Source organism: Pithys albifrons, chromosome 2 (assembly GCF_047495875.1).
Source record: "Pithys albifrons albifrons isolate INPA30051 chromosome 2, PitAlb_v1, whole genome shotgun sequence".
NCBI lineage: Eukaryota > Metazoa > Chordata > Aves > Passeriformes > Thamnophilidae > Pithys > Pithys albifrons.
The window spans coordinates 8,989,345-9,115,900 of record NC_092459.1 but is presented as its reverse complement, the minus strand read 5'-3'; the positions used below and the strand labels follow the sequence as shown (position 1 = coordinate 9,115,900).

At 40.0% G+C, this 126,556-nt stretch overlaps 5 protein-coding genes across 8 annotated transcripts in view; 3 read left to right on the top strand and 2 right to left on the bottom strand.

Annotated features, from left to right (window-relative positions):
- Window positions 1–5,169: 5,169 nt before the first annotated feature.
- Window positions 5,170–45,093, bottom strand: SMC6 (structural maintenance of chromosomes 6). 3 transcript variants are annotated; one of them, XM_071548308.1, is made up of 28 exons: window positions 44,662–45,093; window positions 41,731–41,886; window positions 39,338–39,477; window positions 37,528–37,645; window positions 35,512–35,617; window positions 33,684–33,820; window positions 33,086–33,147; window positions 32,156–32,236; window positions 29,477–29,578; window positions 29,170–29,289; window positions 28,975–29,070; window positions 27,803–27,949; window positions 27,345–27,433; window positions 26,572–26,736; window positions 25,390–25,568; window positions 24,159–24,360; window positions 23,919–24,033; window positions 21,603–21,763; window positions 19,704–19,839; window positions 18,546–18,626; window positions 16,635–16,805; window positions 13,776–13,913; window positions 12,868–13,013; window positions 12,024–12,149; window positions 10,565–10,670; window positions 9,164–9,316; window positions 6,911–7,008; window positions 5,170–5,615 (listed from the first exon to the last, which is right to left on the bottom strand). In XM_071548308.1, the coding sequence occupies exons 3-28, from the start codon at window positions 39,470–39,472 to the stop codon at window positions 5,507–5,509; spliced, it is 3,279 nt and encodes a 1,092-aa protein (XP_071404409.1). In that variant the 5' UTR covers window positions 39,473–39,477; window positions 41,731–41,886; window positions 44,662–45,093; the 3' UTR covers window positions 5,170–5,506. The 3 variants fall into 3 exon arrangements, with proteins under 3 accessions (XP_071404409.1, XP_071404411.1, XP_071404412.1); XM_071548310.1 differs by having other exon boundaries at window positions 44,711–45,093; XM_071548311.1 differs by having other exon boundaries at window positions 44,809–45,093.
- Window positions 44,178–67,176, top strand: GEN1 (GEN1 Holliday junction 5' flap endonuclease). Of its 2 annotated transcripts, none has more exons than XM_071548312.1 (14): window positions 44,178–45,290; window positions 49,019–49,218; window positions 50,633–50,819; window positions 52,764–52,940; window positions 55,459–55,569; window positions 57,528–57,601; window positions 58,088–58,176; window positions 58,959–59,109; window positions 59,224–59,260; window positions 59,361–59,441; window positions 60,210–60,340; window positions 63,106–63,167; window positions 63,707–63,850; window positions 64,083–67,176. In XM_071548312.1, exons 2-14 carry the CDS (start codon window positions 49,058–49,060, stop codon window positions 65,528–65,530), a joined length of 2,853 nt encoding a protein of 950 aa, XP_071404413.1. In that variant the 5' UTR covers window positions 44,178–45,290; window positions 49,019–49,057; the 3' UTR covers window positions 65,531–67,176. The 2 variants fall into 2 exon arrangements, with proteins under 2 accessions (XP_071404413.1, XP_071404414.1); XM_071548313.1 differs by having other exon boundaries at window positions 44,178–45,298.
- Window positions 67,177–82,305: 15,129 nt separating this feature from the next.
- Window positions 82,306–82,821, top strand: MSGN1 (mesogenin 1). The gene has a single exon (XM_071547792.1). It carries the CDS (start codon window positions 82,306–82,308, stop codon window positions 82,819–82,821), a length of 516 nt encoding a protein of 171 aa, XP_071403893.1.
- Window positions 82,822–90,622: 7,801 nt separating this feature from the next.
- LOC139668261 (uncharacterized) lies at window positions 90,623–101,908 on the bottom strand. The gene is made up of 19 exons (XM_071547791.1): window positions 101,902–101,908; window positions 101,050–101,164; window positions 99,563–99,690; window positions 98,682–98,825; window positions 98,033–98,116; window positions 97,378–97,545; window positions 97,213–97,309; window positions 96,893–97,116; window positions 95,979–96,132; window positions 95,698–95,906; window positions 95,494–95,611; window positions 95,143–95,348; window positions 94,563–94,680; window positions 93,873–94,042; window positions 93,024–93,097; window positions 92,820–92,947; window positions 91,844–92,033; window positions 91,303–91,444; window positions 90,623–90,727 (listed from the first exon to the last, which is right to left on the bottom strand). The coding sequence occupies exons 2-19, from the start codon at window positions 101,153–101,155 to the stop codon at window positions 90,623–90,625; spliced, it is 2,565 nt and encodes an 854-aa protein (XP_071403892.1). The 5' UTR covers window positions 101,156–101,164; window positions 101,902–101,908.
- An 18,554-nt stretch (window positions 101,909–120,462) lies between these two features.
- The window catches only part of KCNS3 (potassium voltage-gated channel modifier subfamily S member 3), a 21,378-nt gene continuing 15,284 nt past the window's right edge, over window positions 120,463–126,556 (top strand). The window contains exon 1 of the mRNA XM_071547790.1: window positions 120,463–120,529. The gene's annotated coding sequence lies outside the window, so the exon portion shown is untranslated. The remainder of the gene's footprint in view (window positions 120,530–126,556) is intronic.

Here is a 126,556-nt window from a genome sequence, read left to right as displayed (position 1 = left end):
GTATTTAAAGTACCAAGCATATGAGAGTTTCAGACCTTAGTAGAATCACTACAAAAATAAGAGCATCCGTGCAAGTGCTTCAGTAATTGTTTATTCAGAACTAATACTCCACCATGATAATAGCTGCTTAAAATAATTATACAGCCAGACACAGATCTTCATCAGGCACAGTGGTAGATTAGAATAAATACTGATTTGAACCAAAGACCAGAATTGTTGTTGACCACTAATATTTCAACTAAGTCTACAAAAAGCTTGGAAGAAAGCTGAAGTGTTAGCTCAATAGTAATGCACTAACTTTCCTTAAGCTCTCTTCTCCACACAACTCATTATAGAAATACTAATGAAGATAAATGCTTAGTCTTTCCTGCCTCTGCACGCTTTTTTCTTTTGCAGATGCTGAAGAAAATTGGGAGACAATAATGCTATGCCATTCTATCATCTCATACTGTAAAAGGGTCTGAAACATACTCTAGTTCCATCATAACATCAAGTCAAACATATGGTTCATGATCATGTCATAGAATAATAGAATAGTTTGGGTTAGAAGGGACCTTAAAGATCACCCAGTTTCACCCCCCTAGTTGCTCAGGGCTACATCCACTCTGACCTTGAACACTTGCAGGGATGAGGCATCCCACAGCTTCTCTGAGCAACCTGTTTCCAGTACCTCACCACTCTCAGAGAATTTCTTCATAATGTCTAAATCTACTCTTAGTTTAAATCCATTCTCCCTTGTCCTGTCACTACACGCCCTTGTAAAAAGTCCCTTTCCAGCTCTCTTGAAGCCCTTTTAGGTACTGGAAGGTGCTATAAGGTATCTCTGGAGACTTCTCCAGGCTGAACAACCCCAGTTCTCTCAACCTGCCAGGTCTGTGATCAATTTTGGCTCTCTGCCAGCTCTAATTCCAACAGGTCAGGGTTGTGCTGGGGACTCCAGACATGGACACAGTACTCCAGGTGGGATCTTGCAAAGGCAGAGTAAAGGCTTAGAATCTCAACGGGCTGGTTCCAGGAAAGTTTTGGCAAGTATGCACTTTGCACAGTACCCTCCTTCCCCTCCCTCAGTATTTTCACATAATCCTATAGGTGTAAGTACCTTTAATTATGGAGTATTTCAATTTGGTAGGGCCCTTCAGAAATCTTTTGCCCAACTTCTTGCTTGAAGGAGGTGCAGCAGTCTATTCAGACTCTAAAAACCTCCAAGGATAGAGCTTTTACAGCCTGTTAGGATAACATGCTCTAAAGTCTTTTATCGTCATCATGAACAAAGCCCTCCTCATGTTTTACTCAGCCACCTGGTCTACTGACACCTGACAGAATGCACCTATCTCGGAGAGGAAAAAAAGAGTTCTAGCACAGGAGCTTGCAGGGCTTGTTGAGAAACTAGCTTGGAAGGGGGAAAGGGAAAATACCAGGCTCACTAGTGATGAGCTATGGGATGGTGTGCCAGATTTAAGGAAATGAGCACTAATAGGATCCCTCAATCTGCCTCAAAAGGTGTTTGCTACAATGTACCACACTTGAAATGTTTCTACACCAATGCCCACAGCACAACAAACAAGACAACCTCACAGCTCTGACTCAGTCCCAGAGATTTGACATCATTGGCATGAGTGAAACCTGGTGGGGTAAGTTGTGTGACTGGAGCACGCTGTGAGATGGTTGTAGGCTCTTTAGGAGAGATAGGCAGGGTAGAAGAGGTGGAGGGGTGGCACTGTATGTAACAGAAGGGGTTAGAATATGTGGAGCTCACAGTTGGCAATGGCACAGTTGAGAACCTTTGGGTAAGAACCAAGGGGCAAAAAAATAATGTGGATGTCATCATGGGAGTCTACTCAAGACCTTCTGGCCAGGGTGATGATGCTTATGAATTACTCTTTGAGGAACTAAGGAACACTTCAAGTCAACTGCTCTTGTCATTTATGGGGGACTTCAACTTGCCAGAAATCAACTGGGAGCATCACACAGTGGGTACAACCTGGGCCAGAGTATTCCTAAAACACCTGGATGATAACTTTGTGTAACAGGTCCTAAGGGGGCTGAGTTGGAAAAATGCCCTCTTTGATCTGCTGCTTCTCAACAGAACAGATCTCATGAGTGAACTGGAGATTGGTGGCTGTCTTGGCCACAGGGACCACAAAGTGATCAAGTTTAAAATCTCTGTTGACAGGAGGAAAAGTGGCAGCAAACCCTCGACTCTGGACATGAGAGCAAACTTCAGGCTACTCAGGGAATTATTAAGTAAAGTCTCCTGGGAAGATGTTTTTGCAGGTGCTGGGGTCCATCTGTGCTGGTTACTTTTTAAACATCACCTCCTAAGGGCACAGGAGCATCAATTCCAAAATGCTGGAAATCAAGCAGATAGGGCAGAAGGCCAGCTTGGCTGAACAGGGATCTTCTCTTAGAAGTAAGGCAAAAAAGGAAAGTGTATGCCCAATGGAAGCAAGGTCAAGTGACATGGGAAAAATTCAGAGATGCTGCTTGTCACTGTAGGGAGAAAATTAGTGTAGCCAAAGCTCAACTGGAGTTGAAGCTGCCAGAAATGTGGGAAACAAGTTTTTTTCAAATATATGACTGCGAGAATGATCAACTCCCAGTCAGCCCTGAAATTGTGCAGAATCTGCCGTTTCAGTTGGATTTCTACAAATCTGCGGGGTCTGATGGGATCCATCAGAGAGTCCTCACAGAGGGTGTCATTGCAGAACCTCTCCTAATGATTGAGAGGTTTTGAAAATCTGAAAGGTCCCAGCTGACTAGAAGTTGGCAAATATTGTCCCAAATTTCAAGAAGGGCAAGAAGGAGGATCACGGAAACTACAGACCTGTCAGTCTCTCTTCACTGCCTGGTAAAATCATGGAAAAGATTATTGTGGGAAGTTATTGAAAAGCATCTGGAGGACAATGCAGTCATTGTTCACAGCTAGCACAGCTTCATGAGAGGAAAGTCCTGCTTCTCCAACCTGATCGCCTTCTACGACAAGGTGATCTACCTTGTTGATCAAGGGATGTCAGTTAATGTAACTTTTTTAGTTTTCAGTAAAGCTTTTCATACTGTCTCTCACAGGATCCTTCATGACAAAATATCCAGCATACAGTTGAAAAACCGTGTCACACAATAGGTGAACAACTGGCTCATAGGCTGGGCATAGAGTCACAGTGGATGGGGTGACATCAAACTGGTGCCCTCTCACTAGTGGGGTTCTGCAGGACTCTATCCTCAGCCCAGTTCTCTTCAACATCTTCATTAACCACTTGGACACAGGACTCGAAGTAAGTTTAACAACAACACTAAATTGTGAGGAGCTGCTGAATCCCTTGTGGGCAGAGAAGGCCCTGCAGAGAGATCACAGCAAATTAGAGAGATGGGTAATCACCAACTATGTGAAGTTCAACAAGGGCAAGTGCTGGATTCTGCATCTGGGATGGGACAACCCTGGCTGTGTGTATAGACTGGGGAATGAGAGGCTGGAGAGCAGCACCACAGAAAAGGACCTGGGGTTCTTGGTCGATGGCAAGCTGAATATGAGTCAGCAGTGCCCTGGCAGCCAGGAGGGCCAACAGTGTCCTGGGAGGCATCAGGCAAAGCATCAGCAGTGAGTTGAGGGAGGGGATTGTCCCACTCTGCTCTGCACTGGGGTGGCCTCACTTTGAATATTGTGTGCAGGTTTGGGCACCACAATGTAAAAAGAAAATTAAGCTGATAGTGTCCAATGGAGGGCAACGAAGATGGTGAAGTGTCTAGAAGGGAAGCCATACGAGTAGGAGCTGAGGTCACTTGGTCTGTTCAGCCTGGAGAAGAGATTGAAAAGAGACCTCACTGCAGTTACAATTTCCTTGTGAGGGCAGTGGAGGGGCAGGCACTGGTCCCTTCACTCGTGACCAGTGACAGGACTCAAGAAAATGGCTCAAAGCTGACTCAGGAGACGTTTATGCTGGTTATCAGGAAAAGGTTTTTCACCCAGAGGGTGGCTGAGCACTGGAACAGACTCCCTTCGGAAGCAGCCACAGCACCAAGCCTGTTTGAGTTCAAGAGGTATTTGAACAATGCTCTCAGGCACATGGTGTGACTCTCAGGGCTGTCCTGCAGAGGGCCAGAAGTTGGAGTTCATGATCCTGATGGGTCCCTTTCCAACCCAGCATATTCTATGGTCCTACGAAATGTATTTCCTTCAAGTCTTACCTACCTTCCATATTTTAAAGAAACCTCAAAGTTTAATACCTTCTTGCATAAAAAATGAGTATTAACACAAAATACCATGAAGTGACTGAGAACAAGCTACAAAGTCAAGTTAAGACTTACACTGCAGTAAGGATTTACTGAGGTACTGGTATTCAGGAAAAAACTACAGAAACTGCAGAATATTGTTCTCTGAGTAGTCTCAATGGCTTTTTTATCCCCGTAACACAAAAATAAAAAAGACAAAATTATGTCTAACAGCTGAACTCTAAGAAGTGATTGTTTTTGAAGAGCTGCCAATAATTTCAAGTCCCTGGAGAAAAAAAGAACAGTAGAGAAAAAAAAGTTAATTTAGGGGAGTTTGAAAAATCAGGTTCTTTCTTTCTCTTATTCCCAACAAATGCTTGCAGTATTTAAATAAATCAAATTTATTTTAAGTGCTCTAGTACAGAACCAAGGAAGAGTGCGAGGGCAGGGGGCACAGGGAGACCCAACAAAACACAGGTCCTACAATGCTGTAGCAAAGTTATGCATTATTTCCCAAAAGTCTTGTTCTACTTTATTCCTCTATATTGAAGGGACTTGTGTCTCTTTAGTTTGTTATAATGAACATCTAGAGACTTATTCTATACCTGGAAACTCTGGAGTGTGCAAGAACTCAGTTTATTACAGTTAAAAGTCACAACTTGCTAAGTTTTGTAAACTTATGTCCAAGGAAACTCAAAACTCTTTAGGAAAAGAAATAAAAGCACTTCTTCCCTCACCCAGAGAATATAACTGCAAATAAATTTTTCCTTTATCTAATTATGAAAGTCTAAGTACTAATAGTTTCTCATGTTCAGTTGCTGTGGTTCCAGTGGAAAATCAATGAAACACATTTTACTGCATGTATTAATTAGCACATGTTTAAGAAATAAAGCAGAGCTAGGAAGAAACCAGTATTTTTAACTTAAAGCTAATTTTAAGTGTGTAGAGACACCAAAACATTACTACAAGTATCAGTACAAACTTTATTAAAATAATACTCAACTGTAATACAAAATATATTTCAACTTTTCCAGAAATAAAAACAGAACTGATAAAAAATCCTATTAGTTGGTAACTAAAAATATGAACTGCACAGTCAAAATTTTCTCATCATCCAAACTCTGTCAATTCTTGGTCAATGCACACACAGTAAAATCTTTTAAAAATATTAACAGCAATACAGGAACATCTTCCTGAGAGTATCTAACACAACATCCCCTTATTCAGCGTCAGATAGCAATAACTTTACACATACTATTCCACATTTGTGCTCAATAATATGCCATATTCATAGAGATACTTATTCATTTTCATCACTGTCTGTTGTATTTTGGAAATTCAATCTTCTTTGGCCTCTTTCAGGGTCTTGCAAGCAGAGGATTCGAATATGAGGACTCGTAGGCAGAAAACTAAAAATAAAGTATGCATTATTTAAACAGTGTTTATTCTCCACAAATTTTAATATTTCCATTTTATTCTTTCCATTACATATTTTCCTTTAAATAACTCCTTTTTCTTCAACAGTCTTAAAAAACAGTAACTGGGGTGAAGTTCAGGCTTCACTGAACAGATACTGGACCCAGACTTAGTAAAAGCCTGAGGCAGACAAAGACTGATTTCCATCATGCAATTTCTAACAATTAGACTACCTTAATCAGATAAAAGGTGCTCTTATGAAAACCTCCAAATAAAATAATGATTGAATACGGTTTCTATTTGCCTTACAGATCCTGAAGTGGCACCCACTATAGAGACGTGCAATCACTCACATCACACTAAGAATGAGCAAAGTTGCCAAACATACATTTACACAGCTCCACTGATTATACTAAATTACTTTTTCCTGAAGGCACCTCTGTACTTTTGTTACATTTAATGTTTGCTCAACATGCAACATGTAACAATCCAAAAAAGCAACCATGCGCTAGAATAATTAAGCTTTTAAACAGTAACAATAAAAAAAAATCCTGTATATTCATTAGTTTCAGAAAATCTCCACAAAAGCATTTCCACTGAAATAACAACAGAATGCTACTACTCTACTTTTTATATACTTTAGTGAGGGAAGACAATTAATAATAAATCAATTGCATTTTGAAGACTGCTTAATTATCCTCTAAGGCTTCACCAGTTACACAGGGTTAATAGAGAGGAGTTGGCTGCACAAGGTTAGACAGTGACTGTTCCCTTAAGCTGAGCATGGATTCAGCAGGGACTTATATGGAGGTTTTGGAAGAATTTTGAGCTACTGGATCAAAAATTCAAAACATGGTATAAGTTATGAGTCTCTGGATCAGCAATATTAAAATATTAAAAATAAAATAAACTCAAATGACAAACACCTTGAAAGTACTGTAGTATTAATAAAAAAATGCTAAATCTTCTGCTAATTTTGGGAGGGAAGAGGGACACAGAGGGCACAAAACTACACAGAGCCAGCCTGACAAAATAAAACATTTCAAAAAGTTGTTTTATTTCACATGAACTGATTTAAGTCCCACTGAATTATCACACTAACAGACATTACATAAGGAAGATTAAAAAAACTATTAAAACAATCAGCAATGAACTGCCTAATTGTTGATGTTCTACTGCTACAAACAGCAGAATTTCTTCTCATATTTAATTTTTTCAAGTTATGCTTCTTGCAAAAGATCTTAGTAATTGCTTGTAATTCTTGTACCTAAACACAACAAGGTGTTACCTTATGCTTTGGGGGGTGAATAAAAGGAACTGTCGATACTGCTGAAAATCAGCCCTCTCAAGAATCATATCAACAGCAATTCTTCTGTTAAGCATGTCCTAAAGACAAAATATGTTATCAGTTAGTGATACTGCCCAAAGTAAACACATTAGAAAATATGACTCTTGAAAAACCTACTGGAATTCATTCCTATACAAGAAAGCTTAACTAAAGAAAAGTCCAATATAAACTAAGCTGGAGAAACATTAGGGTTAAAGTCTAAACACTACAAATCATAGCCAGGGAAATTCTTAAAACTCTGCTTTTTAGTATACGTGGACAATGGAAAGCTTCTATCAGAACAATCACACACTCCTACTCACAGTTTTTCTATCAGTTTTGATATACAGGTAGTACTTCTTACTTTATTGGAATGCTGAGATGAGCTACGTTTCAGTAGACTAAGGTATCTTGTAAAATCCTGCCTCAAAACTCACCTGAAAGGATTAAGGGCTGCATGAAACCTAAGACATTACAGAGCTTGTTTTTATTAGGACTGTTACTATCATTAACCCGTTCACCCACTTTTATAGGGATGGATGAACTTCTGCACAACTAACTTTTAAATGAGAGCCTAAGATTTGAAAACTGGCTGAAAAAATACTGCTTCCCTACCTTAGATGCACACTTGCCTTTTTCAAAGTCTTTAAAATATATTATCTTTTTATCTCTCTAGGTCTGTGATTCCCAGTAAAAATGTGATTGACACTAAGGCAAAATTAAATAATGCTGTAACAACTGTCTCATCGAAGTAATTACTTTCTCAAACCATACCAACCACCTGCATAGTAATAAGGAGCAAATAAATATTAAAAAAAGATAAAACTTGGTTAATGGCCTATCCAAGGAAGCTGTACACAAAAACATGATTTATCAGTTTTAGATTACTTTAGTATTTATTGTTTACTATTCTGCATTTTAGCATTTGGGACAGATACTCCTGGCCAAAATATAAAATCAGTTTCTGGGTAGCAACGGTGAATTCAATTGCTACACTTGCTCTGAAAACAACCCCACACACTGATCTCAAAATTGGTAGAAACCAAAGCACACCAAGCTCAGAATGGCACAGCAAAATGCAGAAGCAACCTGTGACAAACACACTAACAGCCGATTTATGACTTTTCTGCTGAACGAAGGTTTGAGCATTTAAATTAACAGAAATGCTCATACCTCTGGACACCAACTTCAGAAACAAAATAAGCTTCAAAAGTCACTAAACAAAGTGAACAAGATCCCTAAATTTTGTTTTGAAGGGATTTGAATATTGGTTTGGAGGCCTTTTATCCTTTACAGTTGTCCTAGTTTCAGGAACCAGGACCAGTTAATCCCTATGTGGGTATAACCACAACTGTCTATTCTACACCCCTTGTGTCCTTCCTGATGGACTGTTTATAATGGATTGTTTGCAGCAGCTGCCCAGGACACACCTGGCACCTCAGGCTACAAGCTGGGTATTAACGAACCCTGTGAGACAGTGGAGTGTTTCTGTCTCCACACCAGTGACTCTGCTGTGATAAATCCCCTCCAAGGAGGCATCAGCACCTTCACACCCAGCCTGAGGGACATGTCTGTTAATGGCCCGTTAGGGACTGGCACAATAGGCAGTTGCAACAACCACCAAAGATTCCAGAAATACTGCACTACACAGAGTTAAATCACCCATTGTGAAACTCCCTGCCCTGTGGGAGGTACTGGGCATTCCCACCTGAACCTGAGCATGTATGATCTTGGGAGTTTGGGACTTCTGATACCACTTGTCGAACCCAGAGGAGGAGCAGAACCTCAACAGGACTGCGACTGCCACTCTTGACAAGAGTGCCACCATCAGTTTCACCAGACTGTGTCCATTACCCTCACCAACAGGTTTTCCTTTCCTTTTACTTTGCACTCAGGGGGACCACTACATGGTGCTCAGCACAGGGGTTAATGCACATCATTCTGTTCTTGTCCCAGAGTGCTGGGTTATACATCTGTCTTTGTGGGTTAAAATAAGTTTTCTCTGAATCATTGTATTTATTGTCTTTAGTACATTGTAACTCTGACTTGTAATGTTTCTTGAGTTGGGTTAATTTCTCTCACCAGTTTACTTTTAAACCAGCACAACAGTTAACTATGGAGGTTTTAAATCTAACCAAATACAAGTAACAACCCAACTATTTCACTAATTTATATAAACCAGAGTGGGAGAAGTAGTTTAAGATTAAACTATACCATGTAGACATCAAATTCATCCAAGCATCTGAAAGGAGAGTCAGTGATGTTCCATAGAGAAAGAATGTAACAAACTGTGGAGAAGGTACGTTCACCTCCTGATAAGGATCTCAAATCAGTAAGGGAAGCTTTGTCTTCCTCTCCAGACTGAACCTTGAAATAAAAATATTGGAGACTTACTAACATAATCAAAATTTTAAGAGGAAACACATTATACATGAGCAGATAGAGATCACCTGAGAACAATTTTCTTCAAGTCATTGCAACAGTCATTCTGCAATGGGATGGCTCCTAGCCATTTAATAACACATTTCTAGGATCACTGCAACTTCCTCTGTCATAGTAAAATACAGACTGAATGACTCTGTCAGTGTTTTCTTATTCAGTTCTCTATTTTTAATAGCTGTTAAACAAAGTTTCATACATGTCAACCAGTGTAGTTATATCACAGTAAAATCCAGTGGTTACCATCTACAGTAGAAAAGCAGGAAACTGATTTACAGCAGAATTTTAAAGACAGAAGAATTTCTTTTACTGTAATACATGAAACATTGTAAACAGCCCGTTGGTTCCATTGATTGCAATGACATCTTGTGGATTCCTTCTGTAAGATGAAGCTTAGGCACTTTTTCAACCTGTTAATTGCATTACCTTTAACAAGTTAAGCAGGAGAAGAATTATTTTGGAGTAGGATCTTTTTTGGAGGAGGAAATGTTTTCTTTTTGCAATTAACCTTCCTTGACTGAATACAGATCTCTTGTGTGAGAAACATGAGACATCAGCTATTAGAAAAATGTATTCTGATAAAGTCAGGTAATGACTCAATATTTCATGGACTGAGTTTGAGTTCTTCAAACACATGTGCTTCACCTGTTTAATTAGGACTGCAACAACATCTACTTATGTTGTCACTGCACACTTTCCCCATAATTCCGAAAACCAAAGTCTCCCACAGAAACAGAAGTATATAAACTCAGGACTTTTTGGGATGTATGTTAAAAGATACACAGAGCAAAACACCACAATACTGAAGCTTTAAGTCATTCAAAGTTGTTTAAATAATAACTAGGGCCATTATACAACCACAGCAATAATGATAGACTTCCTATCATGAAACAGGAATGACTTATTTTGAAAGACTGACTAGGATGACATACTAGTGAATTCTTATCCTTTGCATAAAACAACAATCCAAACTTATTTGCTGTAATCTAGCAACCTGCCCATTTAAGATGGCAATGTTTTTTGTTCTTGTTTGTTTTCAACAACATCCTACAATTTAGTGTCTCACATTTTGAAGAGGGAAGAACAATTTATTCTATCCTTTGCAATGCATGTTCTAGCACCTGAGACTAAAAAAGTAATAATGAATTACATATTATGACAATTAAAATAACTTACTGTTATGGAAAGTGTCTCATTCTTGTGATCAAAAATTATTTTTCCAGAGCAACCTCGAATATGCAATAATTTCTCAAAGCTGAGTTTGCATCGCATAGAAAGGAAACTTAAATCAAGGAAAAAAATCAGGTCAGCAAGTTTTAAAATACATGAAAAAGTGACAACAGATGCTTATTAACAGTCCCACATGATTAAGTATTAAGGCCTGTTGCATTAATAACATTTTCCCCAAATCAGTAACGCTCTCAAGTGGGTGACATTGAACACTGGACAATACTGGAGAGAATCACTGACAACGAAGTAAGGGACTAAGAAATCCAGATGTACAGTTTTGTATTTTCTAGAAGTTTGTTTTAATAGACTGGAAGTTTTTAAGACCATTCTTCCAAAACTTCAACAGAAAATTACCACATTCCACTGCTTCCCTATCCAGTACTAGGACTGCACAACGAGGAATTTACAGGGCCTTTGAAGGGATTTGAATATTCTGGGAATTAAAAGAGTGTTGTATATTGATTTCTATGCCCACCTTCTTAATTCTATCCCAGCAGTTCCTCCAAGAAAGAACTATGGTTCGTTAACACATTGTAAGGTGAGATTCATATTCAAACTTGGGCACTGGGGCTAAGATTCAATTTGACATGTAGGCATCATAAGGCAACCATCAGATTCTGCAGGTAAATCTCGCCCAATACTATAATTTTCACTTGCAAAGATTTGGATTCCCCTTACCACTATTTGTCAAGATCACACTGGCACCTCCCCCAAATCCAGATCAAAAAGTACAAAAAGCAGAGTCAACAAAGATATCCCTCAATTTCTGCTGAAGGGAATGATAAATGATAAAGTGTTGCATTGGAAAATAGACCATCAGTCCTTTCTCAAAGGAAGGCCTCCATAAAACCTTCATGGATAGGTACAGGATATTAAGGGTATCCTATAATATAAATACCAAGCAAGAAAGAAAGGGTGCACTCCCCGTATAGAAAAGGTGTCAAATTATAGAATCTGAATACAGATCTTCAAATCTTTTCAGCACATGGCAGAGGAAAAGCACTTGGCCCACAATGAAATTATACAAGCTCAGCACCACTAATTATGACCAATAAAAATGAGCGAATCCAGATTAGTCCAGTTCTAGTATGTTTCTGATACTCTACTGACCAAAGCCAGCACTCAACAGAACTGCCTTGGATGAAGTCAGCATATTCAAGACACTTGGTGTGAAGCAAACGAGCCTCCACTATCACACTGCTCTTTCAGCTGTCAGTCCAGGCTTCCTCTAAACTGTCACCAATGACAGAATTGAAACTGGAAGCAAGCTTAGGTTAAAAAGATTTTTGTGAGCACTGCCCTAAAGACAGTGCATTCTCACTGGTCTGCTCTACAATTTTCACCCTGGAATATGGGCACAGACTTAGTTTATCTGAAACCTGAAATTACAGTAAAACTAACTTACCTTAAGAACTGCCGATACACTTTGAATCTCTCTGTCATTATTCCTTCTAGCACCTTAATGAATTTCTTTAAATTCTTTACTTTACTGCTTGCATCCTCATACCTTTCTTTTGCATCGAGAAATTGCCTGTTTAGATTAATGGAAAGTTTAGGATCAACGTGTATTTCATTAAACCTGAACTATTGTTGTAAATGCTTAAAATCATTTTGATAATCAAAATATTCAAATAAAAACTTTTCTGTGAGGATTTATGTTAAATCTAAAAGCATTTGACAAGTCACTGAACGCACTTTACAGAGTGTTAAGACACTGCTAACAAATGAAAAAGGGTTAAAAATTAAATTTTATTCCTATTTTTAATGCTTTTGACAATAAACTCTTGAACCAAGGAGAATGAACTGCTGAGTTCCCCATGCTCAAGAATATCTGAGGGGAGTGCTCCCTTGCAAGACACTACATTCAAAATCTTAAGTAATTGCAAGACTTGTGCATCAGTTATTCAAACTAGAAGTATGTTTAATTCTCAATGCATCACAGAACAATGGTGTGTTACATTCGTGTAGTCGTAACTGGGATACTTCTAAACACTAGGAGGGTATCTGGTTACTGGCAATGTCATATATATACTACAGATGCTGCTTAAAATCACTGGAGGGTCTTTCTGGACTCCTTAACCTGTTCAGTACTGGCTGACTGAGAATCAGTACAACACATTTTCACACCTTCATACATAGCTTAAATACTAAAAACACACATAAATGCATAGTGAGTCAATAAGAAAACTCTTCTTTCCCCTCTCTTTTCCATCTTACCTGAACTACTTTAGACAGTTATGATGACTTACTGTATTATTTCTTCTCTGTTTCCATGGATACTGGTTTCTGATCTTATCTTGTCTCTCAAACGATTCATTTCAGCATCAAGACTCTTTACAGTTCTGCTGACCTTGATGCGCTCCGGGTAGATTTGTGTGGCTTGTGCCGTTTTTACCTAAAGTAATGTTTGAAGCTCAATTAATTGATCCATTTTTTAAACATCTGTTTCGTCTTCATGACACATATTTTATGCTACAGAGAAACAAGTTCTTCAAGCCAGAACGATGTTTTTGTGCTGTTCTTTGTGTATTCATCACAGCAAACCCAGTTAGCAATTTTACTGACAACATTTATAGGTTATTTCACTTATTTATAGTTATTTCAGTGCCAAGAACTGTATCCATCTGAGATTTTTAATACAATCACAGTTATTCAGGTAATAGATGAATAAGGAACCAAAATCACCATAATTAAATAGGAGAGTCTTTCAAAAGTCTTTATGGATGTGATTTCAGAGTTAGTTAATAAAGCTTAGGTAAGCTTTCCAAAGATCAGATATGGGGTCTGTACAATGAAAAACCAAGCATTCAAGACACTAGAACAGTATTACTCAATTGAACTTAAAACTCAAATTTTAAGGTTAAGTAATTTTCATCTTCTCATTGCAAAAGACAGAAGAAATAGTCCTAGATGGATAACCCCTAACTTATTTGTCAAGACAGAAACGGCGTCCTGCCAGATAAGAGGCCTCAATTAATTTATACAAAATTACTTTTACTTGGTCTAGATAGTCAGCTTAGGACACAGCTGAGAGAATACTCAGTGGAGCTCAGTATTCATACTGTCTGTACATTAGAAAAGCGGAATGATTCATTATTAAATATTAGAAGGATCATGACCACCTGACTTCAGTGAAGAAAAAGAAACCCCACATTACCTCCAAATCCTTTTCTTTGGCAGCTAGTAACTCTTTGTGCTTTTTTATGCAAGACAAGTGCTCTTTCTGTTTGTCTTCCCAGTGCAGTAAACGGCGTTTGCTGTTTTCCATTTCTGACTCAGCCTGGTTTAATTCCTCCTGTTTGGAACAAATCACAGAGTGAGCTGTTTGGGGTAGATTCCTGAGAATCTCCCCACATGTTTACTGACTTATCACAGGTTGCTTTTTAAACAGTCTGATTGATTTTGCTTTAGACTGCTTCTAGAATTCAGAAGCTTTAACAGCAGCTTATGATAGAGTGTATATATAAATTCTAACAAGGACATAATAAATACATGCAATGATTTTATGAATCATATCTTGAGGTGATGTTTTATTCTTTTAGAAAAAGCCATCCTTTCTCCAAGAAGTCTAAAAACTTGTTATGGGTTTAGCCAAGTAGGCCAAAAAAAATTTAGGCTTTAAAGTTCAGACTAGGCCTGAAATTGTCAGCTGACTTGAGCTGGGCTGAGCTAGCTAACAACTGACTTCTTCTAGCCAATAATATTGTATTCCATACCATATTACATCATCTCAAAAGGGGTAAGAGCTGGTGTGTGGGTGTGGCTTGGGCAGTTGCTTCACAGCTGTGGTCCCAGCAAGACACTCTGCCGTCCCAGGAGGGATGGGGAGGCCCAAGCCCAGAGCACCAGCTTACCATCATGTTATCTGAGGGAAGTAAAATGTTTGTTCTTAGCTTTTCTCTCTGCTTAAGTCTGTCTCTGGGGAATTGACTTCTCTAGAATGATTTGTAGTTACAATGGTAGAATTTGTGTTTACTGGGAAGTGGGAAATTATTTCTTGTTATACATAACTTGTGTAAGTGTGTGTTATATTGTAGTTTTCTCTCAATTTTCTCCTTTCTGTATAAATACATGTAGTCAGTTTTAGTATAAACCTGGCTTAGAGGGTTTTTTTTTCCTCTCCCTCTTCTTTTTTTCCCTCTTGGCTAGTTGGGGGGGGGAGGAACACTTTTTTCTCTATCTTGGACAGTTGGCATTTTGCCAGCTCAACCCAAGACAAAACTACATCTATTTTTTACACAACATCCTACCCAGAACTTCTGATGCCTGTGTGGCATTAGCCAAAACTGCATTTCTGTGTGAAAATTCAGTGTCCTGCTATACCTAAAATATAAAATCCTAGAATCCTACAATAGGTAAGGTTGAAAAAGACCTTTAAAATCATCATGCCAAAGTATCAACCCACCACCACCACCATATACACCACTAAAGCATGTTCTCCAGTGCAATATCCACATATTTTTGAATGCTTCCAGAGATAATGAACACACCACCTGCCTGGGCAGTTGTTCCACTGCTTTACCACCCTTTCTGTGAAAAATTTTTTCCTAATATCTAACCTAAACCTCCCCTGATGCAATTTGAGGCCATTTCCTCTGGTCCTGTCACTTGTCACCTGGGAGAAGAGACTGACCCCCACTTCACTACAACCTCCTTTCAAGTAGTTAAGAGTGATAAGGTCCTCCTGAGCATCTTTTCTCCAGGCTAAACATCCCCAAGTTCCCTCGGCCACTCCTCACAGGAACTGTGCTCCAGACCCTTCACCAGCAACTTCTATACTATATGTGTGGGCACTATTGAAGTGGTACATCACTCCAGAGAAGCAAAGAGCTATAAAGAATGACATAAATTAAGGTATAATTTTCTTCCCCATACCTGGCTTAACAATCAAAAATAAAAAACCCAAACCAAACAAAAAACCAACAAAACTCCACTTCAAGAACCCCCAAGTACCAGAGAAGAAAATCAACCACCACCAACAATGAGAGATGCTCTTACTTTTTTCAAATCCTACATTAAAGACACAACTTGCAGGTCATTAAACAACTGAGGAACACTTAACAACACATCTAATTTCAAACCTTTTCAGGAATTTTAGAGCTGCCCTCTACTGTTTTTAGTACTCTAAATAACAAGCAATAACAATGTTCTCATATTCTGAATAAATCTATTCTCTAAAATAGGTCATATCTCTAGAATTTCCATATTAGATACATTAGAACATATTTATCTGTTGTCTTGATGACCTGTTTCCTTCCTCTTTTTGTTTGCTCTTGCTTTTTTTAACTTGGGCTGACTACATACCAATATACAGATTAAGTGACACATGTAAAAGACACGTATAGTGATTTTTCTAACTTTTTCCTCATTCCATCCTTCTACAAGTTTACAATACTGTAAACATGCTCAACTCTTATTTCTGTTTTCTATTTTCAAACTGTTAGTTCTTGCCAATATCAAATTTTGCATGTCGCCACTCTGCTATTTGCCTAAGTCTTGGTATTTCTCTGTCATTTCAAGGTGCCTTCTGTAGGCTCAAATAATTAAAACTATGTACTGGTACCTTCTGTGATTATGCAACTTCATAGAGTAACAACCACTTCATAACAGAACTTCAAATGCTATTTTGAGAAATGAACAGTAACAAACATTCTTAGCCAAGGCTTCTTAGAAACAAACAAGTCAAAACAACAAATGTGATGCACAAAAAAGGAAAGTCAAAGGAAACTAATTTTCCTTACTTTTCACTCCATGACTAAAGATACCTGGAAATGAACCCTCTTTAAACATAAAACACTACAACAACTACACTTTAACAATAAACATCACCTTAAAATACTGCCAAGCTTCTTTCTCAACATGCTCTAGATGGAATGCTCCATTTCCATTTTATAGGTGGACTTTAAATGTATCAGGAAACAGCATGTTCTCTTCTCCTACCTTACCTCTTCTTAGCCTCATTCTCCTTGCCACAGAAATGGAAGAAATTAAAAATACAATATGAATTTATTGCTACCTTAATTGGGCCAGCAATGTCTTCCACATGCTGAATTTTTTCTTTCACTTCTTTTAATTTTTTTTCAGTTTCCTGGAGAATATTTTTCAGTTCTTCCATTTTTCTGCCTTGTAGTTGCATATCTTGTTTTACAGACTCCATCTTAGCCCTATTTTCTTCAGCTTCATCTTGCTGTAAAAATGTATTAAAGTGAGGAATAATAAAAAGAGACATATGTTTGTAAATTACTGTACCAGATTTTTAATTTACTATTGCTATCAGGGTACAATATTACATGAAATACTCTAAAATTCTAATATGAGTATGAGCAGCTTAATGTAATTGTCACTAAAGCCTAAAAGAAGAGACTGATAGATCTTGTAGGAGACCACTAAATCAAACTGCAAAATAGAAGGGAATTTTGTAATTATCTGACCACAAATTTAAAAGGACTCTATTTGCGAGTGGGGATGAAAAAAATGGAAAGAACAATCCATGACAGAACACGTACATACAGTATAGAAAGGAATACAGGAAGAGTAAGTGGATTGTTGTTCCCTAGAAAATGAGACCATTACTAATGAATTATCATCATACGTACGTTCTGATTCACAAACACAAATATTGCAAAAACTGGGAAAAATACATAAATCAAACCTTGTCTTGCTAAGAGGCTTTTTCACAATCAAATAAATGTGAAATAAAGGTAGCTATGAAAATAAATATCGAGTGATAAAAGAGCAATTAATCCATAGTGGGCAGAAGGGGCAGAAAACAGAAAAACAAAAATCCAAGAAAGGAATGAGAAGCAAATACATAAATCTAACAGCTGCGTAAGACAATTAACACAAATCAATAGCAAAAATGTTGAACAAACAAGTGTCCAATAATTTTTAAACAGGAAGATATTCTCCTTCAAAAGGTAATAAACTATTTTCCATCTCATCGTTTTAAAAAAACAATTGAACTAGATTATCTGGAAAAGAGAAACTCTGTAAGAGCTTTCAGAATCTGTACTGATCCCTTAGTTTTTTAGATTTTGAAATGTTTACTTGCATGCACATGTGTGCACACACATTGAAAGACAGACTACTGAAAAAGTGTGAGTTTATGCCAACACTAGACATGATTTAACAAAAAAAACCAATCTTGTCAACTTAAGACTCCTGCTGATCCCAGAAAAAATACTGGGGAAACTGGCATGGAATTTAACTGAAACAACTGCAGTCAGAATTACTATTAGCAGTGTAATTCTCAGAATTTAAATCTGCCCACCTGCACATTAGCTTATTAAAGGGTAACAGTTCAAAGTCATGACCACCAATATACAAATCGTAACAGATCATCAAACATGTTTTTCTATTCTTAAACTACTTTGCACATATTCTAAGAACACATTGACAAGAGTAAGAATTTTGAAGGAACCATCATCCTTCCACATCCTTCTCTAGGGCAATATATGAAATTTGAAACTTGTGCATGGTGAAGCTACAGCAAAGGAAGAACCTGTGTATTCAGGGCAGAGCAGCTGAGCCGTGGCATTAATTGTGCTGCAGAGTGGCCTTTACCTATGCTTTGATGATGCCACTTCTGACCTCCAAACTTACAGTGTCACTTCTCTCTAACCAGAGTTTCACAGCACTGCAGGTCCAGAATGAGAAAAGAAAAAGGGAGAAGCAGAAGAACAGAAGAAAGAAGAACAAGAGGAAGAGAGAAAGGAAGCATGACAGCAAAGAGAAAGATGAAAAAAAAGGAAAAAATATTTAAAAAATCACAAAAAGTTAATACGATCATTCCATTTACAGAAATGTTTCCAATTATTGTGTTACATTCTTGACTGCTTATCGAACTTTGTGTATTTCAAAACACCACCAACATAAAAAGACACCATTTCATATGCAGATTAGACATAATTGAATAATCTATTCTTACTAATAGACTGATGTCCACTGACTGGTGTTCTTCCATATTTTCAAGATCTACTATTTCTGCATTTGCCGTTCTTATTTTCAACTGAAAAAAAAAAGATACATATTCTTAAGGTTAACTAAAGAGAAAAGTTCACAATTGTTCATTTAAGTCATCACAGAAAAGAATGTATTTGATTTTTTTAGTATCATTACTGACCAACAGACAACTCTTCACACCTAGCTATGGAATTCATTTTCTTAAAATATAACTTGTTCTGAAATCACGTACAATTTAAGTCATTATTTTATTTCCATTAAACATCATAATTGAATGAAATACACATTTTACTTTTTCTTCAAATAGTTATCTTCAGCATTTCAGTCTACATGCCAGGTTTTTGGCTGCTTCTTATTTGTAATTTACTGAAAATAACCTTATATAGCATGTATTAGCTTACACTGCCTACCTGGAGGACCACTGGCGCCCACAAATACTACTGCAGAATCACAGAATATGCTGAGTTGGAAGGGACCTACAAAAATCAAGTCCAAACCTTAGCCCTGCACAGGACCATCCCCAAGAGTCACACTGTGTGCCCAAGAGCATTGTCCAAATGCTTTGTGAACTCTGTCAGGCTTGCTGCTGTGACCAATTCCCTGGGGAGCCTGTTACAGTGCTCAATATCCTACCTAAATGTACCAAAAAACTCAGAAAAGGAAGCTAACAGTTGTAAAAAGGTTTATAAAGAAATTAAGAAATATGAAATAGTCAGCATATCAAAATGGGATAAAGATATATATGAATACCATGAGGATAAACAAGGATCTGGGAATGAAGAAGCAAGCCTCAACAGAGATGGAGGAGGGAGAAGCATTATATGATGCAAGTGTCTTTACTGTGCACTATTAGTGTCAAAAAAGCAGCAGAAAAATTTGTGAGACTTAGCACAAAGGGAGAGAAAGTTATGAAACAGAAACAACATAAGCTAGGCTTGATGTGACCTCTATTATTCTGTCTGAAATGATGAGAGCATATTACTAAAGTAAAAAACAGGAAAGCAAACAACAAAAGTAAGAATTAACTATAAACAATCATTCACTCAACATAGACTGCAGAAGTCAAAATTAAATAGGGAAAGACTGACAAGTTTCTAAAAACTAATACTCTACCTATTTTTACCTGTATTTCTTTTTGGTGTCGTCGATGACCATAGAGAAGATCTTCATTTTGCCTAATCTCATTTTCGATGGAATATAAACGGTGCTGAGATTCTGCCAACTGTCCCCTTTTGTTTTCAATCTCTTTATCCAAGTGACTTTATAAACAAAGTGATATTGAAATATTATATATTACACAGATACTATTTAAGACACACAGAGACATACATAAATAAAAGTTAAGTGAATGACAAGACAAAGTAAAAATGCACTGCTTTTTAACTAGTCTACATCATTCTCCCATAGCAAAATTGGCAATGGAATTCTTGTCTCACTTGGAAAGCTTTCTGGTTGCAGTGAGGGGGCAGAGCTTTGCCCCATGTGGGTGTGGCTAGGCTGCCATTCTATACCACCCACATCATTGGGGGGCATGGCTTTGAGGGGGAAGCAGCGCCAGTTTGTTCCATCTCTTGTCTTGGGGACGTTGCCAGGACTGGGATCAGCCCTGCAGACTGTCCTTCTTCCCTGCCACCGCCATCCCTTCCTGTTCCATCGGGAAGAACGCAACTCCATGCAGCAAATACAGCTGAGTCCAGCAGAGAGTGGGAAGCAGACACAGGGAATAGAGCAGCAGAGGCAAAGCAAAGCTGAGCTGAGCATGACCCAAGCAAAAAGGAGCTGAACTGAGCTGCACACACCGAGCCGAAAGGAGTCGAGTAGAGCTGGAGGAGCAGAACAGAACAGTCCAAAGCAGAACTGCTGCACAGAATGAACCAGTGGAGCGCAGTAGTCCAGAAGTGGGTGGCATGGCACATCACAGACAAGCCAGTTTTCTGGGGGTTTGTCTGTCATTATTTTAGTTTGTCTTGGGTTGGAGGACAGGGAATGCCAGCTTTTTGTGTGTGAAGGATCCTCTCTTTTGTACACTACAGTCACTAATATTGTTGCTGTTACTACTTGTTTCTTATTCCATTGCTGTTTGTTTTCAGTAAACTGTTAACTCATAATCTGTCTTTGTCGCTCTCTCAGTGGAGGGAGGTGAGGGGAAGGAAAGTGGCTTATTTGGTGTTTAAATTCCCAGCTGTTTTTTTAAACCACCACAGAAAGTTAAGACAATCCCTGAGTGAAGTTCACTATATACTGACATGAACTAAGTACAGTTAACAAACATATTTAAAACTTTCAGGTTTTCAGAAATAAATTTTAACATTCAATTCAGTCTATACTATCAACTACTAACCTTAAAATTATTTACCTAATATGTCTCATATAATCTGAGCCTCAAAATAAAAGTAATCTATTGTCGCTAATTTGCTTATTGACAGTTTAAGTTTGCGATCTTTAAAGCATATTTCACTTTTTTTAACTACTATTTTGAAAGCAATGAGAGAAAAAAGCCTAAACATATAAAAGGTGAGAGAATTCTCAGAGATACCTACCATGAAGTCAAAATCATGAGAAAGCACAGATGCAAAGTTTGAAACCAGTAGTAGGATGTGTGCCAGCAACTTTGGTTTGAATAATCAGGCTTTCGGCTTCCCTTGCAGTAAATTATGACACCACTGTTCAGGTGTTAGATATTTAAAGAAACATCTTTGAGTTCATACTCTTTTTTTCTCCAAGCATAAACTAAAAAAGAAGGTAGCCAGATTTCCTGGAGTATCCAGCACAACAAATCCTTACTTGCTGGGAAAGATCTACATGCCACAAGCTGAAAGATAACTAGTTACAATGCAGGTTTGCACCTATCACAGAAAGGCACTGAAATACAGAGATTTTCTAGAGTTCTAAAAAGAAAGTGTAAATCTCAGAAGCAAATGGAGAGACTAAAGAGCAGTGTGCATGCACATAGACAAATAAGCAAGTCCACTGTTTGTGTCAACAAGTGTACTTTTTACAAACACAACTACAAGATACTAACCTTATTTCTCCTTCAACATCTTGACTTAAGTACTTGGGTCTGGCATAACTGCAAGAGTAATATCGTCTCTCAAACACGTGATCACCTTCACCCGTGAAAGCTTCCTTACAGTTTGCTGGGGGCCGACTGGACTGCATCACCTCACGAGCTCTACGGCTACTCTGAAAAACACAATGGCCTTATCATACCAATAGAAAAGCAACAACAACTAAAGATAACAATTTAAAAGTTGTCTAGATGTTCTTACCCAGAAATACTTTCAATTCCTAATGAAATAAGAAATACAATAATAGAAGAATGTGGAAAAAAAATCTGTAATGTCAAAAATCCACTTTTATTAGTTGAACAAGACATTTATGTTCTCAAGAACCCATCAAGTTCAGCTACTCATTAATTTTATTCTATGTCAAATTTAACTACATTGTAAATATTGTAGTCTAATCAGTCCCTTGCAATTTGCTGGGGGAAAAAAATCAGAACACTAACCAAATGGTCACTACACTATGCCCTATACACAAAAGGTGTATTTAATTGTCAGAAGTGGAATAAACATACAGGAAACAATGTTCCAAAGCAAGGTATGAAGTACATCAAATAATATTCAATAAAGTTCGATGCTGGTAACATTACCAACAAACATGCTGGCAAAAAACACATTGACAGTGCCAGAATAAGTGGTCAGAAGTGCCTGTGCCCAAGGCATCATGTTATCTATGCCAAAAGCATCAGTTCTTCCACATAATTCTTCTTTCAAATTCAGTTGAAACAGTTCAGGTAGGGCTCAAAGAAGGTAATGTTTTGAAAATCAGAGGTTAGGTAAGGCAGAGGGCGGAAGAACAAAAATAACATTCCTGCCATGAGAAAAGCCTAGAAAGTTCAGCTGTAATATATCCCATTCAGTGACAGCCACACTTGATAAAGTCTGCACCGGACAGAGCATGAACTGCCTCTTTTACAGGAGGAATGTCAGCAGACAAACTGGGACAAGAGATTTTGCAGAAAAATGAAATCCACAAAAAGTAAGTGTCATTAGTTCTGCTTACTTATAGAATACCCTGCCTTCTCTAAATAAAAACATATACATCTTATTTTTATCTTTGAATATTTAACCTGCAATCTTATCTGCAGGAGCTTGTATCTTCAGTAGTAACAGAAAACCAAAAATCAGTTAAGATCAGAAATCACACAGCATCAGAAAACAGTTCATTAACATATTTTCATGGTGACCAAAAATAGTTTGTTATCAAAATAGTATGCAATCTTAATTCAAAGACTGTCACGAAGTTCATCACATCATTGAAATCCTACTTAATAATTAATTATTGCTCTTTTTTAAACAGAGCTCTACCCACAACCACATTTCCTTGCACTCTCTTCTCTCAAATGTTTTAACACTGAACAGTCTAAAGGGGCTCTCACTGTTGCAGTAGGTGAACAATAAATTAGACTGTGACTACTCTCTAGGTGGCTCGTAATTTTATGTAAGAGTGGGTGGCTGAACATCACAAAAGGACCTTGGAACTTTCAAGCACAAGCCTGTTACAGCTACAACTGGTACATATCTACCAGCTGCTAGGTACAACTGGTAGAGCCTGGTTGCAAATTTTGGTTAACACCTGGACAACACATCCTGAACCCACCAGCTAACAGAGAGACATGAGACAGAGCCAGCAGTTAGGATGCTGATTACACACACAGACTATTCAGACTGGGAAACTACACCACTTAGAGGCCCAGAAAGGTGGTGATGAGCCAACCCAGAAACAAACAGAAAAGATCCTGAAAACTCATGGGGAGAGATCTGTAGAGACAAGTCCCAGGGAATGCCCAGGGACCAGTCCAACCAGGTGTCTGGGAGCAGCTGCCCAGAAGGAACTGAAAGGATTCTTTCCCGATCTTCCCTGACCTGTGAAGGCAGTGTTGGGGTGAGCAAGGAAACAAGTGTGTGAAAATAAAAGCTCTGACCTTGCTGATTCTTAAATAAATCCCGGTATCTGAATCCAGTTTGGGTTGTCAGTTTACTCTTGTATCACCGACAACAGAAAATAGTGTTTGAAGTGGGATACTGTTTCTTGAATGCCAAGAGGGCCTTACTGGGAGCTGTTCAGTGGTTCCATCCGTTTGTGTGTGTGTCCTGCACTGTACACTCATAACTGACCCCATCAGGGTCCTCATCTCTCTTCAGCAACAGGGAGGGAAACAAAACTTGCTCTACCCCCTTTATGCATTACAGACACGACCAGTTAAAGTACCATATGCTCCACAGAGAGAAAATAAGTTTCTTTAAAAAGACCACTAGGGAGTACAAAGCCTTACTTTAATCAGCAGGATTTTTTCTATACTCCTCACATCGATCAAACAATTGGCAACCATTACATGATCTATTTCCAATGCTGTCAGTACTGATGGGAATTCTGGATGATGAACAGCACTGAAGAAAAGAAGAAAAAACACCATTCATAAAACTCACATAAAATTCTTTAAAAAAAAAAATTCTTTTCAACTAATAATTGGAACCATTATGGCTAAGAAAAAAAAAATCAAAACATAACTTACCTCTGTCTAACATCATACATTTTATTCTGAAATTTATTTACAATTATTTGAGGTCTATGTCCAGGTGGATAGTGTTTTGACATGAGTAACTGCAGAGTTCTTTCATCGCTATGATTGTCACAGCAAAATGCATGAACTAGGCTCTTTAAACAGGCTTCGACAGCCAAGGTCAGTTCAGGATCTTTTGCATGAATGAAAGCACCTAAATAAACGTAAGAGGCAAAACTTTAGCAGCTGTGTTCCATGATAAAACATTCAGTAGTACATTTTTACTACTCAAGGCTCTTGTTTTGTTTTTTTTAGACTCTAAAATAAACCTTTCTTAGAAGCAGAAAAAAAATTAAGAACTTGACTAAAAGAGAAAAAACTCCATTAACAGAGAAGCTACCCTGAAAACAGAAATGTACGATTTCTGTTCTTAGAGACACCTCTACACATAGTTGGAGGCCTGTATCATCTTCTAAGATTTTTGACAGGTCACTACTAACTTCCATTAGGGTACCAATTTTCCAGCACCTCAGCAGCAGTGTAGCACAGCAAAGATAGCCTATCAGCAGTTTAATGCTTTAAGCATGGAGGCAGTGGAACAATTATGCTGCAACTTTAATAAACATGACAGTTTCCGTTGTATCAGTAGTACATGTTCTTACTCATTGTTGTCACCTACTTTTGTACTTGACCTTTACGTCCAGACTATGCTGAAGTCTTTACTCCCATTCACAAACTGAAGATAGCAGCCACTGTCAAAGCTGGACAGAAAACACATAAAAGCCAACTTTCCAAGAAAATCTCAGTCCAGTCTGAGTTGCTTCACATAAAACATCTCAAGACTGATGAGCCTGCAGGTCAGCCAGCGGACATTTTGAACAAAATCTGTCCAAGCCCTGGATGGTGCTCCCACCGAGAAACAAGCACCCAAAGCACAACAGTCTGATGCTTTGAGGATGCGTGGGCTTGGAGTGCTGCACTGAAATTTACCATTTTTTCTACGTAAAATACTTCAACAAAAACAGCTGGAAAGTGAGGAAAACCAGTAGATGTTAGTCAGTTCATGAAAGAAGCAAAAGATAACCTAACAGGATAAAACTTCTAGTCCAGAAAGTACAGAAGAAAAAGATGTATTTGAAGGTCCTTAAAGAACAAACAGTTTTCCTAAAAGACCACTACTTACACTAGCATCCATACAAGAAATCCCATGAGAAAATGTGTCTGTTTCAGCAGTTATTCTTACCTATAGGTCCAAGAGGTTTCTGTTTAAAGCGCCCTTGCTTATAGGCTATGTCAACTGCTTCAACAAATCCTGGTATATGTGGTCCAAATCTTTTCAAAGTATCTGTTTTACTATCTTTCAGCTCTCTCAGCTGTTTCTGTTTGGCATCCAGTGCTTGTTGCACATCACCGTTTTCTCTCCTAAGGTAACAGAATTTCTTTCAGTAGTTATAGAGTCTTAATTGAACTAAAATAATTACAAAGCCTTGTTTTTCAATTACTAATAGCACAGCGTAACCAAGGTACGAGTAGCTCAATGTACAGCTAGGTACACATGTCTAACAGCATTTTTATAGTTACAAGAAAGATGAGTAAAAAAAGCAAGAAAGAAAATTACTACTTCACAACAGTTTTACAAAACCTTTTTATTTTTTAAAAATACAAAAGATTTATTTCAAATTTAATGTCTAATTATATGCTTCAATTCCACTGTCTTCTACAAAGATCTTCAACAGAACACAAAGTGTTGGTTATAATAATTGATAAAAGATGTTTAAAATAATACTCCAAGTGTAATAAGCAACAATTCTCAAATCCCTAAAGGCAATAAATGACATTGCCATAATCCTCTTCAGTAATGTTGTTCAAATTCAGATTTTTAAATCAAAGCCAAGGGCTTTGTTTTTCTATCCTGGGTATGGGCTAAATTGATATTTGAACCTCTTGACTCCAAGCCTCTATGAATATGCCTTAACTAGAGATGTAATAATTACTCCAAAGTGTATCTATTTTCTTATAACGTGTTACATGTCTTATGACATCATATCAGGATGTACTAGTGTATTAAACTACCCAAAAAAATTTAAATCATAGTCTGCCCATCAGATGATAAGAGACTAAGATAGAGTGGAAAGAAGAAAGAAGAATATTAAACTGACAGCATGGATCTATATCCCGTTTTAAATTACTAAAACTTTCACTTTTAATGACAAAACAGTTTTCTTAATTTTCCAAAAGTTTTTAAATTGTCATGCAGTGTCAAAGTTGATTAGCAGGTGCTAAGATAAACAAGGTGATGGGATAAAAGAGAAAAAAAGAAAGAAACTGGAGCCTAATACCTCAGGGAACACAAGTACATCATAAAGAATCTCCCCCTATAACTCAGAACAAAGGTAAACAGTTACATTCAAAAAGCATAACTTACCTGAGTCTAGCATGTTCTTCCCTACACCTATATATAGCCTGCTGGAACTGATCCATCTGCTGACCAAGCATTATTTCTTCATCACGGAATGCCTTTAATTGTTCCCTTAAGTGTGCGAGTTTCCTTTGCCTTTCCAATTTTTCAGGTGCTGGAACCTGATTAGCACTAGAAAAGAACATACTTCATTATTTTAACACCATACTGATTCTCTATGAGTGACAAGAACTTTATTACTTGCAGCAGACAAAGATTTATGCATCAGAAAGTTACGTTTAATATTCCCTGCATTTACAAGACCTACAAAACATAAATGCCAATTTTGATTTTTTATTTTAATTTGTAATCACACGTAACTCTCCCCAGTTACGTTCCTACTGCATTTAGTTCAAGGCATATTTGTTTTGCAACACTGTGGAAGCTACAGAATGTCTATTACCACCAACCAAAAAAAAAACCAAAAAAACCCAAACAAACAAACAAAAAAAACCCCTCTTTTCCTACCCAATTACCTCACCGCATTCTAGTCACAATCTTGGCATGTTAAGAAGCAAGACCAGAAATATTCAAATATTTAACTGGACCCTGCTAAGAAATAAGTATTTTCTATTTCTGCAAATTTTCTCATTAATGAGAAAAGCTCACTCCTTTCATAACTATGCTTTAATAAACGTAGATCATTATCACTGTATCTCAACTTCACCCACGTGGGGACAGCCCTTCCCAAATCTTTGTTTGCGAAGCTGAGCCACACACACACCCATATCTCAATTTACCTGCTTTTCAATTCTTCTATTCGTTTACACAGCTGTTCATCATCTTTTCCCAGACGTTTTAACTCTGTTCTAAAACGATTATAAACTACCTATTAAGGAAACAGGACACAGTAAGTAGTTTAAGAAGTACAAGAAAGAGGTAATTTCAAAAAGAACTACAGTTTTAAGTAAATAAATGCTGAACTGCACCAAACCAGATAAGCATTTGATTTTCAAGAATTAAATTTATTTATTTATTTAGACCTAAGCTTAACACTGATTAACACCTTTGTAAAGATACATGCCCTAGGGCCCCTGAACAGAAAGTACTTGCCAGTCAGGCAGGAAAAACGCACCTGTCTTGAACTGCACTGTGGATTCAGAAAACCAAGACACAGATGGAGAAGTACAGAAGGCTAGACTGTGGACAAGATTCAAGCTTTAAATTAGTATGAACTTTGGAAGTTCATTTTGCCTACCTCAATTTCGTTGACTGCTTTTCTTTTACCTTGAACTTCAGCCTTCAAAGAAATGCACTGAGGATGAAGGGCTTGTGCTTCTTCGGTTACTGTTTCTAATCTGTCTTGTACTGCTTTGTACTTTTTTTCTGCTTCTTTCACTTTTACCTTCAGTGAAAAAAAAGAATGATATACAAGTAGTAATGGAGCAAAATTTTTCATTGTCACTCTGGATGTGCCATTCTCAGGAAACTAAGAGACTACCAAATCTGTGAAGGAAATAGCAACCTTTTCTAATATCTCACGGTTTACTCAAACACAGGACTCTTGATTCAGGAAGGCAAAGGAACATGGTATCAAAAGAATTTAAGCCAGTATCTGGACAATGTTGCTTCAATACTACACAGACATGTTCACCATAATGCAAAAATGCCTCAATTGTAAAACAAATACTTAAAAAAACCCAAAAAAATTAAAAAAAAAGAATTTTCACAAAAACATTTTTTAAAAAAGGAAAATGACTGCTAATAAAGATAGTCTGGAGAAGGAATTTTAATAGACTGAAAAGTTTTGGAGCTGTTCAGCCCAGAGAACAGAAGAAAAGGTTGCACAGAGACCTCACAGCAGCCTTCCAGCATCTAAGCCTACAAGGAAGCCAGAGAGGGACCCTTCCTCATCTGTACTGACAGGACAGAGAGTATGGGTTCAAATTGAAAGAGGGGAAATTTAGGTCAGATATATGGAATGAATTCTTTACTGTGAAGGGGGTGACGCACTGGCACAGAGTGCCCAGAGAAGCTGTGGATGCCCCATCCCTGGCAGTGTTCAATGCCAGACTGGATGGGGCTTTGAGGAACCTGATCTAGTGGGAGTTGTCCCTGTCCACAGCAGGGAAGTTGAAACTAGGTAATCTTTAAGGTCCCTTCCAATCCAAACCATTCTATGATTCTAAATTCACAATAATGGTATCTAAAGTTTCCCTGTAAAAATATGTATTTCATATGTGAATCTGTATATTTGACAAAATTCTTCTTTATTGCTACCTACAGAAGTCCTACTAAGACTTCCAGAGGCCTCCTGACATCACTGCTCTTTTCTACAGGCAATGATACCCAAGAAAACCTATATGACAGATCACTAAGTCAGGGAGTGATTAAAACTAGAGCGACAGTTGGTTTAAATCATAAATGTACCTTCCATTCTTCTACCTTCCGAATAAAGTCTGTATTTGCTTCTTCAGCTTTGATGCCTTCTTTGATTGGCTCCATTTCCTTTTCCATCTCACTCACCTAAAGAGAAACCTATATTAGCAAGTATGAGAATGTCTGCAACAGACTAGAAATTAAGTACATTTCATATGAACAAAGATATTTTAGCAAGACATTTACCACTGCCCACGCCATCTGGTGTTTCAGATCTTCAAGATGATTTCGCATGTCATTCACAAATGCAATGCTTTTGTAAAGTTCCCTTTTTTCTAAATAAAGCTGCTTAAGTTCTTCTAGACGCTTAAAAAAGAAATGGAGAGGTTCAATCATAGGTGCAAAAAGCTGTGATGTAATATGAAATCTTGGAAAGATTTGGACTTTTTTAAAATTTAACGTCACTAAGACCTAATCAAACCAAAACTATGCAGCTTAACTCCTGTAGTTCTTCCAGTGCTCAGATCCATTAATTACTTTAAGTTTTACATACCTCTCCTCCTTGTTCTAGCTGAATACGTGTATTTTCTTGAGTTTTCACAATACATGAATAATCTTCTTTCATTTGTTCCAGCTGAGTTGCCTTCATAAAAAACTAAAAAGGAATAAAAAGATGCAGATGTCAGATTCAGCACCTTGTCTAAGCAAACTTTAAGTAATTACCACAGAAAGACAGTTCATCCCAACCTCTCTGCACACTGAATGATACCCAAAGTAACTGGTGGGGTTGCAGTGGTACAACTTCCATCCCCTTCTCAGGCCGCACTGTGGTATCAGAAATGCTCATTAGGCCTCGGCCTTGACAAACAGCACCATGGCCGCAGTTTCTCATAAGCTCATCAGAAACACTGTCTGCTCCCAGGAACATACACTGACAAGCTCCCATTTTTAACAAACTGCCTTGCAGACTTATTTTTCTTGCCTGAGTAACATTTTTGTTACTGAACTTTCAAAGAAAGTTAAATTGCAGTTAGGATGAAACATTACTATGACTAAAGCCCACTCTCTTGCAGCCTTATAAACTGCAGTCCTAAGACCCTTTGATCTCTCCTGGATCTTAGGGGCATGACCAGCATCTCCCTCTGAGTGGGACACCTCTGTGAGCCAGTGAGCTCTCAAATTTACTTGGAAGAGTGATGCCAAAAGCTGACAACAGAGCCTGGGCTCATAGCCCTAGTCCTCAAGGATCAACCCTTCAACTGTTGAAAAGATAAAGGCATCCAATGTGAGTACTTCCTGAACTGGAGGGGGATTTTTCACAAGGATACACCCTGTACATACTCATTTTAGGTCTGTGGGTGTCAAAGTGTGAATATGCTCTAGCAAACCTATTATGAGTGTCACTGTCTTAGACTCTTAAATAAATTAGGCCTGTAAGTGGGTTACCATTGTGCTACAGTAAATTCTGTAATAATTTTTGTTAAATTGTTTAAATCAGGCTATTCATTAAGTGCTGTTAGATGCTGTCAAAACTTTTAGGCCTAAAATGTTGATCATGCCTGGGGCTAAGCTGGGCAAGGGGGTCCACTCTGAAGCTTGTGACTTAATGGATGGGTCTCCCTTACTCCTTTTTATCCTTACTCATTTCCCATCACCAGCCTCCATGTAGATCATTTTAGGTTTTGTTTTAGCTTGATTGATTACAGGTTTCAGTCCGATTTAGTGTGCTTTAACCACTGAGGTAAGCAGAAGAGTGAGCCTTGACAATGAACTTTATTGCACCTTAACAGTAAACCTGCTTTTGCTGATATCTGTGCTGGTGGTTCTTTGAGCTACCTAAAACACTCATTTGCAACAGGGGTATTTCTGAGTAATGAACTAACTCAGCAGTGTCCTAAAATTTAAATTCATCAATCTCTTCAAAGAGAAGACACTTCAGAAATTGTTTGTGCCAGTGGATGACTGCTACAATCAGTGTACTGGCTCTGGCCAAGGTGGAGTTGGTTTCTTCATAGCAACTGTTACAGCGCTGTATTTCAGATGTGTGATCCAAATACTGACAACATGCTAATATTTTAACTCTTGCATCAAGCCCTTCTGTGTCTCACACTACGCTCCCATGGACCAGGAAGGTGTGCAAGAAGTTGGGAAGGGATACATCAGGCATATAACCCCAAGAACCAAACAGATAAGTCACCCCATAAAACTTCGTTGTCATCGTTTAGCCCCACGGAGCAACTCCGCCCCCCACAGCTGCTCCCTCACTTCCCCCTGGTGTGATAGGGGGGAGAATCAGAAAAGTAAAAGCCAGAAGACTCCTGAGTTGAGATTAAAATGATTTATTAAAGCAAAAGCTACACATGCAAACAAAGGAAACAAGGAATTCATTCATCACTTCCCATGAGTAGGCAGGTGTTCAGGCATCCCCTGGAAAACAGGGATCTGTCTTGCCTAACACTGATTTGGGAAGATGTATGCATCACTCCAAACATCTTCTAAGTCTTTCTTCTTGCCCCAGTATAGGCTGAGCATGATGCCATACGGTCTGGGATACCCCTGGGGTCAGCCGGGGACAGCTGTCCTGGCTGTGTCCCCTCCCTACAACCTGTGCACTGCCAGCCTCTGCCAGCTGGTGGGGTGGGGTGAGGAGCAGAAGAAGCCTTGACTCTGTAAGCGCTGCTCAGCATTCACAAAAACAGCAGTAACAAAAACATCTCCATGTTATCAGTGCTGTTTTCAGTACAAATCCACAACGTCATCCTGTACTAGCTGCAATGAAGAAAATTAACTTTATCCCAGGCCAAGCCAGCAGAGCCACGGTCAGCAAAACAAACGGATAAGAGAGGGTTTAGAGGGATTCAGGATCTACTGCTTGGGAACTGGTCAGGCATTGGTCTACCAACTGGACACAGTGAGTGACTGCCTTAGCACCTTTCGGGTTTTTTTATTTTCTTTCTCCTTTCAGCTTTCTCTTCCGTTTTTAAAATAATTTTTTCTCATCCCTCTAATTCCGTTTACTTTTCTTTTCCTCTTACCCCACTCCGAGCTGGAGGAAAGCACAGAAGGGAAGTGAGTGAGTGATCATGTGGTATTTAGCTGCTTACCTGAGTTAACCCAGAACAGATTATTAAAATTAAGGAAATCTGATAATTTTTTTCCTCTAAATGCCACCCCTAAAATTTTGAAATCAATGTTTTAATGTTTAATCAAAGTGTTCAATTATTTTTCTTACCTTATACTTGTCACTTTCACTTTTAGTCTGTAAAAACTGCTTACTCATCTCTTGGGTTAAAATAGACACAGGATTATCTACCTGCAAAAATGAATCACTTTCATTTTATTTTGAATGGAACAGTTATCATGTAAATGCAAATCCATGAAAGTGAGCAAACCATCTCCCTGTTCCATGTACTACAATTCAGTAATAAACTAAGATTCAGAAATTAAGATTTTGAATCCTTTCACCTCTTTAAAAAAAACCAAAACAAAACAGAATAAACAAAACCAGCAACAACAGAAAACTTAGAAATCCAATTCCATCAAGTACAAAATAGAACTACAGCAAGGACAACTAAGGAATTGCTTCCAGGAGGATGACTTTTATAAAGACAGCGCCTGTAAATTCCATTTATTTAACAAGATCATCACTAGAAATATTGTCCAATGTTGTATTTCTCACTAAATGCAATAAATTGACCCATATATTCTTACAGAAGTTTCCATAAAAAAACCCCAATACATACTAACAGAAGTTTATGTTATTTGAAATTATAAGTATGTTGAATATTTTAAACTTCATGTGCAATACCTGATTTTAATCAGCAAAAACACACTTAAATTTGTTCCACAGGAAAAACCAAAATAATCAGCAAAAAAAATCCCTCCAGATGCAAAAGAAACCTATGCTAGGACCTTCATCAACAGGATACATGACTCCTGGCTCACAGATAATAGCAAATACTTATCTGCCTGGGACCAAATCTTATTCTGCATTGTATGAGGTATAAATTTCAACTTTTCTTTTGCTGATGCATTTGATCTTGAAATAACATGGAAAGGGTAAACCTCTCTCATTTAAGGAAATGAGAAAACACTGCTTTTTAATTGAAGATTTATATCACATGCTGATGTCTTAAATTGCACAGAATTTAAACACAACTACCTGTATATTAAAATGATCCAGTATTCTTAGGAGTTCCTCTTTCTTTGTAGAAACTATGTTCCCTAATGGAAAAAAATGAAAGGAAAAATACCAATGGGTGCAAAGTAAACAGATATATAATGCCCCAGTCTTCTGTTCAATGTAGCAAAGTAAAAAGTGAGATTAGTCTTCTTGTAACACAGATTTGGTCCTAAATGAGAAACACTGATTGTTTTTATGGCTTTTTTTCCAATATATTTGCTTTTGCAAAGTCCCTCTTTTCCTCATAAGCCTCTGTGACAGAATTCAGGTAAATCATCAAAGTCAACAGAACTTCAAAAAGACTAAAAACTATTTTTACGCTCCTCATAGAAGCAGATTTTTGTAAAAAGATACATAATGCAAAACCTGACATACCACATAATACATATCATAAATACATAAAGTTTTGACATCCTAAAATATTCTTAGTCTGATGTAAAGACACAAAAAATGGACATTGTCATCACCTTTGAATGATTCTATGCAATGAGAAACATCATCCTTTACTTACTTCATTTAAAGCAATGAAAACATTTAAAGAACTTTTAAGACTGAGAACAAAGCAAATTTGACAAACCAGATTTGTTTTTCAGTTTGTAACTTCTGCTTCCATCCTGATTGATGTGCTGATTCACAATAATAGAGTTACCATATGATTCTGGTCTAAATGCATCTCTGCCTTGGTTTCGCAAAGTTATGGAAATATCTGCAGAACTAAAAAAAACCAGAAGTAATAAAAAAGACCAAAGAAATTGATTTCAAATCTAACAAAAAACCTCAGAACATTCTAATTTTACATACAAATTGTCATGTCTCCTACAGGTTCCAACTGCAAGGCAGTCATAGTACCAATCTGAACAGCATAGATTTATGTTGTTTGAGACAGAACAGCATCAGGCACAGATCCAGAAAGGCTGCCACACACTGACCGTTTGCACCTTCTTCATCCCAACACCTTCAGCTAAACCAGGAGCCCAAAGTAAATAGTTGTGAGAGGAGACTTCCCTCACCTTCCCTTGCTGTCTGAGTGGCCCTATTTTTAGTTTGCAGATTCAAGTTGCTCTTTGGTTTTTCTCCTGTTTTCAAACTGGCTTCTGTAGAAAACAGGTGCTTGGCTTCTACAGCCTAATCAAAGTAATTTATACCAGTATGCTTAAGGCATTCTTCCAGAAAAGATGAGAGGTGGTTTCACTTCTGAATTCCTATATTCTGTTTCTCAAGTGCTGAAACATTAAGTTAACACATATAAGGAAGGTACTTCCAATAATTTAAGCATCTCTGAAAGGAAAAGCCTGGTACTCTGAATTACAGCTTTATATAATCTCCTAAACATCCTATTTTTTTTATCAATTCCCCTGAACATGTTACCCCTACTCTTACGGCAGACATGAATCCACTTCCTGCACGCTTAAATATTCCCCTGTAAGTCAAGGTTTTTATATTGTATATTCAATCATGTCAGCAGAAAAACTGCAAAATAATTAACCTTGCTGCTTGCCAAACAGTAACTTAGTTACCTAGGATTTTTTTCTAATGAACTCAATTATTCTGTAGGATATTCAGTTACATAGTGGAAGTAATACATGACAACAGGGCAATGCAGAGAACAAATCACTATGCTAGCAAGTGATCCTAGTGATCCCAGTTTTAGCCAGGCCAGAGTTACTTTTTCCACAGTTGCCATGAGGGGAGCTGGGTTGTTATTCCATGTCACCCATGTCCTCAGTGTGGGAGGTGGCTGTGGGCGGAAGAAAAGGGGAACACGACAAGGAACTACTGGGGAGGTTTGTCCATCATTGTTTTTTGTTGTCTCTGGCTTGGGGAGAGTGAGGCTGCAGATGATTTTTTTCTCTGCATTGTTTTTTTTTTCCTGGGCTTGGGTGGGGGTACACAGATGTTTTCATCAACCATTTTCTTCTTTGTCTCAGCAGCCATGAGGCTTGGGCTGTGGTGCAGTCAGGTCGAGTCAGACTCAGTGAGCATTTTTTGCACGCCATCACCCTCTTTTATACACCGTCATTAGCATTGTTGCTGTTGCCTTTTGTTTTCCTTATCTCACTGCTGGCTTTTTTCAGTAAATTGTTATCCCAACCCATAATCTGCCTTTGTCCTTCTCTCACCAGAGAGGGCCAGGAGAGAGAGCAGCTGTTTGGAGTTTAATTTCCAGCTGGTTTGGAAACCGCAACACTCAGAAATAATGGTATACTGGTTAAACTTCTGATGTTTTTTGTTTGTAGTTTTTTGGGGGAGTTTGTTTAAATATAGTGTCTTCAGTGTTGGGCTTTTTACACAGGCCTGATAGAACCAGTAAGAAGATGCAGAAACTGAAGGTGAACAAAACTCATCAGCTAGCCTGAATGACTAAACAAGGTATGCAATTCTAAAACTAAAGAAGTAGTACTTACGTCTCTCCATCTCTAATAAACATTTTTAATGATGAACCTCTATTAGTTGCAGTGGCTTTTCCACCAAGTCCAACAATAAGAGCAGTTAATATAGAACTTTTCCCACCTGAAATAGAAGCATTAAACTTCTTTTAAAAAAAAGTTCTTGTAACTTCTTCTCCAGTTCATCCATATTACAGATGTTTTGTTTGACTGGTTATATATTCATCCATTAGAAGCCCAAATTCTGTCCTTATTGAGCAAACATATAAACCAATACTAGGGAAGTATGTGCCATTTCTAAGGTTCTCTCTAAAAATAAATGCTGGCCAAAGTTGTTAGGAGGAAGGAATCTCCCCTTCCTTTAAAACATATTAAAACAATGTATACAACAAAAGAAATCAAACATATATTATCATTTATCTCACTATCTGAATGGTTTCAAGCTCTCTTTCACAACTTTTTTTTAATTCTATCTCCACAGGAAGTAAGCTTGTAAAAATAGGGATCTCTTCCCTTGCCTATAATAGTTTTCTGTGTGACATACTGTCCCGATTTTGCTAGGATAGAATTCCTTTTCTTCCTAGTAATTGATACAGTGCTGTGTTTAAGGTTCAGTATGACAATAATGCTGGCAATACACTGATGTTTTGGCTGCAGATAAATAGTGTTTACCCAAGGTCAAGGACTTTTCAGAGTCTCATGCTCTGCTAGGAGGAGCACAAGCAGACAGCAGGGAAAATGGCAAGGAGCAGACCCAAACTGGCCAAAGGGATATTCCATACAATAGAATGCCATGCCCAGAGCATTAATTGGGAGATACTGGCCCTGAGCTGCTGATTGCTGCTCAGGGATGGGCTGGTCGTGAGGAACTGTATTGTGCATGACTTGTTTCTCTTGGGTATTATTCTCTTTCTTTTTGCTCTTCATTACAATTATTATTGTATTTTATTTTATTTCAATCATTAAACTGTCCTGATCTCAAATCATAGGTTTGATCTTTTTGAGAGTCTCCTCCCCATCCCACTGGGGAACATGGGGGAATGAGCAAGCAGCTGCATGGTGTTTAGTTCCCAACTGGGATTAAATAACAACAGTCCTTTGTGGTGCCCATTCTGGGGTTCAAGGGGTTTAGATAATGCTAGGTATGACCAGAGTGTGTTAAAATAAATATAAGCATCCATTAGAATTCAGCTTAGTAGTTGCTGGTCACGTTTTTTTATTTGCTCTCTGAGTCACTGAGTCAGTTCTCAAGAGCTGTGTTATGCAACACCTTCCCTGCAGGATGTGTTTTCCGTTTTGGTGTTTATCTCCTTTGGGGCCTGGGCTAAGGTTATCATTTTGCAGTGCTTTGTAATACTGGCCTATCTGACACAGCAGAGCTGCTGGTTGTTGGCCTCGCCTGGTCCATTCACTCAGTACCACCTTCATGCCTGGGCCTCTGGGGCCACCCAGCGGCGACTCTTCACCATTACACCTCTCACCTTCCCTCCTCGGAGTCAGCCTACGGGGGACGAACCTTCGCCTTTTTCTCCGGCTAATTACAACAGGATTGGAAAATTATGAAAATTCTGAGTATCATTGGGAAGTTGAAACCATCAGGAAGTAGGATATGACTGAATGTGTTTCACACCTTGTTTACACTGAGCAACTATTAGCAGCTACTCCAACCCCTCCAGTACAATCTCTGAGGCTCCTCCAATTCCAGCAAAGGGCCTTGCCTGCAGGCACTTGGAAAATTACTGTGTATTTAATAATAAACATACAAGTACATTTAGTTCAAATATAAATCTACGTATTATTTAGCTATGAAAATATTTATATTCACATTATATTCTGCAAAAATATCCAAATTTAAGACCTAACTCTTTCATCAGCCTTGAACTACTGGGATAGATATGTGGCTCCCAAGTTGAAAAGCGAATTCTTGTCCATGCCTACAGGATGGGAAACAATTCCTTTTCAAATAAAAATTAAGTCTTCTAAATTATTAACAAAAGTGTTCTTTGACAAAGATAATGTGCAATTAATACTTACTTCCATTGCTTCCAACAATGAAATTGATATTTGATCCAAACTGAAAAGGCCCCAGGTTTGAATGGCACATGAAGTTCTTCAGCTGGATACTTTCAATTATCCCAACTTCACTGGCAGACTAAAGAATGAACAAGGAAAACTAGAGTTACATATGCATTTTAATGAGATACAGTTTATATATTATAAGCATAATGAAAATAGTTACCAAAGCTGACTGCTTACTCATACTAACTTCCAATTCTACCCATTACTAGCTTATAATTAATACAACGTAAGATGACAGATCCTACAGAGTTGGCTGACCAAGTTAACAAATGCTATTTAGGGCATTGTCCAAATACCTCTGAAATACTGGCAGACTTGCAGCACTGACCACTCCTCTAGGAATCTGTACTGGGTTTGGATAGCAGGATTTCGTAGCAGGGGGCAGGAGGCTACAGGGCTACATGGGATTCCCCATGTCCAACAGAGCCAATGCCAGCCAGCTGGACCCGTTTGCTGGCCAAGGCTGGGCCCATCAGCCACGGCGGTAGCACCTCTGAGGTAAGAGTCAAGAACGAGAAACTGCATTTGCAACAATTTTAGCCAGAGAAGTAAGAAGATATGACAGAAACAGCCCTGCAGACACCATGCTGGAGCAGGTGGATTCCCAAAGGTAACTGGGAAGCCTACGCTGGAGAGCAGGCTCCTGGCAGGATCTGCAGCCCTATGGGGAGAGGAGCCCAGACTGGAGCAAGTTTGCTGGCAGGACTTGTGACCCAGCAGAGGGACCCATGCTGGATCAGCCTGTTCCTGAAGGACTGCATCCTATGGAAGGGATCCATGCTGGCGCAGGGGAAAAAGTCAGAGGGGTCCTCTCCTGAGGAGAAAGGAGCAGCTGAGACAATGTGTGAAGAACTGACCACGGCCCCCATTCCTCCATCCCCCTGTGCTGCCTGGGGAGAGGAGGGATAGAAAATCGGGAGTAAAGCTGAGCCCAGAAAAAAGGGAGGGGTGGAGGGAAGGTGTTTTAAGATTTGGGTTTGTTTCTCATTATCTCTCAAATCCTGCCTGATTTGATTGTTAATAAATTCAGTTAATTTCCCCAAATGGAATGTCTTTTACGATCTCTCCCTGCCCTTATCTCAACCATGAGCCCTTTGCTGTATTTTCTCTCCCCTGTATGGGTGAGGAGAGCAGCTTTGGTGCACACCTCGTGTCTAGCCAGGGCCAACCCACCACAGAAGTCTGGTCCAGTGTCTGAAATGTTGCCTAATGTCCAGTCTAAATATACATGACAGTATAATTCACAAAACAGTATTTTCAATCTCGGAAATTATTTATCAAAAATCCTTCATCAAATTAGAATTCAACTATTAACAGAAAAGCAGGAAAAAATATTCCTGTTTTCAAGTTTCATTTCCATCAAAATTTGCATTTCAAACACTAAATTTTTTTTACACATTTGAAAGTGTCAGCTATGCAAAACAAACAAATATTTTGTGCTTCTTTTAGTAAATAATTTGCTTTCTAAATATTTTCTATGCTGTTACTACAAACATAAAACATACCATGGTTCCATCAACATTCCATTATTTGATTACTTGATTTCAGTAGTATTCATTCTGTACAACCAGAATATTATTATTTTATGATCAATTGTGACAACCAGATGACCTCAAATAAGAATCAACTGGACTCATACAAAAGTCCTCATCAGACAGTACCTCTAGTTTCTTTTATATTTGTTCTATTGAAGCCTACATCCAAGACATTTATTTCAACAAGCACAACCTTTTCTTCTGTCTTTACGACTTTTTAAGCAACTTACCAACTGTGAAGAGGCACCACTATCAGCTGATGACTCAAAATTTTCTTCTTCATCACTATATACATTTGTGTGTTCTTGTCTTGGCCTTTTTTGGGATCCAGGCTTCGGAATACTTTCTTCTTTTCTCTTACTCATGAGTACTAAAAAATTAATGAAATATTGCAGGTTTCAGTCTTCTAGATAAAAACACACCCACAGGTGATAACAGACATACCAAATTATTTACTTTGATAAATATTAAGATTATAGCAAACATTGCAACAAATATTTTTTTCAGAACTGAAATCTGGGTAATTTAAGCTTACTATGAAGTTGTTGCATAAGAACAAAAGAAACACAGCTTCATAATTCTAATCAAGCTGAATTTGTTGATTAATAGTTAAATCAACCTTAATTATGTTTTCCTTGGTACATTAGACTGGATTATTTGCTATAATTGTTTCTGGTTAGCAATGGAGTTGAAGATCAGGTAGTAAAAAGTACGTAACATAGTGTGATCAGCAGCATCAATACAGGTATGAATAAAGTGAGCTGCCCATCCAAAAAGAAACTGTATTAATTGTGGTTGACAAAAGCACAGAAAAGTAACATGTAGAACACAAAGAAGTAGAGTAAAAGAAAATTTAGACTCAAAGCATTACTCTTGTGCTGTTTCTTACACATCAGGCAGTGTAATGCCATCACAGTAAACAAAATGCTGTTATTCTAAGGAAGGATAACAATTTTCTCCATGCAGAGGACATACATGTAAATTTCCTCTACAAATCAATAAATAACACGGTGTCTGCAGGCTGTCAGGCGAGGCATCGGCAGCCAGTGGCAGGAGAGGAGCAGCACACAGGCTCCTCAGCCAAAGCAGTTGTCAGCAACTGAGGAAAAGCAGGAACGGATCAAGGCAAAAAGGAGACACAGGCAGGTGGGGTGCAGGAAGGCAGGACCAGCAGGATGGAGGCACGCGGGTCAGTGAGGAGTGGGGCCAGCAGTCAGCACAGGACGCTGGGCTTACACTGGAGTGCCCCTGGCCATCTCTGCGTGCTCTCTTAAATACCCTCTGGGGGTGCTTACTGGCCAGCTCAGCTCCGGGCAGACCTTTCCACGATACCGATTGGTTAAACTTCCGGTATCCAGGCAGGCTGGCTCTGGTAAGGCGGGAAAGTGTAACAACTTTCTGTTAGTAACTCTCCAGGGGTTCAAGACTCCAGCAACAGTAGCTTGGCCCACGTCTACACGCAGGTGGCTCAAGTGTGCAGACAGCTTCAGTGCAGAGAGCTTAGCTCCGTTCAGTGTGGTGCAATGAGTTCAGTGCAAGCTGGGATTCCCGCAACGCTTGTAGCAAGTCCAGCATAGTCCCTGGACCTCGGAGGTTTGCAAAGATCTCAACTTTTTGCAGCAGCTCTGCCTGCAGGCCAGCCTGTGCTCACAGCACGACCTTGCAGATAGATGGTCCAAGTTTTACCCGAGTCAAATGATTTAACAGATGGTCAGTGTTTTACCCAAGCAAACGGATTCACTACCTACTAAAGGTAAATTTGTCTAGTACAGCACAGGAGAAGACACTGCACAAGTTTTTCGGGAGTCACTTTTACTTGCAAACTTTAGAAAATATGGAAACTTGGCAAAGGTATAAAGGGCAACATTCAACCAAAACAGAGCATTCCACAAACCATTGACTGCACATGCTAACCCACACAACCTTAGCAAAATCCAACCTACCTAGCTTTAAGTTACTCAAATATCAAGAATAGAAGACATAAAATTATAGCTACCACCCCAGATCCAGCTACCAGGAGTCCAGGAGATGGCAGGGCTGTGACCATGTGATGGCTGCATGGTTTTATCTGCTCTGGCCCCTTGTGGCCACTGCCCCCGGCAGGACTCCTGGCCCACTGGCCACTCTCAGTCTCTGGGGTTTGGTGTGGGCAGTGCTGCCAGTGTGCCAGCCACTCTGGGTCAGGGTCAGGGGCGCCAGGGGGTGGTGTGGGGAAGTGCTCCCAGTGACCAGTGACTGACAGCTGCTCCAGGAAGGTCCAAGGAGGCTCCAAGGGGCTGAGGTATGGAACAGGGTACTACTACACCTTCATGAAATTCAACCTGTTCTTTAAGCAGTTTATTCGTGTTAGCTTAATGTTCTGGTCAAACTATTGCTTGAGTTCAGCTGACAGGAGGTTGGACAGCTCATGCCATCAAGCATCACAGACTAGAACACCTATTATAAGAAACCCAACAAACATTAAAATTTGCTACTTTGTATTACTACCACTACTAATCATGACTAATAATAATAATTTCATGAGATAGTATTTACAGCTAAATTGTCATATCTATTTAATGTTATGCAGATTACCATACACATACAAATCAAGGAACAAATACACTTCACCATTTTTACATACCTTTGCTATGCTGCTTTTGGTTTACTACAGAAACATAGTTCCATTCACAAATTACTCAGACCAGGAAGCAGTCACTCCTGTGCTCTTGGCATGTATCTGTCACCCGACTATGAAGACAAACATTCAGTCAGCCTGGTGTTCCATTGAAATCTTTCTCTAGAAAGGAGGGAAAAAACCACAAGCTTTAAATGTTGCAATTAATAACATCCAAGCTAAAGATCAGGGCTATGAGTTCGATTGCTAAATTATTTAAACATTTAAGGAAAAAAAGTATGAGAGTGGAAAATAGAACAAAAAAAACCAAGAAAACTCACTCACATAGTCTAACTATGACGATGGCAAAAGACAGAATAGTCTGCACCACACAATTGTTTAGTGAAAACAAAACAACTGGAACTGCAACCAAAAAGTAGCCTCAGAAATGACGACATATATCAGTGGATGTAGCACTTTCATGGAGTACAAAGAAGCCTAAAGAAATGAGGAAAGTGACGACTGCACCAAGAAGGAATCCACTAAGATTTTACAGGAAACAAACCTTGTCTTTAAAAGACAAAGGAAGACATAAAACCATAGAAAATGACACACACCTTTGAATTTTATCTTCACGTCATCTTGATATTTTTGACAGAAAAGGTTCATTTTTTTACATTAACTACTCCCAAACTCTTGCACCAAGATACCACCAATGAAGTTTTTAGTTGAAAAAATAGTTGCTTTCAGTCTCAGCACCACTTACCGTAACTCTAACAAACAGTTTGGAAATAACTGCCCAAGGCAAAGGAAAAGCAGCTGATCCAACATATCTGAAGGTTATTAAAGTGTGCAATACTACCTTGGAAACAAACTAGCAAAAATGTACATCAGTCCATTTTAAGTCATGTAATAGAATAATGAGAAGCCAACAACGGACACTATTGACAAAGGATATCAGAAAGTGTTTCCAATGAACCAGGCATCATATTTAAAAGCTGAATTCATGTTTCTATTATAATATAATGTAAGGTCTGTTAATGGAAACTTGTGATGACAGTCAGAAACATTACAATTCAAAAAAGAATTGACCAGTTATTCAGGAAGGCAAATCAAAAGTACTGATTTAATAGAGAAAATTAACTTTACTATCATGGAATGTACAGGCATACAGTTGGGAAGAAAAACTGGACCTACAGCTGGGAACAAACAAGGCCAAGACAGATCCAAAAAGAAAGGATTACTAAAAATCATTACAAGTAATTGTTATACATATAATGAGAGCTGGCAAAATACACGTAGAGCAAAGACATCAAGAGTAGACCTATAGTGGGGTGACCACAAGATATGGGAGGAAGCAAAGACTGGGAGAAGAGGAAGAAAGTATATGTACTCTTTGGTTGATGTATAGCACAATACATTTGTTTAACAATCACAAAGATAATGATAAATTAATTACCAATTAACTCTAGCAGTTAATAATTATGAAGTACAATACTATCTGTTGAACTTAAAGGCAGATGTTTCAGAGGGCTGAAGTCAGAAGCCCAGAATCATTAACAGCAGTGGGGTGCTGTATATTTTTGGGACGGTCCAAGCCAGATGTCCCACCTCAGACTACACGTCTCTGACATTCATGACTCCTGTCCTACCACAGTAGCAGCTGGTGGATAAGAAGCCTCTACACCATCCCAATCTGGACACCAGAAAAGCACTGCCTGACCCACAGAGTCACAGAAGGGGTAAGGTGGAAGGGACCACAAGTGGCCTATCTAGTCCAATTTCATGGCTTAAGCAGGGTCATCCTAGAACACTTTGCACAGGATTGTGCAAGGGAGACTCTACAATCTCTCTGGGCAACCTGTTCCAGCTCACTCCTACAATTAAGAGCAAACTTCTGTGCATCAGTTTCTGCCCATTGCCACTTGTTCTACTGCTTGGCACCACTAGGAAGAGACTGGCTTCATGCTCTTGACACCACCTTTCCATAGATATTTATATACATTGATTCGGTCCCCTCTCAGTCGTCTCTTCTAGAGGACGAGAATAGGCGCAGACCCCCAGCCTTTCCTTGTAAGAGAGACGTTCCAGGCCCCCAGTCATCCTCGCTGCCCTGCACTGGACCCCCTCCAGAAGTTCTGTGTCTCTTGTACTGAGGAGCCCAGAACGGCACTGAGGCACAGCAGCAGCTCAGTCCCCTCTGCGGGGCGTCAAAAGCAAAGACGGGACAGAAATCCCCCAAGCCCACGATGTTTTCCCCAACACCGCACGACCTCGAAGGAGCCTCCACCTCAGGGAAGGGACACGGGTTCCTTGGCGGCTGGAACACCCGGGCGGCCGCCACTCCTGCTCCTCACCCGTTTCCCAACGAGACAGGCGGGCACCCGGGGGGGACCTCAGAGCCAGGAGGAGCCCTCAGAGCCACGGGGAGCCGTCACACCCGGGAGGAACGCCCTCAGAGTCGGGAGGAGCCGTCACACCCGATGGGAGCCCTCAGAGCCAGGAGGGTGCCCGCACACCCGATGGGAGCCCTCAGAGCCAGGAGGGTGCCCGCACACCCGATGGGAGCCCGCAGAGCCAGGAGGGTGCCCGCACACCCGATGGGAGCCCTTAGAGCCAGGAGGGTGCCCGCACACCCGATGGGAGCCCTTAGAGCCAGGAGGGTGCCCGCACACCCGATGGGAGCCCTTAGAGCCAGGAGGGTGCCCGCACACCCGATGGGAGCCCTTAGAGCCAGGAGGGTGCCCGCACACCCGATGGGAGCCCGCAGAGCCAGGAGGGTGCCCGCACACCCGATGGGAGCCCTCAGGGCCGGTAGGGCGGCCGCGCTGGGCAGCTGGTGACAAGCGGCAGCTCTGACCCCAAACCTGCGACACTCGCCCTGGCGCCGTGCCGGGGGCAGCGGGACGAGCGAGAAGCAGCCGCCGCCGCTTCGCTGTGGCTGCTCTACCCCCCTACCTCCTTTCCACCGGTGCAGAGGTGGGAAGTACGCCGGGACAGCACCCACCAGGACCCTCGCCCCGCACGGGTCGACCGCTCCGCTCCGCCCCTGGCTCCGCTCCCGCCTCCCCTCGGCCGCTCGCGCCGCGCAGGCGGGGCCGTTACCCGGGGCAGCTCCGGGGCCTGCGGGGCGGGACTGGCCGGGCCGGGCCGGGCCGGGACAGGCGGAAGAGCCGCGGCAGGAGCGGCGCGTGCGCGCTGCGGGGCCGGTGGGGGCCGTTTCCGTGCGGGCGCCCGCCCGCCATTTTCGGGGGGGGCGGAGCCGCCGCTGTCCCGGAGCAGCCGCGGGGGCTCCGCTCGCCCCGCCCGGGCGGCACAGACCGAGCCTACGGGGCTCCTTCCGGGGCTGAGGCGCTGCCCGGCCCCGCCAAGGCTGCACGGAGGCTGCACCTCCGCACTATGCTCGGGCACGCCTGTTCCTGTGGGCGTGGTGCGCGGGTGTCGCCGGCGCAGCGAGGCGGGAGTTTCAAACTCCGCTCCCGCCCGTCAGAGGGTTCGGCGCTCGGGCGGCCGCTGGTTTTGTGCTCGTCCGGGGGGGATACCCGTAGCAGTTTGAGGAGAAATCTGTAAATGCTTCTGTGCTTCAGGTGCGCAGGTTTGTTGGAAAAGCTGTGCTGGGGTGGCGTAGAGGGAGTTGTTAAAAACCTCTTATAGGGTTTTGTGTTTCTTCTGTCGTGTTTTTCCTCCTTTTTAAAGGCCTCAGGGTCAGACATATACCATATGCTTGGCTATCTTTGCCAGTTACCTTGATAATGTGTGAAAGTATCTCTGTATGAATTAAATTTCAGCATTAAATGTTTCCTGTAAGTAGTTGGCTGTGTAAAAAACTTCGTAGAGCAGAATATAGTCTTAAAAGACAGTTTATAAGTTATAGGAGCTATATAATTTGAGCACATTCTGACCTAATGAGAAATTGAGGTGTTTTTTTCGTTTGTTTTTTTTTTAGTTTACTGTTAATGATTTTCAGTGATAGAATTCTAAGTGTATGAAAATAAATCAAGTTCAGTCTCCTTTCTCTGAAAGTTGCCATCTCTGAGCAGGCTGGAGGCTTGTGACGAATGAAAATCATTTGTATTAAAAGTAGTTGAGCTGTTTGTATAAAGAATGCAGATTAAATATTTTACAAAATACTGATTAGAGGATTCTATCATACTGTTTGATACTTACCTTTAATAGTTAATATGCTTGGCAATTTGTAGAGATGATTTAAACAAAAAAAAAGGGAAGCTTGTGCTCATTAAGAGAAAGCCAGGACAATTTCTGGATAAAAACTGACCTTGAGGGTCTTTGCAGCAACCGAAAAAGGACCAGAAACCTCATGGGACTGAGATAAGCAGGAGATGTACTGAAGGAAGAGGATAATTGCACAAAAACCTGCCAACAAAACCGGTTTTAGTCACTTTTCGAGCGTAGGTAAAAAGAACAGCATGAGGAAGACACCCTGTCTTCATCCCTGAGACCCCCGCCCGGGACCACCAGGAAACAAAGCGCAAGCGCCGACAGGAGCAAATGGGAATTACTTCTCGGAACTAATTAGAATAAAGCCCGCCTTTTCTAAGAAAACAATGCATATGTATGTTAAAAGTAATGGATATGCATATTTAACTGCATATAAGCCTGTGTGTTAGTGGGCAAAGGTGGGCATGTCTTTGGAGGAGCTGTCCCCGTGCACCCAGCGCTGAAATAAACCTACTTCTCTATAACCAACTTGGTTGTAGGGTCTGCTTTCCACAGATCAGTACACTCAGAAAAAGCAAAGACTGGTAGGTCTTGCGGATTTTTGTAACTCACCCTTAGATATTGAATGAGAGTATGAAAAGCTTTAGTCCTCAAATAACTATATTTCAGTGAAAAAATGGGCCTTTTTTATTTTTTAATTTTTATACTTTCTTTGTTAGTTGTAATCTTATGGAATGTAAAGTGTTTGCAGTGTATTTGTCTTTCCAATCAAGTACCATGTGGCATTCCATAACAATATTTAGAAACAGACTAACACAATTGTTTTTTTAAGAAATTGTATTGGTGCAGACTGGCAGAAACCAAAATATAACATCAAAAAGGCATCTCCCTGCATTGCTGGGTGCTCTCACTGAAACTGAATATCACACCTGTCTTTTGGGAAGGTTTGGATGTTTGTGCATCAGCAAAATTGTTCAGCCTGGGCTTCAAGAAATTATACCATGTAATTGCATGCTTAATTTGTATTTTTAAGTTATTTTAGGTGCTTGAGATATAAAAACAAAAGCAATACATTATGCTCTATATTCATATATAGGCAGTTAAATGCCACCCTGATGCCCAATCCCGTCAGGTCTCGGAAGCTCAGCAAGATCGGCCCGGTTAGTACTTGGATGGGAATACCGGGGGCTGTAGTTCTAGTCCCGAGGATTTCACTGTCATTGTCCAAGCTCACTCGGCTGTGGCAGATCAACCTTAGGAGTTAAAGGCTGGGGCCAGTTCTGCGCAGGCTGAGCCTCACCTAAATATCCACTGGGCAGGCTCGAAGGACACACCCACATGGGGAGAGCCCTTCCCAAATCTTCGTTCTCAAAGCTGAGCCGTGATGGTGATGATATACATACAACTAAAATCAGTTTGAGTGATTGTAGTAGTTAAAGAAATGGATCAGAGACCTGATTTTGTTGAAAGTAAGTCATTACATGAGAACTTGATTTAAAAACAACCTGCAATCAGTGAGCTGCCTTGCTTTAAAACAGATTTAGTTTAAAAGAATACACCCTCCAAAAACAGGCTTGCTGTTCTGACAGACTGTAATGGTGTTTAAGGTGAGAAAATGCTGAAGTTAACATGATTCACTAGAACCTCACCTGGCTTAAGCAGATCTCCAAGCACATGTAGGTCATTTAATCATGATTTATTCAAAGAGCATTTTGATTTTTCTGAGTATACAGTAATATAAAAATCAGAAAAAAAGAAACACAGAACATTCCAGATTTTATTCAGTTTTTCTTTTCTAATGCCGAGGGAGAAGAAGGAAAACATCTAAGCATGAGACAAACTTTGTACAATAAGACAGTGCAGGAACAGATTGCTATTGTGAGGGGGAAAAGCAGAGTATGTGCTAGAGGCCTTGAATAGAACAGGCAAGGAGTGAAAACCAGAAAAATTATCAAAAAGAAAATGAATCCAGTAATGGGGTAGTATGGAGAGTAAAGTAAAGTTAACTAAGAAACAAATATACCACGTAATGGGTGTATGTTTTTAACTGGCATGCATTATAGGTAGTGCCAGTCACACAGTACCAACACTGGTGTGTTTCTGAAATCAGGGTGTTAGAAATGTGAAAACATTTGTTGGAAGGGACCTCAGGAAGTCAACATGCTACAAACTGCGCAGAGGTGGCATTTGGTGGAACTTCCAGAGCTTTGTAACAAGCCAAGTCAGCCCAATCCAGTTCAGGGACTCTGTGGCCACCTGAAGTAAGAAATTGTTCCGAAACATGTAAAGCTTTTCTGATGGTATATGTTTTTTCCTCATTAATAAATACCTTTACCATCTTGAGCCAAGTGTGGGTGCTCTGCAGGATTACCCCCCCTGCATCCAGTGCCATAATAAAGTAATGCCTTCTTAATACTACATTAGTGTTAAGGAGTTTTATTTGTGAATTTCAGTGACAGTCACTGATGATTCCCCGCTCAGAGGGAGAATTCCCCCAGGATTAGACTAAAACAGTAGGAAAATATGCCAGATGGATGTTAAGAGTCTTCAAGAATGGAGATTCTGCAACCTGCTGCAATACCCTCTTGTTTTTTCCAGAATTCCAATTTGAATTTCCCAAGGCTGAATCTGTGGGTGTTAAAACTTCTTATACCACTTTGGAATGCTAAAGAAACTTTCAGTTCTGTTGTGACTGAACATATTCTTCAAGTAGGTTTAAGATACTTTTGTTTGACTAGACAAAATTTAATGTGACTCCTACTTCAAATCAGGAAGTAATTCCCTCAAGAGTTCTGTGAGTTTTCTTCATTTTTTAAGTAAAGCTTGGGTTGTGCTTACATGTTAGGGATGCATGAGACTTGAAAATGAATAGTTTTTATTATATTTTTTTTCCTTAACTGCGTTAGTTTTTCTTTATGTTCAGCTTATTAGTAATGCAAATATTCAGTACAAAGAAGGTATTTAGTAATAAACCATTTATGAACTGGGGTCACTACACACTCAGCTTGATTGCGAGTTCTTGTCTCATAAAAGCACAACTGATAATGACAAATATTTTCCAAACCTCGCATTCATAATATGTTAGACACACTTCATGTTATATTCTAAAAGTACTTTTGTTTCGTTTGGTCTTCAGAGCTAAAACCTTCCTTCTGATAACAAAGAAGTGAGAACAATGGGAGTGACCAATCTGTGGCAAATCCTTGAACCTGTGAGACAACCTGTCAACTTAAGCAGTCTCAAAGGAAAAACACTTGCTGTTGATTTAAGTTTGTGGGTTTGTGAAGCACAGACCGTTAAAAAGATGATTGGAGTAGTTACCAAGCCACATCTCAGGTATGGTATCTGTATAAATTACTCTAGCCAAAACTTAACTCAGGTATGTTACTTACTCAAAAAACTTTAAGATTACCTCTGAAATTCATGTGACTGGTGTTTTGATGCAGTTATTGTAAAGGGTTTGAAGTGAATGCTAGTTAGACCCCGTGCTGAATTGAATATGTTTAAATCATTCTTCAGGAGTTTGAACAACCTTTACGGATATTGATATTTTTAATTTAAATTACTCACCTAAGGAATGAGCGTGTCTGAGCAGCTATAACTTCAAAGCACCACTTTCTGCAAACATTGCTGACAAAACTGAAAATATATACAAATTTTCATCAGTGACATTGGTTATCTCAAGAATACTGACTTACTGGATGGTGTTATGTGCTCCTGTAACTTCTGTTGATTTGGGCAGGGTATGAAATACCAGCATTTTCTGAGAATAATTTCTTAATATATTATATGCTTATGACCCCAAGTGGATAATTAAGTATAAAACTTGAAGCATCACCAGAGTCATTACTTCCCTGTGACAGCATGTGCGGTGGGATGGAGGCATCAGCCCAGATCTCCAATGCAGCCTTTCCACAAGAAGGAAAAGGGTTGAACAGATTTCTAGCAAAAAGAAGAAATCTTTTCAGACAGTTGGAAATTAAATTTTTTTGAGAATTTGTGGTTTAGACTAACTTACTGTAAGGATTGATTTTCACATCATTTGTGAAAATAGAACTGACCTCAAAAGATCAGCTTACCCTTTTTTGCCAATAGCACCGATACAAAATTAAATGTAGAGTCATGGTCTCTCTGTGTCATTCAAAGAGATATAAATGTTTCATCTACTCCTTTTGAAAGATTGATCCTGGAGATACTGGAAAAGGCATATGCTGTTTGATATTACTGCTCTTGGTTTTACTGTTCTAGATGAAATATTAATTATAGCTGCCTTGCAAAATTCTAGCACTCAGTGATGCTGGTGTGCCTATAAAATAAATTGGCATGGCAGTGGTATCTGTGAGTCTGTCTAATACCACAGGATTCAGTCACTTCAGAATCTGATGTACTAGTATTGATAGATTTGGATTAATATATGATATAATAGACTGAATGTGCATATGTGTTTGGATGCAGACTTTGGATATTGAATTGTTTTTATTAAGTCTTTTAAGTTTGTTTCCATATTTACACCCAAGAAAGATCTTTCTTGTTCTTATGTGGCATTTCCTCAGGAATTTTGTCAAGCTGTAACAATTTCATAGTATAACAACTTCAGCCAAAGACTGGGATATAGATAAAAGGTTTGTTTAGCTCAGGGGTGAGAGAATCATAAGAGGTGAAAGATTGTTCCTGAAGTAGGCTAAGGGACATAAGGAAAATGTCTGAGGAAATCAGGCTTCACTAATAATACTGCTTTGCTTTATTGCAGAAACTTATTTTTTCGGTTCTCTTTCTTCACTTCAATGGGAATTAAACTTGTGTTTGTTATGGAAGGAGAGGCCCCCAGGTTGAAGGCAGACACCATGAGTAAGAGGAATGAGATGCGTTATGGACCTTCGAAGAAAGCTGGAGCTGCAGGAAGAGGAAGATCTTTATTTAAAGCCATGTTAAAAGAGGTGAGTGGTTGAAGCCTGTGTTTCAGTATTTTTAATGTGACAGAAAAAAATCTTAACCCAATTAAATACAGGAGCATAAAATAATTAATAACTTTTGTTGCCTCCCAACCCTGAAGGCAGAGTAACTGAGGTTCTTGTGAATAGGTCTCTTCAGGCATACTAGAGTGAAATGACACTGAATGACCACGGTCATGCATATATGGCAGGTGTATTTCAGAACAGTTTGATTGCAGTGGAAAGGAGGTATGTAGCTGTTATTGTCTGTAGAAATATAACAATATAAAAGTATAAAAATAACACTTAAGAAAATATATACAGGAAAAAAAGAAAGAAGGGATAAGAGCGGATAGTGGAGAGGAAAGAGCACCACCCATGGATCCAGTGACAAGGCTTGATTGTTGCCATTTTGGTGTGCATTATTCAAAGTGGTGGTCATGGTCTTGATCCTTCAGGGGTAAGGGAAGCCCACACATAAAAAAGTTCACTGGGTTAATATACTGGGTGAAGGCCCAGGTACTCCCTATGAGGGTTGGAGATTTTACACCACCTGTTACAACAGAGTAGATCATGTCCTGTCTTTAGGTGGAAGGCTCCAGAAATGAGTCTGGGGGTGTTTCAAGGGTCTTTGATGGTTTATGACACTAAGATGTGACAGCTGCCTCTCACATCATATAGGTGAGCCAGTTATTATGCCCCATCAGAAGGGATCAACACTTTTAGGCCTGTGTGTGAATGTGCATGTCCCCATACCTTCCTGGGGCAGGGAGTTTTACACCTGAGTCAGTTGTGTAATGGAGGAAATTGGCATGATAAAAAACATTATCCCACCTTGCAGGATCTGTTTCTTATTGACGTTCTCCCTTACCTGGCTCAAAACCAACTTGTTGCTAAACAAAAGTTGTTTTGTCATGGTCATCCTCTGATGATGGCTGGGTGCACACTCCCACATCTTACAGGAATCAGAGGTTTCACCACCACACACCCAAAAACTCTCCTCCTCTTTTGTTGCAGGTACAAACCTGGCCTCAGCAAAGTACCTGCTGCTTTTGCAGCTGATTGTTTGAGTCTTTAACCCTTAACATTTCAGTCTCTTGCACCTTTATACACAACAAATTTAAACAGTATTTTGAGATTTGAGGGAACATGCACATTTGAAGTTCAGCCTTACAGAATGTTTTAACTGTTGCAGAAGAGGGACAGTGTCAGAATAATTTTCTCATTTACTATGTTCCCATGCATGTTATGCTATTGTGAGCAACAGCATCCCTGAGCATTTATTACAGCAATTTAACTTTGTTGTTCTTTCATAGTGTTAGTATCAATACTTCTTTTTATGTCCCCCCCATTAACTGTTTTTGTCTATTCAAAATTTTATAGAATAGAATTTGTGGACACTCATGGCTTCAGGAGATTGTACATATCAATTCATGTTTTATTCTTGAATTCTAAAACAATATTCTCCCAAATTTTAAGAAGTACAGATGAGTATATATGGGCATGTCTTATACTGTGGTCCAGTCTTAGTAGGCTTACAATGTTGTACTTTCATGTTTGACATTCTCAGGAAGTCTGGCACCTGTTGGAAGATGTCCAGTTTAGCTCAGCTTGAGTAAACAGCATTGCTTCACAAAGATAAATATTTCTTTGTTACTCTTCTTTTAAAACATCCTAAATATTTATTTAAAGTGTAAAGATTTTTGTGAAGTAGTGACAGTTAAGCATGCTGTGATCAAGTCCTATAATTAATATTTATATCTTTGTTGGATTTTTTTTTTACTGTTACAGTAAAATATTTTTGCTAAAGTAGTGCTTCTATTGATATAGTGTTCTATAGGCAGCACAACAGTGGTGGGTTTTATATGCACTTGTGTCTGAGAAAATGCATGCTAATAAGTGAATAACTCATCATTCATTCTGTCTGTCCTTTTGGATTCCTTCTTTCAGTGTCTTGAACTGCTGGAGTGCTTAGGTGTCCCTTGGGTTCAAGCAGCTGGTGAAGCAGAGGAAATGTGTGCCTACCTCAGTGCAAAAGGACATGTTGATGGCTGCATTACCAATGATGGAGATGCTTTCTTATATGGAGCTCAAACAGTTTATAGGAACTTTGCTATGAATTCTAAGGTAATGTACCTCATCCTGTTCCCACCCTCCCTTCAGACTCTTTACAGAAATGTAAATAAAGAGAAAGGACTTGAAAAAAAATTACTTAGATATTGTTGTACTTGCTTTCAGCTAGTTGAGTTTGTTTAAAATAATATGTTTCAGGGTGTTCCATTTGATTCACTGTCAATTCGTGTATTGAATGTGAGATCAAAACTAGTGAAATCCTTAGGGCAGTATTGTCTGTATTTGTAGTGCCTTGTGATGTGTCATATAAAGCTAAGTAGCATTTTTTTTGCTCTCTCCTGTACAGCAGAGAAGTTGAGTGAAGTAATTACTTCATATAAATTTAGCTTTAGGCCTTGTGGGAGTGGTCAGTCTCCTGGGTCTAATAACAATGTTCACACACTTCCATCTTGCAATTAATAGTGTTAGTCTCAGTTGAACATGAATAGGGTAGGGACTCTGCATCTGTATCATAATCAGCTGTTGAAATCATACAAAAAACCAAATCATTTATGACCTTGAACTGAAGTGTTCATTTGTTAATACAGTTTCCCAGAACTGGTGAAAGACAACCCCAAATGTGTGTAATTTATAATGTTCATCAGAAAAACTTGTTGAGAAAATAGTTCAGTAATATGAGAAAATCAATAAACAGAAGAAATTAACTATGAACAATTAACTTTTTAAAAAATAATTAAAGTCAATGGAAAGTTATTTGCTTTGATGTCAGCGTGTTTTAATATCTTCCTATACCTAGTTCTTTTGTTTCATTCCACTTCTTTGTCATTTGTCACCAACAATGAAGGCAGGCTCAATCTTTCAAGTGTACTTTGTTACATATATGTCAGGGGCATCTGTTCTAGAAAAATGAATTATTTTCAGTTGTTGGCTTTTGTGGGAATTTTTTTTTGTCTTTTTTGAGGAAGGGGTGTGTCCTATGTTTTGATTCATGTTAACCTTGATTTCATGTTATACTTGAGTCACTTTACCCTTCAAAGCTTCAGGTGTTTCTTTAGCTCAGGTCTAATATCCTAGGAAACTTTTTTTTTTCCTTTTTTCACTCAAGTGGCACATTAAAATGTTTACATGTATTTTAAAAAATGCAGCTCTTGAGATGCCTCAGTAACTAACTCAATAATGTTTTGTCATACTTTTTCTACGGGTAGTAAACAGTAAAAACACCTTGAATCAGAATGATAGAATATACTAAGTTGGAAGTGACCCATCAGGATCGAGTCCAACTCTTGGTCCTATGCAGCACACCTCAAGAGTCACACCATGTGCCTGAGATCATAGTCCTTACATTTCTTGAATTTTGACAGTCTTAGTCCTGTGACCACTTCCCTGGGGAGCCTGTATCAGTGCTCAGCCACCCTCTGTGTGAAGAACCTTTTCTTGATATCCAGCCTAAACCTCTCCTGACTCAGCTTCATGCCATGTCCTCAAGTTCTGTCACTGGTCATGAATTTGAAGAGATCACTGCCTGTCCCTTCTCTGCTCTTCACGAGGAAGCTGCAAACTGCAAGAGGTCTCTCCTCAGTCTCCTCCAGTCTGAACAGACCAAGTGACCTCAGACACTCCTCATATGACTTCCCTTGCAGACCCTTCACCATCCTTGTTGCCCTTCTTTGGACACTGTAACAGCTTAATATCCTTTTTATATTGTGGTGCCCAAGACTGTAGATGGGACTGAAGGTGAGGCCACCTCAGTGCAGAGCAGAGTGGGACAATCCTCTCCCTCAACTGGCTGGCGCTGCTTTGCCTGGTACCCCCCAGGACACTGTTGGCCCTCCTGGCTGCCAGGCCACTGCTGACTCATATTCAACTTGCCATCGACCAGGACTCCCAGGTCGCTCTGCAGTGCTGCTCTCCAGCCTCTCATTCCCTAGTCTATACACACAGACAGGGTCACTCTGTCCCAGGTGTAGAATCTGGCACTTGCCCTTGTTGAACTTCATACAGTGATTGCCCATCTCTCTCATTCGTCAGGGTCTCTCTGCAGGGCCTCTCTGCCCATGAGGAAATCAACGACTCCTCCCAGTTTAGTGTCTTGTCAAACTTACTTAGTATTCCTTCAAGTCCTGTGTCCAAGTGGTAAATGAAGATGTTGAATAGAACTGGGCCAAGAATGGAGTCCTGCACAACCCCACTAGTGAGAGGTCACCAGACTGATGCCTCCTCATTCACTGTAGCTCATGGGGCCCAACCTGTGTGCCAGTTCCTCACCCATCCCATAATGTGGTTATTGGGCTGTATGTTGGACCTCTTGGCTTATTTTAGTTGCTTTCAACAGTTGATGCCCATACTTAGAACTTGAAGTTCCAGAATTTTAGTTATTCATGTGGTGTCCATGCATTACATTATAAATTTTAATTGCAGTTTATTTTTTGCTATTAGACCCCTCTTACAGGATAGATCCATTTCCTCCAGGTGTTAGTGAATAGGGGTGGGTAAAGAATCACAACTCAATGTGACTCACAGCAGTTCCTTCCCTCAGGTACCAGAAATAATATGCAATAAATTTCTCTTGCAGGATCCACATCTTGACTGTTACACAATGTCCTCTATTAAGGAGAAACTTGGTTGTGACAGAGAGTCTTTGATTGGGCTAGCTGTTCTTCTGGGTTGTGATTATCTTCCAAAAGTAAGCAATATAATTATTTTTTATTAGATGCTTATACTGTCTTGAAAAACAATAAGCTGTGTCAAGGGAGATGTTCATGCTGACAAAGCTTTATGCAATGTGTGATTACTGAGATCTAGTTGAAGAAGATGCTCAGTAAGTCACTGTAAATTTTGTTTGAGAAAGGTTAAAGATAATCAAAATTGTTCATGAACATCAGTCTTTCTAAAACCGTTTTGAATTATTCCAAACGTTTTCTATTTCTAGAGGTGAAAGCAAAGTTTAGATGTTGATTACATTGAGCCAGGGTGTGAGAACTCCATTTTTTGTGAGGGTGCTTTGTAGCAAGTTACATACAAGTATATCCCTGGCAGAGTAGCTGTGGAAAATGAGAAAAAGGGTTTTTGTGTGTGCTGTTTGAAAGACTTAGTGGTGATGGGTTTGAGTTGTATTTATTAGTAAAGGAAGTTCTGGTTACAGTTTGCATGTATCCCTATTCCATCAATTGTAAATATATCATTTATGAAGAAATAGAAGTGATCTATTTGAAAGTTTACCCAGTTAATTCAGAGGAATCTCACTCAGTGCTGCTTCACTTGTTTCTCTTTTCTTTTTTATCTTGTAAGCTCTTTTCTGAGACTTTGAACAGAAGCTGTTGTAATCACTATTTGAAAGGGAAAGGAAGTGGGATGAAACCTGATTTTCATACAGTTTCCCATTTAGTGACTTCAGGCAATGATTACTGTCATTCAGGCTTGCAGTAGGTATCTAGTTTTTCTTAAATCATTGTGTTCCAATTTCCTAAAACTGTCCTTTTAAACAACTGATAGTGCTGAAAGAACACAAACCTCTCATCACTTTTTATTTGGGATTTTTTTTAATCTTCCTTCCATTGTAGGAATCTTTAAAGTTTGTTGCTGTTACTGCTGTATAAAGAGACAGAAAAAAATAGTGGATAATCAGTAGTTATTGCAATGGAGCAGCTCCTGGAATGCCAGGTTCTTCCACAGTCCTAAAGTATCAGAATTGTATGATGTCAGATAGGTCCTTTGAGCTTTTGCAGCCCAGCGAAGTAGATGAAGACAAACTTGTGAGGAAAGCTGAATTACAGGAGTGCATTGGGAATGGGGATTGGCAGAACAGGTAAATGAGAGTACCGCTCTATAATGGCACGCACTTTGTTGAAAAATGTATCAAGATAATGCTTTCCTTGCAGAAACTGAGTATCTGGCTCTTACTGAGTCTGACTGCAATCCAATGAGAACTTGGTTTGGAATGTAGATTTATTCATTGTCATTGTGTGTATTCAGGTCTTCCATTACAGCTGAATAAAAACAAGCTACAGATTTATTGTAATGACACTGTAGAAAGCACACTCAATACAATCTTTATATTCACCTATACTGATTCTTGGCAAAACAGGGGAAGGATGGAAAGAACTGTACAGCAACAAGTGTGTTTTAAATCGTAGAATGATACAACAGTTCAGGTTGGAAGGGACCTCTGAAGTTCACTAAGTCCAACCCCCTTTAAGTGAGCAGGGACATCTGCAACTAGACCAGGTCACTCAGAGCCCCAACCAACCTGACCTTGAATTGTTCCAGAATGGGGCATCTATACCTCTCTGGGCAATGTGTGCCAGTGTTTCATCACTGTCATTGTAACATTTTCCTTGTTATATAGACTGAATCTAACTTCTTTTAGTTTATTATTGCTTTCTCCTTCTTTCTCTGCCTTGTGTGACCTGAGGTGCTGTTGAGCATCAGAACGTTTTATGCAGCTTGTGTGTTACAGTTCCAGTACAGCTGGAACCTGTCACTTTCTCTGCCCCTAGAACTTGGTAAAAAATATTTTTCTCAATTTATGCTCAGCATCTGGGGTCACTTTTGTCATTTCTCTACATAATGTTATGAAGGTGGTTTTTGTGAAAATATGAGTATTTTGTTTATGTATGTTGTATGTTTCAAATTTCTTTACAGGGTGTTCCAGGAGTTGGGAAGGAGCAAGCTTTAAAGTTAATTGAGACTCTGCGAGGTCAAAACTTACTGCAAAGGTAAAATGGAGATTTACATAACTACTTTGTTTTATTCAAATACTTAATAGTATGTACTTCAGCTCCAAGACAACATTTGCAGTACTTCAGTTTAGAGACAGCATTACCACGTTCCTTAGCTTGTGTTTGCAAAAGGAATTTGGTATTTTGCTAGGCAAGCTTCTTACCTGTTTGAAACATTACCTGGCTCCTGGCTCTTGAGCTAGCAGGTGTATGTTGGTATTGGAAAGGAAGTCATAGGGCCTGAAGAGAGACTTCTGCTGATTTTTAATGGGCTGTTGATAAGGATTTGAGATACCAAGTGTTTCCTATGTTTGTTACTGTGATGTGTGTGTCAATACTAGAAATCCAACAATTATATGCTGTACTGTAAAAGAACCCTGTTTCACACAGAAAACTGTTTTGTGGATAGATACAATAGTAGTATAAAGAGTATTTTTAAGTGTTTGAAGTGTGAAAGTTAAAAATATTTCTTGATGCTTTTAGGTTTGATCAGTGGGAACAATTTCAGTATGATGATAGTTCATCTTCAGTTGTTAAAAGGATAATTCACTGTTCAGAGTGCCATCATCCAGGTCAGTATTGTCTATATTTTATTCTGAGGTGGGGCCTGATTTTTATGTTTGATTGGGTTATGTTCTTTTTAATTACTAGCATTAAAAAATGCTTTTCAGCTTCTGGACCATCTTCATATTTTCAACATTGTATATATTTACCTTTATATTTACTTTTAAGGCTTGAGACTACTTTTCTTCAAATATGAAACTAGTTGACAGCAGATGGAATGTTACCACAATGCTGTGGTGCAATCCCAGATAGTTGCCTTTTTAATATTTTCAGTAAAGAAAGTGTGCTATACTGCCCAGCAACTATTTCTTAGCTGCCTGAATTGGTCCTGCAACAAGGGGACCATTAGCATTACTGGTTTTGCTGCAGTGTTTTCATAAAAAGAAATAAATCCTATGGAACCTTGTTTTGGTAGCATCTTTGATCAGTGAACTCCTTCAAACCCAGCATTTGGTGAAGGAAAGGGTTTGTTTCAAATATATTACTTATATATGTTTGCCAGGTTGTCACACAGTTTTAGGTAAAGTAAACTATTACTTAGGTAATAGTTTTCAGGATCAGGTCTGAAACTGTCAAGGGGAAAAGTCTTAAAAATAAAAAGCATCTTACATGTATTTGTCAGTTTTTACTGTAGATGCAGAATTGCAGCTGGTGCACTCAGATCTCCCTACAGCTGCTATTCACATCAGATTCATACATGTTCTGAGCTTTGTATTTGTAATATTGGCTTTATTTATTTGGAAATTTTGGAAACCCCTTTTCTCCTCACTTTCTGTATCTACTGCTGTAGGACTTTACAAGGAGCATGAGCACAGTGGATGTAAATTCTGTGAAACCATAAGATGCTGCAAACCCAGTGACTCCAAACACTGCTGCCCTTGTGAATGGCATCGGTTAGAGCGAGTGAGACAAGCAAATGCAGTGGAGGAAAATATCAGAAAGTAGGAATGTCTTGAGAACTGAACTTTTTCCTGAGTTCCTGTGCAGGGTGATCATTTAGATTCTGCATTTTTCCCATTTGTCTTCAATTCCTAACACATTTATTTTATCTGCAGAAAAGCTAAGAGTTGTGAGGGCTTTCCATTCTCAGAGGTAAAAAACAAGCCTATTTAAATATTAATTTTTAATTGATAATTGGAATGTCAATTTTCTTCCCTCTCTTAAAGTGTTCCTTTTTTGTTTTTTTCTCAAGGTTGTCCAAGAATTTCTTGTAAATAAGAATAAATTGATCAACATAAAGGAATATAGAAGACCAAATTTATTGTCCTTTCAGGTATATAATAAAGTACTGGATATTCAGCTTTGTAGTTTTTTGTTTATTGCTGAGCAACGCATCTGGGCTAATTGTGATCTTCCTTGGTAATTTTACTTGAAATAAGAATTAAAGGATCTTGCTACAACATCTTAATATACCTCATTGTTTTGAAAGCCTAAAATTGAAGACTTTGAAAAAAATCAGTTGCTGTAAATTGTAAATAGGTATGTAGAAAAGTGGAAGAAAAAGAACTCATTAAACAGCTCACTTGCCATTGTTTTGTTTTTCACTGGGGGTCGTGTTAATATATGTACATTAGCATTGTTTTCTAGGAAGGCTTTTTTTGTTTTTCACTGGCAAAATCAGATCTTTTACAATGTTTAATTTTTTGGGGTTGATGACAGTGTGAGAATTATGTATAGTATAAGAGACCACAGTTAAACAATGTGGCTTCAATGAGAATCCAAGTTCGTCCTCTCACATGTGAAATCCATAATTTTCACAGCTCCTTGCAGAGCTGATCTGAATCTGACAAGGTGTTTAGCAACTGTCTTATCCTTGCTGCTGCCATTACACAGCTGTTCCCTCAGCTTGCCATTGACAGCTGAGGAATCTGTCCCTGTTAGGGATGACTGTTGTCAGCGAGGTATCATTGGGCATTACACTAATGTATAAAAGCACTCTAGATATTTTAAATATTTAGTCCTGTGTCTCTACTACATAACTGTCTATGATGTCTAACAGAATAAAGAAAGTTTCAAAGTTTGGTATTTTTTATACTAACAGATATTTGCTTCAGAGAAGATGGAATGGGCAAAACATTACGCCTGTAAGAAATTGTTAGTGCTACTGACACGTTATGATATGATCCAGAGAAAATGTGGATACATTGACTCAAAGCAACTGCAGGCAATACGGTAATGTAGCTTGAATTCTTGAACTTAATATGTTGACTTTTGTTCCCACCAAAAAACCCATGGGTTTTGTCCTTTTTCTATGTAAATATGGTTTTCTTCTATTTTTATTTCAAGCTTTGAGCTTATTTTGAATAGAGGTAAAAATTTAGATCAGTGCACCAATTTTTATACTACTGCTGCACAAAGTAGTAGATAAGAGCAGTTTCCTTTCATTCTAACTGGAAGTGCCTGTGTTTTCCTTTGCTTGCTTTCTGTTCTGTTTCCTTGGATCTGCTCATGCCTTTTAGCATTATGGATTAGATCATCTGCTCAGATTCTTAGCAGAAGTTTGAGTTCTGTAGCTCAAAGTAAGAGGCCAGGTTTAGAAATGAGCATCTGCAGGTTCTGTCATGGTCTCCAATCTCTTATCAGACCTACTAACTGTTGTGCTGTGTGTCACAACTGCTTCTCACTCAGGACCATTGTATGTAGGAATATAAAAATGGCTATGTATCTTGATAGTGAAAATGGACGTGCAAGTTAAAAAAGCAAGATAAACATGTAACTACTTTCCCCCAGAATAGTTTCCCACCAGCCAGGTTTCTGTTACTCAGGGGTTTTCTGAGTCAGAATTAGTATCTTCTTATTCTATCAGCCCTGGCATAATTTATTTTTTTAGTAATCTAATCTTTTCTTAAACTTAGGTAAACTTCTAGAATCTACAGCATCTGTTGACAAGTTTGAGCTTCCCTGTGTGAAGGAATTGTTAACTTTATCTGATGGTTTCATTTCCCAAATGAAACCCAAATTCCCCCTGCCTCCTAATTCTTGTATTGCCAGAAGGTTGGTAGGTTTTTCCATGTGCCTTGATGCTGATCAAGACTTTGACATTAATTTGCAGGGGTAGGAGTACAGTCAGTAGCAGTTCAATAGTATCTCTCCTGGGTTGATGTGCCACAGTCTTAAATTATCACTTGCAGAGTAACTGTTTTATTCAGTGTTACCTTTCAAAAGAATGACAAGACTGGTTAGGGGATGCATTTTGAACAGATTAGCAAGATAGATTACCAGCATTTACCTTGACGAATGAATTAACTGACATTCTGTTTATAACACTTTCTAGTGTTTCAAGAGTTTCAAAGAATGATTGTGTGTTTAAAAATCCAGTAACAGTGCAGCAGGATCAACATTATCCTACTTTTCACATGTAGGAACCTACTAAATTGGGGAGTAGATAATGTTTTTAGAAAAATCTCAATGACTGACTGTCTGTGCTCAGCTCAGGTTCTATTTTCTATCATGCTGTCACGCAAAAGATATAAATGTCCTTGTCTGTTCTTTCAGAAAGTTACTGTCAATGGCAAGAGCCTCCTGTGGCATTAGTATCTTAAAATCATGGAATTGTCTAGGTTGGAGAAGACCTCTAAGATCATCAGATCCAACCATTAACCTGACACTACAAGTCCACCAGTAAATCATGTCCCTCACTGCCACATCTACAAATGCTTTAAATGAAATACCTGAAGGGATGGTGACTCAACCACTTCCCTGGGCAGCCTGTTCCGATGCTCGACAACCCTGTCTGTCCATAAAGAGATTTTTCCTAATATCCAATCTAAACCTCCCTTGGGTCAACTTTGGGGTGTTTCCTCTTTTATTATCAGTTATTATTTGGGAGAAGTGATTGACCTGCATCTCCCTACAACCTTCTTTTAGGTAGTTGTAGAGAATGACAAGGTCCCCACTGAGCCTCCTTTACTCCAGCCTAAACACCCCCAGCTCCCTCAGCCACTTCTCAATAGGACTTGTGCTCCAGACTTTTCATCATCTCTGTGGCCCTTCTCTGGGCACAATCCAGCACCTCAATGTCTTTCTCATACTGAGGGGCCCAGAACTGGACCCAGGACTTGAGGTGCAACCTCACCAGTGCTGAGTACAGAAGGACAATCACTGTCCTGGTCCTGCTGTCCACACTGTTGCTGATACAGCCTAGGATGCCATTGACGAAGGTACAAGACCTGACCTTGTTGAGCCTCATTCAATTAGCCTTAGCCCACGGATCCAGCCTGTCCAGATCCCTCTGCAGAGCCTTCCTGCTCTCCAGCACATCAACACACCCCCCCAACTTGGTGGTGTCATCTGTGACAGAGGGTGCTCTCGATCCCCTTGTTCTGATCACTGATAAAGATATTAACAGGACTGGCCCCAGTACTGAGCCCTGGGGAGCCCCACTTGTGCCCAGCTGCCAGCTGGATGTAACTCCATTCACCACCAAGGCCTGGGCCCAGCCATCCAGCCAGTTTTTTACCCAGTGCGTCCATTCCAACCATGAGCAGCCAGTTTCCCAGGAGAAAGCAATGGGAAACGGCATCAAAAGCTTTACTAAAGTCTAGCAGACAACATCCACAGCCTTTCCCTCATTCCCTTCATTGGGCCCTCCTGTCATAGGAGGAGATCAGGTTGGCCAAGCAGGATCTGCCTTTGACATGGGTCAACTGAAGATAGCAGCTGATGTTTGCAGGAGTCTGCATTGTGTTTGTTTACTACAAAATAGCTTTTTTATTTTGTGTAAATGCTCTTCTGGACATTAAAAACCTGAAAATTTTTCAGTACTCCAATCTGCTATAGATTTTCTGTATACCTTATGCAGAGTGCTATATTTTTTTAAAAAGTGTAATACTTTTACTATAATAAGAAGATTGCTTTGAATCATTTCAAAGCAGAATATTGAAATATTTTTAGATAGGTTAGCTATAAGTCATTTAATGGACTTCTTCTTCTTACAGGATTGTGAAGGCACGTATTAAAAATGGAATTCCTTGTTTTGAAATTGAGTGGCAAAAACCAGGTGGGTCTGGTTTCTGTGTACATTATGGAGCAAAATGGTTAATAGAAAAGGATAAAAACATAATTTAAACAGAAGAGTTTGACAACACTCTGAGGCAATGAAATGTTGATAAGATTGGAAACTGTTCTATGGAAACAGTAGAAAATGTGCATCAAATTTCACATACCCTGAAAGTAAAAGCAATGCTTAAAAGAGAAAAAAAAAACTACTCAAAAAGCAAGAGACTCAATCTTCAGCTACGTTTTCTGGTACATTTTGATGAGACCTGAACTGTGTGTTTCATACCTCATTTCACTGTATAGCTGAAGCTGTGACTGTTTACTTGCTTGAAAATTTTCTATGCTGCCAGACTCCTACCTGAAGTGTGCCAGGAGGCTGGCAGAAAGAAAAAGACTCTGCTTGTAGGTATATCTCAAATATTGTATTATTGACATTTTATGTACCTTCTTTGTACTCAAATCTTTCATTCTTTGGTTTTTCATTCCCTGCTTTGACTTGTGTGTATATACACGTCCAAAATACATTCATTAATTTTTCAGAACATTATGTTGATCCAGAAGATGAGCCTGTGGAGTTGTTTGTGGTCACAGTAGAAGAGGAGTCTTTATTTCAGGCTGCTTATCCTGATGTTGTTGCCCTTTATCAAGTGGAAAAGTCAAAAGTTCTTCAGAAGAAACAGAAAAGTAAGTACAAAAGTTTATTTCTTACGAACTTAGGGGTCTTGCCAGAATACAAAAAGCAAAAGCAAAAAAACATTTCTCCCACTGTTGATCAATATCACGTCTTGTAAAGATGAGTGCATGATACCTCGCAGGGACTGTGCTTTAATCTTGCTATTTTATACTTTATCCCTAGGAAGTCTGAACTGTGGTTTATGTGCTATTTGAAGAACCCTTTTTGTTTGGTTTTTTTCAGAAGGGAAAGACAGACCAGAAGAAAAGGAGTTTCCAAGTGCTTATGATGAAGTTAGCAGTCTTCTATCTCAAATTAGTTTAAAATCTACAGGTGGCATTCTTCCTGTGCAACACTCCACATCAGACACAAAACCTCCCCCCAAAGATCACATGCAGCAGAGAAGTATTGAATCAAAAGATGCAGCATTAGCTGCAGCTTCCTGTGTACCAGCTGTGCATGTGCCAGCAGCAGCAGCTGCTCTTCCTCTGCCTGCATCCCCCTACTCCCTCTTAGAGAGTGCATTGGCTGACTCAGCTGTGTGGCCCTCACAATGTACCAAATATTCAGGGGTGTCGTCCTCTTCATGTGTAACAGCTGGTCTACAACTGAGCAGTATTGATGGGAAAGGAACCTTCTTCAGCCCTTCTCCAGCCCAGGGAGGTGATGACCAAGATGTAGCAGCTGATTTTACATGCATTAAACATTCATATCTGCTAGATCATGAAAAAGCAAGAAATAGCTCAGAATATTCTGATGTGCTGCAGTCTGATCAGCATTCTGATAGTGCAGATGATGTGTTTTCAAACGATGCTACAGGACAACTTCAGGAGTGGTCTTTAAGGGAGCACATACTTAAGAAGATTTCCATTCCATCACAGCCTTTGTCTGAAGATGTAGTGCAAGGGGAGTCTTTGAAATGTTTTAAACAAACAAAGGAAACGTTGAATCCTGATAGAAATCATGTTTCTTCATGTCAGTTAAATAAACTAGTGCAGGAAAGTAAAAGTGTGCTATCAGAAAACTATGCAAGTGAATCCAGTGTACATATCTATCAAGGTCAGTACAAAAAAGCTGACATTTTGGCTGAAATGATGCTAAAAGACTGTAATATAAGTGGTTCAACATCACTAGGCATCAGTGGGCAAACAACAGGAACACTGCGTCCTGAGTGTGAAATGCTTCCAATGTCTCAAAAGCCAGCAGGTGCAAATGGCTGTCACATTAAAAAAGCTTGTATTGAAACTACTTGGAAAACTTCTTTTAAAAAGAGTGTGTGTCAGAATAGACATTCTTCTAGTGAAGACAGTGATGATGGGCAAGTGAATAAAATCCTGACATATGAGCAGCAGAAAAGGCAACTGAACCCTGGTCAGTTTAAAAAATGTTTTACAAAGAAAAATAGTAGCATTGTTAGTAGCAAAAGGACAAACAGTGACTCAACCCTTATAACTAAAGGGAAGAAGACAACAACCAATTTTAAGAAAGCTGTTAATACTTTCTTATTGCATGAATCTCCAAAGCCATCCTCTGTAGGGGTAGTTAAATGTTCCCAAAGTCCAGAGCAACCAACTAAGAGGTTGGGTTCTGATCCCACACAGCAAGATGGAAGTGCTGCTCTGACTTGCACATGGGCAGACAGTCCCCTTCCTCTGTCTGAAAGACTGAAAAGAAGAATCAAAATCAATTAGGTTATCCATAAAATAGATTATGATAACAATTAACTATGAACCATCACTTCTTGGAGAGTTCTTTGGCAGAGTTTCTGCAGTATGCTCTGTCAATTTTATGTGGGCACCGTTTTGATGAATAAGAAGTGCTGTTACTGGAGCTGAAGTTTGAAACAAAAATATTAACAAAAGTACCAAATACCTGATTGTAGGCAAGTGTACTTATTCTGGACATGGTTACTTTCTGAAGCAGGGAAATTAGGGTTTTTTCCCAACCAATTTTGAGGATTTTGTGTACAGCTATGAGTCTTGCTTATAAAAACAGACTTACTAAAATAGTGCTTGCAGTGCTCTTGGATACTCTTAGTAAGACAAAGTGATGCAGCTGTTTTCAAATGGAATTCTCCAGTTTGCTTCACTAGCCTAGTGTTGCGAGTTTTAGAACAGGTTTTCAAGTCCTGCAGTTCTGGTTGTGTTTACAATCTCTGAAGGACCAGACAGAGACACACAGCAGATGTACCTTGCAGGGTAACTAAGTTTATATTTGCCATGCCCTGTAACAAGCTGTTTTTTGAGTGTGTGCATCTTCCAAAGAGTGGAATCAGCCATGTAAGGATATTCTGGGTTTGTAGCTGTCATATCTAATATTTAAGGAAATTTAATGGCTGATTAATTAAGCATTTGTAGTTTAGGGCATATTTTCTTAAAGAAGATTGAAATCCTACCTAACACTCACTTCAATTTATAATAGAGTGAAAGTGAATTTACAGAAAATCTAATTATTATATTTCCAGATTCTCTGAATAATATCATGGATTTTTTTTATTTTTTTTAATGGAGGAGCTTGAGTACCATTACAATTTTGAATGTGCTCTTCCTACCTCTATTATAGAAGCAACATCTGTTCATACACCAAAAAACTTATCTTCAACATATTATTAGGAAATGCCTCCTTGTCTACATTTAAACTTTTTCTATGCACCACCCAGAAGGAAGTCCATGCTTGCCAAGATATATTGTTAACAATAGAAATTTAGAATGTCTATGCCTTAAAGAAAATGTCAATTCTTTCTTCATAAAAGCCAAGGACCAAGTTCATAAGCTAAATTCCAGATGTGTTTAAGGAAGACATAGGTAGTCTATAGATAATACAATTAGCCAAAACAGTAGTTTCCTAGTTTCCTCTGTGGGTAGATGGAGAAAATGTAGTTAGAGTTGATTTTCCACATGAGAGAGGTATTGTGGAAATGAGCAACAAAATCCAAAACATTGGAAACTTATTTTCAGTTTTGAAGATGGTCTGTTTCTTCTGGAGAGTCTTAAGCACTCAGCTGATGTAAGAGGGTAACTGGAAGAGTAGTATTGTGAAGGAGAGTAAGAGTAGTAGTCACTTGGGGACTGTAAATGGAGAGATTCAAAGCATCACAGAGTGGTTTGGGTTGGAAGAGACCTTAAACATTATCTAGTTCCATCCCCCCTGCATAAGCAGAGGACCATTCCTTTTGCAGTGGTCAGTAACGGAAAAATCTGAGTGCGGTTTTTTTGCTGGAAAAACATTGTTACTGGTTTTCTATGATTTTTTTCCTGGCCCATGATTTTGAATACTGAAGATTGGAATCAAGAATGTGTATTTTCATTAATAAAAATGCCAACATCACGTGAATGACCTCACTTTTGTTGCCTCTTGTGGTATCAGAATATGAGCTTTTGTGGCAGGGGATCATACAATTTCACTCACAGTGTGTCTGTTTCTGTGGTTCAGAACTTCCTTTAGAAATGGAGAGCCAGAGCACTTTTTGGAGGGATTTTTATTTATTTTCCAAATCTGCTTGGAATGGCTGCCTTACAGGATGATTTGCTGAAAATACTGTGCTAGAATTATGACAAGTTTATGTTTTGTGGATGGTGAAATTCAGAAACAAGATAAAATCATAAGATGTTAAGAACTGTGGAGGGAAAAAATACTATGTTGCTGATCATTACTGCTAATTAATCGGGTTTCACAAGTACAATTCAAGCATGTATATGCAATGCATCTTAATTTTGTGCAAGTTTTGTGCCACTACTTTAGAAACAGCAACAGGTGTGAAAAAACCTGGAGGATGCCCTCTCTATTTTGGCTGTAGCTGCTTATTACAGCAAATAAAAACATTTATAATTGGGGATGACTGTTGCTTGAATTAAACTTGTAATTCATTACAGAAGGGTAATTACAGTTTTAAGTGTTTTGGATTCTCATCTTTATGTAATTTACTCAATCTAAGGATTAGGGATGATTTTTCTTTGGAGCTTGTTGCTGTGCTGACTGCTTTGCAGCCTCTCACTCATGAGAATGATGTTTCCATTGCTGGGGTGTAACATAACTTTCTTCTGCCAGAAATATTCCTACAAAATCATGTTAAACTGCCTGTGAGAATAAATCAATGTGATGCATCAGCCTGATGAGCCTGAATAGATTTTTGTTTATCATCTGTCCTGGTCAGCCCAAATAGGCCCCATCAGGGAGCTTCATCTAAAGTAATAAAAATATACTTGCTATGAAGGTGGGGAAGGTAAAGGGCACATTGTTCTTCAAGTACTTTTCTGAAAGGTTTTCTGCACAACTACTGTATAAGCCTGAGTACTTTACCTGATCTATCAGTCCTGATGTTGTCATCCCTCAAGCTTGCATGATTCCTGCAGATATGTAGAGCAGAGCCATAGAGTCTGTCTTAGCAGTATAAATATCATTATTTCCACTTATAAACAGTATTAAACATTAGTTAATTGCAGCAAGTTCTTTTAGCATAGCTTAACAATGAGAAATGTTTACTTGGCACTCCTGAGGATTGTGACTCACTATTTCAGGTCCACAGGGAATCAACAATAATGGAATAATAAATGCTGTTTACATGGACTATAGAGATCTAAAAGAAATATAATGTAAAAAAAAGACCACCTCTCAATGTCTCAATATCCCACTGTCATTTTTTCATTGGCAGAGATTGTTGAAATCCTTATCCATATGTGTGAACCTGCTGAACAAAGGGAAAGTTCAATGAACACAGTAAATCTTTTGCTAGTTAGCAGAGAAGTTTTGTAGTTTGAGAAGGGGATTATTTTGAGAATTTGCACAGGCTTGGCTCTGTGCTCTTATGTCAAGAAAGATGCTTGGAAATGGAGTGGTGAAAGAGACTAAGGACAGCTATTACTTGAGACAAGATAGTCTTCATGTCTAAAAAGGTGTCAGACCCTGCCATATTATATCAGCAGATAAAAGGAAACTGTGGTCAGAATATTGCTGAGAGTTGTTATAAACCCAAGTGCTACTGACGAAACAGTAAACTTGGTGCTAGATTTAGCACTTTTTCCTTCAGGAAACAAAACACTATAACTGTTTCAAGAAAACAAAATTACCATGGGTGACAGAGCCATAATACAGTTCTCTTGCTCATGCATCCTGTGCGTAGCTACTATCGGTACTGAATTTAATTTAATTTGAGATTAATCGCATATCAAACTTTAAAAGTTCTTTAATTACAGCCTTGTCTCCATCCCCCACCCCACTTTCCCTTGACTGAGTTTAGAAGTTTTGTCATTTCAGAGACTGAGCACAGATGGAGAAAGGACATACCTTTGAAAATTTTGCTCATTGAAAACAGCTACCTGCACTAAAATTCCACCTAATGGATATTTAAATTTAATTATCTGCCTGAATAAAAATCATTGAAAGACAAGAAGTTAATCAGGGATATTTTTAATGCCAAGTTAATGTAGAAGTGGCTGTATATTAAAATTTGTTGTTTTGATACCTTATTTTAAAATGCAATTTACTCTGCTAGAGCACCTCCCCTGCCAAGCTTGAATCCAAGTTAGTTGTCCTACCATGTATTTTTGATAAAGTTTGGATCTGTGGCAAGCTATAAATATTCTCTGGGACGTGGTGGGAGTAACTGTGAGCATCGTCTGCTGTGGATAAATCTCTGGGCAAACACAAGATGAACTCTTACATGCTGTCTTCTTCCTCCATCCCAATGTCCCAGTGTTGCTCTGGCAGTGACACCACATAACAAATAAAAGACAAAATAGGCCCAACCCTAGAGACTGTCCAACTTTTATCTGCTGCAAAAACATGGTATTTGTGGGCCCGTTTCAGGTTGAATTCAGTCTGTTTTCCAATTTGACATGAATGCCAGGTCTCAGAGCAGCTTTAGCCTCTAAGCTTCTCTGTCTCTCAGCCCACTGCAATGTGGTGTAGACATTTTCTTTCAATCTTGGGCACTGGAGAGCTAAATCCACTGCTTGATCTACAGCAGGTGGGAAAGAGTCCTGAGCTCAAGCTCAGAATCCCCAAAACCTGGAGTTTGATGGAACAAAGGGCTTTGAGAGTGACAGCCACATGCACACCTACTGTATAGGGGCTTTATAGGACTTTTCATCCAGACTAACATGTTGGCACTTTTTCTAATTATTGCATGGCCCCTTTACCAAATCAGACCTGCCAGTCAGACATGTGGAAGATAATCTGATTTCTTTTAATTAGTGTCACATCTTTCTTTCTGGTCAGCCCACTCACTTGTACTTCCCCAAGCTGTGATGCGGGCTGTCTTTGGCTGTCAGTCAGATGAAAAGGTTTAGAGAATGCAGGAGGGGGACATTAAAATGTAAAGGTTTTGCCTTGAGGGATTATCAGAAACACAAGAAAGGTGTTTCTGATACTACTGAGAAGTTGAGGAGATGCAGCAGAAGATACTACAGTGGGGTGGCAGAGGGCATATATGAATTCAGAATTCCCAAGCACTTTGGTTGCCAGTTTTGGTATAACCTCACGGGAAGGCCCAAGGCATGTAGATCAGCAGCTCTGCCTTTGCACAAACCTGTGCCACACTGCTGTCCTCCCTGTGGCTCCTACCATGATTTTCAGTGAGGCATGTACTGCTCAACATCTACTCCTGCTTCTCTATTACCTTTCTAAGCTAAAAATACAGGCTTTTACAGCATGGTTTCAGATAGTGGTTTGTGTTCTCTATGTACTTATTATTTATCATGAGATGTGTGGGATTTGTGTGTTCTTACCATCAAGTGAAGGTGAAGGTGATGTGTTTGTGATGTGTTTGTGCCCACACATCTCCAAGCATAAATACACCTTTTTTTCTGGTTTCTGCTGAAATGCCATCATCAAAGAGGGTGTCACTCTGTATCCCAGACTTTTCTTGGTTTACCTTTCTAAAAATCCCTAATTTTACTGTTTGCAGATTGCTTAGAATTTGCAAGAGAGATATTTGGACAAAGTTGGAGCCTCGTGATTTTTGTAGATGATTTCTCAAGAAATAGTTTTCAGTTGATAATTTTCAAAAAAACATGAATCCTTTTGCTTGTTCTGTTATTTATAGCCCACCACTGAGGTCTTATAGAAAGAACATTCCTCTCCCCCCACTTACAATCTGAAGAATGTAGCTATAAAATGGGCATGTGGTTCTGGCATTGAAAATGTTTGAATTTTTACACAGAACTGAACAAATCCATCAGGAATATTATATTCCTTCCAGTAATACTGATATCTTACAACAACTTTGTGATAGCATTTTTATCTTGTAAGATACTAGCCACTGAAATGTGGTGTTTGTTTTTTTTTCTTTCCTATTAAAACACAAACATTTTGTGCTGGGAGGCCATGAATTAGATACAGAAAAAAATGACTATCAGCAATCACTGATGTCTTACAAAGGCCAGGCCGCTTTCACCACAGAAGCCCAAGGCTTGGAGCTGCTTTGACATGACAGTGAACAGGGAGCTTGCAAAGCTGTAGGACCCTCACGGCTTGACAACCATGTAGGTATCCATAAGACCAGATACCCTTTTGTGTGGAATTCAACCATGCTACTTGCCCCTGAGGAAAAGACATGAGTTTGTGTATTGTGTTTACCTGGTGATATAACTCAGAAATATAACTCAAGGGGTGACTGTGGCAGAAGGGAAGTGGTGGAGGTGAGGATGTATTAGAAATCTGTCCAACAGAAGAGCCAGAGAGGTAAAAAATGTCCCTGATGCAGACAGAAGTTACCAGCACTGATGTTCTGAAAAGTCTTGCCAGACACACCCAAGGACACCTTCTGAAGATGTTAGCTGAGCTCAGGGTCCCCAGCCAGCTCCCTTCAGACATCTCGTCCAACTCAGCCAAGAGCTTTCTGGTATCAGCATATCCTCTTTCAAGTTCCCAATAAAGTTCACTCATCAAAACCTCTCTGCAATTGCTCATTTAACAAAATAGAGTTCTAGGATTGCCCCTTATAAATATAGTGTATTTGTGGGGGTTTATAACTCTTGCTCTTCCAGTCAAGTAGATTGATCAAATGTTTTATTACATGACTGAAACTATATAAAAACCGCAAAATACAGTATCTTTTAAGAAAGTAATTATGTTTTCAGAGTAAGGAGAAACTAAAATAAAAATGGGTATGCCATTTATCTGGAGAGCACATAGTTTAGGAAGTGCACATTAAAAAATTCCCCTAAATGTAATTCAAGCTAAGAAGCCAGTTGATAATTACGGCGTAAATCACAGTAGTTCATAGTTTGGCAATCAAAAAGAGTGGCCTATTGTAAGTGCTCTTCTATTAATCTATTGTCACAGATCTCGCTTTAATAGCAACATTATGTGATCACATATTTTATTTATGGATCATTTGAAGAATCTGTTATGCAGATATTCGGATTAGTGGGCTATCGAACCATTAGCCAAATAAATCTAAAGGTAATAAAACTCACAGGAAGATAAATGGCTCTCTTTTTCTTGTTCTTTTCAGTCAATTCAGGCTAATTTAAGCCTTTCACAGAGTGGTGATAATGAAGGATTTGTTCTCAGCAGCGTTATGGCAGGTGATTTGCATTTGAAAGTTTGACACTTTTATAAGCCTTTGATCTTTTCCCCCCAGTGCTTGTGCCCCTATCCAGACACCTACAGGCACGTTTTACCAGGTGGAAAATCTAGGAACAAAAACATCTCTGAGAGTCACTCCGAAGATGTACACTTGAAAAATGTAATTATACAATTTGCATCCAGAAAATATTCTGTTGCTGAATTTAAGTGGCCTTTATATCTTTTATTAGTGTTTCTTTTAAGATAGAGAAAGTCCTCATGGAAGATTTTAAAGATTACAGTCTGATTCTCAATCCTGCTACTGACCTGCGTGATCACAGGGACACCCTGTCTTCTGCTCTTGCCTCCCCCCCCGCCAAGTCTCTCCCTTCTTTAGACATAGACTATGTCAGGGGAGGGTTCATCACTCTGTAGAGATACTCTCCATGATGCCCACCACAGTGGTCAACTTAAACTTGTGACACTATTCTATTACAAAATACTATATGAAAAGAGAGACAGCAACAGAAAGCAGGTGATACTGCTTTAAGCAAGCTGAGCTTCCAGAGAAATGATTCGCTAAAATAAATATTGGAAACGCATTGTAGTAGAAATAAAATTTATTTTTAAAAAAAGAGAAAAAACAAGTGAAAACTTTGATTTCCCTGACATTGACCTGCCCTGTCAGGCTGAGATGCACATTCATCAATCTCTTGCTCTTATCTGGTATCTGACATTCCGTGATGAGTTGAAAGCGAAGTAACACAGATGGATGGTGCTCTCTTTTGAAGAACAAAATGTACTGGGAACTGAATTTTCAAGTACATTCAATGTGAAGTTAACTCTTAGATTGAAGGAGCATCTTTTAAAGCAGAGAGAGGAAAAAAAAACAGTAGTACTCAAAAGGGCTATTGGGATAAAATGCTGTTGGGGCTTCCCTATTAATGTGCATCCAAAGTAAGCTAACATTTACATAGTCCCTGCTACTTTCAATGTACTCCAGACAATGGCTAATCAATACTCATTACACAGCTTTAAAAAGGCTGAGTATTCCAGGGTGATGAGCCTCAGCCTCCCAAATAAAACCTAGAGCCTGAGGCTATTTGGTCAGACACCTCCATCTTTGGGCTTTTCCTCATATCAGGCTGGCTCTCCTCCTCCGAGGTACCTACTCTGACTTCTTTCAGAGGACAAGGTCAATTTGGAGACATACTATTTGCTGATGGCACAGGAAAGAATTTCATGCAGGGAATTTTTAATTAGTGAACCCAGCTTACCTTAGGAATCAAGCCTGAGATAAGAATGAAATGAGGCACTGGCTCACAGATCTGGAAATCATTGTAATCCAAAGCAAAGAAATTAGCTCGTATCAAATTGTAAAGAATCATGAGGGATGCAATAGTTCTGTTTCAAATACTAAACTATGTTCCTGCTGACTCCTAAGACTCCTTATTTTGGGGTCAAATAGTAAGAACAACTTTTTTTATATCCTAGGTCTGTGTGTTTGATTTTGCTTGCATATGTTCATGGTGTGAGTAACACTCATATTTTTAAAGGTTTCCTCTTCCAGGCCAAAGAGAGTTCTGCTCAGAGGGTTATTTTTTTATTTTACTTTTTAGCAAAGGAAACATTTAAATAATATTTAACTGCCACAGTGTTTTCTCAAGTTTACTTGGTGTCAAAATTCTTAAAGTCTCCTACAGCAAGAAGTTCCTTCCAATAGTAAATACAAACCTACAAAAGAGCCAATCCTTACAGCTCAGATAATCAGGATTTGTGACCTGGTTTCCCATCCTGATTGTGACCTGACTGCGCTACAGATAGTGCTTTACTGTTTTCCCTGCTTTGCAGCAAACTCGACCCTAAGAGAGCAGAATTGTAACCAGGACCAGCTGCCTTCAAGATTTGCATACCTGCTGTTCTAAGATCTACCTGCTTATTCATGCAGGCACCGCTTTTACACGTCCCAATTACCATTAACTAAGCAGGAACTCAGGCAGGGTGCAAACCAGATGTCTGTATCTCTTCAGAGTGATGGGGTGGCCGGCAGCACCCAATAAAATGGGCTCTCAGAGTGAAGGCAGGCTAAGGGTTTTATTAGTAATCTTTTTGTACCATTAGCTCTACATTTTACCTTTGTTTGACCTGACAGATTTATAAATTTGATTTACTGGCTCCTACGTAAGTTTTCCTTGTAGGAGTGTAGGTTTTTTGCTCTCTTGTGTGTTTGAAACTAGAAATAAGGATACTATAAGACTTTTCTAAACAGCAGTGACCTGAACTAAATGGCCTTTTGCAACTTCACAACATAAACTGAGGCCCTACCTGCAACTATATACTGTAACTATAACTACCATAATTATTTGAAAAGCTGCGCTTTGAACTTCCTGAAAAACCTGTTTGAAGTGGATAATTAAATGTTTCCTGCTTCTAACATTAACTTTATCCATGCAATGGTGCAGATGACGAGAGATATATGATTTATATGGGCAGGGGATGTTAAAAAGGCATCACTTTCTACTGTCAGTATCAAGAAGCACCAAAAAAAATGACACATAGAAAAACAAGTAGATGAAACCTTGATAAAAGAGTGAGAGAGAGAAATTAAAAGTAAAGAGGAAAAGAAGTAATATTTAGTGGTAGACAGGACAAGCTGGAAGTAGAAAAATTGAGAAGAGGTTGAAAATAAAAGCTGATCATGAGGCAAAAAAAGGAGCAGGGTCTTCAGTGATGGAGAGTACAAATTTCTCTACCACACCCTTATAACCCAAACAAAACTGTCCAAAAATTTAATAAGGCAGGAAAAATATCAGTGTCTTCTCTCACCAACACAAAACCTATAACACATCACTGAAAGGTCAAAGGCTCTTAAGACTCAGAAGTTGTGTCTGTTGCCTTCCTTCCACTGTGAACTTCTGCAAAGAGCTTGGTTGCTCTTCTTTTCCTTCCCCCATAAGGTAGTTGCGGGCAGTGATAATGTCTACCCTGAGCTGTCTCATCTCCAGGCAGGGCAGGCCCAGCTCCCTGGCCGTCTATCCACACCCCACGTTCTCCAGTGCCTGGCCAGCTGGGTGACCCTGCTCTGGACTTGCTCCAGTGTTTCAACCCACCAGGTTTCCCAGGTATTCTGAGAAGCTGCTTCCTATCTTGTCATTCTGAGCCTGTGCTGCTGCATGGCATTATCCCAGCTGGTGCAGGGCTTTGCCTTTGCTTTCCTTGCACATCCCAGGGCTGCTGCCAGATAATTTTCTCCAGTCTGTCCAAGTCCCTCTGGATCGCAGCTCTGCTCTTCAAGACATTAACCACAACCCACATTTCAACACCATCTGAAAACCTTTGTATGTGCAACATTACCTTTAAAAAATGTGAATAATTTTACTCAAATATATTTATGGAACTGTTACAAAATTGTGTTTGTTATACAAAATTCATAGAAAAATTCTGAACAAATGCAAAAAAAATCCCAAACTTAATATACTATTCATGGTCATCAGTAGCCCGAAGGACAGATTTGAGTTTTTTTGTGGGATTGAATGTGATTAAAATTAAGATTTAGTAACTTGCCAAGAAATTTATTATTGCAGTTTAAAATCAATGGTCCTTACTGGAAGGTTAACCACGTGCTCTGAAAGGTGCTTGAACAGACACACAGCACTTTATTTCAAAATGTGTAATATGTAAGAGCTAAAATTTGTAATCTAACACTTGTGTGTTGTCTCTTGCCCAGACTATTGATCCACTGTATAATTACTAAACTGAACTGCCAGCTGTGCCCAGAGCACAAGTTCATTTAGCCCTGAGATGAAACATGGTTTCTATTAGCATCAGGCAGTGATTCTGCACATCAGTGCTAGGACATGAGGGAGGAAGAAATGAGCAGATACTGATTAGGAGGTTCAGTGGATGAAAAGAAACAGCCTGAGCTGAAATGTAATCACAGCAATTGAAAAATAGCTCCCTTCACAAACACCCAGCCTCAGCTCTGCAGCTCCACTGGAAAGTCAGAACTGAGCTTTTAATGCAATTTCCCTGTCTATTGGAATTTCCTGTAAGATTTATGTAGTTTTGAAAAATTGATCATGCTGCAAAATGAATGCCCACTGTAACATCAGGAAAGCAAGAGCACAAACCCTCAGATGCTATTCCATTTTTTTTAAAAAGCCCTGAGAAACCACTGTTACACATGGCAAAGGCAGTCATCCCACTGTTCATGGGAGAATGGAAGTAACACTTGGGGATAAAATATATTGCACTTCATAATTCATTAAATCTGAATGAATGCTTTTGGGTAGGAAAGCAGGCACTGCTTATCTTGAAATATTTTCAACAAGTAGCCCACCACATCTCCCATGAAAAACTGAAACATATCCACTCCTTTACACCAGATATTTTTTGAAATCTGATGTGAAAGCTGATACAATTAAGATGCACTAAGTGATAATAGAGGTTTCCTGCTGGAACAACCTCTATTTTTCTAATAATATCTGTTACTTCTCTTTTTCTGAGCTAAATGAGCCTTATTAGGGTCCCCTTCCTCCCCTAGCTTTGCCCTTTCCTTCTGGCTGAAGTAGCCAGCAGACATTAAAGACCAACCACGTAGTCGAATCTCCTTTCAACTTCTGTTAACAGGGGTATTAAAAAGACATTCCTAAATATCAGCTGAAAACCACTAGGTAATAAACTCTCTACTTAAAAGGTGGGTAGGTGTAAATTCCACACGTAGGGCTTTTCATCTTGGAAGCCAGTTGCTTAGAGATCAGATGTTTTAAATGAATTGCAGAGCTGATGTCACTTGTCAGTCGATGGAGATTGACACTATTTGGAGGATCAAATACTTACATTTCAGGATGTAAAGCAAATAGATAAGTCCTTATCCTACCAGGCCAACACCAAAAAATGCTTGTTCATGATGCAAAGCCCCAGTGAAATCAGTGATAATCACTTGACTGTTCTTCTCCATTAGCAGGCTCCAGTTTTGACATTTTGGAGTAGTGCCCTTGAGAACATTAAAGATTTTAAATGTTTATGGCAGCATTTTTAACAGCACTAGAACTAGTCTATTTTTAGTCATACTACAGATGAATAACAATATTTTCTTTCATGCTAGCCACAGGTTTGCATGGCCAAAGGTGGTAGTAACAATGACATCCAATTTACACATTTTCATTGATTATAGTAAGGATTTTGGGCTCCCTCTCATAGGGCTGAGTTAAGAATCAGTTTTTGTTCTCTTACTGCCTTCTTTCTGTCTGGGAATTGTAAGTGGCTACTCATCTGTGTTCTTTGGCATATTGACCTCACAAAAACCCACCAAAGTATGAATTTGTTGACAAGCTTGCTGACCTTCAGCTGAGGTTGGACCCAGATTAAAACTTCCACAAGTAGGAAAAAAGCTACAAAGTCTAAAACTTTTTTTAAAAAAATCCATCTATCCAATTTGAGGGAAAGCCTTAAAAAGGAGAGAAGCATCGTCTGGTGGCTAATGTGACTCTGGATAACAAATGTGGTGGATCCTTTCCTTCCTTTATTGCCAGCTTGGGTGTAAACAGAGGTGTTCAGCACTGTGTTTCGGAAGTGTCGAACACCTGCTGTGTCTGCTGAAGCTGGTGAGACCTGCAGCTGCTCGCCCGACGTTTTATATGTGGCGATTGACTCCTCGTCCGTGCCTCTGTAAAGCAGGATGGTCACAGCCACCTCCACAGCGAGCGGCGTTGCAGCTAACACTGGGGAAACCTCCTGTTAAATAGGACATGAAATGACTTTAAAAGCTTTTAGGAGATAGTCTTTTTTCACAGTACGAACTGCAAGATGTATCATCTAAGTGCTCTACAAGGATATTAGTATGATCTGCTTCTTGTCAGCTAAAACAAGACTAGACTTCTGTCCTAATTGTAAAGGAGACTGATTGTGATGGGATTAGTGTTATCTAAACATATTTATCCATGTTTCTCAGTTTCAACCTGCATTCTTCTCAGCTGATATAATTTTTACTTATTGTTACAAGTCTGTTTCTCCTACCAAATTACAGTTTGGTGGAAATACATTCTAATATAGGAAAAATAAAGTAAAAGTAGATCAGTTGTAAATTACTGTACACAAAAATGCATTTATTTAACATACATTATCATGACATGTTATCTAGAGTACTTATTTTAAATTTTAAACCTGAAGCTCTAAAAATTTTCTATGCTGTGGGTTGTCTGGATTTTTTTTAAATAAAAAATTTTTTTACTTCTTCCATGCATCCCTGCTCCTGTAAGATTCAAAGCTATGAGCAGGGAACCTTTCATTTTAAAGGAGATTAAGATAGACATGATAGCCTTCATGCTGCAGAATAGATTACTGAAATGAAAATCTAAACTGTCAGTCATGCAGAAAATTCCTTATCATTGTTTGTCAGTTCATATTTCATTGATGTTAGACTTGCATCTCACTACCCTCCAATGTTTTGACACTACTGATGGACAAAAGGGGAATTCCTAAAATTTGCAGGAGGCAAAATGAAGTAAAGGTTACAAAACTTTATATTTTTTTTCCATGGGTTTGCTTTCTAGGAAGCAGCCACATGAAATACTAGAATTTATTAGCTCTTTAGTGAAAGAGCATCACATTGTCGTAGAGAATAGAAAAATACACTTGCTATCCAGCCTGTAGTCTTGCCTTCCTCTGTATGGTACTTTTTAAAGCTTTATAAAATAACACTGTGAACTGTTCTGCCAATTCCAGTGATTTTTGCCTGTTGTAACTGTCTGTACTTTGCAAGATAATTTCCTGAGAATTCTCATACTTGTGGGTGGAAATTTAGTGCTGTCCAAAACTAACTAATCCAAGAACAGCTTCGTACCATGAGACTTTATTGATTTACACAGCCTATGGATCGTACTGTGATCATGGACAGCTGTTACATGGATTTCTGATTTGGCCAAAACTGAGACACTCTTCATTTGAGTTAATTTAGGGAACCTGGTGGCTGTGGGTACAAATAGGTGGCTGGTTTTCAAATAGAACCTCTGTCTCCACCTGTACCAGCTGAGACAACAGGACCACAACCCCTTCTTTGATTCTGAAGATGTGTCATAGCAAAGCTTGCTTTAGTATGGGTAAACCCTCTGCTCACCCCTATGCCCTTGGTGGCATCCCCTGGACAACAGTCAGGCAGTGTTTGGGACATAACTAGGCAAGGCCAAGCTAAAACAGCATCAGAGAGTATAAAGTAGGATGCACAACTGCAAGGCAGTTTTCAATATGAGCATTAGGCCCATATTATCTATTAATATAGAAAAGCCTGTAATATTTTCTTGCCTGTTTTACAGTTTACAGGAGCATGAACTTATAAGATCCAGTGATTTTTCATTCAACAAGAGCAGTTGTCTATGCCATATCCTGCCTTGGCTGCACTTAACATTTACTCATAAGATATAAGAAAAGAAATAGCTATTGCTGTAATTTGCATTCCTCTTCCCTGCATAATGTCATCCAAATTTCTCTCTATAAGAATACAAAGATGAAATCAGACTGTGGTCACCTGTCATTTACAGCAATGCCATCTTGGACATGCACAAAATCTTTTAACCCCTTAGTGTCTGAGCAACACTTTCTATGATTTACCCATAAATTAACGGGTCATGTACGTTATTTACAGCCAGAAGTGACTTGAAATATTTGGTCTAAATTTGACTGTATTAAATTATCATTTGGTTGCAAAATCAGAACTGAGCAGGACACTTTATATATGCAGTCAGCATGTGTGTTTTTAATATATTTGTACATAACATACACATATATTCTGTACATGAATACATGTGTACATACAAATGCACATACATATATTTGGAAACTCATTTTTCTTGGCACACCCTGACAAAAGTTCCTCCTCTTCTCCCTCCCTCTTCTGATTTTTTTCTGTTTGTAGACTTTCAACTGTTGTGTTTACAAAAAAAACCCAAACCTGAAATAAGAGCAGAGTACTGTCAAATGGAAAAGGGACTATAAACACAAATACAGGGAGAAAAAAGAGTGTGAGAGATTTTAACTGCAGAAACAGACTTCATATCTAACTTCTGACCTTGTACCATTGTCTTGGTGCTCAATAAAACCCATTCAGTTCTGAAATGACAGAAAATACCTGTCCTTCATCTTGCCAATTTTTGGCAGACATTTTGTGCTTCCTAGGACTCTTTCAGCTCATTTTTTTAAAGAACGACCAAAGCAGGGTTCAGAACATGATTAGATAACCACAAAACACAAAGCAACTCTGTCTAGGGGAGCTGTACCCCGAGTTTCTGTGTAGAGTAGATGTCATGATAGTCAAATTATCTCAGCCCATGTTGAAGTGCAAAAATCCTTCACTTTTAGGTTCTTTCTTATTCACCTCAGCATAAAATCAGTCAGTGTCCCATAAGCTGCTTCTTGACGGTTTGATCTCAAACTCATAAAAATTCACAAAAGCCTTCCTAGTGACTATGCTGAGTATTGGATTGTTTTTTTTTCCTGGGTGATTGTAGTGAGGATTTCACAGAAAGAAAGGGCATGTTCCATAAAATCTCAGCTTGCTTCAGCTGTGTGAAGTTCAGGAGATTTCCCTGCCTTTGTTTGGAGTGGATTATGGTATTGTTGAAGAGAAGCAAACTCTAAAATAAATCATACTTCTATTTTTTCCTCCAGATTGATGCTCTTTCTCCTCTTCTTTTCTCTATATATTATATTTTGTGTCTGTTACATGCCAATGCAAAGTCATGGCTGGCAGCTGAGTTGCTCAACAATGCTGCGGAGCTCAGTTGTTTTGGATAGTTTTCCTGGCTCTTCTAATGCTTTGCTGTACGATTTGAAAGTTCCTCCTTGCCTCCACTTACTCATTTCCTCAGAGTAATAGAGAACATTAATCATCACTGTAATCTGTTCTGAAGGCTAGAGATGAAAAATGCTCATTATTAATGATCTTAATTTATAGGTTATACATTTTCACTTGAACTGTGTAACTTATAACCACTGTTACATTTAGTCAGGTTTGGAAAAGGGTTTTTTGGCAGAAGAACAGATTCCTAGAGGTAGAAAATTTTACAGAAGTAGCTTCTAGTCTTCTCTAACACATATATAACCTGTATATAACTTTGAATTAAATTTCTATGTAAAACATTTGTCTGGGCCCAAAGCTTATACAGTGTATATTTTCTTTCCTAGATCTTCTTTTTAATTATGTTTTCCTATATTTTTAAAAGGGACTTTGTTTGCAGTTACATATTTCCTTTTTGATTTCTCAGGCATTTTTTAAAATAGCAAATAAACCTACAAACTGCAGTGGATTGCATTGTAGTTTTTTCCTCCTTTCTCCTGTTGAAAACCAAAATGATCCTGTTGCAATCTCAGAAGAGAAATCCACAGAGCCATAACACACACAAATCCAAACCAACCATCTTTGTCTGCCATGATTAAGATGCGATAATGAGAGACTACTTCAGCAGCAGCCTGGCTGTACCACATAGTCACTGCTGTAAGTGCCATCACCTTCACTTACCCAGAAGTCAGGGCTCGATGCCTTAAATTTGGGGTTTGTGTCAGTGGTCAATAAATTCTACATCTGTAAATTGTTTTGTAAAATGCTTAATTTTCTTTTTCCTCTCTCACCACTTATACCCCCAGTGCAGTGCTCAATGTAGATGAGCAGCCTTAATTGGTTTAGTTGCAAGAAGATAATCTTTTTTTCCCCCTTTCTTGCTGTTGCCTGTTAGCTTAAAGGCTTTTTAGCTGAAGGTTGATAATTATCACTGAGAAGAAACTAGCACATCAGGAGTTCATTTTCCATCTTAGCACTTGTGGCGCTCCTTTGAACTCCTCACGCCGAACCCGTGTTCCCACTCTGTCACTTTCCTCCCTCCATCATAAAAAGGTTCCCGCAGCCGGCGGCTCCAGCCTTTGCAAACGGCCAGAGGGCATTGCTTCTCCCAAGCGCTGCCCCAGCATGGACAAATTGCACGAGACACTGATAAACATGGAAGATACTTTGGGTTCAGAACACTCCGTCTGCTTATCATCCTGGGATTGGAAAAGCCCCTCTGGGTCTTTCGAGCTTCACTCCATCTCGCCCCCGCACAGCTTGTCCCCGACGCCCTCCTTCGAATCCTACTCCTCGTCCCCTTGCCCGCCAGCGGCGGAGACTCCCTACAGCAGTGGAAGCAGCAGTCTGGTGGGATACAGCCTGGTGGACTTCCCCCCTGCCTACCTGCCCAGCCCGGGGCAGGCACGGCTACCCAAGGGCACCAAGGTGCGGATGTCTGCCCAGCGCAGGAGGAAGGCCAGCGAGCGGGAGAAGCTGCGGATGAGGACCCTGGCCGATGCGCTCCACACGCTGCGCAACTACCTGCCCCCCATCTACAGCCAGCGGGGACAGCCTCTCACCAAAATACAGACCCTGAAGTACACCATCAAGTACATCAGCGAACTGACCGAGCTCCTCAACAGCGTCAAGAGGGTATAGACCCCACCTGGAGCACGTACCCCCGCCACCCTCAGGGTCTTTACAAACAAAAAATCATCCAAATTTCTTCCTTGTTAGACCATGGTGGTGCACAGTGTAAGAAGAGGACGGCGCGAGGGAGGGAGAGCGAGGGCCACATTGTACATGGGACACTGGAAGGTGATGTAGGATTGCCTGAAAACCTGAGCTGCAGGTTGCAGAGACAGAAGTCTTGCTATCTGCTTTTTTAATGCCTTTTTTTTTTAAGTAAGCTTTTGAGAAATATTAAACCTAGTCTGATACAAGAGCGACAACAAAAAAGCCAACTGATCTTCCTAGGATTTACATGTGACTGTTCTAAGTGTATTGATTTGTAGGCACTTTAATACTAGGATGAGGAAGAACATATATTGTTAGTTCAAGTATTGTCTATTTATCCACATTTCCACTGTACCTAAAAATCAAGAAGCGAAGTACTAGTGAGAGCATCTTTTGTGTGTGTAAACAAATAAATGTGTCATAGTCTGTGTCCTGTATTATGTATCTGATTGATAGATAAGTAAAATCTAGTGATGACTGCTAAATACTGGAAATTAAATATAAGCAAGCTGATATTTTGTATAGATAAATTGCTGTTAAGTCCTCTCTTCTTTGTTAATATATAGAGAAACATATAATATTTCTGTTTTTAATGAGTGAAAACCCCCTTCTTCAATGCTGATATTTATGGGAAGACATTTTTACATTGAATTCATTGAACAGATAAGATTAGGATGAGTTATCATCCTACTCTCTGACATGAAATAAATTGATTCACGTTTCACAAAGGTGTGAAGTTTTATTTTCAAGGTATCCTGAAAACTAGGAGGGCTCTTTTTTTCTTTCCCTTTTTCTATTTGTTTAGAAGGAAAACAGTACAATGTTATTTGAATGTTTTTTCTCCAAGGATCATCTTAAGCTGATTCAGTGTTCTCACATGGAATGTTCATCCTGGGGCAATCAGCATAAAATCCAGCACTGTCTTAAAAAAGCAACTGTGCTCCAATTTATGCAGGTAGCACTACCACTCCTATGTAACTACATTTAAACATTTCCCATATGCTTCTGTTTTGACTTTTGTTAGATTTCTTACAGGCTTTAGTGTTTCAGCAAGAATATAGGTAGAATAATTTTTTAAAGCCCTTTTACAGAAAATTTGATGCACATATGAGATGGCAACACTAATGCCAGCAGAGCATTCCTCAGCATAAACCTGCATAGTTGATCTGGATTTGAGCAGATTAAGAGTCACAGACAAGGTCAGTCCAGATCAAAACTGCACATTGCGCATTGGATCTTACATAGAACCATAACTGAGAGCCTGATCCCATGTCCTTTCTCAAAGGCTGGCACTGGTACCTGTTCACTAGTCCTGGCAAACCACTAGCAGATGTCCAGGAAAATAGCTCTGTTGTTCTTTCTGTGATGTTAGTTAAGGACCCATCATCATTTGTAAGTATAATGGTTGGATATATTGTCTGTGCTTGGAAAGATTTTTAACTTTGTTCCTTAAATCTTCCACACTTGGAACTACAGGTAGCGACTATGCCCTCCAGCACTTCAGCTATGAAAGCCTATAGGGTCATGGTTAAAGCAGAGAAACAAGCTAAAAAGATCTGCTTTCTCTACTATTTTATGACCTTGGCTGGCCAACAAGCATTGCTGCCTCAGTTTACCCATTTGCAAACAAACACAGATAACTAATGGCTTCAGAAACCTGCTGTTCAGAAAGCTATGTGATGCTGTATTGCAGAAAGAGTGTCCCAGGAGGAGATATCCTGAAAATCTGAAAAGTGGCTCAGACAGCCTTTCTCACCATTCCCTAGAAAGTGGCAGATGAAGGCTTGAACTTGCTGGGTGCCTGGGGAGTTCCTCTGTCTCTTTGTAAATACAAGGCAAGGCTGTGAGTCTCTGAAAAACATTGTACTGCCTCCGTGCCAGTGAACTAGACCTTGTCTTTGTATGCTACCTGGCCCAAGCATTGCAGGGGCCACTGCCTTGGACTCCAGCATGACTAGGCTTCATTTAAACTAACCTTAGGAAAAGAGCTGCACTAAATCACTCCCTGTGTGGCAACAGGACCAAAGCCCCATCCAAATGGAGTCAGTTTACTGGAACACATTGCACTCTTGCACCATGTAATATGTTTGATCCCTTTTCAGGGGATCTCTCCTTATACCTGAGTGGGGGGTGGGAGTCATTTAGTGCGAGGAGGAGGTAGAGGGAGGTTGAGTACCTGCCTGTGACACAGATCTCCTGAAATCTGCCACATTGGTTCCTTCCCTCCCAGAAAGAAATTTTTTCTCCACCTGACATAGTGCATTTCTATAAGCCCCACTTTTGTAATTCTTCCCCTTAGACAGCAAATTTTATTGATCCAGAGAAAATAATCTGAATTTTTGTATTCATGGTAGAGAAGATGGTACAAGTCTGTCTGCTATTAAATGTTGGAATTTATTATTTTAAAACAAATTTAATACAGTTAAGGTTCCTCTTCTTTTTCCTTTAGGACATCTAATTGATGTGAAAGAGATCAAGTTAAGTTTCCATTTACAGTTAGGAGATCTAACCTTCAAGACTGTAAGGTCCATAAAGCTATCTTAAATTCCAACAGCAACATCACAATAATCCACAAGTGAGGCAAAAATGTAGAACCTCAGTCTGAAAAAGTTGCACAAGTCACAGAAGAAGAGGACATACCTCACAAACAAGCGTTTTTCTCTCAACACAGTATTCTAAAAATATACATGAAAGTAAAGCTAAAGTAGCTGAAAGGCCATGGCTGAGAAATTAAGTTACACTCTACCTAGGAGACAGAGTTGTTCACCATGCTGAAAAGATATAGGACAGTCCTACAGCAGTAAAGTAACTCTGTCCCCTGTTTTGCAGGTTAGCATGCCATTGAAATTCCTCAATAACTTGGAGAGCAAAATATGGATACTAAAAAGGAAACCATCACCACTAAAACACAGTTTTATAGTGCATGGAGTCTTCTCGTACAAGAAATTAGTACGTAAAATCATACTCCATGAGTGATACTAGCCACAAAGACAAAAGAGCAACTGAACAGTCCTGAAACGCTAAAAAGTGTAAAGTACATTACAGGATCTTCTGCAGAAACTTAATAATTGAAATGGATTTAGCCTCAAGATGCAGAAAACTGTCAATTTGAACTATTAGGCTTCATTCTCAGTTTACTGATGCGAGTTTCAGTTTACTGGGAGCATCCTACTGCTCCCAGAGCAAGGCGCTGCACACAAGTAGATATTTTTTTGCCCACGGAGCCAGAGAAAAACAGCCCAGAAGCAGGGTGAGGGCATAAGAAACAAGCAAGGGGCACCAAATCATAGGTGAGGTGACTGAATCTCACCAGCTGTTTCCTGAGCAGTTCCTCATGTTCAGAGCTATGTCCTTGCCTCTTCTCCAGGAGATTTACTGAGAGGGGACCAGGTGTAACTGCAGAGACAGAGTGCTAAAAGCTTCAGCAGTCAGGGAAAAGAGAGATTTCACCCCCACACCCATCCTAACCATTTTATTAGGGGAGAAACAGGCAGGGCAGAACAGGCAATTACATATAATGGATTTTCATACCAGTTAATTCCTTTGGTGCCAAGAGCCAGGCATTTAGTGCTGCCAGAGAGAGCAGTTATGGCTATCAATGATGTGACAATAGGATCTGAATTTCTTCTAGGGTATTAGCACAGGATTCAGGAGACTTGTACAGCTTCACACTGCAAGGCAGGCTTTCCACCTGAATCCAGGAGCATGACAACATCTCTGCTCACCCTGTATAAAGGATGCAGCAGGGCATTATCTGCCAGCAGCACAAAACCAAGACAGAGACCCTGAAGTTAGCAAGAAAGCAAAATTTCCTCTGAGAGTAAAAAGTACCTTGGAGAGAATATTCCCCAGTGGTTAAAGGATCACACGTGGAAGGAGCTCCCTGGGCAAGCCAAGGCTCTGTGAGCCACAGACGTCACCCCCCAGCCCCCAAAGCACTGCACACACACACACAGGGCTTTGAAATTCTATACTGAAGAGCACCATGTAAGTGCCAAGAGTTTTTATGGTGACACATTTGGGCTGCACATAGGTGTGCTGGGGCAAAGAAAACCTTCTGCAAATGTGCTTCAACCAGTTCCTTGCGAGAGCTGCTTATCTGGTAGCTGCCACAGCTCCATACCCCCCCTCTGAGTAGGGATGCCAGAAGCCAGTCCTCCAGCTCTGCCTGGTAGCAGCTAAAAAACACCCCACAAGAATACACATATACCCCAGCCTCTAAGGAGCCAGTGTCTGACTGACTTTTACTCCCCAACTTATCTGCCAGGCAACCACAAATGCTATTATTGCATTTAACAGACAGGAAACTCAACTGTGATGAGGAGTCAGCGATCCCAATGGAAGACCCTGTTTATAATAAGCTGTAGAAGTGGATCTTTCTGAACTCCCTCCCTGATCAAGCCTGACCCTTTGCTGCTTTACACACCAACATGAGCCCAGGCTTGCTCTCTTATAGTACTTGGTGTCATGATAAGGAGAAAGATTCAGCTTACTTATGCTTTAAAGCATGTCTTTCAAAGCACATGCCCTTCTAGCATCCTACCTAACACTGCATTTGTTTCTGGACTCATGTGCACAAATAAAAGCAGAAATTATATAGAGGTGACTACCTGAAGACTCAAACTTGTGGCAGAAGCCAAGACTGAACATAACCTTCCTAAATCATCAGATCGTTGTCAGAACATATTATCCTCTCCATAGAGATGCATAGCATTTCCTGAAGATATTGGGATTTCAAAGAAAAAGCACAGGAATATGGAGGGAAAAATAATTAGGTCAGAAAAAGTAAATGTCAGTTTTCTTAGTTTTTCAGTATTAATAGTAAGTTGTTATTGCTTTATATCACCAAAGCAGCAGCATTTTAAAATACTAGCCAGGTCATTGAATATAGACTATAGTATGGATGAGATCTCTGCTTTTTTATCAGCAACCAGATATCATAAATTTACTTGTAGCAGTGACTTATCAACATTTATTTGAAATGGAAATAACTATCTACAGTAAATTTCTGTTATTGTTCCTATTTTCCTATAAAAACAAATCACACCAGACTTCTCTTTTCCCTTACACTTTTATCATTCACCTGTTGAAATTGAAGAAGACATTAAGCATAAACAAAGAAGATTGATCTGCTTTCAACTTGTGTTAACAGGGATATAAAAATAACATCCCAAATACCAGGGGAAAAGCATGTGGTCATAAAATATCCACTTAAAAGGCAAAGAGGTGTTGATAAAACACTTGAAGATTTTTTTTCTTTTATATATATATATAACCAGGAAGGCAGTTCCTGAATTTTAGTATAAACAGACACCTCTGAGGTAGAGAGAATATTACAGTCATGTCTTTAAAAGATTTTACTGATATTCAAATGGATTTTGTGTCTCTCACATGCTGTTGGAAAATCTAACAAGAAGCTTTATATAAATCCTAGTCCAACCATGGAGGGAAATGTCCTTGAATTTTCCCACATGTCAGAAAGGTTAATAGATAAGGTGGTCCTTTACATGTGTCATCTTGCAAAATCACACTAAACAAAGCTTTTAGAAGAGCTGCAGAGTGGGGTCACAGTGCATTGGGGCATCATCTTGCTTTTTTACAACTTTTAAAACCCACATCAACTATAAGGAGTCTCAAGGTATTGCCTAATCTTATGAAAATAAATGAAGGTGCCTTAGACAAGATTGTAGATACAATATTTCTACTCATGAGTGATGTTGCCCTTGAGTCTTGGTTTGAAGAAAAGAATTGGAAACCCAGGAAGCTGCAAATGAGACAGATTTAACAGTACTGAAATGCCCAACTGCATGCTTGGTTCTATCAGCAGTCTGTACTTGATGTACTTTTCCACACACACAGCTGTAAGACAGGAGAAGGTGGCTGGGGCTACCTAGGGCAGCTTATGCTGTGCTGTTAGAGTGCTATTGGGGCAGGTGAAGATTGCCACTCACTGAGCTACAGAAAACACTGCTCAACAGGCTCATTTCTTGGGGAGACAGTCAGCATGATGTAAGACACAGGGGAGTCCACCATACCCCCGTGCTTGTGATCTGTTAGGTGCAAACCCCCGGCAGCACATTAGAGACTCTCCTTTGACCTCTCAGTAGGTTTTGGCTGAGCAATAGCCAGTTCTCAGCCCACTGAGTTAACACAGAGGAAAGCACTAAGCGCAAAGTCACTGACTCAAAGTCTGCAGTCAGGTTTATATGTTCTACATACTGACATTCCTCAGTATCACAGCTCCACATCTTTAGTCTTCACCTACCGCAGGTGTAGCAAAATCAGTCCTTTGGCACAGAAAAAGCCTTCTCTGTGGAAAAAACAGTCTTGATGCACAGCTATGGACTTGATATATTCCTCAGCATGAACCTCACACAGATTTTTCCAAAAATTACATCTGCTACAGGCATGCTTAGCAGGCAAATGGAAGACAGAGAACTTGCAAACGTGCAGTAATTGCAGTTCAAACTCTTTAGTGGGATCTCCTTCATGGTATTATAGCAACATAGATACAATCTTTTCAACTCCCTGCTTGCTCACAAAGTGAAAATAGATTCACAAAGTAGTTTCTCTCTCAAGTTAGCCTTCACAGAAATTCCCTGTTGTGTAATTCTCTTTAATATAAAGTTAAAAAACAGACACACATTATTCTATATTAGCCCTAAGGGATAATGATTCATGCTAAGCAATAGGTATCCTTAGAACAGGAAAATAAAATATTGTACCTGAACTGTTTTCATACCACTGTTTAGATGCAAAGAAGAAACCAAGAAACAAATTAAGTAAAAAGCAAAACAAAAAACCCAACAAACCAAACAACAACAGAAAAGAAAAACCCCAAACTGAAAAACCTCTAACCAAAAAAAAAAAGAAAAAGCTCATAAGCATCATGTTTTCAAGTTAAGGAAGAATGCTGAACACTCTACAGATAGTAGTAATCTATGAATCTATGTACTATTGTAAGTCTTCACTAAAAGTTTGTTTTCATGTGGGTTGACAGCATACTCAGCCAAGCAGTCACCGATGCTACCTGTGAGCAATTTCAACCCATCTAGGGAAGGCAACTTGACATTGCAGAGCCACAACACTCCTGCAAGATTGACAATTTATGTCTTTTCTGTCAATAGCCACTACAGAATCAATTATGTTCATCCTCATCTTGCTTTCAAAACCCACTTTCTCTTACTGAAATTAAACTCCCTGCAATCCTTTGTTCATACTGAAGCCTAAAAAAAAAAAGCTTAATGTGGTTTACAATTGACTTCACACCTGTTGCCACCTTCCACCCCCTACCCCAAAACAGATGCTTTCAACTGCGAAGTGGCACAAATTAGGTGGCATGTGCTTGCCTAGGCCACCTAACTGCAACTTCTTAATAAGTAGTTCTTCTTTAGTGTCTGTCAGAAGTCAGTGCATTCACCTGCAGGGAGAAGAGAGATACAGAGAAGTCTGTTAGTTACAGCAGCAGTACATTTGGTGTTTCAGTACTGTAGATTAAGATTGATGCCAACCTCTGCTAGTTGTTTTGCTTCATCAAAAGCACTGCTCCAGATGACACTTGCCCATGTGGATGTGGTTGTGCACTGCGGGCTGGTGAGACATTTCAGCTTTTAATTCTCTGTACAGCATATGCTAGGACTAGGAGTCTGTCATCTGACACAGCTTGTGAGAGCATGTGCCATACTGCGAGTAAAGACTCAGGAGTGACTTGAGAAGGGTCTGTTTACTTACCAAGTGTCTGTTTCCCAGGATTGCATCTCCTTGGACAAAGAACGTCTAAAAGCTGTTGCTTAGCATTGCAGATCACCACACTGCAGTGGAAATACAGCTACAAGACAAGAACATTCAGATTATATTTAGGGGGAAGTCTTATTTGGCATTCCACGTGTAGTGAGTCCAAAGGATATGAAGATTGCAGCAAGGTGGGGGGTGGCCTCTTCTCCCAGACAACTAGCAACAGGAAAAAGAGAAAATGACCTCAAGTTGTGCCAGGAGAGGCTGAATTTGAATATTAGCAAAGTTTTTTTTCACTGGTTAAACATTGGAACAGGCTCCTCAGGGAAGTGGTGGAATCACTTTCCCTGGAAGTGTTCAAAAAAACAAGGAGATGTGGCACTTCACCATATGGTTTAGTGGGAATGATGGTATTCAAAGACCATACTTGAGGAGCTTGGAGGTCTTTTCCAACCTTAATGATTCTCTAATTCTGTTCTGTGAATTGAACACTAAAGTGTCAGGTCTTTATTCTCTCCTCTTAGATGTTATGCCTTCAAGAAGGTGGCCAATAGCCCCAGGCAGCACCTGGCCAGCTGAGAACTCACATGGCACTGGCTGCATGCACTGGTTCCAGGCTCACCTGTTAGCACCACCAACACCTCATGACAGAACACAGAGACATCTCACCTGCTCTTGGAGCAGAGTTGAGCCCTGTACAAAGGTGAACATCCTCACTTCAAATCTCTTTAGGTGCTGAGGGAATTCTACTCTGAGGCTATAGTTGACTTCATGGAAAACAGTTTTATAGGAGTCTTCACTGTTTTCACACCTTTTTGGGAAAGTGAAAGAAAATGTATTTAATCTAAACCTTCAACCAGATCTTTAAACACAAAGAGGAGACAAAATACAGGGGAGCCTCCCTCTGTTTTCTTTGAGCCATAAGGGAATGCATAGAGCCTCCCCAGCTCCTGCTTTTGGTCACAGTCAGGTGTATTTGTTGTTCTTTCTTTTCAGCTGGAAGCTGTTAGCTAGAAGCACTTCTGGCCACCCCATGACCTGCTGCCACGCCAGAAGGCACAGCCACTGTGCTGACCCACAGCCCAGCAGCAACTGCCCATCAGGACAAAACAATGCATCCAAGCTGACTTCTGTCCTCTTCCCCTTTTCTCCCATCTAAAGTACAGGACTCTGTGCTAAACAGATATTAGAGGAGGGAAGCCTTCCTTACCCATTTATAAGGATGGGCCACTGTGGAAAGCTGTCCTGGCTTTGGGAGTTCGTAGCCCAACAGTCATCCAGGTTCAGCTCCAGTCTTGCGTCTTTGGGCTGGAGCAGTTCAACTTCAAAATACAGTGCCTCCCTCAGATATTTTACCACAGGATATTCCCATTCCTGGTAGGGCTCTGAATACGACTTCTCTACAAGAGAGTATTGATGTTAGAGTTTCTTTTTTATGGAGGAAACATTTAGAAACTTTCTGCTTTGCTCTTCTTTCCACCACCATTTACTCTGCCCCAGTAATACTAAAATCTGCAACAACAAGTGGGGATAGAATGACAAAAAAGTAAAGACCAGCAATGAAAGCAAAATTTTCAACATTTTTCTTGGCTCTGAGGATCTGTAAGACACTCCTGTTGCAAAAACCTGTTAGAGTAAGGTGATCATTCAAAATTATCTCAAATAAAAAGAACTGAGAAGCCAAAAAAGAGTAAAAAAATTCATCAAGGCCACTTCAGTCAGGGTGAACATTTGGTTCAGTCTTCAGCCAGCCCTTTCTGGTAGCATAGGTATCGTTTTACAGTAGTATTGCACATAGCTTCCTTCTTTGGCACAGGTTACAACTATTTTGATCAATGTTAAGCCAGCTTAGCATCACTTCAGGAGCTGATAAGAGAGAAGCATCTGTGACAGACTTCACAGCCACTACACAAAACTCATATCAAGGCCAGACCCAGCTGGAAAACCATACATGCATCAGTGATGCCAATCTGTTCCACTATAGATATTCAACCATGGAATTTGGAATAAAAAAACCCTATTAGAGGCCTTAAAAAGATTTCCATTTGATCCCTTAAGATGGTCAAAATGGTCCTGGGCAACCTGTTCTAGGTAGTCCTGCTTGAGCAGAGCTGATAGATAAGATCACCTTCAGGTTCCAACTTTGGCCATTCACTGATTTTATATAGTCTAATCATAGGTGTTACCTTTGAAAATCTTCATTGCAAGAGCAAGAGAGCCAGACCCTGGTTTAATATGAGGCAGTGGGGTCTTCTTAGATTCATACTGGACACCAACAGTCTGCTTGACTGCATACGAGCAGGCAAATTTCAGTCTGAGAGAAAAGGTTTAAATTAGATTTTTACAATCAAAATAACATTTACAACCTTTTTCTAGGAAATTACACTTACTTGGACACTGGTGTATCGTTGCCAGGTCTGAAATAAAGTACCTCATTTTCATATGTCATAGTTGTGCTGTTGAACTGGAAGATACACATCATTACAAACGAGACAGTCCCATTAGAGTTTACTTTGTGTTTGACACAGTATCTATATCCCTCCACTTGACTGGGACATTGCACTGAGCAGAGTACACTTAGAAATGGCCAGATTGGCCAATGGCCTTATGTCTACTGAGCTGAAGTTGACCATAGCTCACACATATGCCATAGTCAAGAAGAAAGATAACTAGCATGGATATGACATAACACCCCAGAAGGGGAATGCATGAGGCCTGAGAAAAAGATCAGATCAGCTGTTGGCTGTTTACTGAATTGGTGTATAGAATGAGATGCAACACTGCAGAAGCATGCTGCATTTATGATGACCTGATTTGAGCATGTTCTGATCCTTTGTTATTTTGTCTGTTTTCTATTTATACAGTACATGGTTGTAGGAACAGTACCCACTCTAGTCTTTGGCCACATAATCATTAGCAACACCTAACCAGCTTCTGCAAGGCATATGAGTGTATCTCAACAGCATACATTTGCATTCAAGTCCACTACTAAAAAATTCAGAGGTGTCAAACTGAAGGCTAGTTTCAGAAAGCAGCTCTGACCTTGAAATACACTTTTCCCCCCCAATAAGAACTTCTGCCCAACTGAATTTAGTATCCTTTAAAAAAGGATGTAGTTATGCTATTTAATAAAAGGTTATCTCTGACTCTTGCAGCTCATACTCAACTCTGAGCCTCTGCCACTTCCAGCAATATCCCTACCCCAGTGAAGAATAAAATTCATGTGATTAAGCCCTTACCTTTCTACTTGTTCCACAAGCTTTCACACTGAACTTGAAGGTTGCAGTCTTCTCTGTCACTAGACTGGGTTTGCACTGTCTGTCCCTCAAGACGAGCAAACTGCTGTCCAAGCCTTGAACACCTACCATTTTTATTGCAGTAATAATCACAGTGCCATTGGGCAGGCATTCTGAAAGAGAAATCTACATTTTCACACAAATCAGGACTCAGATTCCTTTTGTAGCCTAACAGCAAACAGGTTCTACATGGATTTTCTAGCAAGTTCTTTGGCAGCTCACAAGGGACTCTCTCACCTTCTTTCAAAAGGATCTTTCTCGCCAAGATATTCAGTACATTTAATGCTGACAAATAACTTCAGAATGACTAATTTGCATGCTGATTTTCCCCACACCCCACCAAAACCCAATTTCATTCAACTCTCCGAACAGCCACACTTTAAAAAAAAGCTTCATGATGTTGGAAGTGTGAAAGAAGGCAGAGTTTCCCATCCATTTCCCCTGCACTTGTACTAGGCAAGATAGTCAGTACAATATACTATTGACTTGCCTTATGGCATATTAATTGGTAGAAAATCTGACAAACAAATAAGTAGAGTGCCACACAAGTATAAACCTTAGAAACATTTCAGACTGCATGACAGTTTTTGCAACTGAAATAGCATTAAAAACTAATTGCCAACATGCTATTACGTATTAGCTCTGAAGGTGAAAATCTGCAGGAAACTGAGAAGTCCCTCCTATGAGCCATGGTGATGCCATCCTTCAAGGTTAAATAGAGTGAAGCCTTTATTCCAGAAGTATGAAAGCCCTAGAGATAATAATCAGAGGTTAAACACAAGAATGAAGACATACTGTTCAACTAAAGCATTCAAAAACTAAGAGGACAGGTTATCACAAGCCATAGGTAATGGTGCTTGAGCAAAGTCAAATCCACAGGACACATCTTTTTAAACCAGGAGCTCACACAATGAGCTTTTTCTCTGGTTTTGCAATAAAATGCAATATAAACTTCATTGCATGTGTAGTTGTTAAAGATGCTCAGCTGTAAAGTAAGTGCAGAACATCTTGGGTATTTTTCCTTGCCTATTTCTGTCAGCATCAAACCAATGGAAATTAAAATGTCTTTCCACAGACAGAAAATTACTCTCCATTATTCCTTTGAAGTCTATCTCAAAGGGAAGTTTTATTTCACCTTCAAGAACATACTGTATCCTGTTGATATCTCACAGCTAGAGCATGCCTTTTAATTGCTACATGCTGGCATTCTTACCTCATAGCTCACATGGGGAGAAAGGAAAGGGACAGAAATTGCCAAGTGAGTGCCATTGTCTCTCAGACTGTAGTTGTACTTCTGAGCAGCTTCTGGGGTCAGATGCCAGTTTGAGATGAAGGGTAGCCAGTTTTGGTCCACGTTCCCATGAGTGACAACGAGATGAAGGTTCGTCCCACTACAAAATCCTCTTGCGCTGGGCAGCACTGTAACATATCCAAGAGTCAGCCAGCACACTAAGTGTCATCACTTTAACACAGCTGTTTGGGACTGACAGCTAAAATTAGCCCAGTTAACAGCAGAGCTCAAAGCCAGGTTGGTACAGTTTTGCCCAAGTTCCATTAGGTTTACCTGCATCTCTCACAGCGGACAGTGTAATGACTGGGACAACGAAGGTCTCACTTGATGGATGGGTAATGAACACAAGTGTGATATTCAGGGTGTATGCTCTCATGTCTGCTCTCGTGTACTAGGAGAATCATATTTAGACATGAAAATCACCAGGTGAGATAATCATTTCTATACTGTGGTATGTCACAGTGTCTTAGTACACACCTCTTTCTTAAGGCTTGGTGCATCAAGTGAGACTTGTATTACATATGTTTTGCTTCCATTAGCATATATGGTCCTGTATATTAGATATCCATGCTGAACAGCTTCAGATACAGCTACAGTTACCCCCTCAATGGTTAAGTTCACAAGTTCCACATCTGGGAGGAATGTTCCCACTGTCACATTCATCAACCTTGTACTCATATTTGATCCTGAAGAGGAACAAGATAACAAGTTCTTAAGAGTACCAAAACCCTGAATAAATTCAATGTTTGGCTACTTACTGTTGGTTATAACAAGCTCTACTTGTTCAAATGGTGTTTCTATTTCCTTGATGATAACATGTTTAGTTAGTCCCCATTTATTGTCTTCCCACTGGTGTTCCAAGAACAGGTTGATGGTGTACTTTGCCCCAAGCTGTCCATTGATCACAGAAGTCTAGAATTTCAAATAAACACTTTACTATAACATGATTTTACATTAAAGTTATATTGGAGCATTTCAAGGTCAGCTAAAGCCACAGCTCCAACCAACTGCCCTTCTCTGCTCAGGAATTGTGAATTTTGTATCCTTGTGAGTTCAGAATACTCAGATTTCCTTAGGAAAATTGCCTTCCACTCTCCAGTTTCAAAGCAGCAGGAAAGTAGATCACAGCAAAAGGGCTTCTCCTGCAACGTCCTTGGAAGTTCAGTTGTTACATTTGCCTAGAACTCAGTTCACACCAAGCAACTAGATTTAGATTTTTAGTCTCAGTCCATCCCAATATCAGACTGCTGGACAAACAGGTTGTTCCCATTCTCTTAAGTGGTCTGTGTAAAATGTAACAGAACCCTTGCATGTTTTACAGTCCAGTTAGGACTGTCTCCAAGGAGTATGACATCAGGACTAAGAGGTAAAAGCTCTGTGCTAACCTGAGGAAAGAGACAAGTCAATAGTTCTGTATAGGATTGTGTCCATCAGTGTTTTCAAGAAAAGAAATTGTTCATAAAGCTGTCTTTGGTCAGGGCCTCTGCAGTTTTTAACAACCTCTTTGTTCCCCCTCATGCCCATCCTTCATTTGAAAGGAAGAAGATGAATTACTCCTCCTTAGGAAAAAAACAACTAAACAAAAAACCCCAACAAGCAAACCCAAAACCAACAAGCAATACAAAAAAATCCCAGAATGGTGCTTCTCTGGTACCTAACATAAGTCACTAACCTTATAATGGCCACCTTCTGCACCTACTGGAATCTTCATCATAATTGCATTTAAGTCATTCAATAACACATATTTCCTGGAAGCCATTTCTTTAGCAGAGAGTCTGTGTAGATCCACACCAGCTTCTACAAGCACATCCTTAAAGCTAGTTGCTCCAGCAAAGAGAGGTGGAATATACTTTGGAACCGTCCAGGTGATGGTTTTGTTCTTGTAATCCACACCATCTTAGGGACAAGATATGAAAGCTGTCAGCTCATTACTCTAATTTTAAGTCTGTCCCTGCACAGTTCAGCACTGTAGAAAGGTACCACATTTCTTACCTACAGGACATGCCACAGTAGTATCCACCATCAGGATGATCCATTGATATTTGTAAAGTGTGCTTGATCTCACCACAGAAAAGGTGATTCCTTGATCCTGTAGGAAGAGATCTGGTTAGACCTGCACAGCCTGGCAGCTTGCTAGCCCAAAAGGAGCACACCAACCTTGAGCAGCTGAACCTGTGCAGCAGTGTGTGGTATTCGCAGCACAACCCTGGTGTCTGTGGTGTTGAGTCCATAACCTGCACTCAAAGCATCACTCACAAGCAGAGCCTTTTTTTCTTCTGGCTGATGGAATACTATTTGCCATATTGAGGCTTCTTCTGCTTTTGCCTGCCCAGAGAAATTCAATAGTTTAAAAACTGGCTCAAAGTAACAGATTTACTATACTGAATGATTTATTGTGTTGAACTGCCCAGCCATTCTGTTGCCTTACTTAAATACTGACAGTGGAATACTCCTCCAGCTATCTCCTCCTCACTCATACAGAAGACTTTCCATATTAAGAGCAGAGATTAATTGCACTGCTGCATTGTCAATACAGGGGCCAAGAAGAAAAAAGCCTTGGCCATGTGGTCTCAAAGACTGTTGTTGTTGCACAGTCTCTCTTGGCTGGGGAAGACTTGATTTCTACCTTAGAGACATGGTGTACAGCTGTCTATATTTCTAACCTATAAAAATGTACTAAAACCACTTGATACAGAAGTTTTATGCTTCCTACTTAGACACTTTTTGAAAAGACTGTGTAGTTATAAAATAGAAGAATGGCTGTGCCAGAGGTAGTACTAGCTTTTACTAGTAAGTAAACCTGTAGTTTTACTTCTGGAAAGACAGAAGTCCAGTCATCAGGTGCATCTTCAACAAAGTCTTTTATAGGCTGTGGAACCTCTCTCCTGACAGAAACCTGAAGGGAAAATAATATCTGTAAAGTGTTTGCTGATAGCACTTGTTACCTTGTCATTAACACCCTACAAGTCTTTTTAAGGGAAGCCAGCACAGTAGAGGGAGATGCCATCATGCATGGTGCGTTATCTACAGTCTGCTTGATTTCAGGTTTGTTTTCTGCCTATACTCTAAGTTAAGACCACAGTTTGTTCTTGACTCCCAAGTCCTCTTCCAAGAGGAGTCCATTTCTGCATCTGCATTCCTCCCCAGCAAACTCAGTAAGGAAATTTCCTTCAGAAATTTCTGTTATCTCAAATAAGATTTGTGAGGCAACATCCAGTGAGTTCAATCCATTAGCTTAACTTCTTTGCATGCCATGTCACAACTTTACCAGCTATTAGTTCTCACAAGTAGGCTATATAACCATAATATAAGTGCATCACTAAACTCAAGCTGCATGCTGTGCATTCACTAGTGAGCTGCTGGTGGTAGAACAGCCTGAAACTGATTAGATGCCAATAATATGTATTGGAAACACACTCTAAGAGAGCATCCTACAGTATTTCCTTATTTTTAGTACGTACCTCCATGTACTTCCTTTCACATACTACTTCTCTAGGACTCCAGGGACTATAACAGCAACTTGCACTTTTCAAATGAGTTGTAGCATTTTTCATGTCAGGAGTATGAGATGCTTTGATTTGTATAGTTACTGTGAATACATCTTTCTACATGGACAAGGGAAGGATTCGCTCATTAGACTGATTTTTTTTCTAGTTAGGCACCACCTATCCTTGTGACCTAAAAGTAAATTACAAAACCTACCTACCACCCTCTGTATAAAATAGCAACTTCATACCGAAGCATTATCACTTTCAACTTGATTCACTACATAAGATATATGCATATAAGTATATAGCTACACAGCAACATAAATACTTTGGGCAGCACCTTTGCCCTTTTGCAAGGGCCAGAATTGGACACTCCCCTCCCGCCGCCCCCGCCCCCCCCCCCCCCCTCCCCCCCCAACAACAAAACCCCAAAACAAAAATTAACAAAACCTAAACTATAGCTGATTTTGTGTCTTATGACATAGTAGCAAGGAGCCAGCAACACAAACGGCCCCAGTTTGAGGTTCTACTCTAAGGTGTGTCAGACAATAAATATTGTTAAGGCAGAGTATAATACAGCTGCCAGATAGAATCCCCTATTTCAAGAGAAAATAGTTTCCCTTCAAGGGCACATGTGATATACTTCATGTGTTCATCTACAGGCCATATAAAAGTCAGTACCATAGAATATTTACAGACTTTTGGATAAATTTGAAGAGAATTAAATAATTTTCTGCTAATAGATGTTCAAGACATTATGACGCCTCAATTAATGTCTATTAATTTTTTGCTCATCTGTCACATAAAGGTCATAAACAACAGCATTGTGGCCCAAATGTTTATAACTGACTTACCTCTAAGTGAGAATGGCAGCTTAATGCAGAAGCACGAATCTCAATGCTACTCCAACTGCTATAAGTTACTGTATAGCCACACTGTGCTGCCATGGCCTCATCCAGCTCCCAGGCTATGCCAAACTGATCTACAGGCAATTAGTGAAGAGCTGTATTAACAAGTATAACTCTTGCTCTGCAAAATCCTTGAGCAATCTGCCCTTGCCTAAGGGCTCAGCTGAACCTGCTCTGATACAGCCCAGCTGCGTACCCTGGGCTCAGAGAATTACAAATGGGTGAAAGAGAGCTGTGACAAACTCTACAGAAAGAAAGAAAGGTAAAATTACAGACACATTTGGACAGGTAACACTTGCAGCTCAAGGACTGAATATGGAAAAAAACCCCAAACCACCAACATGGAAAGATACTAAATCCTAAAGGGCCAAAACCCATAGCAAGCACTGAACAGTCAGATAGGTCATCAGTGTCAAAGCTGTCACGACTGACAGATGGCAACCTAGCAACATCAGGAGGCTGACCTGTGGCTGGCACAGGCCCCTGTTTCTCTGATGCCTACCTGGCCAGAAGAGTCTCTTCTGAAGACAATCTACCAGGATGAAGACACTAAAGATTAGCTTGGATTTTTTTAGTCTAAAAAACTGTCTTTGTAGTTTTGAGCTTTTTATTGTTTTGTGTTTTAGCTGTTTTGGGGATTCTTTTCTTCCAAAAATAATTGCTTTATGCTTTTAAGATGTACATATCCAAGATGCAGAGTGTCTTTGTGCATGAATGAAGATGTCTGAACAATGAACCTATTTTAAGTAGGTTTTGACACAAGTTTAACAATCTAGAAAACTGGATGTTATGGACTACACATAGTTAGGCAGCTAACTAGCATGGAGAGCTAGTTCAAGACCAAATTTGTATTTTGTACATATAATCTTAGAGCAGGTGTTTATAGCATAAAAGCCATCTCTCTGCACCCTTCCAGGGCCTTCTGTGGTGTTTTTCACTCAAAAGCATCACTTGCGGACTACTAAGCCCATAGCCAGAGTGCACAGATAATTCTTCTTAAGCTTCAATAAGTATTTATATGGCTCCACCAAGCAGTAAGCCAAGAAGGTGAAAAGCCACTAGTGCAAAAGTTAGCAATGCAGTACCAGCTTCAACTAATGAATTTTCAGAACAGTATATGCTGTTACTGGAAAACAGTTTTATCAGGAAGGAAATCCACCAGCATTAATATGCCTAGAAACAACCATGTGCATTTCAATTTGAGTACAAGGACAGCCATGATTAGACTTAACATTGCTAAATTATCACCAAGTCTACAAGATAGGTTTTACAGAAATCAAGGTAGCATTTGGCTTTATTTACAATGAGGTCTAACCTACTAAGCTGTATGATATTAGAATATTCCAGGGAATTCTAATATAGAAGAACCTCAGGGAACTTTAGACTTTTTACCATGTGTAATTCCCTCTTCAAGTTGTTCTATATCAACTTACCAACAACAGAAAAAGATAAATATTTGTCCTCAAAGTATTCTGCACTAAATGTTATCCGCAGAAGATTCCCCAAGCACTCTGAATTCACAGGTCCTGTGTTGAACATATAGAAAGGCTGGTAAGTAGGGGATTGAAAACAAGATGCAAACAAATCTGCTACTTCCCATGGTGCTTTATAAAGTATTGTGACAGTTATACCCAACCATGTTTTGTTAGAAGCTGTTACACCTTGTATTCATACTGGCAATAATTCCAGGAGAAAAGCTAGCCCCAGAATCAGTAACCTTGTAGTAACTGTGTCTGACCATCTGCCAATACTACCTGCAACTGCCAGTCAGTCAGTCATGGAAATAGGACTTTGGAACAGGGCCAAAAAGGTACTAGATTGGCTGCCTCAATCTGAACACTTCAGATGAAGTAAAACAGAATATGTAAGTCCCCCACACTCCTGAAAAGAGAAAAAAAACCTCAAACCCCCCAAAAAACCAGTAACCCCTAAAACAAAAAATCCCAACCAACAAACCCCCACAAACCAACCACAAAAAGCTCTCCACGTCTACCCATCTATTCACAAGAGGAGCCACAAGCCAGTCTGGGTATGGAGTAGCCACATCAGCCTCAGTTGTCCAAGCAGTGCTTAAGCCAGCTGGTTCATAGTGGGAAAGGACTACAAAGAAGCAAAGAGCGTGGCCTGAGAAGCTCCAGTCCCAAGCCAACACCACAGCATAAGCCAGGCTACAGCTTTCAAGCCTGTTAGAGGCAGGAAGCAGGTTACTACTAGAGTGAGAAAAGGTAGAAACATTTGCCTAATATGGCAACATATAAACTTAAAGAGCGGCTACAAGTAGTTACCAACAGATCCTTGTATGCTTGGAATTTCTCAGAAAAGTGTGCAAGTAAGGCTCCCCCTAAAGCTTCAGAAGACACTTCTGAAACACATACATAAACATATATATCATCTATGCAAAAGGCAGGAAACTGATATGAAATCAGCTTATAGCAGCATTACCTAGTCTCTCTTGGGTCCATATTTTAGAGATTAATATCCCTATTAGTAGCAGCCTGTAAAAGAAAACAGCAATTAGCAGCAGCTTCAGCTGTGACAATAGCTTGCTAACAAACTCCTTTCTCAGAAAGTTCTGATCTGAAAATTCAACTAATCTTAAGTTTAGAGCAATGACTCTATACTCCAAAATTAGAAACAGGGATTTCCATAGTCACCATTTGAAAGGCAGGGAAAGGAAATCAGAAAAGTTAATACATTTAATACCTTAGGTAAGACCATTTATGTTTAGCAGCCATAGAGTTCTCACCTCTGTACCAGCATCAGCTTCATTATGCAATTACTCAGCTTCTACTTGTGCTTTTTTTCCTTTCTAGTCCCACACAAGCAAAAATCTCCTTCATCAGCATTACATAGAAACTAAAACCTTTATATCTTTTCAGCTGTTTACCTCCCCCCTAATTATGAACCTGTAATTCACATCACCTGATGATTGGCTTTAAATTAAATCTGCTCCTACTTTGGTCCCTAGGTCTACTTTACTTTATCCTTATCAACTTCTAGCTATCAGGTTCTCAGTGGACAGTAGGATTAACTGGTGCTCCTCTGGTGAAACATGAGGTAACCTGTTCTTTTGGAGTTTACTGCAGTACATTCTATGTGGTGGTTTCACCCTGGCTGGATGGCAGGTCCCCACCAAAGCTGTTCTGTTACTGCCCTTCTCAGCTGGACCATGGAGAGAAAATATAAGGAAAGGCTCACAGGTTGAGATAAGGACAGGAAAGATCACTCACCAGTGACTGTCATGGGCAGAACAGGCTCAACTTGGAGAAATTGGTGTAATTTACTGCCAATCAAATCAATGCAGGATAATGACAAATAAAAACTAGATCTTAAAATCATGTTTCCCCCACCTCTCCCTTCTTCCTGGACTCAACTTCATACTTAGTTTCCCTCCCTCCTCCCTACCAGCTGGGGACAGGGAACAGGGGCTGTGGTTGATTGATCAGATATCTCTGCTGCTCATTCTTCCTCAGGGGAGGACTCCTCACACTCTTCCCCTGTTTTGGTGTGGGGTCTCTTTGATGGGATGCAGTCCTGCACAAACTGTTCCAGTGTGAGTCCTTCTCATGGACTGCAGTTCTTCAGGAACTGCTCCAACAGGCATCTTTCCACAGGATGCAGTCCTTCAAGAACAGACTGCTCCAGCATGGGTTGCCTGCAGGGTCACGGGTCCTGCCAGGAGCCTGCTCCAGTGTGGGTTTCCTAGGGGTCACTGCCTCCTTTGGACACCCATCTGCTCCAGACTGCAGGTGGACCTCTGTGACCCCATGGACCTCCAAGGGCTACAGGGGCACAACTGCCTCACCAAGGTCTGCACGACGGGCTGCAGAGGAATGTCTGCTCTGGTGCCTGGGCCACCTTCTGTCCCTCTTTCAGCACTGACCTTGGGTTTTGCAGGGTTGTTGCTGGCATGTCTTCTCACTCTTCTCTCCTGGCTGCAGTTTCATAGGGCTTTTTTCTCTCATTCTTAACTCTGCTATCCCAGAGATGCTACCACCATCACTCACAGGCCCTGCCTTGACCAGCAGTGAGTCTGTCCTGGAGCTGGCTGGCACTGGCTATGTTGGACATGGGGTAAGCAAAGGTTCTGGCAGCTTCTGACAGAAGCTGCCCCTGTATTCCCCCTGCTATGAAAACGTTGCCTCTCAAATCAAATATACCCTGTCTCCTCTGTGGAGGATTTTGCATACTGTTCTCTGGACAGCTGAAGTCTGCCAGAGGCAAATGTATAAAATGCATTTTTAAGGCAATTGGATTAACAAGATAGGGAAGGAACTGTTGACCTTCAGGGTAAGAAGCCAAAACTAACAATAAAAGGCAACATAGCTGGAGATTAATGGGTGTCGCAAACTAAATGAAGAACTATCTTATCATGTGATCTGTGGGTCACCTAGAGCAGAAATTTGGAGAAAATTAACCCCAAAACTGCAGAGAAGTGAAACTGACCACAAACAGATCTGAGAAAAGGACTTCGCCTTTGCCACATGCCAAAGGCAGAGAAGTTATACCTTTGGCCCTGAGTCCAGATTAGTCATGGTTTTTCATCAGCAGCATGAATTCACTCTAGTCACCCATGAGTGATGTGTGGGAGTATGATGTTCCTGGGGCTGCTGAGCTGAACTGCTGGTGGTCAGAATGTGGCCAAGCCACAGAGTGAGCAAAGGGGTTAGTGTGGTGTCCATTCGCATTGTCTGTAAGTGCTGAGCACTATCAGTGTATAATTATAGCCACATTGACAGCATAGCTGCAATGTTGTTTACGTAACAGAGTGCTAGGATTCAGTATTCCTTGTCTTGATCATAATTCAGTTCAGCTGTCATTTTCTAAAGTCTTTTAATTTCCTCTTTTTTTTTTCCTTTTTTATGCATGCATGTATTTTCTAGTAGCTTTATCAAGATTTAAGGAATATTTACCTTTCATATGACAAGTTTCTTCAGGGGAGGTTTAGATTGGATTTTAGGAAAAACTTGTTCACCAAAAAGGGTGCCAAACATTGGAACAGGCTGCCCAGAGAAGTGGCTGAGTCACCATCCCTGGAGATATTTAAAAAGAGGTATAGATGTGACACTTAGGGGTATGGTTTAGTGGCAAACTTGTCAGTGCAGGGATAATGGTTGAACTCGATCTGAGAGGTATTTTGTAACCTGAATGATTCAATGATTCTGTAATTCCACATCAGCACATGTTGTTCCTCTATTAGAAACACCTTTACAGAGAGAAGCTTGGCGGCAGCTTCTAAGAAGTGCTCAGAATTGCCAGCTCACGACATGTTTCATATCGAGACTAACCTCATATTCGGGATTCTTCTGTCCTAGGCTTACGCCTGTGGCATTTGGGGTTTGCTCCCTCCTTCACTGGGAAGGCTGCAGGAACCGCAGATCTGGAGGATTTATTTGTAATTAACGTCGATGTCCTGGAGAGGGAGCCGGAGGATCTTCCAGCTGCTCCCTCCGCTCTCGGCATCTTCCCGGGAGGGCAGCGGCTGCTGCTCGGGGTTCGTTCTTTAACCTAACAAAGATCGCACAGGGTCTTTGTAAACCGACCTATATTTGTGCTGCTGTCACGGTAACCTCACTACCCACGTCTTCAAGAGTATAAAATAAATTCAGTGAATGTGAAACTCAAAGTTTGCTGTTCTCCCAAATACTGGATTTTACTCCAGAAAAAGTGTTATACCCAACTGGTTTGTGTTGCAGCTGTTTCCTTCTGAAATTCCCTATATGGTAAATTTTTAACTTTATAGGGAGTTTTCCTGAGAAGTACTATCCACCAAAGATGCTATATAAATAATGGGTTATAGTAATAAGCAAACCCATGATCAGGGAGTCAGGGCTTAAATACTGGATACCACATCCTTGTTTATTATTGTTGGATATGAGGCCATTTGTATTTTGGCTTTATTTCACTGTGCAGTGCGCTTTAACAATACTACAAAGAGGTTATTCCACTTTTCCAAAACTTGGTTTTGGGTACCACCAGGAAAGTGCCTGAGGTCTCCTTCAGTTTGCATCAGCTCCACATGACATTTGAAGGAGACCTTCACTCTTGACAAATACATCCCACATAATGGTACTTTTGAGACGTGGTGTCAAGGTTGCTTGTGTTTTTCCATCCCAGACAGCTTCCAGCCAAGTTTCCATTAGCCCTTCAACCTCCCAATACTCACATGCAGGCTGAGGTTGTGGGGCAAAGTGTCATCTTGAAGGTGTCTTATTCCCTCCATGCAGTTTAAACAAGATCATGATAACTAGTAACCATACACTGCAATGGGGGGAGAATTGTCCTGCTACAACACAGCCTTATCACATTGTTACTGAAAGCATTACCCATCTAGTTTACCCACACAATCACAATTTGTTTGCTTTCTTCCTTTCTTTCTTCCCAATCAAATGTAGGTTAATTCCTATGCACTTTTATATTTCTGGGTTATTGTGGGGGGGTTATTATTTTTTAGTCTGTAGTGCATGTCTTGGACCATAATTATGACTTTGGACAATTCAATAGCACATAAATCTGAGTTTCATAACAGCCAAATCTAAATTACTGGCTGACTTAAGAAAAAAAGGAAGATGAAATCATCTGTCACAGCTTTACTTTCTACAGATTACTGAAATCTATAAGGCTTTACTCAAACTCTATGGGGAGAATGTCCAATATAACAGAAAAAAATTTCTTCTGGCCTTCTATTCCGTATCAAAAAGAGGAAGAAAGGATGTACACTTTCAGTGCTAACAACTATGTGCAGGTAACAGAATATCTTAATTATGCCAGCCTTTAATCTGGTAACTGATAGCTCTCCCACAGCAAGCAGTGAGCAAGAAGGAGAAAAGGAGGTCCTTACAATCTAATATGTTTGTTAAGTACATCTTGAAAGCTATTTTGACTGCATGCAAAAATGCATGCTAAATAAACATCAAAGATAATTCTATGCTAATAGGAATAGTAAAACTAAGAGAGATTTTGTAATCTCATCTTAATAAAGTGACCCTTATAAAATGTCCACCAGAAAATGTATCACTCATTTTCTTCACAGGGTTGCAGTGCAAAATAAGATATTCAAAGTACCCCTCCATTTGTGTCTGTGTTTCCTGCTCCTCTCATGAATCCATTCCTAGACAGTGTGTTTATGTGCTAGCCTAGTTCAAATATTTTCCATGTAAAAAAATATGGGCAGACAGAAAACACACAGTTCATCTGTAAGTGATATCTGTGAGAGCAGGCTCATTAGATAGAATGAGGCCATTAACTAAAACTCAGCAACTTGTGCTGGGCTGTCTCTGCTACAACATATGCCTCCTCAGGGGATATAAATGATTTCCTAAATTATCACTGACTTGATTTGCAGTAAGTACAGTCCAGCTGTACTCCAGTGGGAGTGCAGTAGATCTGAGATCCCCAGAGAGTCAGGAAACTGCCCGTGTCAGAGTTATGGGTGGTTTTCACTGAGCAACCCTGGAGTCAAGGGCAGTGGGTATGATGATTGACAGCTGACAATTCACAGATTAAACCAGGGATCTGCACATTCAAAAGGATTGAGTTCCTGAGCTAAAGCTGTAGGAGGCAGGCTCTGGTAGTACAATTTTCTCTGAACACGGTATGGCAGGACATTTGAAGCAAGTCTTTCCCCAACAGTATTGAGCACGACCATATTGTCTTGTGAAGCACATTGTGGTTTGCACACACAGCACGCATGAAGCCATGTCACCACCCCACCTTATTCCTGCTCATGTTTTCATCTCCCTCTTCATGGGGCTTCAGGAGCAGTGGATGCCCTCCCTAGAACCAGGATCATAACCTATGGAGGTATGTAGGAGATCTCCTATAATGAAGAATACCAATCTCAAAGTTTGTCTGTATCAGTAAAACTGAGTCAAATTAAGTAAAAGAATTACACCAGGAGGTAATTTGGCCCTTGAAGTCTAATTAGGATTTGAGAATAGGAATTTATGTGTGGTGGAGAGCAGTGTGTGGAAATATCTGGAACCAAATGCAAAGCAATTTAGATTACTGTGATAGCACAAAAGCGCTTTGTGTAGACGATTTAAGACATCTGCCCATGGTCCAGACATCTGTGTGCAATGAATACCAGTTCTGAGCTAGCTCTTCATTTATCATTCAGTGATGTCCATTAATAATTGCTGCCCCCATAAAACCCTCTCTTTGTCTATATGTAGCTATATATGGTTAGCTGATGACTGCAATAAAAAAAAAGAAATAATTACTTGTTCTTAAATTGAAAATACAGTTGCGATCTAGTTCTATTTCAAATAGAGACAAATACATTTTACTCTTCCTTCTCATTCTCTCTTTGTCTGTATTTGAAGATGCTATTCCACATCTATATCCCTTAAAGTAATGGACACATAAAGTAGCTCCTATCATGCAGATGGGACACACACACACACAATCTTTTTGTATTTTTAGCATATCTTCAGTTTCAATCCTCCTCTTCAGAAAGGTTTCTTTTTTTGTCACTTTCGATATTCTCTGGATTTATACTCACAATTTCACTGATCTGGAATCCTGTCTTTATTCATGTAAAGTCTTGTAGATTTTGCTATATCATTTACTTACCTAGTGAGTAAGTCTTTGGTGCTGTAAGAAGGTAGGAAATTTTCTTTCATGCAAAAATATACACCAGTACTAATTAGACTTCATAGCAACAGACATAGCAAGTGAAAATAGTCTGTAATCACCAACAAATAAACAAATTTGTTCCATCTGTTCAAGTAATTCCATGTATTCTGAGCAGTCAAAATGAAGCAATATAGAACCAAGAGAATTTTCTCAGAGTATCTTTATAAAATTTAACTTTTAAATCTAATTGCAATTTATTTAAATACACTTTTATGCATATTTATTGAAGTCTAATGTTTAATGCTGCTGTCTTGAATGACCAACAATCTTTGATTTTGGTAAACTTTGGATTAGTCTCAAATCTTGGAGGTGTTCCCAGCACACTGTAATTGGTGAAAAACATTTTTTAATGAATGATTTATTTTGAAATTTGGAACTGTATTCAATTGCATCAGTGTTTATCTGTATTGCTAATAGAGTTCCATATTGCTTGGGGGAAAGAATGCAAGTTTAAATTCAGATGATGCATCTCCTGGAACTGGCAGTCGTTCAGGGTTAAGTTAAAGGTCTCACAGTACTTTTTGTAATGGTTAAGGAACAACTTTGGGATTTTCACAATATTTCCTTCTTCTGTGGAAACAGATGCTAATCATAAAAAGTCAAAAAATGAATCACCTTTATGCAGAACTATGAAACACATTGATAAGGTCTGGGAATATTTCTATTTTGTCCAATGGATTGTGTAAGCAACCAGTCTCATACATGAAGACTACCTTATGAATAAGACCAGAATGGCAAAATAGTCTTAACCTTCAATTGAACTCTGCAGAAGTCTGTGCTCAAAAAAAGCTGTGTTGGGTCTTCCAAACTCTTCTTTGATTTTTTCCCTCCTCATCTTAAGCAATGAGGCAAACCAGGAATCGTTACACTGAATTAGAACATTTTAGTGAGATTGGGGCATTCTGTTTCAGATTTTCTAAGTGATCTTGGAATTCTCATTAGACATCAGTATCTACATCCCCCATTTATAAGACAGGGTTAATAATGTTTCCCAGTATTTTTAGGCTGACTCATACACTACACTACACTGCTCATATGCTACAGAATATGGGTACCAAAAAGGCTGTGTAAGTATGGAAGATCATTTGTAGTTTACAGTAACAGCATTATTTTAAATTTCATCAACCTAGATTTACACTGCTTTTGGGTGACAACATGGAAAATTTGCCCTAGATTATGAATTTTACAGGAAAGAGAGAATTTTGTGGCCTAAGGAGATACTGCTAACATCTGTTCTGTGTTTCATATACCTCTATTGATTCCGCAATAAATGTCATTGAACATTCACCAGTTCCAGTCAAAAAATGGCATTATGTCCTGGTAATAAGTTTGACATTTGTTTTACTCCAAAATAACGAGATGAAATAATGAAATACTTAGCAGAAGGGAAATTTCAGAAGAACTGAACTTCAGTCTGGAAAGAAAAATTTAGAGGAAATTCATCCTTAGAAGAATCAAGGGGGTTTGCTCAACTTGCTTTATTGTTGGGCTGAAATTCCTTGAGGTACTGTGATATCATTTGAAGATTACAGACTAAATGTCTTTAGGATTGGATTGGCTGATCTGAAAGGTCTTTTCCAATCTAAATGATTCTACGATTCTTTGATATCACCTCTCTCCACAGCAGGCAAAATTCCCCTGCCAGAATTCCTCACCTGCAGTGCACTTCAGTGTCTGTCTGGTGTCATGGAAGATGTTGCAAGATAAGAGACTTCATGGAGAGAAACTGAAGATATTCAGCAATTGAACTACAGCTTCCATGAGGTACCACAGTAGATGATGGTCATTTCGGAACTGCATGGACAATTGGTAGTATGGCAGTGGCCTGGTTTGGGCCAGGACAGGGTTAATTTTTTGCAGTAGCCGTGGCCAGGACCCTGTGTCAGAGGGACTGGGATAAGCTCCAAGCTGGAGGGACCAGTTGGAGTCACATGGCTGTGGTCAGGTTGGGGTGAGCATTTTACATATGAATCACTCTTTTGTTATTAATATTGTTGCTGTTACTGTTCATTTTTCTATCTCATTACTGTTTCCAGTGAATTGCTCAGTGGGAGCACTAAACTGGGGAGTACCATTCCTAAACCACAACAGTCCATAAGTCATGGTAAGTTTTAATATAGCTAGTGATGTCATCTTGCTGAAAAGACTTACTCTATGGTAATTAAAATTACAGTTAAAGGAGTCAGGGTGATGCTGAAATCCCAGGGTGGAGAGGAGTGGGGAAGTCACCTTTAGCCAACACTAAATTAGCCAACACTAAATCCAATTAGCCATGAGCCATTCAGGAAAAACAATATACTCTCTCTGAATACTGTTTTGGTTTGACCTAGACTTACATGTTTTGCTTCTTAATTTCACTTTGGTGACACAAAATACTTATCCACTAAGATTTCAGAATTTGAGTCTAATACAAAAAAAATCGTAAATTGACCCTTATTTCACGTGAAGGCTCAGTATTTTCTACTGAAAATGCCAAGTATTTTCTGCCTCAATTTTAAAAGCAGCAGAAACTGGTTGTGAAAAAAACCCCAACAATTTATCAAACAGCTGAATATTTTATTATGATCTTACTATTTTCATAGGAACCTAGAAATTGTTCCTTGGAAATCAGCATAGACCAATTAGAGCAAAGCTGGTGTTGCATGACCCATGATCAAGGTCTGAACAGGTTCTGGCTGTAATTTCATTATTTAGGTCCACAAAATTATAGGTTTTAGAGCAGATGTAAAATTAGAGGTTCTTGAAGAATTTGAGTGCTTTTAGTGTATTTTAATGAAAATACTTATTTATTAGCTTATTTGGAATATTTAGAATAGATTGTGGTTTGACTAGGCATTGCCCACAGCAGGAAAATTGCATTAACATTTTCCCTGCTTGTTTCCCATGATCTGGTAAACCTTTCTGTCTTCATGTTGCAAGGTGCTGACCCCATAGGAATATCATTTTGGCTTTTTCTGGGGCTATGCTGTGGACTGAATTGGACAACTGCACTACTGTTAGAAGAAAGCACAATTTTTTTTCAGTTCCCTTAAATCCGTCCTGGCACAACTGGCCACAATGAGAGGAGCTGGGTTGTTTTGGCAAGGGTTAAGGGACCATATATAGAGATAATGCACTGCTACTGAGAGGAATTTTTCAAACTATTTACTTTTGACAACTTCTGCCAGTTACAGCTGAGACAGACAGAATCTGGCAACCTTGAACAACAGGCAGTGTCACCTACTCATCTGATATGGCTGTAGTCAGAATGCCCAAGTGAGGCATCTGCAAAATGTGACTTGAACATGGCACGTAACTACTACAGAAGTTTCCTGAAAACTGGGGTTTAGATGCTTCATATCCTTGTCTGTTTATAAAACTCCTACATTCCTGTGCTGAACTTGCAGGTCCATTTTTAAGATGAGACTGTGATATTGCCAAGTAAGAACAAACCTACCAGGAGTCTCCTAACTCCAAAACCAGGAAAGAACCAGGGGGAAGAACTGGGGAGTAGTGGTTTGATTTTTTAAGGGACTATTGCCATGCTGTAAACAGCATGAAGATATGCTATTCTAGAGTTTGTAAATAAATAAAATATTAAATATAATATATATAACATAAATAAAATATAAAAATATGAAATAAAAAGACTACTAAAGGTTCAAAATAAAATCAAATTACACTTAGTGATATGGCTTAATTTTACATAAGGTGAAGGGATCCTCTTTCAATGCTATGGTTAAATTAAAGATCAGCACCCTGATGGAGCTTTTAAAACTATCTGTCAGCCTGATAACATTGCGTGATATCCCAGGACTGATTTTAGAGCTTCTGTATGTAGCAACTGAACCCTGTATATTTGCAAAGCAGTTTGCTTTAAACTCCTTTTCAGAATCTTTATAGCCTGGCGCAGGGAAGCAGTACTGTGCTTATTTTCTTCTGAGAAAGCACAATGTGCTCTGAATGCCTTCATCTCCTTAAGGTGTTGCGTGTTGTTTTCACCTCGTGCAAGGCAATGAGCAGTGGCTGGTGTTCAAGAAAGTATTAATAAAATAATAGATTCTCCTGCAACTACTTTAACTCAAATACCTGGAAAAATACAAGTTTTATATGGATCATACAAAAATTTTCATACATCTGTAGGATATGAAAGCACATGTTTTGACACTATGTTAGAATACCCATAATTCATACAGATAAATATTTTACTGAGTTCTGTACTACTTACTGCATTTGTGCAAGAGGGTGCTACAGTGCCATTGAACTTAAGCTCGCTGTGGGATTTGTCTGTCTTTCCATTAATGAATCAGGTTGCTCCATAGCTGATTTATTGTTGTCCCGCCTGTTTTTACTTTAGTAAGTCCAATCTCAGCAGATGCATTGCTTGCATCTATGTTTATCTAGTGCTTCCACATTCAAAGTGGGCATATAAATAGATGTTTGCTGCTGAAGGAAGCAGTTCTTAAAACACCTGATCTAATCACTGCAAGAAAATGGATATAGCATTAAAAGGATTTTTGATCAGGGTCACAATTCACAGCTTCCTTTGTGTAAATGTTAAATGCTATTACTTTAATTTAGAGGGTTTCCACATTTGCTTGCAGTGATATCCTTAAAAATTTCAGAAGTTTATGACTTCATAAATCCATGTATTTAGTACCCCACTATTGTAGGCAATCCTCTAGACCACAACAGTCACCAGCTCCAAAAAATACACTCCATTAGAATTTTTTCCTCCCCCAAACTCTCTAATGAAAGAATGTTCCAGACCTTTATTTCATTGACACTTGGGAATTTTCTAATTTTTATCTAGACTGTATTCTTGAGCTGTATTGATTTATTTTTGTACCAGTACAGATCTTGAGTCCGATTTACTCTTACTAACCTCCTGGGGTTTGCCTCATTTTCAAAAGGAGAACTCATAGTCACTGCTACTCTTCATTTTGGGGACTGAAGCATCCTTCCTAGCTTTTCTCATCCTATTTTACTCTTGACTCTCCATTCCTCTGAACATCTTAGTACCATATTTTTCTGTAATACAGATGAAGTTTCACCAGCAGTATATATAATGATATGAAAATTTCTCTATCTCTGCAGAAGATATCTTGGAGGTTTTATGGTCATTTTCAGTTGGGGGCTCATAGCCATGCTGTGACCAGTTACCTTAATGACACCTTTCTCTATTCCTTCTAGTCTAAACTCTGAGCAAATGGATTCACCAAAAGGTCTGTCTTCTCTCTGCATCTGAACTGCTCCATGTGAAATTGCTCCAAGCTTTAAGCAGAAAAAGCTATCATGTTATATGCCCTGCTAATAAAGCTATGTGAAATGTAGCTTATTGACATACAAAAAGCATCCTAAAAGGACAGAGGGTTGTCCTAGTTGAGCAGGAGGGACCAGCTGACACTGTGTGGGGGTGATCAAAGCTGTGTATTCTACCCCCTCTATTCATTCCCCAAGGACAATGGGCCATTAGCAGCAGCTGCCCAGGGAGCCATTATCACCTTCACACCCAGCCTGAGGGGGGCGGAGCTGCTAATGGGCCATCAACAGCTCAACACCCCCTGGCTCCCAGAGTTAATCACCCATTGTGTGAGTCCCCACCCAGGGGGAGGGACTGGGTGCTCCCTGAGGGTACATAAGTGGTGGGTAAGAAGACTTTGGTAACTTCTTGTCAGATTCAGAGGAGCAGCAGGACCTTGACAGGAGGAGATCACCGCTCTCGCCCAGACCACAGCCCTCGTCTGCACCAACAGGTTTTTCATTTCCTTTTGCTCTAGACTTGGGAGAGCCACAGGGGTCTCAGCACAAGGGCAAACAAACCCCCTTGGGTTTGTGCCCCAGGACACTGGGTTATACTGCTGGGGTTTTGTGAGTTGAAAGCAATTTCCCTTTTGTGTCAGTGTTTTTATTGTAATATTATTATTAAATTTTAGGTCTGACTTATAATCTCCCTCTCATGGTGAGTTCATTTCCCCTGCTGGTTCGCCTTTAAACCAGCACAAGGGTCCACAAAAGAGGCATATCAAAAGTAAGCCAGCTATATGCACTGTTAACCACCAGTACAGCCTGTGTCCTGCTTAATCATTCTTTGCTGGAAATTGGACCTGACGTGATTTTAAAGCTGGAGTTTCAAAGATGTTAATATTCTGGGTTCTGGAAGGTTTTTAGAGAGACTGTAGAGCATAATGCAACAGAATATATTGCTTTTTGATGGAAAATTAGACAGCAGCCAAAGAAGACTGTGTCAAGGCCAGGCTTTACAGCTGACAGCAAAGCAGGGTAAGACAACTTATTTCATCTGCTTTCCCCACTCAGCGTTGACATTTTTAGCCAGTTTGTGGCTAAAGTGATGAAGATGCTTATTGGTTTGTTTAAGGGCAGAACAAGCACTCCTTCTCAAACACCAGTGTTTCTTCTTGATTTTATCTTCAAGAACACGTTAGTGTCTCATCTGCAATGATCTCGGAGTCATTGTGTTGATGCTGCCTTTTTTGGGGATTGCTTCTTCTATAACTGATAAATCACCAAACACCCTCTCCCCCAAAAACAAAACCCCCAAACTCATTTAAATATCCTCATTTTAACCAGAGATTTCCCTGTTCTTTAATCAAATAGAATCAAAGGAAATCTCCTTTACATTACTTTTAATCCTTTGATTTTAAGTTTCTAGTCCAGCCATTAGGCTTAAGCTTGTCCTATACTCAATCATATGAAGATTAACACTCCCAAACTAACAAATATTCTTACCAGGTGCATGACTAGGACACATAGACTACATCAAATCACTTGTCACAAATAGAAGAATGTCCTGATTATCTTAGACTGAAGACCTAGCCTTCAAAGGGATGAAAATAGCTGAGCTTCATGTACTTCTACTAAAATGCTGAGTCTCCAGAACTGAAAGACTTCTGTATTGAACCTCTTTGGAACTTATATGGCAGTTGTGTCAACTGATTCTTCAGAATAGGAGCTTTTCAAAATGTGGACAAATTTCTTACCTTCTAGTGCTCTATTTTTTCCAGAACACAATATGTAAACAAAAGATGGAAATGAAAATGTAGTAGTCTCTTCATATGCTCCAAAGATTTTATTTGGCTAACCTGGACCCACAAAAATGCCATAACTTTTTTCATTATTCATGAGAAGAGCAAGGTGGAATGCTTTCAGACGTAAATATTCTTACATTGCAATAATCAGTGCTTTATGCCAGTATAGCAATATTGATTCCTGGCCCATTTTTCTCTGAAGTATTGATGGAAATCTTTCCAATTCTATCTTTCACCCACACAGGTGGTGATGGAAACTGGAAGAACTGGACATGTCAAGGACTTGAGAGCAGAACAGAAATGCAAAGTAATGAAAAAAAAACAAATGGAAAGAAAAGAAAGTAGAACTAGATTTGAAAAGAAATAGAAGAAAAGAAGGTTTACAAATTAAGGAAAATGAAACACTGTAACAGCTTTTATACAGATCTATTCATTTTAGTATTACTTTGCCTTCCAAACCCTGATTTTCAGTTTCTTCTATAGCCTTGTCTGCCTTATTCAATCTTCAGAATTTCTTCCTTTGCACTTGATTGTATCACAACTACCCAAATGAAGTTATGTGCCTGGACTGAAGTTCCTAAGGGACTACCTTAGCATTACTAAATAGTGATAGAATTGACAACTTAGAAGAAAGACAGCAAAGGAGAAATGAAAAAATAAAGAGAAAGAAGATCGAAGAAAGAAGGTCCCATCTTCTACTTCATCTCCCTAAGCACATTCCTCCCCCCACCCCCCCAGCATAAAAGTGTGGGAGAAGTGAAAAGATTACATACAAGCCATCTTCACCATTCTTTACAGACATTGTTTTCCCATTGAAAGACCTTGTCTTCTTTTACCTTCATAACCCCACTTTCAAATTCATTTTTAAAAAGGCATAGCTCTGTAAAGCCCATTGCATTTGTTGTAAGTAGGAATTCAGCTGTGACAGGCAAGCTAGATTACATATCTCAAGTGTAATTACTGTATTGGTAGCCTGTGTAATGATAGCTGCTGCATTCAGCATTTCCATAGAAATTGTCATTTATTGAAGCATTTATTATGCTTGCAAGGCCCTACTTTAGACCTATTCTGCTACAGGTCACACTGCAATTTCATATTAGTTTGAGTCAGGAAAGGCACCAGGAATTTCCCACCTACCTCACTGAGTAGTAATTCAGTAACTTACTGTCTGTCGTGTTCCATTAAACAAGGTTCTGTGTTAATATGTTTTCAGAATGAATGGAAAACATACTTTTCAGAATGGAATATGCTTAATGCACATGTACTTTTGACTTCTCTAAGAACTGTGCCACTAGCCTGGTAACCAGGGAGCAGCTGACACTGATAAATTTCTTACCTTCTGCTTGACTGATGATCTCTAATGGTTCACATATTCCTAGCAACATTTGCAGATGCTTTTAAATTCAAATACAGTATTCTCCCCTGACTGCTCATACTTTACTAACAAATTCAGCATTAAAAAAGAGTAAGAAAACCTCCAGAGCTCTAAGTTCTGTACCTGGCTCTCCAGGAGATTCAGTGTTTCCTCAAGTTTCTGGGTCATGCTGCCTCACAAACCCCTTGAAACTCTTTTACTTTCTATGAGTAATACTTTGTTATAATCAGAAATATGCTGTTTAGTGAATTGAAGGCACTATATTGCATTATATGAAGTTATCTTCTCTGGCTAATTAAGGAAGGGCACTGCCATTCACAGAGAAAGTTTATCTTCTTGAACTAAATTGCAAAAGTTGTAAATTCCCACTGATCTTCTTAAAGCAAAAGAGCATAATACAGCTCCCCGCTCTGGAATACAAAAGCAAGTACAAGAGGGCTCAGTTTCCAATCTGTATCTCATCTGTGATACTCCAACAGTAGTTCCTCTGATTTGTATGACAGGCAGGACTGAGCCTCTGGATGTAACAAACCCAATGTAAAACTCAATTGGATGAAACAGTTTTCATCCAGCCAGGGTGAAAATGAAACCCAGAGTCCTGTACTGAGGAATGCGTTAAGTGGGAGAATGAGATGCTGTGATTCATAGGGGTTGTTGTGTGGCAACTGGCAACCCTTGTGCCCACTGGTGTAGTGGCTGTGGATGGTCATCAGCAAGCATTGCAGGGACTGGAAGTGGTGTGCCATGTGACCTCCTGTGGGCTGGATGGGTGTGATTGCAGCAGACAGAATAGTTCAGATTCAGCTCTTGCTGACAGAAGAATTGGCATTCTAATCGCCTTTTTTTTCCACTCTCCCCAAGAAAGTACCTAAGGCAGAGTTACTCCCACTTTGTCCCACAGCTGTGCAGCTTCAATTATGAGCATTTGTGGAGGAAGAACACTGAGCCCATTTGTCTTTAATGGGGTCCCCCTGGTGCAACTGCTGACAGAATTTGGTTGGATGAAGGCAATTCAAGGAAGAAGACAAATAGTGGGGGAAGTAGCCAGCCCCTAGGGATGGCAACATTACACAAACACAACAAACACATGCAAAACAGTGCTCAGGGTATTGTTGTTTCCAGTTTAGATTAGTCAGTGGCATCTTGACTTTGGATAGGCTGCCTTCATGTTTTAGAGAGCCATAAAAAGGATGCAAGCCATTTTTATGGGCGGTCACAATCCCTTCTGATGTAGCCATATGTTCACTGGATCAAGCTTCTCACTCCATTCACTCCACCGTTGAAAAATCTTATCTTAAGAGTGATTTAAAACAACAATTTTGTCTTGAGTTAACTTATTGCCAGCAGCTTTGAAGGAGTTAATAGTTGTAAAAACTACTCTGGACACTTGGTAATGATTTGTTCCTGAATACAAATATTTCTGGTTGATCTTGGGCCAGTCTCATATATGCCACTTTTCCTAACAGTCTTTGTCTCACAATCCTTTTAAGCTGGTGAGCAACAGTTAGCACCATTATAAACATATTATAAACCACTGCGGTGCAACAAAGGTGATGGTGTCACAGCCTAGACTTCCCTTCAACTCTTTGCCTCACTGCCAGGAGCTAAGCTCATGCCAACCCTAAATAGCTACCAATAAGTCTTTCTGCATTGGGAAGATAGAAGTGACACCTCTCTGGTTGATTGAGTCCAGGCATGTTTTAAAATGAAGTTGCTAAAACCTGTCAAAAACCCCCAAGTCACCTCTCTGTAAAAGCATAATCACAGCTCAAGAGAGTTGCTATGTTTTAGAGGAAGCACGTGGAAAATTGCTTTGTAAGGGAAGATGCTCCTTCAGACAGCTCAGTGCTCAGGCACTGCTTATGTGAAAAGAAACCATGATGCATCAAATACAAAAATAAACGCAATTCGTAAGCCTCGTGACATTTCTTGATGCAGACAGAGAAGATGCCTGAGCCTGCAGAACACTGGGAGAAGAGAACTGGCATTTCTAAATGTGCTGCCCCCAAGGGACTGAGTCGGTTGTTTAGAAAAGAGCAATGCAAGATCATGCTGATGTAAGGAGCTCTAAGTTATGATAATGCAGGTTGCAGCTTGACAGGCTTGATGAGAAGCCAAGAGAGCATGTTTCTGCCCTCCCTACCAGGCAGAGTAGGATCATGGGACACATCCAGTCCCACAGCAGTGACTGAGAATAGGGTCACCAGTGTCACCAGGTGTGTCAACACAGCAATGAGCCTATCACTTCCCCACTCTGTCACTAAAGATATCACTGTGTGTTATAGAAATGTATGTGTCTGTGCTGCCCAGAGAGCTGCTACTCATCTTCCCAGCCAATTTTCAGCATCTCACATTCTTGCCTGTGATGACTGAGGTTGTGTAACCATCTGACGGGCTGCTGTGCTGCAGTATCATTTCCAAAATTCAGTAATAATATTTCTGCAAGATCTTTCAAATTTTATGCTGAAATCTCCAAATGACCCACTAAGATGACCTCATTTATCCTCAGGAAGTATTCTGTTCACATTCTTGTATTTGAACATTTCTGAGGAACTCACTTTGCACTCAGTGCATGGCTTTTCCACAAACTTTCTGTAAGTAAATGCCATTCTGTGCAAGTCATTACTTTGGATCTTAATACACTGCTTGTTAATTATGCTTTTTGAAAAAGACATTTAGCATACATGCAGATTGTTGTGCACAACACTGAAGGGTTGATATAATACCTGGACAAGCCATATTCTGTAGTGATTAAAACGTCTATAATTAATGAAAGAGAAATGTGATAAAAATTAATTTATTAATGCAATTATACACCATAACTCATAATAAAAAGAACCGTTTCTGCACAGCAATAGTATCTTCAGGGAATACCAGTAAACACAACCAGAGAGAAATGTATTCTCTTAGGATTCCCACTCTCCTTAGTCTTCAAAACTGGAGACTCGTGTAAGATTAAAAAATTATTACCAGAAACACAACAGCATGATAAATATTTATGTCGACTCCAAAGCAAGAGGTGGCCGAATTCTTTTCTTAAAACATTTAATAAATTCTAGAAAAACCCTTCACAAATAAATCTCCCCCCAAACCCCAGAATTTTCATCAATATTTGTGCATGATTTTTTTCAAGGTAAAATTGATTGGGAAAAAAATTGTCAGAAATAGTTACAAAGCAAATTTTTTCCCCCCAAATCCTGCAGTTGTTTATGATGATGTCAATAGTTTAGATGACGATTTTTTTAGTGAAAAGTTTTGAAAAGTTTGGCAAAAGTGCAAACAATATTTTTTTTTTTGTGTCAAAATTTGTAACCAAGTTTATCTTTGGCAATTTTCAAAATGATACCCATGGAACAGATAAAATGTTTAATCCTGAAAGGTTGATGCAGCTGTGCTTTGGAGTTACACTGGCCTGGCTTCCCATTGCCTCTGCCTTTAACTCGGGCAGAACTGAGCATTAACAGAGACAACTACTTTCGGGCATAATATTGAAAACTAATTACTTCCCTCTGCAGCGTGCAGGGGACACTCCGCATCTCAGGCTGCACCTCCGGCAAATCAAGCCGTGTATGTGCCACTTCAGCAGACGGGCGGTAGGAATCAATGGCAGATCAATCCCTTCGCTCTGTCACTGTTCGCGCAGTCCCGGCCCCGCCGCCGCACAAAAGCGGGAAGGTGGCATTCCCGCATCCCAGAGCGCGGGGACCGGCGGCAGCGGCAGGTTCTGCTCCGCAGCGCTGCTGCAGCCCGGGGAAAAACGAGACCACCTCCAGCCCGGTCCGCCCCGGCAGCATCGCCCCTCCACACGGGCTGCCCCTCTCCCGCACCTCCCCCCGAGCCGTGGGACAGCGGGGAGCTGCCTCGGGGTGCCTGGTAGGTGGCTATGGGAGGGACCGGCGCAGCCAGGTCCCAACGCGTGCTCCGGGGAATGGATGCGGTGGGTGCGGGACTCCCGAGGGCACGGAGCAGGGACTCCCCGGGAGCGTTGCGGGACGCCGCGGATGCGGTGCGGGACCGACGGGCAAAGTGCGGGAACGCTCCGGGAGAGAAGAGGGAACCTTGGGCGCGGGATCTCCCGCAGCCACGGAGCAGGATCCCCTGGGCGCAGAGCGGGACTTCTGGGGAGCGCTGACCGCCCAGGAATGAGCCGTGCGGGACCCCCGGCAGCGGAGCCGAACCTCCCCGAGGCGAGGCGACACCTCTCAGGCACAGTGTGGGACCGCGGAGTGCGGAGTGGGACCCGCTGCAAGGGAAGGCGACACCTCTCAGGCACAGTGCGGGACCCTCAGGGGCAGAGGCTGCGCGGTCCCGCCGGGACGGGAGCGGGGCGCGGAGCCGAGGGGATGCGCGGGGCCGGGGTGGGGACTCGCCTGAGCCCGCCCGCCGCCGCCGCCTGCGTTCCCCTCCCACCTCGGGCGGCCCCGCGGAGCCGGGCGGAGCGCGGCGGGGCGGCCGGGAGCGGCTCCAGGTAGGCAATGCCCGGCCGACCACGCTCCTCGGGGCGGCCCCGGGGCTGCGGCTCCGCAGCTCGGCGGGGAGAGCCCGGGCCGGGCCGGCGCGGTGCCGGAGATGCGGTGTGTTCTCCGTGCGCTTTGCGGGGGAAACAGTTGGGGGAACAGGAGGAGGAGGAGGAGGAAGGGGTGCAGGGGATGCCGCCTGGTGCACGGGGAGCCCTGGTGCTTTGCTGCTCCACCGAAGTCTTGCCCTGAACTCCCCGGCTCGGGACTTGAAGCCCTTCCACGGCTTCCCGGAGGGCGGCGGGGGCACGGGCACGGGCACGGGCACCGCTCCGAGTTCTCCGCGGGTGCTTTATAATGGACTGTGCGGGAGCGCATCAATAGCGATGCCTCCAAGTCCTTTCGCATTGCAGAGACCTGCCTTGTCTTTTAGAAACTCGTTTCGATTAAAAAGTAAACTAGGTTTTAGCACCCGCGAATGACTACAGTAGCCCCTATGGCTAAGGAAATGTGGGAGAAGTTTGTTCTCTCTGCATGTCCAACCTGAAGCAGACTTACTAAGTTGGGGATAGTTAACCTGATTTAAGATCCAGGTGGATTTTGAAGGAGCTTTCTCTTTTTAAATAAGAAGACTTCTTTTATGTGCATCTGTAGGACCTGTAGGGCATTTTCTGGATGTTCTTGCCCGTGAGATAATCCTGTGTCAATACTTTATTTTCATTTGTCGAAGGCAAAGCACAGCTGCTGGTTATTCTGGAAGCTGAACTCGGTGTCTGTTGGGGAAGGTAGACCTCAAGATGTGCGCAGTGGCAGTGTATTGATTCCATTAGTAGAATTTACAGATCTACCGACAGCTTCCTTTTAATGCAGTTGTTTTCCCAGAATTAAAGTTCTCCTTAGTGCATCTGTCGCTGGTCTAGGCCAATAGATGGCATAAGGCACTCAGGCTAACATCCTAAGGGGACAAGGGGAGCAAGAATACACTTCCTGCCAGAGTCAGGAGTTTAAGAGGGGATGTGTCTGACTTGGGATATCTAGGCAAGACCTCATTTTCAGAGATATGTCCTGGACCACTGATTTTCTTCAGTCCCAACTGCAGCATTTTCCAAAATCCTTCTCTGCTCTCGTCATTTAGGGTTATGTCACCCAGTTTTGGTAGGATTTGTTCAGTGTTGATAACCTAAGCCAGGAAGCAGAGGTGGCTTTTCAACTTTGCAAGGTGTATTTAATATCTACTGCTGGGGAGAAGCTGCCCATTGCAGCAGTATTGAAACCAGTAATCTCTTGATGGAATGAAAGGCAATTGGCTAATAAGGAAAAGCCTTAGTTTTTGTATCAGAATTTCTGCTGAGATAGCACTGTGGGCAGACAAAGATGTTTTATGTTCTGTAATTTTGTAAATTATTTGAATAGAGGTAGGTAGCTAAATGAAGGTTAAATAGTTTCAACTGACAGTAATCATACATAGCTTTTATATGGGTGCTTCTTAGCTGTAGATTTCAAAACAAATCTTTTTAAAAAGATGTGCAGTATCATTATATCTTTTTTTTTTTCCCAATGTCAGCCCTTGAAGAATAGGAAAGGTCCAGAAATGATACCAGATTTCTTAAGTCACAGTCTGGACAGATTTGTTTAGGTGGCTCTTAAATGAAAAAAAATCCATACAGAAAGGACATTAAAGCGCTTTTTTAAGAGATCATCTTCCTTGTCCATAGATGTCTATGTCTCGTTGTCAGTGTCAACACTAAGGCAACCCACAGAAATGGTAGCGGCCCTTCAACTTCCTATTTGTGAGTGTGGGCAAAAGAAAATCAATGAACAGCAGCTTTCAGCTGAGCTGATGCAAACTGGTGTGATCCCTAGTGTTATTCCTGGGACAGGTGGGGTCAGATGTCATATTACAATGTCCTTTGTAGAAACAGAGAGGTCTTTTAGGAGAAGCAATTCTTCACTCACCCTCTGTAGGACTTAGCAAATTTCCAAGACCAAGAAAAATAAAACTGCCTTAAACCTGTAAAGATGATAAACCAGTATTAAGCCACCAGTGTCGCACTAGTTGTGCAATTACAGCTACAGGCAGGGTAGACTCAACACTCAGTGCCAAGACCATTCAGCCTCAGGGTTTCAAAAGGAGGTTCAGCAGCGACTGGGCTGAGCTGCAGAGGCACCTTAAACCTGTATGGACAGTGAAAACAGCTGGGCTTTCCCCACTCAGCATTGATGCCTCTGCCAGTGGTGTGCTCTTTGTTCTGGCTGAGCCCCCAGCAAGGCTGGTGTTGGATACATTGCCTGCCTCTGTGCTGGGACCACTGCCAGAGGCTGCTGCCACCACTCCCTTGGCTGCCTGCAGTTTGCATCCCTTTCCCTGCCAGCTGGGCAAACTGAGCCCACATGCTCTCAGGTAAAATAAGTGCTGGTTAACAAGAAGGGCGTGTGAAAGGCAGATGCTCTGCAGAGTCTGATGTGAGTTAAGGTCAGAGGGAGAAGCAGACTGTAGCCTTTTGGGTAATATCCTTTCTAGCAGCCTGAACTTCAGTTTGATTACTTGAAGACAGGTTGGGGCCATGCTTTCTATCTTTTCTCCTGGAATCCCTCTCTGTCTAAGCCCATTTGTTTGCAGCATGTCCAAAGGCTCTCAATTTAAGGAACTTGTTTACTTGCTGCTGGGGCACATATATTAAAAAGATCTGCCCAAGGCTAATGACTAGAAACAAGGCTCCAGTCTCTAAACTCACATCATTCTCTGCCTTGCAAGTTTTCAGTTGTGGGATATCTGCCAAGGACACATAATAAAACAGAACTCATGAATAAATAAAATGTATTCCACTAATTTGTGGATATTTTCTTTTTATCTTGCCTTTGCCTCATCTCTTTGTTTTTTATTTCTTGCTGTTCATCTATTTTTTTCAGTTATCCTCTCTCCCCTTGTAATTTATGGGATCATCTTATTTTCTTCCTGTATTACCTCTTTACTTTCTGAAGGGGGGAAACATCCTAAGAAAACCAGGCAGGATGCTGTGATTGCCATTGTCTGGTTCTGTGTGGAGGACCCAATCCTCAGCTGACAGAAGCTGTCCCTTGACCTGTTTCAGTCAATGGTTCTGCACCAATTAATACCAGAGAATCATTGGCTTCAAAGTGTTACCTGAGTATGCTGCTCCATTCTTTACCATTTATTCTTTATTATACCCCATTTCCTTCTGGCCTTTTTCATTTTCCCATATTTTACTGATGCTTCTTTCTTTTATAGTGTATTTTCCATTTTATATGAATATTTTCTCTATCTTGTTCTGTTCATAAAGTCCTAACTGCAGTGTGTTAAACTGCTGTCATATGCCATTTGTGGATAACTTGCTTGTTTTTCTTAGAAGGGAGTTCTCTATGTGGCAGTTGCTTGTAATGGTTTTCTTTTTCTTTCTGTTCTAGAAGAGATGTCTTTTGGAATATTTATCTTCTTGTAGAGGAAGGTGGTGTTTACCATGCTGGTCTGTAGTTTCTGAGGAAGCTCTTTCCACAATCATTTTCTAGAGACATCTGTCTTTTGGAAAGATGAGCTTTATCATTTATGTTAGAAGGTCCCATTTTTGTCACTGTTTTTGTTCTGAAGCTTAGTTTGCTCTGGATTTTGGGCCATTTGCTGTGTTACAGGTAAAGCCTTAGACTTTGATTTTCATGTCCTGTTCTACAAAGAGTTAGGGTAAGTCTGGGGTAAACATGGTGGTCTCTGTGATTGATAATGTTAATATGAATGTTTTTGGAAGGCTTCATTCATTTTTGCCTCTCTAAATTATTTCCCCCACTGCTGTCTATCTGCTGAGTACTCCCAATGTCCTTGGTCTTAGCATGATTTTCTGTTCTCCATCCTTTTATCCTGAAACTCTCCAGCTCATCTTGTCCTTTGAACTAAAGTGTCTTACCTATTTTGTCTTCCCATCACTGACAGGTGGGTGGGGACTGAGGTGAGAGGTCTTGGTTCACCAGCTCTCATAGCTGCTGAGGAATTTCTGGGAGTGCGTGCAAGGGGAGGCCCTTAGGGCTCTGCCCTTTGGACTCCCTTCTGTTCAGAGCAGCCACATTGCCCTGGCTGCAGACATCAGCCTGACTTCAGCCTGCTTGGTGTCTGTTGTCGACTCCTCCAGGTAGGTTTGTATTATAAAGGCTGATCTTGGGCTGGGGTGCTCCTGGATTGTGATCCAACAGAACTGATCCTTGTGTAATGGCAGACAAGCCATGTAAGCACCATCCTCACCTCTGCCAGTAGCAGCAAGAGATGCAGTTGTCTCCTTGCCCTGCTGGCAAGGTGTGAGTGCCCTAGACGTGCCTCTGTGCTGCTGGAGCTGCATATGCTCTGAACAAGGTTGTCTTAGGGTAAAGACTAATAGTTTAACTTTTCTTTTTTCCCCCCCTTTTTTGTAAAAACCAGCAAAGGCCACATGGACAAAACAGTGTGGCTGGTTTAAGGAGGATAGTTTATTTATGATCTGAGACAATTTTGCTTTCCGTTGTTTCTTCCTTTTCTGTATATTTTTGTCCTTTGTTCATCAACTTGGACAAGCAATTTAGATGCCAACTGATACCTTAAAAACTGATTAATTCTTCCATATGTTTAATTATTCTATCTCATTGCTACTCCAATGACAGGCTAAGAGCTCAGCCTATGCAGAGCATTGCTTGTGTTCTCGTTTGGTTCTCACTAAAAGCAAAGCAAAGACAGAGGGTTTATGAACTTGGGAATGTTGAAGTACAACATGTTGACCTGCTGCATGACATGTCACATCTCAAGTCTCAGTTTTGGCTTCCAAAGCATTTTGCTTAAGGCATCTGCCTCACAGCACTTAAAAGTTAATAAAGTGCTGTGAGATTTATGGATAAAAAACTATCTTGTAAAGCTTAATATTGGTAATTTGCTGCCCCGTATAGGAGGCATTCAGTATTTATCTGGGTTTTTTTGTTCTTTGAGCCTAACAAATTGGTTGCTGCTGTTCATGTAAGTACAGGCAGGTTACCTGTGGGAGGCAGATAACCAACTCAGGAAAAATCTATTACAGCTTTGATTTGCATGGAGGAGTTAAGACAGCCTGGATAGTTTAATAAAAATTGGAAGCACTTCTGATAACTCTGCTCTGCTCCTTCTTTTCTACCTCCTCTCCTTCAGCAGATAAGAGCTGTTGTTGCTGTCAGCAGTGTTAACTGCTGTGAAGGCTTCAGCTCTGAAACCTCCTTGGTATCAAGGAAAGTGTGTTGCAGAGGGCAAGGGGATTCTCCCACTTGACTTCAGTGAGAGAAGAATCAACCTCAGAGCTTGTGAGATGCAATGATAAATCTACAGTATTACTTTGTGTGCAATCATTGTCAATCTATATATTTAAAACAGGGGTGGTGAAGGATTGGATATGTCCCAAAGAGGACTTCTCTTGATTGAAAACTTTATTTTATCTTTTAG

What these genes read in the sequence shown, in the direction of transcription:
- SMC6 (XM_071548308.1), bottom strand. Translation starts at nt 39,472, where the DNA reads ATGAGTAAGAGAAAAGAAGAAAGTATTCCGAAGCCTGGATCCCAAAAA. An exon ending in GAAGAACATGCTAGACTCAG is followed by an intron (nt 25,569 to 26,571) that starts GTAAGTTATGCT and finishes CTGTTACCTTAG; the next exon opens with GAGAGAAAACGGTGATGTGC. An exon ending in GAAACCTCTTGGACCTATAG is followed by an intron (nt 24,361 to 25,389) that starts GTAAGAATAACT and finishes ACGTTTATTTAG; the next exon opens with GTGCTTTCATTCATGCAAAA.
- GEN1 (XM_071548312.1), top strand. Translation starts at nt 49,058, where the DNA reads ATGGGAGTGACCAATCTGTGGCAAATCCTTGAACCTGTGAGACAACCT. An exon ending in GTGGAGGAAAATATCAGAAA is followed by an intron (nt 59,110 to 59,223) that starts GTAGGAATGTCT and finishes TTTTATCTGCAG; the next exon opens with AAAAGCTAAGAGTTGTGAGG. An exon ending in AATTGAGTGGCAAAAACCAG is followed by an intron (nt 63,168 to 63,706) that starts GTGGGTCTGGTT and finishes TTAATTTTTCAG; the next exon opens with AACATTATGTTGATCCAGAA.
- MSGN1 (XM_071547792.1), top strand. Translation starts at nt 82,306, where the DNA reads ATGGACAAATTGCACGAGACACTGATAAACATGGAAGATACTTTGGGT.
- LOC139668261 (XM_071547791.1), bottom strand. Translation starts at nt 101,155, where the DNA reads ATGTTCAACACAGGACCTGTGAATTCAGAGTGCTTGGGGAATCTTCTG. An exon ending in CACAGGTTCAGCTGCTCAAG is followed by an intron (nt 97,310 to 97,377) that starts GTTGGTGTGCTC and finishes CTCTTCCTACAG; the next exon opens with GATCAAGGAATCACCTTTTC. An exon ending in CTTGTGGAACAAGTAGAAAG is followed by an intron (nt 93,098 to 93,872) that starts GTAAGGGCTTAA and finishes TGTATCTTCCAG; the next exon opens with TTCAACAGCACAACTATGAC.